This window comes from Thermobia domestica, chromosome 13 (assembly GCF_964235325.1).
Source record: "Thermobia domestica chromosome 13, izTheDome1.hap1.1, whole genome shotgun sequence".
Classification (NCBI taxonomy): Eukaryota; Metazoa; Arthropoda; class Insecta; order Zygentoma; family Lepismatidae; genus Thermobia; species Thermobia domestica.
This window is the reverse complement of record NC_137466.1, coordinates 146,953,370-147,075,265: the sequence shown is the minus strand read 5'-3', so window position 1 is coordinate 147,075,265 and position 121,896 is coordinate 146,953,370. Positions and strand designations below refer to the sequence as shown.

At 35.4% G+C, this 121,896-nt stretch overlaps 1 long non-coding RNA gene across 2 annotated transcripts; it reads right to left on the bottom strand.

The window, feature by feature from the left end:
- Positions 1–438: 438 nt before the first annotated feature.
- On the bottom strand, positions 439–67,902 carry LOC145668625 (uncharacterized). 2 transcript variants are annotated; one of them, XR_014128051.1, is made up of 6 exons: positions 67,814–67,887; positions 53,465–53,605; positions 45,811–45,992; positions 39,338–39,461; positions 36,308–36,351; positions 439–1,967 (listed from the first exon to the last, which is right to left on the bottom strand). It is a non-coding gene; the product is annotated as an uncharacterized LOC145668625 (long non-coding RNA). The 2 variants fall into 2 exon arrangements; XR_014128052.1 differs by lacking the exon at positions 53,465–53,605 and having other exon boundaries at positions 67,814–67,902.
- Positions 67,903–121,896: the final 53,994 nt, after the last annotated feature.

Below are 121,896 nucleotides of genomic sequence, written 5' to 3'. Positions count from 1 at the left end.
CTATCTTACCCTCTTGGCTAACTTAACACTGTTTAATACCAGTTATTGATTCAATAATTATGCGTCATGAGTTATTGACTCAATAATTATTGCGTCATTACTTATTGATTCAATAATTATTGAATCAATAACTAATTATGCAATAATTATTGAATCAATAACAAATGATTCAATTATTGTTGAATCAATAACTAATGATACAATAATTATTGAATTAATAAGTAATGATTCAATATTTATTGAATCAATAACTAATGATACAATAATTATTGAATTAATAACTAATGATTCAATAATTATTGAATTAATAACTAATGATTCCATAATTGTTGAATCAATAATTGGTATTGATATTGAAAAAATTAATTATTTTTAAGTTCGTTATGGCAATGCTCTTCGAACATTCTCAATTGGTTTATTATTGAATTAGTCTACATATCTTGTGTAATTACTTGCGTATCCTTATACGTTGATAAATGCTCCTCGTTGTATTCGTACAATCACTTTACTATTTTATCATGAATTAAATAACACACCCAAAAAAAACTATTTGAGATCTAAGACTTGGTAGAACTGGTATTGCCCACGAGACACAAGAAATGTCTCGTCTCGTCTCGAATATGAAAATGCATTTTTCGTCTCCTTTTCTGTCGACAGGGATCTACACTTAAGCACAATCACAGAAGATTTTATGTATGGTTAACATGCATCGGTGAGATTCAAGGCGGCCAACAGATATACTCCTAGTAAAACAATAGTGGCTCATGATTATTTGTTCAATTTTAGGGTCACTGAAATAATAAACAAAAATTAAGGATCCCTAAATTGAACTTTAAACAGTGTTCGAAGTGGGAAAAAAAAAGCAGAGGCGGTATGTTTTATTACGATTTTGACTTGACATACAGCCTATCTAAATGTTGAAATATAATAGGGTATGTTGTCTAAAAGATTGCATTTTTATTTATATAATGATTGAAAACTATTGAAGAGCTTCTATGTAGTTACAGAGGGGACATGGAGAGACTTTGATACTCCACCAACAACTTTCCAAAAAAAATAAATAAATAAAATAAAATAAAATATCCCCGTATGTTGTATTATAGAGAACTGTACGCTCTATAATACAACCTCAATAACCGAGTTTTTACCTTAACATTGCGAGAAAGTTAAAAGCTGAAAGTTGAATGCATTATGGCGGTTCTGATTCCACCTTAAACTGTAAGTTTGGTGGTGAAAAGGAACCTTAAACTTCAAGAAACGAACGAACAGACAACTAGTTATAGTAGAGAATCTCAAAGTAGAAAGTTGAAATAGGTAGATTATACAACTGAATGGGATAAACATTATATACATTTTGATAGGTTATGGACTATAGATCTATTATTATAAAATATTCTTGATAGCTATAAGTTATTTGAAAAATAAGTAATACGTATTTTCTTTTATTACTAGACTAATTATCCTTATTGTAAAATCAAGACGTCTCAGTCTGTCAGTCACGTTTCTGACCACAGTCACCAAGGAAGTCACTAGCATGCACGCAATTTGCCGACGAGCCTAAGACTTCAGGAGAACAACTAGTCAATATAAAATTGTGGTAACTTTTATTAATAATATTTTAAAAAATATAAGTATACAGCTATATACTCAAAATATTAAAATAAAACACGATAAATTTCCTTTGGCAGGATACAAGATACAGAACGTCCTGACTAACAACAGTGCTAGTACTGTCCATGAGACAAGAAATGTATTTTCAAATTCGAGACGACACGAGAAATTACACATGTCTCGAGGAGAACACCACAATCTTCTATGTTTTTAATAATCCCACAGGAATAATTGGTGGGGTAGGTCAGAAAAGCGGGCTGGCGATGAATTTTCTGTACATCGGGCGGAATACAGGCGTATGCACCAAATTCCTTACTCCAGAGGGATGCTACTAGTCGCCATTTCAGAAAATCAATCTGTAAGAAGAAGAAAAAAAAACTTTAAAACATTGCAATATGCCATTATTCTTCATACTACAAGTTAAATCTGTCAGAAAATGCACTTCCACTTGAAGTTATGATGATTAAAACTGTGGTTTACTATTTATGTATCGGTAATTTGGAAATTTAATACATGTATTAGACAAAGCGCAGGTCTAATACGTATTTCATTTCTATCTTCATTGATCTTCAACTGTTTCTACGCTACAGAAAGAGTTTATGATGTTCATTACAAATCTCAGTACTACTCCCTGTTCAGCGTAAGCTTCAAACTCCGATAAACAAAATATTAGTATCCTTCCGCTCGTCACAAATACAATTGGCTAGTGCTGTATCACTCCCCAGGGGGAGGAGCAAATTATACAGTGCATTCTGACAATACTTCCTCGTGTTGTACAGATGCTTAGGGCAGCAGCAGAAAAGAAAGAAAAAGACTTGAAAGATAAGTTTATATTTATCTGGTAAGCAATTGTTGCTTAGTGAGGATAGGTTTCCCGTGTTGGTGTTTCACCACAACACTCGCGGAACTGGGATTCATGTGAGACATCTTTCAAACTTAAAAGCAGAATACGCTTCCTCAGTTGAATTGGCGCCACAATTACTGCGCATGCTTAGTGTTTATTTCTATTGTTTCATTAACCACTCTTGATTGCAGTATTATTAGATAATCTGTATTATATTTTTGTCATTTATAATAATGTAGTAGCTTTATATGGAGCTTCATAGTAAAAGTAATAATCAAATCATATGAACTATTTTGCGGAGGAATACAAGCGTTTGTAGGCCAACAGCAAATCAGCGAGATTTAGATTCACGTGGCTTTGTTTATCGCAGTTTAGAGCTTAGGCCGAACAGGGTTTCTATTTCAAGTGTGGAGTTTTCCCGTATCTCCCTCGAAAGAGGAGGGTCAAGTTGCTTTGACCGAGGGACAGGGTTGCCAAATTGACAGGCTTCCCTGTGCACTGCCTTGTTAGCCATTCTAAGTAGCTTACGATCTTCACTCACCAAGACCAAACAACTGAATGACAAATTGGCAACACAGCCGAGTTCATTCATTTCTCCCTCCAAAGCAACAGGAAGGGGACGGCGGGGGTGGAGCTGAAATATGTTTGACATATTTTCCGAGAACACCTTGAAATAGAAAGACTCTAACTGTTTCCGTATCGAAACATGCAAGTAATATTTGCAAGATTTTAAAGAAAATCTAGACGATGATTGAAAGCGGCAAGATAGAAGTCAATCGAAGTAAAATTTAGAGCATTAATATTATTATTTTCAAAAAAATCTTGACAATACTTAGGAACGATAATCTGCATTACCTAAGGGAATTCTTATATCAAACGGAAAAAAATCTTGAAATGTATTGCCAACTATTGCATACTATTTTGCAGAGGAGTACAAGCGTTTGTAGGCCAACAGCAAATCAGCGAGATTTAGTTTCACGTGGCTTTGTTTATCGCAGTTTAGAGCTTAGGCCGAACAGGGTTTAGAGGCCTCTTTGTTTCAAGTATGGAGTTAACAGGGTTTAGAGCCTAGGAACCCTCTTTTGCCTTTATGTCCATGTAAGATACGATTCAGATTTGTCGAAAGGTAGCTATACCGCCACTACTCAAAAACTACATTGATTCTTATTTTCCGTATCTTGGAATAGTCGGAATTATCAATAATCATAGGCGCCGACTTTGGGGGGGCAGGACACTTTTGGCCCCCCCAATATTTAAAGGTGGGGTCCTCGCCCCCCCAATATAATCCAGTTGAGGAAGCATTACCAAAGAGGAGCAAGAATTTCTGTCGTAAATTACGTCGTGCTTTTAATTCAATATTAGGAACAGCATTCTTATCCGATAAAAAGCGCCGTTTTCAAATCGGCGTTTAACCTTTTTAGGATTTCCACTTTTTGAGGTAAATTTTAGACTTTCACTGAAACAGCTACTACTTTCTTACTATTTATTGTAGGATCGTGGTTTATACCTCGTTTTTCTCAGGATAGATCATACTTTCCAACGGTAGCACTCTCTTGTCCGTATCATATACCAGAAATAAGAATTTTTTTTTAAAAAAAACGAATTTTTCGAAAAAAAATTTGAAATTTTTGTGCCCTCAGGCTGGGGCCTGGGTTCACGTAGGGATCTGAATTTTTAAAAAGAATCTTTTTTTATATATAATACGTGCGCAAAATTTCGTTCTTGTATCTTGAAAACTGAGGTCGGGAGAAATTTTTGAAAGTCTGAAGATGACCCATCTTTTCATATATGTATAGAAATAGAGGAAGTTCGGATATTATGGAATAGTCGGATAATATGGATTATCTCATTATCTCATCTGTAATGTGTTGCTTCCAAGCTGAGAGGAAAGAAACTACTACCTCACGTCCCCATGATGCTCTACAGTCAGTCTCCATGTGATTGTGACATTCGTTGTGTTGGTAGACGTGAAAATCTGATTTCTTATTCAGGAATACTTTCACAGGTAAGTGGTTTACAACCAGTATTTTCCTATTGAAATGTAATAGAACAACAATTCTTTATTTACTATGACGTTGGATATACAGAGTGGTATTTTGATAAGCGCCATTATTCTATACGCTTTCGAATGCTTTTAACAGCTCTTTCGTTTCCAAGCTGGCGTGGAGGACAATATGGAATACCCGCAAGAAAAGCATGTTATTCCGTATTCCGTATGGTATTCCGATTACAAAAATATTTATCGGTATTGTGCAATTAAACATACATTTATGAAGACAACAGTACTAAGTGTATTTTTTATTACAGCAAATTGTCTGATGATACAAGGGGTGAACTTGGGTCCAGGGTTCATCATGTTTAATGTGAGCACACAATGACTGTGCCGATCCTGAAGCAGAGTATTATATTTATGAATTTTGCAAGTAATCACAATCAGTTATGGCTTGGCATTTTCATATATTGTCACTATATTCATTGTATGTTCAACAGAGAACTTTTTTCTTTTCTATGTAGCATTTGTATTCCATATTACCCGACTATTTCATATTACCCTCCAAAGTGGTTTCTTTACAAATTATAAATTTTACCCACCCCTGTAACGAAACTTCTTTATCAAGATATACATAAATAAAACCAAATATGTAAGGCGTATAAATGTTTTCCTTTTTGTTTCAATGTGCAATTATTAACTGAGTTACAAGCGAAACAAAAATAGTATTCCATAATACCCGAACTTCCTCTATATATACCTAAATATAAAATATTTTTAAAAAATGTACTGCGTCATTCCTATATAGCCTAGAGTCATGATTGAAACGCCATTTTCTTCAGTATAATAAGCCCTTTCCAATGGTATTACTCACATGTCCGTATCATACACCTAAACCAGAGAATTAGGGAAAAACTCGGAAGTATTTTTGCAAATCCAACCAAAATATTTTCCCCCTCTGTTCTAGGCCTGGGTTGACGTAGGGATCTGAATTTTTCCCTAAAAATACATTGTTATGTACATAATAGGTGTGCAAAATTCCAATCTTGTATCTTAAAAACAAAGGGCAGAAAAATTGTTGAAAGTCTGAATTTAGGCTCTTCTTATACACACACACACACATACGTATATACTTTTCATAAAAATTTACTGCGTCATTACTATTTAGGCTAGAGTCATGGCTTAAACATTATTTTCTTTAGTATAACAAGCCCTTTCTAACGGCACCACACACATGTACGTATCGTATTTTTGAACCGGAAAAATCGGGAAAACTATTTTTAAAAAAAACATCAGCCCCTCGGAACATTTGCGGCCCTCGTGCCCGGCCCGGACTCGGCTTCACGTAGAGATCTCAGGAAAATTTGTGAAATATCCAAAGGTACATACGATTCCAATCTGATATCGTGAAAACTACAGGCGTGAAAATTTTTTGAAATTTGCCTTAAGAAGAAGTAAAAAGTATTAAAAGCATTATTATTTTGCAAGAAATAAAGTTATTATTTGCAATCATTAGCCACATATATCTTGTACGGAAAAAGGTATCTTCTAGTAGATTGGTATTTTGACTTTTACTTCTGAAAGTTTCAACCGTTTAGATTAAAAATTTAGGAAGATATATGCTTTTTAAAAATAACCCTTATTTTCTCCAAGACACAGGACTTTATTAATTTAAATATCCCCTAAGATCGAAAGTGTTAAAACCAGAAGTGGTTAATTTGTGATATTTCTGTTCTTTTTTAAGTTTTACGTCCCACGCTTATGCTGGCTACGCTAAAGGAGGCGGTGATGATGAGCAATGAATGAAATGATGGAATGAAGAAAGTGGGAGGAAACGGGAGAACCCCGAGGAAACCTATGCACAGGTGTTTGTCCACAACAAAGTTCACTTGGCGGGAGCAGGGTTTGAAGCCGGGACTCCATGCACCAGAAATGAACTCTCTATCACTGGGCCTTTCCGCACCCACTTGGTGCAGCCAAGTTGACCATCTGGTTCCGAAACGCATCTGAGGTGTTCTTTGTTCATCCTTGACTTGACTAATAAAAAAACGACTTAAGTACCTGTTATAGAACCTAAATAAGAGGTCAAAGACCATAGTACAACATGGTAACAAAAGTTACCAAAAATCCTAAAAGAGTTAATAGAGCACTGAAGCTTCAACCAACACTATGGTAACACTGATGTGAGAAGTGAAGATCAATGTGGTGCAGTGAAGTTCCCAGAATTTGAACTTGAATTTGTTTTAATGCGTTCACACAAATTTGACTTGGGTCATGAATTTAGCAACGGAGCGGATGTAGCAGACCGAGATCTGGAGGGAAGGGTGCCTTTATCCAGCAGTTGGTAGAAAACGGCTGAATATGATTATATATATTTATTCATTGTTTTGGCCCCCCCAATATTTTCTTCAAGTCGGCGCCTATGTCAATAATCCCATATTAATAACATAATTAATAAAAATAGAACAAATAGCTTGTTTCTAAGCACACAGATAATCATTCACCATCATCTACATGCACATCCATATCTATAGTAATATATAAAACCAGCAGAAGTAGTCGTTTTTCGCACGGGAAGAATAATGTTTATGCAAAATCTTTGAAATTTAGAGAAATGCGTGAAATATAGCCTATCATATAACGACAAGCAATGCCTTTCGCGTTGCCCCTATTAATTTTTAGGGCACAAACCTGGACGACAATACAGTAGTTGGTTTGCCTAACTTATATGTACTATCGTAGTTTGGAAACCACTATACATATACGTACTATAAAGTTTTACCCCATAAATCTCCCCTTCGAGGGGAAAATCAATAAAAATGGTTTTGTTAGATTTTCAGACAGAAATAAGTCACCTAAACCCACCAAATTTTGTATACACACAGATTTTCACCAGATCTAATCGTGTACGAAGCCACTTTTTTCTATTTTCGACCGAAGGGGGATTTGGGGCGGTCAAAACTTATACACAGTAACAATCTTTCTTAACAAGCCATCCTGCAGAAGCATCTATATAACATGCAACCATATTGTTTTGCATATGTAAGTTACTTTCATATCGTAATGGAGTTCTGAATCCTGTCAATCTATACTAAATATAAAAGAGTGAGCGTGCATGTGTGTGTGTGTGTGTGTGTGTGTGTGTGTCGATAACATTTAAGCACAAATTTAGGCAAAAAAAGGGGCATGTCAGGTGGCCGGGGAGTTAATAGGTTCAACGATGAAGAAATTGCTCTTCATTGTTTATTTCATTTATTTCTTTGTTTTCAAAGAGGTAATGCTGAAGGCGTTTGCTCTTGGTTATTGATTTCACTCCGTGTTGCTGGAGAATTCACACAGGTTCCGTATTAAAACCTGGCAACTATGAGTATTTACAATTAATATTTTATATAAAATTAAGTAATCTCATTTATTTTTTAAAATATACGAGTATTCATTTGGAAATAAGTATATGATAATTCCATGATATAATTTTTTGGATATTCAAATGTTGAAGTCATGTACGCCCTATTCTTCCGGTCCATAGCTCTTTAAATTTTGCTCTTTTTCATTTCTCATGATGCTCTATCAAATGTGCTATGAGGCAATCAGATTTTAGCGACAACTTGTGAGACCTTCCCGTGTCAGCAGGGTGCAACCAGCAGGTTGGGAGCTCCTGGTGAGTAATTTCCCTCCTAACACTTTTGTAATATAGCTCCCCACTAATAAGTTATTGGAGGGGTTAAGAAAGGTATGACTCTATTTTCAGTGGTTTGCAAATTAATGATTAATTAATCAAATTAATCATTATATGTAATTAACACTGACGCAAATCCCGGGGGGATGAGGGAGACATATTCCCTCCAATCTTGGAACTGAGGGGACTGTTCCCCCCAATAATCCAATTTGAAATGTGTTTTTTTTTTTTTTTTGGCGAGAAATGTGATGATTTGTGTCTAATTGCAACACAGGAAAGTGAGATGAAATTGATGTTCCCCCAGAATAAGCCTCAAATCTGCCCATCTCCCAATGTTGAAGTCAACTCTGCTCCCTTGATTCTCCACAGCATTGTTTTTCAACTTCATAAATATTTTGAACATTGCTTAGAACATATAAAGCGGCACAAATCTGTCTTCAACATTTCATCATCCTGGCACGTACAGAGGAATTTATTTCGGGAGGGGTGAAGGAATGAAACGTAGCCCCCCCCCCAATGATGAAGACAGATTTTCGCCGCTGGTAATTAGCATGTGTTTCATGCGTAATTAACGAATACAGTAGTGAAATGGGCAAAACAGAAAACAACTAGAGTTAATTATGATCTAGCAACTTTAAATCCCTAATTCCACATAGTTTTATGATTATGAATGTTCGCATATGTGTGCTGTGATGTCCAAGTATTCCAGGGAGAGGACATTTTATTTATTTTTAATTTTGTCTTCCCTACTTCGGCTATGATGATATTGCAGCCTGTTCATCTGTTGTCCGGTACGGAGAAGAAATGGGGATATCATAAAGAGCAATTCTTGAGTTCGGAATGTGAATATAGAGGAAATGGAAAAGCATAATTTTCTCTTATGTATTAATTATGATAAAAAATTCAGATTTCAGTCAATTTTATATATATTGCATGAAACACAGAATGGATCATATGTTCATTTTATTTAAAATGACGCTTTATATGCGATTGAGTTCTCACCTTTAGTGTCATTTAGTGCGAAAGAATCCCTGGTTCAATCATCAAGTATGTTTACGGCCTCAAAAACACTGTGTCGTGATTCTTCTCCATTCACTCTAACAAACTTCACCCAGCAAAGTTCTTCACCGTCAATCAGTAGAACTTATCATGAGTCACATTTAACTTATATAGCATGCCCTGGTACGTTTATTAGTTTTATTTATTTACTTTACTTATGACTTCTTTCACATTTCCGTAGTACTGGCAGCATAAAACTTATACATGATCGACAACACTGATTTCGATGTGAAACACTTGAGAGAAGTTCAGAAAATCTCCCGCTAGGTGAATGCTGTGTATAGTGATGCCATCTGGTAACATTTGTGAAAACTACGTGCAGCAGCGAACAAAAATATAACGGTCCATCACCTTGACATTCTTCCTGCAGCACAAAATGCAGTTGAGGAGGACTTGTGTAACTCATCTATTTAATTATTAAAATTGTGTATAGTACCATGGGTTAAGGAACTATCCTTAGTGAACAGTTCCTTCATCTATCGTAGCACGTCACAAGCAAGAGAAAACAGGATATAATAGAGAAAAAAATGTCATACGTAAAGTTGTATCTAGAGGAGACATTCCTAATTAAACATATCCGTATAATTCAATAAATCAGGGGGAAAGGGGAAGAAATAGACGATAGGAGGATATGGTGCATAATACGTTGTTGTAGTATTTCAGGGTTCTTTCAAAAGATAATAGTTGAAACATTTGAAACAATTACAAAATAAACAAACAAAAAAATGAAGTGAAATCTTTCAAAAATGAAATCTTTAAGTTTTACGTCCCACACTTTATGCCGGCTAGGCTAAAGGAGACGATGATTATAAGAAATAAGGAAATGGCGGAATGAAGGAAGTGGAAGGAAACGGGTGAAACTCCAAAAAACCAACGCACACAGTGTTGTCCACTACAAAGTTCATTTGGATCGAACCTAGGAACCTATGTGAAATCTTTGTTTAATGTCCAACGATTATGGCCTTCAGTCGGGATGGCCAAACTTTTCCGGAATTTGGAATTCGGAAAATTTATTTTCTGGAATCGGAAATTTCACTTTTCCAGATTTTGAAAAAATTCCGGAATTAGGAAAAAATCCGGATTTTGGAAAAAATTCCAGAATTTAGAGAATTCTGGAATTGAGAAAGACTCCGGAATTCAGAAAAATTCCGGATTTTTTTCTGAAATTGGAATTTTCTAAATTCCAGATTTTTTCCGAACTCCGAAATGTTTCCGAATTCCGGAATTTTTCCGAATCCTGGAATTTTCCGATCTTACTTTACTGATTCCGAAAAGTAAAAATTCCGGAATTTGCCATTCCAAGCCTTTAGGCTAAGGGAGACGGATGATTAAGGCAATTAAATGATGATGAAAGAATAGAATGAGAATGTGGGAGGAAAAGGGACTACCCCGATAAAACTCAACGACACGATGTTGTCCCCCAAAAACTTGCCTAGCCGGGATCGAACCAGGGACTCCACACAACCAGAGGTGGGCGCTCTGCCGCTGTGCCACCATGACCCTCGCGCAGCAACTGCAAGTTTAAATTGAAAAGATTTTATAATTTACTAGCAGCGTTCACCCCGCTTCGCTGCAGTCACCCCGGAACGCAATAAACGTTGTTACTTAGATAATTTTTACTTTTTCGCTTTCAAATGATATGATAAAAACCATAGAAGATTGCAGTAAATGTTAACATTATATCGCCTGTCATTTATGTTAACCCGCCCCGCTTCGCTGCGGTCACCCCGGAACGCAATAAACTTTGTTACTTAGATAATTTTTACTTTTTCGCTTTCAAGTGATATGATAAAAACCATAGTAGATTGCAGTAAATGTTAACATTATATCGCCTGTCATTTATGTTAACCCGCCGAGTGACACGGTCATGCGGGTTGCATATAAATACGTTTATTTTTACCTATGATGAACTAACAAAGGATTTGTACGTTATGGACACTTGAATGGTCAATTATCTCAAGACACTGGTAATTAAAAATTAAAGTGATATGATAAAAACCATCTAGGGTCCAAATCCTAATAACCCCCCAAAAATGAAAGAAATTGGTTCAACCGTATTAGCGTGATGAGGGAACAAAGGATTTGTGCGTTCTCTTTTATATATATAGATAAAAATCAACTCGTCCTAATCAGAAACATTGGAGCTCCAAACTCAGAAATATTAAGCTAGTTGTAAAGAAGGTTTCATTTTTTCCCCTGCAAGGAGGAAATTGGATATTAAGAGAGCTTAGAGGGGCACATTATGGATAATGAAAAGAAGGCATGGGCACCTTTGTAGAAAATTGAAAATGATTGAAGTTAAGAAGGTTAAAGGATTGCAGTTAAATTGAATGAAATGTAGCTAGGATCCTACTTGTGTTTGATGGATGATAACAAAGATGTCCGCAGACAGTGCGTCCTGGGGGTCCGTAACTCCCGGAATCCCGATTTCTCTGTAAATTTACCCTAATTTTATGGCTAATTTAACAAATTTTAATATAATATTTCTTCATATTAAATTTGGACCACCCCCTAAAAGCCTTCACCCCTCCCGAAATAAATTCCTGCGTACGTGCCAGGATGATGAAATGTTGAATTGAATGATAGCGTCATCGAATAAAAGAATGAAAGGAAAATGAAAACCACGTACACGATGCTGTCCACAGCATAGCTCAGATGGCTTGAGATTAGTGTTGATTTCATGGGGGTGACCTGGGTGAAAATTTCCCTCCAGAGCATAATTCTGAATGAGGGTTATCAGTATTTTCGCAGTACAACTTTCCCCCTTACGTATTGAAAGTCCCTTCGGAGAAAATATTCTACGATCACTGCCTGGAATCGAAATCCATCGCACCAGAAGCGAAGAACAACTAGTAGAGGGTAGAGACCTGCACGGGCCGGGCTTGGGCGGGCCGATTCAGTTATTTCTTTTTAGGCCGGCCTGAGCTTGGGCGGGCCGACACTGGTTTCTCTTCAGGTCGGGCCGGGCTAGGGACGATTAATTGCAATTCTTTAATAATTATTGACTTTCGTTAAACGATAATTGGAATAAAGCCAAACGTTGAAGAAGTATTCATGTGAAAAATGTTACAAAGTGAAACTTTTAAAATTTATTGGGCCCGGGCCGGCTTGGGCCAAGAATTTTAAAAACTTATCGGGCCGGGCCGGGCTCGGGCCGAAAATCTCTAAAACTTTTCGGGCCCGGGCTGGGCCGGGCCTAGGTACATTCGGGCTGGATTGGGCTCGGGCCGAAACATTCGGCCCGTGCAGGTCTCTAGTAGAGGGTCATGTTATTCCCACCGTGTCAGTTTATTCTGTCAATTTCACCGCCAATTGCGAATGTCAACTTCATTGTTCAGAAAATTTTGACACGTATTTAGGTCTTATTTCTTCAATATTTATATGTTTCTTTTATTAAACATTATAAGCAACATTTTATTTGTTTAGTTGCCTAATATTAGTTCTTATTATAACATACTTGCGCCAGATAGTGAAGGAGTCAATTAGCTATGTCTTACGTGTGAAATCTGGATTCTAGACTCCTGCATCCATAAGGCTTAAAATAAGTAAGTGACAGGTCATATTTTAATACTATATTATACCGTAGAATACTTCTGAAATTTAATTTTCACTATTAAAGTTAATTGTTGAACATGACATTATTTTTTATTTTTATTATTATTATTATTTTATAGTATGTGATTATTCCATTTATCATTGCAGCCAAATACCTAGGCAGGTTTCGTTTAATGGAGTTGGTGTGATCGAAATGCCAAGATTTTCAATCTGATGGGAAATCATCCTACGTAACAAATAGATGTACCGAGATCATGCGTACGATGACACACACTCTGTACATGTCCAGAAAACAGGCCGGAGTGGCTAGTCAGTGAGGATGTAGTATGTTGTTGAACAGGATCATGTAAAAGTACACCATGGAGAACATATAATTCCGAATGACATTCCACAAGTAATTCGACTGGGATATTGTGTAAACCTAGCCCTAAAAAAGAAAAGCATCAAGAGTTAATTTGGGCCAAGACTGGTGAATGAACGCATCACACGCTGTTGGTTCGTGAATTTTAGTTCCTATTATACTACATTAAAAAGTGTGCCCAGCAGCCTCCGACTAACAACTTGTTCTGACGACTTCCTCAGGAATACCGTGAAACTGACTCTCGGAAAAGTATTCGTGTACTTGGAGACAGTGGTACTTAGAGTTGACGTGGGTCAATGAAAACTTGACCCACGATCCACTGACCCACCACCCACCGTCACCCACTCTGACCCACCATCCACTGTGAACCACTCTGACCCACCACCCACCATGAACCATTCTCATCCACTGTGACCTACTCTGACACACCAAAATCCATCGTCATCAACTCTTGACACATGATCCATGGCCTGACTAAAGAGTTTACACTTGTAATAAAACAAGGCTATGAAATTGTCACTAATCGGAGTTTGAATTTCTACGGTCAATCGCTCAAGTACCACTCTGTTACAATAACGGTGGATCTGACCTTTACGATAAATGTTAGTGTTTGTCAGTGTGGAAATTGAAGCACTTTGAGGTGGGGGGGATTAGTGTGCCTAAAACATATTTGTACTAGGAAGTATGGGTAAACGGCTCCTGAACGGGACATGTTATCATCTGCATGATCTTCAAATACACTCTAAATAATTAGTCAGGTTTCTAGCCTCAGCAAGCCATTATCGCACTTCACATCTCTCAACAACTGGTGTTTCATGGTTGAATGAACTTTCTCTTTTTCCTGAAATCAGCATTGCAACCTTCTGTCTTAAGATAAAAAAAATTAAATCTAAATATTTAACAGAATAAGGAGATATCACTAATAAATTTAATTTCGAGAGTACACTAAGTAATACGAAGTACATCACACATAATCTTATTATTAACTTCCTAGTAATGATAGGAGACAAGACTTGAAACTTAAGGCTTTTATAAGATTCAGGAGTAGTAGTTAACTCTTGCGAGTGACATCTTTCTGGACTATCTTCTGAAACGTAAATCAGTTTTATCAAAAACGACTCAGGAGATTCTGCTTATATTTCATAAATAAATATTTAAATCCAATAACCCAAGAATAATGTGTAAAACAAATTCTTATATAAAAATATGCAGGAAAGGTAATTTCCTGTTAGGACTGTTTTTTTTTTTTTCTAATACGGCATGCGATTTTATTGATACTTCCTTCAACTTGCAGAAATAACTCTGGGATTGCAATACATCAAGTTTACGTGAGTTAAAAGGAGTAAATTCTACCCGATGTTGCACATTTGAACATACTCATACAAAATAATTTTCCAGTGAAACCTACCGAATAAATTATTCAATTTATTTAAAATATGTGTACATTTATCTTTTTTATCGCATTCATACAATCCTCACTTGTTGCGATTGAAAATAGTAGGATAAACAGGAACAAACACCCCAGACTTTGGGATTTCCATATTTTAAATAATATAAATATAATAAGAAAATAATTGTCTGTGAAGACGTTCACCAAAATAGCTTGATTTTGACATAATAAAGGTATAGTTTGTTTATGGCTTAACAAACATCCCAATGCATGTAGTTAAAATAGATCAAGGCCCCCTTATTCTCCCGATATTCTGAAAGTTATTTCCGCGATAACTTTCGTGAAAAGTATTCGCTTTTGAACAACGTAGTATATATATATTGCTTGCGATTTAAATTAGTGAAGAATGGGATAATCCTAGGTAGGTCTTCCCGCTGGCACTTGAAAGTCTCTTCAATAGTAACTTTCGTTAAAAAAAAAATGCAATATGTGCATTGTAGTATATTATTTCTGATTCCTCAAATTTGCCACAATTTCCTTGAGTTTAAAATCAATCAAGAATGAAGAAGTTATTCTTTTGAACATGACTTTAAAATACATTTTATGATGATAAATTATATTTTTTAAAAAGTCAAAACATCGGAATCAGAAATAAGAATACAAAATCATATTCGATATTACGCCACTACGGGGGAGGTCGAGCTGGGTGAGCTTCCCTCTCTATGCCACTGCCTCGAAGCATAATCATGGAACATTAAACTAGAAAAAAAAGACCGTGTCAGAAGAAAATCGGCGACTTATAATAATAATAATAATAATAATAATAATAATAATAATAATAATAATAATAATAATAATAATAATAATATAAGTAGTAGTATGAACAATATTTCCTACTGTTTGCTAGATTAATATTCGAGTGTAATTTAGCATTTTAAAACAGTCTTTTTTGGGGGGGGTCGATTTCAAGGTGTTGGCGCCTTAAATTTGGATGTTTTTTTCAAGAGATTATTCAGTGTGTTAGCACATTTTAGGCAAAATACTGCTGGTTAGAATATCCACTATCCCAGCCCCCGCCAAGTGAACTTTGTGGTGGACAAACACCGTGCTCGTGGGTTTTCTCGGGGTTCTCCCGTTTCCTCCCACTTACTTCATTTCACCATTTCACTCATCCCTCATCATCACCGTCTCCTTTAGCCTAACCGGCATAGCCGTGGGACGTAAAACTCAAAGATTTTTCATTTTAGAATATCCACATGAATTTATAACATGCGATATTGTCATTTATAAAATGTCACGATAAATTATATGCTGTCTACTAGTAGGTTGTACTAAGTAGGCTACAACCTCGAGGCGCAATGTCAACTTCCCTTCACACTTTATCCAGGCTTAGGACTGGCAGTGTAATGGTAGTGTATAAATTATTGCCACTACATTGGCGTACTTAAAAGTTAAAAATTGCAGGGGAGATATACGTCCCTTTGTAATCATTCATTCAGTTTAACGTCCCACATTATGCCGGCTAGGCCAAAGGAGACGGAATGATTCCTTAAAACATTTTATGTTTTCGAAATCCACTTAAAGCTAGATCAAATGAGCACGTAAGAACGTTATAGTAAGATGGAGAATGGGAATTAATTAGGGATGGTACCGAGACCGAGACCAGTCTCGGTCTCGTCTCGGTCTCGTCTCGAATTATCGAGACGAGACCGAGACCGACTTTTTTACACCGAGACGAGACCGAGACCGAGATGGACTTTTAAAAACCGAGACGAGACCGAGACCGAGACAGACCTCTATAAATCGAGACGAGACCGAGACGAGACTTAGGTCAGTCTCGAAAGTCTCGGTCTCGTCTCGAATATTGATATTGATAGATACTAAAATTGCCTTCACTCAAAATTTGTTTCGTTGCTGTGTTAGATAATATGAGAGCGGTTGATTGATGTACATTGGCGTATTTAGGGGGTGGTTATCGGGCTCAAACCCTCTCCCGAAATAAATTTGTGATAATTTTTTGCATTGCACGTACAACGCAAATGTTTCTTACTGGTTCCTCAAGCCTTTCCATAAACTAAATCCACTGCTGATGCAAATAGAATTCTCTCTCTCTCTCTCTCTCTCTCTCTATATATATATATATATATATATATATATATATATATATATATATATATGGTCGCGGTGCCACCCAGGTGCGCCCTGCATAGGTTCCCGGGGCCCAACTTTAATTTTAAATGGAAGCCAGGGGTGAGTGGTACCTCATTCGATAGATCTTGAAAAACTAAAAAGCGTTGTGGCAAAAGATCTTTCATATCGGGCACTGTATTCAAAATGGCCGACAAGACATGTTGCCTCTATCAGATACAGTTAAAACGTGCAGTACCACTAATATGAAAACGGTTGAACATAAATGAACCGAACAAAAACTCATGAATGAAAATGTCATGTGGCACATCGATTGATTTTGTCGCGGAGGCTTCCAGGGCCACACTTCATGGGGGCGCAGGGCGCAACCTCAAAATTGTAAATGGAAACATGGGGTGAGTGATACCTCGTTCAACATATCTTTAAAAACTGAATAGAGCTGTTGCAAAAGATTGTTCATATGGGTCACCGTTTTCAAAATGACCACCAAGACATGGTACCTGCATCAGGTAAAACGTCCAGTATCACTAATATGAAAACACCAGAACAAATATTCGAATAGGAAATCACAGAGGGTATTTATCATTCTATAGCTCGGGAATGTTGCAACAGTCGAAAAGATGATTAGAGTGAAAGTGCCATAATGGAAAGGAAGAAATTTAACTCCTAGAAATTTATCCTAACCTCACTCCGTAAGTGAGTGAAGCGGGAAGGATCGGTGAAATTGCAAATGAGAGCCTTAGTTTTTGCAAATTGTATCTACGAAACAAAGTTATTTGAAATGTGTTTTAATAAGAGATAAATGTCTCTGTAATGGGATAAAGTATGTAAAATTCTTGTTAAATGGTACCTTCCATTTTGATTGCAGGCAATAGTTTAATGCAAAAATGAATCAACTGAAATGCGAAACCAATTTGTCGAACAATGCAATTTTAGAACAATGTTTACAAACGTTGGTTTTGTTCAACAGTCGTCTGCATGATATTGGTTCGCTTCTTTTCCTTCATGTCTTCTTGCATGTGATAGAATATGAGTTTCACTGAGATGTCCACAGTTACATACCGAATAACTTTCAACGGTAATTTCAGTTGTGATCCTTAGTAACGAAACGGTACATACTGATGCAGATATGTCCCAAAAATCTTGCACGCATTGCGTTAAATTATCAGGGGCGAAGGGGCGGGCAAAATGTTGTTAAACTTGAATTTCGCCTTATTTTTTTCACCTTATTTCACTTTATTTTTATTCATTATAGTACCAGTCATTTGTACACACAAGTGCTTCAGACAAACCATATCTATTGCAAATAAAAGTGAGGTTCTCATTTGAGATTTTACCATTCATTCCCGCTTCACCCACTTACGGACAGAGATCGGAAAGATAATTTTCTATCATTTCCTCTTTTGCATAATGTTAATTATACTTTAATAATCTTTTTCTCCGTTGCATTATACTCGAGCCGTGGAATAATAAATACCCTCTGTGCTTTCCTATACGAGTTTTATTCTGTTCATTTATCTCCAACTATTTTCATATTAGGGAGGTTGTGGTACTGGACGTTTTATCTGATACAGGCACCATGTCTTGGCGGCCATTTTGGAAACGGTGACCCATATGAAAAATCTTTTGATACAATACTGTTTAGTGTTTCAAAATTTATCCAACAACGTATCACTTGACCCATATTTCGGTTCAAAATTTCTAAGCTTGGCCCCCTTGAAAGGCAGCCGTGGAGCACTGCGAGAACATTAATCGACGCGCCCCATGCCTTTCCTCTTTCACTTTCTGATTGTTCGTTTACCTGCAACTGTTTTCATATTAGTGGTACTGGACGTTTTATCAGATACAGGCACCATATCATGGCGGCCATCTTGAATACGGTGACCAATATGAAAAATCTTTTGCCACAACGCTTTTTACTTTTTAAAGATCTATGGAACGAGGTATTACTCGCCCCATGTTTCCATTTACAATTTTAAAGTTTGGCCCTGGTACCCCATGAAGAGTGGCCCCGGGAGGCGCCGCGACAACACCATTCGGTGTGCCCCATGGCATTTCCTATTTGAGTTTTTCTTCGGTTCATTTATGTTCAACCGTTTTCGAGATATCTCCGTGGAAAGATTAAATATATACATATATCCGTGGACCCAGTATATGATCAAGGGAAGGGCTAAATCATGGTTTGCCGCTTTATCCAGTGTAAAGAAAGTAGGATTGAAACTCATTTTATACAGTGTATACCTGAGCGTTAAGGGGGGCTATAGTCCCTATAGCCCTCCCGTATGATCTGCGAAAGATATATATATTTAAAATGCTGAAATTTTGTACCAAGTTGGGAAATTCTTCTAGATACTCTGCAATATCACTAGATAAACAATGTTGCTAAAAGCAAAATTAAGTTGTATTTTCTCAAATTGCGCTACATAAAGTATTACATATTTCTAATTTAGTTATTTAACAAAACCACAATAGCCCATACATTATTTAGTGTAACAAAGGACAACACAGTATCATTAACATCAACATTTTGGAAATCTCTAATAACTCAAATGGCATGGACGGTGCAATGCGCATGAACTGTATCTTAGCTTCAAATACTGTGATCATGGTATAATATATTTCGAATGAATGAGGGAACAAAGTTACAAGAAACGAAAAATTTAGATGTTTCTAAAGACTTTACTTCGAAAACGCGCTGACATATCACGTCTCATCATGCAGATGCTTCCAAAAGACTTAAATGCTTATAACGCCATTTACAACAACTGTTATTTCACATCGTTTCAGAGATACCAAACACTTTGGTAGTGACTGTTATACTGCTTAAAATGACGTATTTGTATTAAATTTTTATAATGATTATTGCTTTCCTTTGCTTCTATAACATTACAACAATATTTTTTGGTGGTTTTAATTACAACAAGCCGCAGCGTTGCCCACTTAAATAAATTGCTAAATATTATTCTAAATATGTACAAATAACGTAGATGAACTGCAAGATATTTTAAAATTACTCGTAGTTTGTTTTATGGTGCAAGAATGCTTTCAAGAGGAGACGTTTTTCATAGTCTTTGGGCTACTTATAATGTTGATATTTAAGTCTTCGTTCCAGCAATACATGTAAATGCAAATTGTAACTGAAATTAAATGTAACTGATACATTTTCAGTAACACTAGTTGTTCCCCCTAAGCCTTAGGCCTGGTGTACACTTCAGATTAAGACCGTGTTTAATTAAAAGTTCTAATTACACACTAATTACATTTCACTTGCTTTAGTTTGACCACCGATCACATCAAACTCGACCCATACCACATAGCTATATGCAATTATTCAAGGACTTACAGTTAGTAATACACAGTGTTCACTTTTGTTTTGTTTTGTTTTAGTTTAACGTCCCACAGTTATGCTAGGGCGGCTAAAGGAGACGTGGAGCTAATGATTATAAGTGGAATCCGAACCACTTCGGTCGTTCAACTTTACCCCTACCGGAAATCGAACTCGAGACCACGCGAACCGAAATCAAGAGTGCTAGACACTAGACCAAATGGGGGTTCTCACATTATGTTGATTTAAATCATTCAGTCAGTGTTGCCAGATTCGAAGATTAAAAAGTAGCGTGTCTGTACTCCGAAAGTAGTGAATTCGAACTATTTGTAGCCCAAATATATAGAAATGAATATTGATTATGCTAATGAAATAATTTAATATGAGCTGGAAAATGTGCTGGACGTATTGCAAGAAGAAATTATGATCGACGGACGAAAACAATTCTAGACTGGACACCACAAGACAAAAACAGCCTAGGAAACCCCCACATACAAGAAGGTGTGACGAAATCAAGAGCCACTGAGGAGTAGCCTGGAAAAGAATTGCCCAAGTTAGATAGTTGTGAAGACTTGGAAAGACCTTCATCCAGCAATGGATTGATAATGGTTGATTATGATGGTGGTGATGATTTTATTATATCTAAACCTTGGAGGTAAACTAAACCAAGTCATAATTTCGTAATTTTACAGAAGCGAAAAACTGGTTCCTCAACTAAGACTACAGTTGTATACATAACTTTTACTAGGTAAGGTAGGGTAAAAATGGATCCAAAATTTAATGAAAGTCGTAGAACGAAAAAAGTATTTTTGACTATTCAATCCATCATGTTGCAGCAAAACTACGAAAATTAACACAAAAGAAAACTAAAAAGTTAAGAATCACTTGTTTCGGCGAGTGAGAAAAAAGTAGATACAGATAACTCGAATTACCTATATACTTATATAATATGTATGTCCATGTTTCGCAAGTAATTTTTATTCAATATAAAATTTCAACTTAAGGAAAGCAAGATTAGTTTTCTCGAATAAAGATTGCATGCACCGTTGAGAGCTCAGGAATAAGATTATTCTATGTTACGGCACTGGATATGTGCTTACGTAATGCATAACGACCTTATGAACTTGTATAATAAACAGAATGCACTTAAAATGAGACGCGAATTATGCGAAACATCGGACTTTGAATCTAACTTGTTTTGTGATCCAACTCGAAACCTCACATAGCAAAGATGGGTGTAGTAGCTCTCACCACAAGGTTCAGGACGTTCGTGTTATAAAGTGTCAATTAAACACGGAGATGTGAAATGATAATAAAGCATTTCATCAATTTCAAACAAAATACGTATATTGTAGTAATAATTTACCCTATTTGTTAAGATAATGAACGTTATATTCTGTTTTTAAAATGACAGTCAAAGCAGAATGTATTGAATAATAAATGAGAAATTGTAAAGTTTCAATTTCGGTACGATTAAATACATTCGTGCTGCTATGTGTTACGTTATCCGTTAGGAGGTATTGAACAATTCTGATTCAAAGGAAGGAAATAAACTACTGTATAGTACTGGAGTTAATTTAATAGAGTTTAATTGTATAGGCAGTTCTGAGGCTTTATGAGACAGTCTATTGCTGAAAGTGAAATATGGGTTCTATTAGGGTTTTAGGGTGATATACCCACTGATCATTGAACCTGGAATACGTGCATGGAAAGCATTAGCACTAGCAAATTAGCTATGAAGAGGTACACCATATCATAATTCTAAGTCAAAATGAAAGGAAAAAATAAGGAAAGGAACGACAGACTGTACGAGAATAATACTTTCACTATTTTAATTTCATACTATTTATTTCGAGACTTTCGAGACTTTCGAGACGAGACCGAGACTTGGTACTCGAGACCGAGACCGAGATCGAGACAAGCATCTGTTGACCGAGACGAGACCGAGACCGAGACGGTGATTTTTTACTCGAGACGAGACCGAGACCGAGACCATTATTTATCAACCGAGACGAGACCGAGACTGTACAAAATCTCGTCTCGTCTCGTCTCGATACCATCCCTAGAATTAATTACCTTTTGTGCATACCCATACGAAAAGTTCTGGCTACGTCTATAGATGGAAAGCCCTCCCAGCTGGTCTATGTCTAGCTCGCGCCCTTTAGGTGGACGAGGCCCCGGGTTCGATTCCCGGCAGGAGATTATTGAATGATAGTGGTTCGGATTCGACATTAAACTGTACGTCCAAGTCTCATATAGCCGCGCTGCGGAAAAAGGAAAAAAAGCTTGAAAGATGGCTTGAAAATTTTAAACTCAAGGAAAATGTGGCAAATTTGAGGAATCAGAAATAATATACTACAATGCACATATTGCATTTTTTTTTTTTTTTTTAACGAAAGTTACCATTGAAGAGACTTTCAAGTGCCAGCGGGAAGACCTACCTAGGATTATCCCATTCTTCACTAATTTAAATCGCAAGCAATATATATATACTACGTTTTTCAAAAGCGAATACTTTTCACGAAAGTTATCGCGGAAATAACTTTCAGAATATCGGGAGAATAAGGGGGCCTTGATCTATTTTAACTACATGCATTGGGATGTTTGTTAAGCCATAAACAAACTATACTCTTTATTATGTCAAAATCAAGCAATTTTGGCGAACGTCTTCACAGACAATTATTTTCTTATTATATTTATATTATTTAAAATATGGAAATCCCAAAGTCTGGGGTGTTTGTTCCTGTTTATCCTACTATTTTCAATCGCAACAAGTGAGAATTGTATGAATGCGATAAAAAAGATAAATGTACACATATTTTAAATAAATTGAATAATTTATTCGGTAGGTTTCACTGGAAAATTATTTTGTATGAGTATGTTCAAATGTGCAACATCGGGTAGAATTTACTCCTTTTAACTCACGTAAACTTGATGTATTGCAATCCCAGAGTTATTTCTGCAAGTTGAAGGAAGTATCAATAAAATCGCATGCCGTATTAGAAAATAAAAAAAAAAAACAGTCCTAACAGGAAATTACCTTTCCTGCATATTTTTATATAAGAATTTGTTTTACACATTATTCTTGGGTTATTGGATTTAAATATTTATTTATGAAATATAAGCAGAATCTCCTGAGTCGTTTTTGATAAAACTGATTTACGTTTCAGAAGATAGTCCAGAAAGATGTCACTCGCAAGAGTTAACTACTACTCCTGAATCTTACAAAAGCCTTAAGTTTCAAGTCTTGTCTCCTATCATTACTAGGAAGTTAATAATAAGATTATGTGTGATGTACTTCGTATTACTTAGTGTACTCTCGAAATTAAATTTATTAGTGATATCTCCTTATTCTGTTAAATATTTAGATTTAATTTTTTTATCTTAAGACAGAAGGTTGCAATGCTGATTTCAGGAAAAAGAGAAAGTTCATTCAACCATGAAACACCAGTTGTTGAGAGATGTGAAGTGCGATAATGGCTTGCTGAGGCTAGAAACCTGACTAATTATTTAGAGTGTATTTGAAGATCATGCAGATGATAACATGTCCCGTTCAGGAGCCGTTTACCCGGAAGTATTCTTGCAAGTGTTAATCTCTCAACGCATTCCAAAAGAAACTTCTATTCACAGGAAAATATCCCTGTATAATATGGAAAAGGTTATGATTTTTTAGTTCACAGTATTTTTCCCACAAACGACTTGAAAAATCAGTTTTTCATAGCGTATAAAGGTGCTCGGGTACCCTCTGCAAAAGCATCTCCATAAAGTATGCTCATAATTGTAATTTGTGTAATCACTAAAACACTACGTTAAATTTAAGTTATAAATATGCATAATTGCAATTACGAATATTTATTCAAAGTAGTTTAACTTCTATGAGGGCCATCCGAAAAGTGATACCCATTTGCGCCGCATGAAGCGCTGACGACTCGGGGAGCCGCTGGGCAAGGTCAGACCGCGTCAGTGGCTTGTCTGCCTGCTCTGTGCTAGGTTGCGTGACGCTAGCATTGCCTGTGTTGTGTTTGTGCTCGTTTATAATGATTAAACGAATTGAGAACCCCACCAGTTGTGAAGTGAGGGCCGTGATTAAATTTCTTAATGCACGAAACGTTCGACCTTGTGAAATTCATCGCCAATTAAAGGAGGTGTATGGAGACAATATGATGAACGAGTTGTCTGTTCGGCGCTGGTGTCGCAACCTCAACCTGGGGAGGGCGAGTACACACGACGAGGAGCGTTCAGGGAGACCATCTGTCATTACAGACAAACTGCTGAGGTCAGTAGACGAATGCGTGAGGAACGATCGGCGCGTCACAATTGATGAACTCTGTGAACATTTTCCTAATGTGTCTCGAACAATTGTTCATGAAATTGTCAAAGACCATCTGCATTATTCAAAAATCTGTGCAAGGTGGATCCCTCACATGCTCACAGATGAGCACAAAACCAAGCGTATGGCTGCAGCACTGACGTTTCTGGGACGTTATTCCGATGAAGGAGACTCTTTCCTGAATCGCATCATTACATGGGACGAAACATGGGTTTGTTATGCATTACCTGAGAGTAAACGACAGTCCATGGAGTGGCATCACGCTCATTCACCAACCAAACCAAAAAAATTCAAGACAGTTCCGTCCACCAGGAAACTCAGGCAACCATATTCTGGGATCGACTAGGTGTACTGCTCATTGATTTTATGGCCCGTGGAGACACAATTAATGCTAACGCGTATTGTGAAACATTAAAGAAATTACGGCGGGCAATACAAAATTGACGGCGAAGTCTGTTGTCCACAGGCGTCATTTTCCTTCATGGCAATGCCAGGCCCCATCCAGCTGCGAAAACACAATAACTTCTGCAGCAATTCAAGTGGGAAACCTTCGACCATCCACCGTATAGCCCGGACTTGTCTCCTTTGGGTTTTCATCTCTTTACGAAGCTTAAAGACTTTCTGGCGGGAAAAAGATTTGACAGCGATGAAGAACTTAAACGAGGCGTGACTACGTATCTCAAAACGCTGGCGGCGGAGGACTATGACGCTGGAATACAAAAACTCGTCACACAGTATGACAAATGCCTGAATTTGCTTGGTGATTATGTGGAGAAGTAGTGTAAAGTATGCTCTTTCCAATAAAAATGTGCATATTTGTTAATATGTATGTGTCTTTATTGCACAAACGGGTACCACTTTCCGGATGGCCCTCGTAGTTTATAAAGAGCTAAAAAGAGACTTATTAAAAAATTAGGTATAAACTTGAATAACACAAAATGGTCATTAGTAATACAAGTAAACATTTTCCGTAACTCTTAGTTTGCCACCTTAAAACAAATCAGAAACTGGATTTCTTTCCTGTTGGTCTCCAGAACTTTTTCGTGGTAAATCATCCACAGCGGAATGATATCCATTCTTCAGCCAAGAAGTAACTAGCTCGTCTACTTTGAGCTAGCGGTGGGCATTAATATTGATGAACAACTAGTTAGACAGTGTTTGAACACTTAGTCTATTTCTATATCAGTCATCTGTAAATTCATAAGGGGAAATCTCTGTTCGCACTCTGTCGTGGAAATTGGTAATACTTCTTCCCGACGTAGAAATTTCTGCAACTTCTCATCGACAATCTGCTTATTAGATTTAAGTCTGATAACGATGTTTCTCGGTCAGTTTTGAAATACTTAGCAAGAAGTATCAGCTCTCTATCACCATACAATATCTTTTACATATCGAGCATGTCAGTTGGCAATGTCGACTCATGGAGAACAGAAACTTCATCTACCACACTTTCGATAGGGAATGTTGCGTACAAATTATCAATTAAAGCCTGATAACCTGATAATTTCTTATTTGTTTATAAATTTAATTTTTGTAATTACACATAAAGGATTGATGTCATTACCAAGTTCCCTCCCCCCTATAAAGCAAAAGGGAACGAGGTTCCGGGGAAGTGTTCAAGGCCGAGAGGTACCTGGGAATTTCCCCCCTTCTTCCCCTTCAATTATCACACTGCTGTGGAGGTGATTGGAGTGGCTAGGCTTTATCACTTGTTTCTTGAATAAAAAATCGCTTTTGTATGACTCGATGGCTACTCCGCCACTTCTTCCTTCAAACAAATGGGAAAAGGATTCAGTTTTGCAACCGGTTTGTTAGTATGCACGCTTGTGACCGAGTCAGTTTCTTGTTTTCAATGATGGCTTCCTCTTTAGCATCAAAATTGAAATCGTGGATAGCTATGGATGACACTTATACCACAGACGGTAAAATTGTTTTTTGTCAAGTATGCGATAAGAAAGTAGACTGTTCAATGAAGTCGCAATTGGATCAGCACATGAAAACAGCTATTCACATGAAAAACGAGGTGTTACAGCGTGCCACAAAGCAAAAACTTTTAACCCAAACAAAACCAGCATCTGAAAACAGCAGTGAATTTTACAAAGACCTTGCAAATGCCAAGACAGCAGTAGACATACCGTGGTACAAATTGCAAGTCCCACAGTTCGCGTCCTTTTTGGAAAAACATTGCAAGAGAGACATTCCTGACGAATCTACTATCCGCAAGAATTGTTTGGAAGTGTGTTATGAAAATACTATCAAACACATTCGAGCTGAAATTGGTGATTCGCTTATATGGTTTGCGGTTTATGAAACTACAGACGTATTAGGACGTTTCGTTGCCAATCTGGTAGTAGGAAAGCTTGAACCTGATTCTCCATCACGACCATTTCTGATTTGTTCAAAAGCTTTGGACAAAACAAATCAATCCACAGTTGCACATTTCGTAAATGATGGACTGAGAGTGTTGTGATCAGAAAGTGTTCCTGCAGAAAAAGTGCTTCTGGTGTGTTCTGACGCTGCGGCGTACATGTTAAAAGATGCGCTTTAAGTGTTCTACCCAAACCTCATTCATATGTGCTGTTTGGTCCATGGATTATATCGTGTAGCAGAGGAAGTGCGGATCAACTTCCCTGAAATCAATGAGCTTGTGTCTTCTACTAAGAAAGTTTTTGTGAAAGCCCCTGGTCGTGTGCAGTGCTACAACAATATGCTACCAAATGTGTCGCTACCACCGCAGCCTGTACTGACACGGTGGGGCACCTGGATACAGGCTTACTTCTACAATGAAAATTTTGATGTTGTAAAATCAGTTGTCACCACATTTTCTGCAGAGTCCAGTGCAGCAGTGCGTGATTCTCAAAGTGCGTTCAAAAATCCTGTTGCTCAGTGTTCACTAGCGTACATTGCAAGTAATTTCGGGTGGATTGCAAACGTTATCGAGAAACTAGAAACTTCAGGACTTATTTTGAAAGAAGCGATGACAACAATGGATGATGTGGAGAAGAAACTCAACATTGTGCAGGGAGAAACAGTTGCGAAAATTGCTCGGAAGTTCCAGTCAGTTTTGAAGAGGAATCCAGGATACCTAACATTGAGAACTGCATTCAGGGTATTGGATGGAGAAGAAACGGAGGCCCCTGAGGAAATCAGCCCTGGAAAATGTCATTTGTTAAAGTTCGCGCCTGTCACTTCCTGCGAGAGGTGTTTCTCAGCCCATAAAAGGATTCTGACTGACCAACGACTCTCTTTAACTCCTGAACACCTGGAAAAGTATTTAGTGGTTTATTGTGCATCAGCAAAGTAAGCGCTTTTTTTTCTAAGATTTTTTTTCATCATATACAATAATGTGTTTTTCATTTTTCTGTGAGACAATTTCATTTGTTACTAGTGAAAGCTTGAAGTATCTGTGGCAAGTTACTGATTTTTTCGAATACCATCATATAAAATACTTAGTGGTTCATGGTGCGCTCCGAAAGTAAGCGCTCGTCATTTTAAATAATATATTTTTTTCTATTTCAATATTCAATAATGTGATTTTCATTTCCTTACTAGACAATTTCATTCTTTTTTTTTTATTTGAACGTATTAGTGACACGAAGTGTTTGAATACGCAGTTCATTATATAAAATATTTAGTGGTTTATTTTTCGTCTGGAAAGTAAGCGCTTTTTGTTTTGAAGATTTTTTTTCTATTTTAATATACAATAATGTGCTTTTAATAATGTGTTTACAAAGTCTATTTGTTCCTTGTTAAAGCATGAACGTATCTATCGAAAGTTAGTGAAGTTTTCAAACGCGCAGTTATAAATTTGAAAGTTCCAAAGTTAAGCGTTCTTCCTCTTAAATATTTTTTTCTCTTTTGATATTAAATAACGTGATTTTCATTTCTCCACAAGACAATTTTATTTGTTCTTAGTGAAAATTTGAACGTATCAGTGACAAGTTAGTGACAAAGTTTTTATATTTCGTAACATTATTTAGTGGCTCATTGTTCGTCCCAAAAGTAATTGCCTTTTGTTTAAATAAATATTTTTTATGTTTATATGTTCAATAATGTGATATTTTACTTTCTTGATACATATTTTTTATTTATTTCTCCTGAAAATTTGTATGTATCTGTAGGAAGTTATTCACACTACTTGTTAAGCTTTTATTACATAAATATGTTACAGTATATTTATTAGCTAAGAAAATAGCACAGACACAAAATAAACACGAAAAAATATTTTTACATATTTTCATATTTTTAACATAGTTCTTACATATTTCATTGATTTTTGTTACATATTTATGTACATATTTCGGTACTTTGTACTACATAAAAATCCGGGCCTTCCTGATCGCATATCATTAAGTAACAAATTGCTCTTTGCGGATGCCCTCAAAATATACGCCAGGATAGAGACCATCCATGACTGTCTCAACTTACAACATGTCTTAGAAACTATTGCAAACTGGCGTTCTCTTAATAAACTTAGTGTAAACATAAATAAATGTAGTATTTTATCTCTTACTAAAAACAAAAATCAAGTAGAGTTTAATTATTCATTTAATCAGATCGTATTAAACAGATTATATTCAGTGAAAGATCTCGGGGTTACATTTGATACGAAACTAACATTTAATGATCATATAGTGAACGTAGTTAATGAATCTTTTAAAATGTTAGGATTCATAATTAGAACGGGAAAGGAGTTTAACAATATCACCACACTAACAAAAATGTACTACTCTTATGTCCGATCAAAGCTGGAATATGCTACTATGATCTGGAACCCATCGCTAGGGATGCGTTCGAGTCGAGTCGAGTCGAGATTTAAGCCTGTCTCGACTCGTCTCGAGAAAAAGTTGTCTCGACTCGTGTCTCGACTCGAAAATATGTTTCTGTCTCGACTCGTGTCTCGACTCGACAGACTCTGTCTCGACTCGACTCGAATTCGAGTCGAGACGTCTCGAAATTCGAGTCGAGACAAAATATACGAGTTAAAATATACGCACACATCAGCCAGAATATTATGACTACCTACCTTATTGTCAGTGTGTCCAACTTTGGCACGGATAACAATGGCGACGCGTCTTGGCATGGACGCAATGACCCTTGAAAGGTCACTGGAGAGAGTTGATTGGTACACATAGGCAAGGGCGCCGATTTTTCTGTAAATGTGGGGGGGCATTCAGATGCAGAAGGCATATATATGAGGATTTTAAGACAAATTGTATTCAAATTATGCTAAATATTGTATATTCATAAATACAATGCGGGGGCTCACATGAGCTTTGGGAGTGTCCGGGCCCCCTCGGCCCCCCAGGATCGGCGCCCTTGCACACAGGTCATCTAATTCCCGTAAATTCCAGGGAAAGGGGCCATGCGCTCTGAAGTCATGTTCAATCACATCCCATTTGTGTTCGATTAGGTTCAGATCAGGCGAGTTGGGCGGCCAGCACATCACTTGGAACTTGCCCCTGTGTTCCTCGAACCACTCCATCACAATCCTGGCCTTGTGATATGGTGCATTATCTTTTCGAAAAATGCCACTACCGTTGGGAAACATGGTCTTCGCCTGCAAGCAGTGTGTGATACGCCTTGGCCGTCATGGTGCCTTGCTCGACCTTCACTAGACACATGGATGCTCACGTAAATGTTTTCCGGAGCATAATTAAGCCACCGTCAGCTTGTCTCCGTCCCGCAGTACAGGTGTCAAAGAACTGTTCTCTTGAAACACGACGGATTCGCACCCTCCCATCGTCATGATGAAGAATATATCGGGATTCATCAGACAATGCAACGCTCTGCCACTGTGCCAAGGTTTAATGACGATGGTCATGTGTTCATTTCAGTCGTAGTTGCCGATGTCGTGGTGTTAACATTCGCACATAGATGAGACATGGGCTTCGGAGGCCCATCGTTAGGGGTGTTCGGTGCACTGTGTGTTCAAACGCACTTGTACTTTGCCCAGTAATAAAGTATGATGTTAGTTCTGCCACAGTTCGCTGCCTGTCTTGTTTTACCAGTCTGCCCAGCCTATGACGTCCGACATCTGTAATGAGGTGGGGGCGCCCAACCCCTCGACGTTTGGACGTCGTTTTCCCTTGGTTTCGCGACTTGTTGAAGACACTCACCACAGCACTCCTCGAACATCCGACAAGTCCTGCAGTTTCCGAAATTCTCCTGCCGAGTCTGCGGGCCATTACAACCTGCCCTCGGTCAAACTCAGATCGCGCGCCTTCCCCATTCTACACACGGCCAGCACTCTCACTGACACTGCATGCACCGTACGCGTGACTGACTAGCAGGCATTCGTCGGCAGGTGACACAGATATCGCCTGGACGGAAATTATATCGATAGTAGGTTGGTAGTCATAATGTTCTGACTGATCAGTACATACTAAATAAATTTAAAATGTAGGAAATTTTCAACATTCTGATCAACTTGCAGGAAATTTCACAATGAAAAGAAGCAACTGACTTGGACAAGACAACGGTTAGTTGATGGGGCAATCTTTTTTTTCTGGTCTTTGAGGTGTGAGCTTTGACCATGCCTTGTGAAATTTTGATGTTTGGTGCTCATCAGTCGCGCTTCCATTTTTTTCTAATTGTTCCAGTTCATGATAATTAACAATACATTGCGCAGTTCGAATACATGTTCACGTTTTCATTCAACCCAACTCAAGCCGCTTCAGATACTATAGAGTAGTATTTGTTTACGAAGAATTAATTGCGTATTAGAAATACACCCAAACAAAACATTCTACGTGCCCATCTGCTTAGTATTCAAGGTTTTAATTACAACCTGAATTGTTAAAATGCGAACGTAAGTTGCATTAGATATCTAAGCAGTTCCTAGTCTATGGATAATTCAAGCAATGCTAATTAAAGTCTTTCTAGCAAGCACTTCTGCTGTTCATAAACCTTACGCATTGGAGTAGGAAAAAAAAAAAAAAAAGAAAAGAAAAGAAAAGAAAGAAAGAAGTAAAATTGGTAATTTTGCAACCGTGACTCACTCGGGCTCATGCTCTCTATCCTCAATGGAGCTCGCGTTCGCTAATCTCAATGAGGATCACACTAGTCAAGTTTCTCACTAATTCGAGCTTGAGCTTGATATTTACTGTGAAATTCTCTTTAGCTCGATTTCGTAATGCCACACGTCCTTTCTTGTTTTTACATTTGTCTCACCATTTTCGATTTATACGAGTGGCCGTGGACTTTTCAATTAAGTTTTTGTTTTCATTTTGAACCGCCGCCATTTTGCACAGGGTTGTCGTAGAGAGTCGACACTTGCTCCATTTTCCTTCATTTTACAACAAATTTCAAACGATGTGCTACTTAACCCCCCTTGCCATTTGAAACTTTTTAGTTGGATCCTGTCTGGGGCCCTGCGGGGAACCCTGGGGCAAACTTTTTACCCCAAAAAAGTGTGGCCTTGAAAATGACGGGATACATGTTCACCGAGTTTTCGATTTACCCAATCGTTTCCGAACAAATGACTCGGTTCAAACTATTCTAGCAGGTAATTTCCTAGCTATGGCTTTTTAAATATTTAGAAATTGGCTATGTTTTTGGCCAATATCACGGGAACGGTAAGCCATAGAAATATGATATTGGTGGTAATCAATCCCTAATAGAATGTTAAACATTTTTGTTCTGATATTAATTGGTGGCCACTGGCTAACTGGCCATTGGCCAAACCACTGGCCAGTTGGACAGTGACTACCGGTTACTATTTGGTACCAAAATGTTCACCATCCTTTTAGATATTGATCAACACCAATATGATCTCTCTATGACTTACGGTTCCCGAGATATGGCTGCTTACATTTCTGTAAATCGGTCATTTTTTGGCCACTATCTTGCGAACGGTTAGAGTGGCGCGAAAAATTTAATCATTTTGTCTGATAGTTTTTGATGCTCTATTTAATGCAGTGTACAAAATAGAGAATTCAGTAACGAACTTTTTAAGTTCGTTGAATATGTTGTAACTCACGATATCCCGCCCGGTGACACGTATAACTTCGGGATTCGTCTAGTTATAACATATCCAATGCGAACACAATTGTTTCGTTCGGATCTCAGTGGAGCCACTCCCTTGTCAGTAAGCAACTGTCTTCTTCAAATAACAAGTTGTTATATCTCGAATTATTTTCTTGGAAGATGTTTCTGGTAAATACGATAATTTATTGTAATACACTGTAATTCTAGTCTAAGATACACGATATCGAAAATATGGCATTATAGACTAACATAATAATATGCAAATATTACACTGGAAAATAAAATCTTTGGAAATTTGCAAAGAGGAACCTGACATTCATGTTCAGTCATTCCTCATTATTTGATTTTAATTATTACTTCATTATCAACGAACTTAGAAAGTTCGATACTGAATTCTCTATGTCTGTGTGTCTGTCTGTTTGTCTGTCCGTCTGTCTGTTATTTGCGATTTTTCAATTTTGAACCGTGTATTTGATAGAGCTTCAAAAACTATCAGAAAAAGTGATTAAATTTTTTGCGTCACTCTTACCGTTCCCAAGATATTGACCAAAAAATAGCCGACTTCCAGAGATTTAAGGAGCCATATCTCGGGAACCATAAGTCACAGAGAGATCACATTGATGTTGTTCATTACCTAAGAGGATGGTGAACATTTTGGTACCAAATAGTAACCGATTAACACTGGCCAATTGGCCACTAGTTTGACCAATGGCCAGTTGTATAGTGGTCACCAATTAATATCGGTACTAAAATGCATACCATGCTCTTAGGTATTGACTAACACCAATATCATCTCTCTATGACTTACCGTTCCCGTGATATTGGCCAAAAATGGCCAATTTCTACCTATTTAAGGAGCCATAGCTCAGGGACCATAAGTTGTAGAGAGATGACATTGATGTTGATCAATATCTAAGAAGATGGTGAACTTTTTGGTACCAAATAGTAACCGGTGGCCACTGGTTTGGCCAATGGCCAGTGGCCACGAATTAATATCGGTACCAAATTGTTTACCTTTCTCTTAGGTATTGATTAACACCAATATCATCTCTCTATGACTTACCGTTCCCGTGATGTTGGCCAAAAATGGCCAATTTCTAGATATTTAACGAGCCATAGCTTGGGAGCCGTAAGTTGTAGAGAGATCACATTGGTGTTGATCAATACCTAAGAGGGTGGTGAACATTTTAATACCAAATAATAACCAGTGTCCACTGATTAACTGTCTACTGGCCAACTGGCCACCGTTCCCCAAATACTGGCCAAAAAGTTCAAATTTCTAGATATTTAAGCAGCCATATCTCGAGAACTGTAAATCATAGAGAAATAATATTTTACTAATTTTTGCGAGGTAGGAACAATGACAGTTTTCCTTTCCGCTCCATATCTCCATTCTTTTTAAGTTCGTTCTGGCAATGCTCATGGAGCATTCTCAACTGGTTTAATTCTGTGAAACTGTTAGAATTAATTATAAGCTGTGTAGAAACGCTTTCAAAATGCATTAAAATTATAAATGACAAGTGAAAGGTGCCTTGCTGAGCGTACGTTGTAGAGGCCCCCTCAAGTATGCTCCCCCGCACTCCAGGGTATGCGCGCCCTTTATCGTTGTCACTGGCTAATATGAATATGAAACAGATGTCAGGCAAGGACAACTAGCGGTGTTTCCCATACGATCAGACGATGACTTATTTATGGCACGTGCCATAGTAGAAGGCGGCATAGTTGAAAAAACTACACCCTCTCAGTAACCTAAATTGCACGAAAATTTCCAAAACAGGTTCATTGACCTGACTACCGCATGTTGCCCACTTTGTCCAAGAGCGGGATGGTTTGTTTCTAACTTTTCTACCGAAAAGCATTTGTCTGGAATGGTGTTTCGGAGACAATAAAATAAAGAAAATATACTAGGCAGAGAGAGAGCAGGGAGGAGGGAGTGTACCAATTATTCTTTCCTCTAAACCAGCGTTTCCCAACCTTTTTCAACTTGCAGCACACTACGGGTGTTACATGAATTCTCGCGGCACACTTATAGATATTATTATTTGTAAATATAAAACACACTGGTATTTTTTTCTTTGATTACTTATCTCCTTCGCACAGAGAAGAAAGCTCGATCACTGGGTTTTCCTCGTGGTAAATCACTATGCTTATTTTTCATTCTAATTTAAAAGGAGAAAACAACTGCAATGAAATGTTGGACTCAGGTTATTAAAAATACGCTTACTCTTTCGAAAACTGTATCCAACCTTTTACTAAGAATGAAGATCATTAAATAACGAACGAACAAATAAATCTATTTTACTTTTAAAACACAAATGTAAATAATTTATCGAAAGGATTGAATAATATTTTAAATTTTCAAGTTACGAAATAGTCTGTAACGATAAAGAAGCAATAATGGTCATAACAATAACAAATACTTTTTTCAACATTAGAAATGTACAGAAAAGTAACACGGCATGAAAGTTGTATATTCATAGTAGAGGTTGATAGTAATGTGCAATACAAATATACATTTTCCCCTACGTTTTGCAATTTGATTGCTATAGAATTAATAATTTTGTTTTGATATCCTCGCGGTACACCAGTGGCCCATTCACGACACACCAGTGTCGCGGTATTTTTACTGCTAGCTTCTCATTTTAGATAGGTATATTTACAACAAAGGGGGGGTAGCGTGCACCTTTGCACCCCCATAAATCCGGCCCTGTCCAGAAGTTATGTAGCCCTATGGCGTTCATGGAAATAAAAACACAATAGTTATAACTATGCTAAATTACTATAGACTGCCAATTGCTCATTCAGAGAATTTATGATGTTCACTTTATTGCAATGTTCTTATACAGACTAGATATAGGCTACCGATAATAGTTTTATACAAACTAGATAATCAATTATTATTATTATTATTATTATTATTATTATTATTATTATTATTATTATTATTATTATTATATTTGAAGTACAATCAAATATCACGACATTAATTACTAGTTTTAATTAACTGAATTGAGCTGAAAATTAAATCTTGATCTCGGAAGATTAACTATTAAATTTATGCGTTCTGTACCTTTCTAAAGTAATAAATGCTGGAATTGGTTTCAAGGCTGTTCCTGAGTGAATAATTTCTTCATAATAATATTAAAAGTTTTAGAAAAATTTTCGAGACATTCGAGTCGAGTCGAGATTTTTATGAGCTGTCTCGACTCGACTCGTGTCTCGACTCGAAAATTCGAGTCGAGAAACACGTTTGTCTCGACTCGTCTCGAATTTTACAAAGTGTGTCTCGACTCGAATCTCGACTCGAATTCGAGTCGAGTCGAGTCGAGATTCGAGACATGTCTCGACTCGAGCGCATCCCTACCCATCGCAACAACAATACCGAAACCAACTCGAAAAAGTCCAATCCAAATTTATCAAATACTTAGTATACAAGAGCACTGGAATCTATCCATCTTACGAAAACTATCTTACATTAATAGACAACTTCTGTATCCCTACACTAGAACAAAAGCGAAATGTGGTAGATCTGATCTTGCTTCGTAAAATAGTACAAAATGAGTTTAATCGTACAGTTCTGATATGGACACTAAATTTTCATGTCTCGACTCTTAAAACTCTGGTCTGTTCTATTGCAAAAAGGCAAGAACCAACGTATTATTGAAGTCACCAATCTGGAAGATATGCTCTTCTTATAACAAATTATGTATCGAACACAACGAAATTGATATATGTAATATGAACTATAATATGTTCAAGAAAATTATTGTAAGTTTATTTTGTAAGCACCAACACTTTAATTGGGCTTTGCCTGGTGTGCTGTTGTTCACAAATAAATAAATAAATAAAAGAGTAAGAGTGAGTATTTTGTAAAAAAAAAAAAAAAAAAAAAAAAAAAGTTTTCAGGGAAAATATATTATTTTAATTCAAGTCTTAGTATCATTATAATTTAAAATTATGTATTATATGTAGACACCATAATTGGGCAGTAATGCTTGTGGTGTCGATAAATAAGTAAATATTGCTCACTTCGATTAAACTGCTTCCTGGCGGACGTCTATGTAGCTACGCCTCTGCAATGGAAAGAAAACTTTTTGAGATTACATATTCCAGAAAAATATCTATCTATCTTTATATATATATATATAGGGTTAAGTTCTAAAGTTGGGCGTCCGTTTCCAGCAAAATTTTTAAAATTTACAGGAAAGATATTTATAATTTGATCGTTTTTGTGCTTGATAATATATAAGAGTCTCAAAAAATCTGTTTATTTGTTATATATAAGCGGTTATAAACATGGGACTATACGGCGAGCGGAGGGAACTACTTGGCGGAAGGTAACCGAACAGTTGCATTGTGGGAAAGAAACTAGCATTTATGTTATCAACATGGCGAATGTACAAGGGCAATGAAGTAACAGTTTTAACATTTGTGAAGCAATACGTTGATAAGGAACAAAATCTTTTAAAAGTTTGTAAAGAGCACGGATTAATGAACCTTATAACAAATTGCTAGAAGTGTGGAAAGGAGATAACAGCGAAAAAAAAGTGGCGAAAGCGGACGCCCAACTTCGGAATATATGCCATATATATATATATATATACCCAGTGGTGCCCCCCCTCATGTCCATGACGCACCCCCCTCAATTGCTTACCCGTAGGTGTTCTTCCATGGAAAAAAAATCTTTTCGATTAATTTTTACACCCTCTCAAACATATTTATATAGATTTTTACCCCCCCCCAATATTTCAATGACGCAGTTTGAGTCATAGCCCCCCTTGTGGGCACCCCTGATATACCTGTATATATCATATAGTCTGGGTACTGGCTGCCCCCCAGTTTTTACCTTCTACATCCGCCAATGCCTGTAACAGCCCATAAGACTTTTTTTAATGATCAGAAAAAAGGAAAAGTTTATTCTTCACGATTATTTTTTCGGTCGAAGTTTTCTGAAAGTACCTATAATAATTTTATTCATATTTTGTGAAAAAAATATTTCATTAATGACTGAATCGTGACATGATTTACCTAGATATATTAACAAATGTGAAAGAGAATATTCAATATGGTGTCCTCGTACCTTTTATTTATACTACATGTATTCTGTATTTTATTTTGATAATGAAACTTGAAAGCAAAACAAGAACATGAGACAATAATTAAGAAGTCAAGATGGGATCACATATGTGCCTAAGTGGCATTTTAAATCTCAACCTTTAGCGTAGCTATCTGCGGATTAATAAAATCATTAGATCAATGGCCACGATCAAGGAATAGGCGAATGCAACACACCTTACATTGAAAAATGAAATGAAATCTTTGAGTTTTACGTCCCACGCTTATGCCGGTTAGGCTAAAGGAGACGGTGATGATGAGTAATGAATGAAATGGTGGAATGAAGAAAGTGGGAGGAAACGGGAGAGCCCCGAGAAAACCCACGCACACGGTGTTTGTCCACCACAAAGTTCACTTGGCGGGGGCTGGGATCGAACCCGGGACCCCAAGCACCAGAGGTGAACGCTCTACCACTGAGCCACCGCGGCCCCAGATTACCTTACATTGAGTGTGCAAATGATCTTGGGAAGAAACTAACAATTAGATGTTGAAATAAAATTTATAAAATTAAATTGGATTGGATTTGAGTTTAGTGTCCTGTTTAACAGCGAGACAATATGAGGCGAAGACCTATAGCTTAACGTGGAATGCAATCTTACATGAGCTCCCGTCGGGAATTGAATGCAAAATAAAAGAACAACAGCGATGAATTTATAATAATAATAATAATAATAATAATAATAATAATAATAATAATAATAATAATAATAATAATAATAATAATAATAATAATAATAATAATAATCTTTTCGACACCGTTAGCAGAACTGCTTTACTGTACAAACTAAGAACGTACGGGATGTCCACTCAAACACTTCAAAGTATCGAGAAAATATACAAACGGGTCGATTTCTGTGTAAAAGCGAACGAAATAAAATGTCCGAACCTATACCATCTTACATAGGCCTAAGACAGGGGTGACAGCTTTCTCCAATATTATTTAATTTATTCATCAATGGCGTAGTTGATGCACTAGATAAAACCGATAGCCAACCTCCGCATGTACTGCAAACATCAATTCCGGTATTGTTGTACGCTGACATAATTGATCCGCCAGTTGTTGTGTATATTCATTCACATTAGGAGTGTGTCATAAATGTGTAGAATTGTATACAAATAAATACAAATAAATAAAATAAAATAATATAAAAAATTCTTATTTCTACGAGTAGGTTATGTTTGTCAACGTTGCAAAAAAACAAATAGCTATACCAGAAACCACCTGCTACTTAACAGTTTATCTTTTCTTCTAATACAATTTGTAATTACAAATGATCTTACTGATTAAAAACATGAATAAATCTCGTTTAACAACGCTTAGACACATGAAAGTGGTATCAACGGAAGCGGAAACTCAAAAAGTTTTGCTTTACATATGGTTCACATCACATAACATCTCTTTGCCACGTGACACACACCTAACCCGTAGACCTTTCCCTGCCAAACACATTGTAACATTGAGCGATACACTAATGCAATGGACTCTGTAATGCTAACACTGAAGATCCTGGATGGTATTTGATAAAAGTAGCGAAATATATAGTCTGACAAAACCCCAGAGAAAAAGAAATATCACAGGGTGAAAGGTCGAGGGAACGTAGAGACCAATGCAAACGTTTACTGTCATCTCTACCGGAATTCTCAATCGATTATAGTCGCCTATTCAGTTCAGGTCTGACATTTGAGTGGGAATGGAGTGGTGGTCCGTCATGTTGATAATTGAAGCCGGGAATATCCTGTTCAGGTTGTGGAAGAAGCCATGTCGGCAACATTTGGAAGTACAAAGTCACCGTGCTTGTACTTTCGTCGAAGAAGAAAGGGACACACACCTTTTATAACTGACAGTACAAAAAACATTTACTTTGGAGGAGTTGAGTGCATGCTTCACATAACATTTAATATTTCCCAGACTCCCAATTCTGACATTATGTTTGTGTACTTTACCTGACAGGTGGTATGTGGCTTCATCATTGAACGCCAATAACTCCGTGGAGCAATCATTTTCCTTTTCAATTTGCATGTCCTCGTAGAAAGACTGTCTCTTGGATTTGTCGATTGGTTTCAGACCCTGCAACAATTGAAAACAGTACTAATGAAATCAGAAACTTGGTGTGAAATCTTTCAAACAGTTGGTTGCGAGGTGTCTACTTCCTTGCTGGCTGCGGTGGTAGATTTCTGTGGACTTCGTACGAAACTCGTGTCACACGCTCCAGAGTTGTCTCGGTTCCATGGACGGTCGGTCAACTTGGGCTCACTGCTCGCATATGTCATTTCCTTTAAATTCATAATTACACTTACGGGTGTATTGTGCCCACTGGATACATCTTCACCAAACGTCCCTCTAAATTATGTTGAACAGTGATAACAGACTGGCAGAAGTGAAAAATCGATCACACAAAACGCTTTTTTGTCTTCATTCCAAGCCATTTGATCTCCTATTGCCCTAGCGGCGAAAACGGTAACTACACAACAGCTTTACCAGCTACTGAAAAGTTTTGAGTGTTGTTTCTATTGAATATCACTTTTACGTGTCGTGAATATTGTTAAACAGAGGGTTGTTCAGGTTTCTCAACCTTTTCCATCGGCGTATCACCAAAACATACTACCATATGTCATACGCACCACCACCAACGATTCGCGCGTACCAAAGGTTGAAAAACCCTAATCTATCTAGTAATGTACGTATGTCTCATTTTTAAACAATAATATAATTAGAAAACAAAAATTGAAGCTTTAGAGCTAAACATAATTTTAGGCTATAGGCCTATCTCATTAACCCACCCTAGTGTTACAATGAAAAGATTGATAAAAGTTACTTCAATCTCAGTTTATCTTAATAGATGGCCATGGTTATCCTACAATATCAATTTTTTTAGGTTTACAAAAGAAATTTCGATTTTCTCGAAAATTATGCACGAGGATTTCCATCACCAAGATTGTATTAAGCACAGGACCACATGGGTACGAAATCTTCAGCTACACAGAAGTACAAAATTGTATGTAAGTAAACATTTATTGGTGAAATTCTATTCTACAAGCATGTTACGGTTGGTCAGTTAGGTTTTAACAGTATTCTGTAAACATCCTCTTTCATTACCGATATTTATCATTCATTCGTTTGTTTTCTTCATATTTCTAGTTCAGTTACCACACGTAGCTTCCTCTTTTTACTTTTTTCTTTGACATTTAGATAATTTTAATAACTTTCTTTTTCTTTTTTTATATGCTACTGTATAGGTGATTGCTGTTTTGTTTTCTTTATTTCTGTCTTTTTTCATTTTACCACATCCTCCACGATTTTGTCACGTGATACCACGTGATATTCACGTGGATTTCTCTTTCTCTCTCTCTCTCTCTCTCTCTTTCTGTTTCTTCATGTTCACACCTCCTCCACCCTTCCCTTTAGAAAACAAACAAATTATTGCCGGAAACTTTGGCAAGGTCTTGTAGTCATAAATAACAACGAATTGTAAATAAATAGGATTCTTTCTTTCTTTCTTTTTCTTGTATATAAGATGAAAAGAAAGAAGAAGCATGCATGATTCATCATTCTAGCAAAACTTGCTTCTAAAATGTTTTCTACTAAATACTTTATTGGGAAAATGCGCTAACTAACGTAATAAAGCTAAAACTGTTTTTGTTTATTCTGGGCGATTCGTCAAGTGAAGGTTTGAAGAACCCAAATTCATATCTAAAACTGATAATTTAAATAATAATAATAATAATAATAATAATAATAATAATAATAATAATAATAATAATAATAATAATAATAATAAGTGTATAGCTATTATATATATATATATATATATATATATATATATATATATATATATATATATATATATCTTGTTTACATAGGTGTGCAAAACTTAAAGATGAAGATAGATAAAGTGTCGTAACATAACAAACTGCGTAGTTGATGAAAACGAATGAAAGTCCGAAGCACATTGCTAGAAGCCTCCCGCATGCGCATTACGCACAGGATGAAAAACGATGCATGATGTGACGTCAGCATGACCGTAGCACCGAATGGATCTGCTCCTCAACTTGAAGCAATTGAATGAAAGGAATGACACAGTCAGAGAGCTGTTAAGCTGCCTTACGAACCACAAGCAGAGCTGTGAAAAGGAATTGTGGTGGTCGACCACGGTTAACTACAGCAGTGAATGACTGCTATACAGAAGTATTGTCATCCGAGGCAAGAAGGGACCGATGTCAAACAGCAGAAATAATTGCAAATACAGTTAACTGGATCGGAAGGAGCCTTTCATCTCACGCTCGACTATATAGGAGTAGTCTCTTCGCCCGAAGGCCATTACGTCGTGTTTCATTGACATCCGCAAATTGGCGGCACCGTTTGCGATGATGCCAAGAATATCAAGACTGGATCAAGGAGAAGTGGTAGCATTCTCTTCTCTGATAAAAGCAGATTCAGTCTGAACAGTGACTCTGGACGTACATTAGCTGGTGAGATGTGAAAACACACGATCACTGCGGAGCGGATGTAGCAGGCAGTGCACACAATGAACGTAGGAATATTGTCTAACATGATCGTTTTGGTTGTCTAGTTGTTCTTGTGTGGAGAGCATAATTTTTCATGGACATATCAACCTCGAAATGTTTGAGTTCTCTGGTGAACATTGCTATGGCACTCTACTCCTTTCCCAAGTACGTATTTCCAGAGATGTAGTAGGTGCCGATTTCATCTCTATGGATGATAATGCGCGACCGCATCGAACAGTGCAGGTGGCAGAGCTCTTAGAACGAAAGGATATTTAGAGAATGGACTGACCTGTACATCCTCCCGACTCGAATTCCGGTGAACACATGTGAGATGCTATGGGAAGACATTTTACTGCATGTCCCAAAGCACCAAGGATTATGCAGTAGTTGTAAACAGAAGGGGCGAATCCAGGGCCGACTTCTAGGGGGAGGCGGTAGGTTGTCATACTGCTACTTTTAAGGGCTCCAAACTTTGGGATGGATTTTATTTATATATATAAAATAAGAAAGCTTCCTTTTCTGGGGGGGCGATCACCCTGATCGCCCCCCTGGAACCCCCCCTGGTAATCAGCGGCGGTGGAGGAACGGAACTCCATGCCTCAAAAAGTATTTACCAACCTTGTAAGCAGCACGAGAGCATGTTGTAGAGTATGCATGCTGTCCATGATGATCACACACATTTTATGGATCATTTTACTCCTTCTGTAATGTCTGGGACCCATCAATGCCTTCAGTGTAAGTTATTGTATCTGTGTAAATGTGCCATTTTATTTCTTATTTCTTCTAATCGCATGCTTTTGTCTGTTGTTTCCTGTATCATACTTTAACACCACTTCCTTCTATGTATTGTTCAAGTTCACCAATCTATACCACTTGGGAGTAACACAGCATGCTGAAATTACTGTTGTCTTTAAGTTTTGCACACCAGTTTATGTGTTTCAAGTTAAATGAAATTTCCAATTTTATGTCCCGCAGTAGGCGAAAAGAGACGGATGATTAATAAAAGTAGTGATTATGAAATAATTGGTGGGAGGAAACGGAAAAATCTTAAGAAAACCCATTAACATGATGCTATCCATCACAGACTCCTATGACCTGGCATCGAATCTATTCCATTACAAACGAAAACTCTTCCACTGAGCCAGAGTGAACTCCATGTCTTTGCACAATCATCATTTTTATATAGTAAACAAGGTCCTCCATTTGTTTATTGTAAAATACTGAAAATTCCATGTTTGTTTAGACATACCCCTTCTCATTCTTCCGAATTCCATAAAATAGTCTCAAATGTTTATCACCATCCCTGCTGATTGGCACCAAAATGATCTCCGTTAGTTTGTAAAGCTTCCTTGGCGTACCTAGTTTAGAGGCCAGTTCACCCTCGCCCCCAACGTCGATTGACCCCAAAATGGTTTCAAGTTTTAGTGCATTGTCTGTGCACGTTTGTGTTCAAGAAATCTCGTATGTTTATAAAAGGGAATGTAAGATTTTGATGTATTTCTTTTGGGCACTAACTTCCGATTTGTGTATTTCAGTTAGGCTTTCGGCTCTTGGGCCTAGCCTAGAAGAACTGGGACGATTGGAATCAAACTCACAGAATCCATAGCTCTTTGGTCTACGATTAAAAACCACAAATAAATAAACTGGTCTGTGGTGATGAACATTGAAACCGAAAATGGTCTATTTCTACTACTTCCGGTTAACGGAGGAAATGAAACTTATTCTTGGGACATAGAATTGGATCCAAAGAAAAAGACATTTCTCGCTATCTCTAACTATCTTTGCTCTTGATACCTGTCAATTGACAGACGGATGAAAGGATAAACGAATATATTAAATAAGTTACACAATGGGAGAATTTTGACTCTGGAGTACGTAACTGTCAAACGTTCATTTCCTTTCTCTTGCTACTGAAGTCTGTGTGGTTATTCAGAAGTTAAAGACCCCAGAATGTGTTGTCATCTGAAGCCATCTTGCTAGCAATCTGGCATTGCTTATTCAGACAGAGCTTACAAAGGTTTTTAATTTTCTATTTCTGCATGCATTAACAAATTCAATGTTGCGTCTGAGAGGCATTTCATATTTAGCATTTAAATATTCTACGAGTATCATCAGAGACAGGTTACTCACCGCAAAATAATAATAATTTGAATTTAAATTTATTGATAATAGTGACCACAGCCTAAGCCATAAATCGTCACAAAGATACAAAGAATTTTCAATGGAGGATTACAAAGTAAATATATATATATATAAACGAGTTTAAAAATGATACATCCAAATATTTCGATCACCTACAAAATTAAATGTTATACACGAACTTGATACAAGCTTAGATTGGAAGTCTATTTGTACTTTATATTTTATTTATTGTAAGATATTTAAGCAAAGCAAAGAAAATTGTTACAAAGCTTAGATTTCAAAATTAAATTTCGAGATGACCTCCATTCAAATATCTATTAAATTAAGAACTGTGATGTAATGTATAACAAAGTAAAATATAATGAACACTAATAAACTTAAACTAAATTTCCAAAGAGTATATATAAAAAAGAACATGAGCAGATAAATAACGTACATCAAACAAAAGACAATTGGAATTTAATAGACAATATACCAAATGGAACAATGACGAATTTATATTTTTACCTGATAACACATTCTAAATATTGTTTTTTTTTAAGTAGAGCAAAATTTACATTGAATAGATCAATTTTCAAAGATATTTTTTTTTGTTTATATTCTTTACACTAATAAATAGCGGAGTACCAATTAATTTCTTATTAAATAAAATAGATCGATAGTCCGTGGGGATATGCGAAAGAATTCAAATATATAGCTATTCAATTAGGTTCACCCTAGCATGTATTACATCGCGAATAAGCCTTATTTACCTCAAATTTCTCCTAACATCAAGTGAGAGTAAATCAAGCCTAGCGAAAATCTCCCCAATAGTCATCTCATTCAATTTAAATTTGAATCTAAGCCAGACCAAGACAGAGATTTGAATTGACTCAAGAACTTGAGCAATACCAACAAGATTTCGGTTCCATATTAAAGTTGCATATTCCAGATGAGATTGAACATAAGCACAATATAAAATTTTACAGGTTATAATATCTTTAAAGTATTTAGCAACCCATTTAATAAGCCCAAGATTCCTCTGGCTTTAGATCCTAATAATAATAATAATAATAATAATAATAATAATAATAATAATAATAATAATAATAATAATAATAATAATAATAATAATAATAATAATAATAATAATAATGTTTTCATGAAGTTCGGTACTCTCCATTAATATCTTCGTTTTTCCTCACGTCCTATTTTCTACTCTGTAACATTCCTAACAAATAAATTTATTCTAAAGTAATGTGCAAACGTATTTTTTGTGGAACATTAAGTTAAAAACATTTAATTTTGTTTAATATTAATTGTCAGACTTTCTCAACTTCCACTAGCATTTTTACATTGGTTCTCTACTCCATATCCTCAAGGTAGGCCAAAAGACGGGATGAGAGCTTTTCCAATAGAAACATTTGGATTCTCCAAGAAAATATATCATTTTTACATCTTTCCGAGACGACACAGGCTCAAATTTTGTCTCGTGCACAGCCCATTCCACTTTTCTTTTGAGTCTCGTATGGTTTAGGCGAATAAAATTTGATTTAAAAATAATTGTAAAGCACCTTTTTCTTTTTTTTTTTTTTTTTTTTTTTTGATCGAGTTTCATGATGGTTTAGTGAAAAAGTCTGACTTGAAAAAAACGTAGAACGCTTTTTCTTCGAGTCTCATGATGTTTAGTGAATGTAGCCTGTTTTTTTCTTTAAGTATAACGCTTTTTCGAGTCTCATAATGCTTTAGTGAATACAGTCTGACTTTAGAAAAACTTGTAGAGCGCTTACCTCTTTGTGGGGGGTTCCAGGTTTGGTCCTAGGCCATGCAAATTTAAGGTGCACAACTTCCTGTCAGTGGGTCTTCTCGGGATTATCACGTTTTCTCCCATCTTGTTCCATCAATTAGTTTGTTCTAATTAACTTTCACTGAGCATCCTTCTTCTTTATCCTACAGGAAATAAGCGAGGAACCTAAAATAAAATAGAAGAATCAATTCTTCCCCATACCTACATTTCAAGATTATGAATATACTTAAGTCTTACTAATTAGTACAACTACCAGCAGAATGATAGTATCTTGGTCACAGAAAGCTCTAATCAAGATAACCAATTCTCCGTTAATTAGTTTCATTTTTATTATTATTAATGTTATTTATTTATTTCAGTGGTTCTAAATCTTTTTCTTTATGTCGATATTATGTATAGCAAACTCCTAGTCACGCTGACACTTCAAAATTAATTTTGAAAGAAATTATTAATCATTTCTGCCAACAACATAACCAAATATTAGAAAGAATTCTCTTCTCATGTCTAAAAAATAAGGTCACAACCCTTTTGATTCACGACACACTATCCTTGTAATTGTTGGGCACAGAAAGTGTTTTTGAAAATTGTACATACTAAAGATGGCTGACAGACTTTAGTTTGTCCAAATATAGATGTATCAAGATTTAGATTGAAGATCATATCTGAGATACGACGGTACGCTCTAAGGACATTATATGCAAATATTTAGGATTATATAATATGTAAGAATAGCTAGAGTATATCAAGAATAAGATAAAGTTACTTAAAGAAGATTTCGTTTTTATACGTGATGTAGAGTAGTACGTGGAGATATCAAAAAGTTCTTGCAATCACGTAGAAGAAATCCACTTCGGAAAACTCTGGCACCATGATAGTATTAGTCCTTTACGTAATCACCGTGTCTAGCGACACACTTTGCCTGAAATTCTTCATTTTCCATAAGCTCGTTCTGTAAATGCTGCAGTTTGGCTTTCAAATCATAATTCAACCTCAGAAATGACGTCATCCCTACTATCAAAATGTCGTCCTTTGAGTGGATGCTTCATTTCGGATAAATGTAAGAAGTTTCTTTGTGCTAGGTTGGGCGAGTATGAGGATGGGGCAATATTTCATATCTTAATTTTACTGCCTTCATCATGGATGCATGGGCGGAGTGAGCTGGAAATAATGGAAATAATAAGTACTAGAATGGAAGATGGAAGATGGAAATAATAAGTACTAGTAATAGTTTGTTCCTGTGGCAGGTACTCGGCCATGATGAAACATTCACAGTCCCAGAAAATGAAAAGTATAACATTGACGGCAGGCTTCTGTACTCGTGCCTTTTTAGAGTTGGAAAAGGAGGGGTGTTTCATTGTTTGCTTATTTTCTTTGTTTCTGGGTTATAAAGATAAACCTAACTTTCATTCAATGTCACTAATCTGCCGAAAAAGTCCTCTTCATCCACCTCACAGCGATGCAACATTTCTCTTGCAGCGTCCTCGCAATTTCTCTTCTGGAAGGTGTGAGCAGTCGTGGCACCTACCGTGCTGAGATTTTCTGAAAATGCAGCTAGTTGTGAATGGTATTCCAGGCAGACTCATAACTTATTGTAACAATTGCACACATAACACTCCTGTCTTCATTATGATCTTCTCAACTTTCTCCGTTAAAGCGGAATCATCAGTGCAAGATGATCTTCCAGATCTAGAGGCGTTCGTGGCAGGGGCGTCATTTAGGGGGGGGGGCAGGGAGGGGCATTTGCCCCCCCTGAGTTTAAGATGTATATAGATTTTATCAACAGAATAGTAATAAATCAGTGAAAAACGCGAAATTTTACTAATATCAAGGGGTCTTGCTCCCTCCCCAAGCAAAATCTGAAATAACGCTCCTGGTTCGTAGTGGCCATGTTTCCAGTTTGGAATTGCCGTTTCCACTTGGATACAATCTCATATAATGGGCTTTCATTTCCATAGACTTCTTTCGTCTCCTCATGGGTCTGCTTTGCTCATTTCCCTGAAGGTGGATTAAGCTAATGACGTTCGGTGCCTCAAGCTTCTAAATCATTGCACCTTCAGTGTTTATCTGCAGAAAAGAAAGAAAGAGTTATTGTAACGAGTCCAGAATTTGCATGATTAACATACAAGGACCTAACTATAAAATCCACATCCGAGAGGATTCGTAGTTCGTCACCTTCTAGATGAATTTAATACCCCGTCGTACTCACATTAATGAATTAAAAATACGATTGAGATCGTTTAAGGTATAGATAGATCACGACTCTTTTGCAGATAAACGACAGGTAATACAAAATAACTTAGAAAAGAAAATCATTAAGTCTGCAGCATACCAATGTATAAAAATTTAGAATTAAGTTAAATTATTTTAAATCTTTTTGCTATTATTAATATCACCAAGTGTCGGAATTTCACGACTTGTGAAGCGAGTCTCGAGCAAGCGCGCACTCAAGAACTTCTGTTGGAAGGGATCCAGGGTTTTGGGGGGTCTATTATTGAATAGGTATTATTTTGCATCTGGAAAGACGTTAAGTCACCGTGACGCTAAGTACTGTCACCTACACGCTCTAAAAAATTATGGAGCTGGATTGTATCTATAAGAAAAGAAAAAGTATAAATGAAATCCAAAATCAAATCTTTAGGCCACATGAATCATTTCTCTGCTAAACATGTATAATTCTATTAGGAATGAATGTCGATTACAAATTTATGTCGAGTCACGAAGTTAGGAAGGAGAGTCCAGATCCGGTGACCCCCCTATGTAGGTGTGCCCCTGACTTCGAGGCACACCCGTTGAGAACCATTGATTTAATTATTAGAAACTTAATAATCACTTTATCTTATGAGCATATAGGAACATCTGAAATGTCCTAAACTGATTTAGTGTTTGTTTCCATTAATTCCCTAATGACTTAGACCTTCACTTGCTCTTTCTTGTCTATAGCATTGCTGGGAGGTACTTTGACTCTCTATACTTTCTACCCCTGTAATTTTAACTCCTTTCTTGTTTTTAATTTTTCCTTTCTTGAAAGAAAAAGTATTAAGAAAAGGATGAAAGTGAAGGGGAGAACAGTCATTGCGGTTTTACCGAGATAGTATGGGCGGTTATCGTGGTATTCACGTGATTTTAAACTTAGCAAGTATTCAAAATCACCCTCTGATCACATGCTTGTTTCTCTTTCCTTTATTTCTTTTCGGTAAAGTAACAAGAAAAGGAAACTACTGTTTTTTTTTTTAACTGCAGAGTTCTCTAGATCGTGACTAGAAAAAAGATTTCAAAGAGTTACAAATGCAATAAACAGATAATTATTGCTAGTAGCGGTTAGTTGATACGATTTGTTGGTTAGATTGAACTTTCAGCAAAGAAGCTATATGAAATATGAATATTTACAGCTTATCGTGGGATCCAATCGAATTACATGAGCTCCCGCCGGAGATCGAACCTGGATTCCCAGCGTGAAAGGCGCGTAAGCTAACCATAAGGGAGCTTGTTAGTTGATGTGGAGTGTAACGTCCTTTTCCACCATCAAGCTTCAATTAGACATAAAGTTTCATCTTAACTTGAGATCCAAACCTCATCAGCGCTCGCCAAGAATCGATCACGGGTCTTTTGCACCGAAGGATATATAACTACAAGAGAATTCACTAACGATGGTTAGTAGTCATGTAAAAATAGGAGAGAAATTATTTCACAACACAGTTATTTTCTAACAACAGCATTCAAGTTTTTCCAGATCAGTAGGAGTGCCAATTCTTTCCAATCGTTTGGGCTTTTACACCAACCAAATTGACTATTTCCGCCATATTTACCATTCTCCTCTCCCAAGTTTACCATTTTTTCCTCGAATTTATCTTTCTTCCCTCATATGTACCATTCTCCCCCCAAAATTACCATCTTTTCCTCGAATTTATCTTTTTTCCCCATATTTACCGTTCTCCTCAACCCAAATTGTTAATCTTTTCCTCGAATTTATCTTTCGTCCCCCATATTTACCATTCTGCTTCCAAAAGTACCTTTTACCCTCCCAAATTTACCTTTCTCTAGTCATTTTCAATATTCCAATATTCTTATAGGAACAATCTGCGGCCAAAAGCCTGTTTGTGGGCAACCTTGTAGATGCAGCAATGAATAAGTATTTCATTTCCAATAATCATAATGAAATGGATAATTAATATACCGTTATATTCGCCCTAATAGCTTACCTACTATGTACAATTTAAAAAAAAAATAATATGCATGTTCTAAAAAGCTCTTTTTATAGTAGCAAGTAAAGTATATCTATTAACAAAGTTCCAGTTATTTCTTTGCTGTTTTTTTCTTGGGTAATGTACCTGTAATCTTGTAATATCAAGAAAATCCTTTAGCCATTCTTCACTTACAAGTCAGATAGATCTTATTAATAAGTGAAGTCAATACTCTCATTGCATTGTCTCCTAATTTCTAAGTCAATTTTACTTCGGAAACAATTAACAATGAAAGATATGAAGGGTCGTTTGGAAGACGGTTAATCAGGGTTTTAAGCACCCTGGTTCCAATTACGTGGTGAAACTGGGGGGAAAACTTGTAAAACTGCTAGAAAGTATTCTTTGGAGTTGATTTTAGTTTAGCGACCCTTTCAGCAGCGAGGCTATATGAGACGTGGACCTACTGATTAACGTAAAATCCGAATCACATGAGCTTCCGCCGGGAATCGAACCCGGGTCTTCCACGCCAAAGGCGCGTACACTAACCGCTTACCCACGAGAGAGCTCTCTTTACAGTTGATGTTAGGGGTAGCAGAGCCCTGAACAATCGGATCTGCAGGGATAACAACCAGAGGTCATTAATATTGTCTAAGGTTTCCTCGTTTCGTAATTTGTAGAAATCTTGTCTCGTCTAGGTTCTTGAAGAATTCTTTATCGTCTCGATTCTCAAAAAGTATTTCTAATCTCGTCCCGTTTTGTAAATTTATGTACATTTTTTTTAAAAAAATAAGAAGTTTAGGAGTGCCAGGAAGAAAAATTGCCCTATCTTACCACCCATAAGCATATCCCATATTGCTTTAAAATTTTCGGCTTAGAACCTCCCGCTTACGAAGCGAGAACAGTAATCACATGGCTATGTCCTTCTGGTATTGTAACATTTTTATGATAAGACAGCAATGGAGTGTAAACTCACTAGGACCACTAGCAGTTTCTTCCCTCGCATTCAGGCCCATAGCTAGGAAGTGGAAAAGCCCTCTTCAGATTTTTAGTTATTTGTTGGTATCAACATATGAATGTAAGACGAACAACAAGTTATCCTTCTCTCCCCCTTCTCCAAATAATAATAATAATAATAATAATAATAATAATAATAATAATAATAATAATAATAATAATAATAATAATAATAATAATAATAATAATAATAATAATAATTTCGGTGCACCTCTTGTACTAATCTGCCCGAAGTAGTATTTGTCTGGCTTCAATTCCCACTGGAAAAAGAATTGAACGTATTACAGGCTTCAGATCTGACTTCAATTATAGACTAGATCACGACTTAAAGAGACTCGCTATTAAGCAAGGACATTGTTACAAATGAGTCAACAAATAAATGTTTTTCTTAATATGTTCTTTTTATCTATAGGATAAATCATAGAGAAGCATTGCGTTAGTAGCTGGTGAGAGAATGGTGTTAGAAGAGAAGAGGGGGAAGGATAAAGTGAATTTTCGCTGAAAGTTGTACATCTCTAAGGTGACATTTGTTCATTTATTATTTTTCTTTTTTTAAATAAAAAAAATTAAACACTTTTCTTCTACAAAATACTAAAGTGATTCGTTTAAATAATAACTGTGATTGTCCACTGATGACTAAATTAGCACTATCTTTTCCTCGTTTGCCCAAATAAAGGTGGGTGGAGGAGGAAATTGAGTATATTCCTGTATTTGAGTTTGATGGTATCTTTAACTCTGAAGGAAATATGAATAGTGATTTTTTTCTTCCTTAAGACAGACTAAACATGAATTCTTGACTGACAATTTGTTTTCTGAGAAATTGAAAATCTATTCTCCTACTTCTATTGAAGTTATTATACTCATGTTAAGAAAGGGGTTTTCCCCGCAATGAAAAATTTGCAGGTGGTTTCCTCTATATACATCTCAGAAGGAATGCTTCCTGATTGTAAAACGGGTATATAATTTTTAAAAAAAAAATGATTTAATATATCATTGAGGGTGGTGTGACATTTTCCCCAGTTGTATCTGTTTATGGCAGCATAGGCAACAAAGTTACAGTGCAATAAATATTTGATAATTGTTATGTAGATTTTTCCTTTCTTTTTCTATTCTCTTTTCCCCATCTTTTTTTCTTTTTTGGATCAGAAGATCCATTATATTTTAGTCAAAAATTTTCTTGTAGGCCTTATATCTGGAAAATTACATATAGTGTAGCCAAACACACTATCACTTAACTCAGTATGATATGCTTATTCCACAAAAAAAGAAAAAAAGAAAAAGAAAAAAAAAAGAAAAGAAAACTCGATTTGGGGGCTGTTCAAAAATTTTGTGGCCCTTGATCCAAAAACTAGTTATTGACCAAGATCACAACTTTTGATGCATTTTTGATCGTTTCTAAAATTCTTGGCCAAGATCGCAATCTTTTGATCCATTTTTTTTTGCATCATTCCTAAAATTTTTGTTGATAAAACAATATGAGCAACCAGTTAGAAGCTTTTATAACATAAGTAATACTAACACAACCACTATCACCAACGTTGCAGATAATGTAGTGTTGCTAGTTCGTTAAAAGCTTTCTTTGAGTTCAAATAGCACTACCTCCAATTATTATACTTGTATAATCATGATTTCAAATAATAAAGCACTTGCGAGTACATAGTTCGAAACTTGGGAATCGTGAACCCTATTGAGTTTAAAGTGACATTGCAAAGTTTGTTCACTAGTTCCACTTATTTGTTGTCTGTTTGTTTGTTCAAATTTAGCGTCTCTTTTCAGCACCAAGGTTTTATGGACCTACTCTTTAACATGGAATCTGTAAAACGTTCAAATTTTAAAGTTCTTCCACGTGACCGACAGTGAATCAATCTCGGGACCCTGTGAACCATAGGCGCACGCGCTAGCTAATAGACCAGCAGAGAGGGTAGTTCAACTTACGCAATCCAACTTACTACTGTTTGAGCTATAGCGGTGAATGTGGAATTTCCTTCACATGTCATATCTTTTCTGTTGTGTACGTGCTATTGGAATACAACCTTTATAATCTGTAGGATCTAGAAAGCAATTTTATATAATTTTCAAATTTTAGGTAGTTTTTTTCGAACTATTTTCATAATTTAGGCTTAATCTTTCTTATTTAGTGACATATGTGCACTGCAATTGTCTTGTGTTAGTATTGTGTTGGGTGGTACTGAATAGTACACGTGACGTGTAGTTGGTTATGCCAAATAGAAGACGTCTCTCCGATTTTCAAAGAGAACAAATTATGCGCAAGCATTTACTTGGAGCAAGTACATCCAAGAGTGCTAGTATTGGTTATATCGAGAACATGGATATTCAAACTGATGATGCAACACGATGACTCCGATTACAGGAACATCCCCAAATTGAATTTTTCGATTTGGAGACTTTAAAGTGAGGTTTTTGAGCGTCAGATACACTTACCTGGCTGTCAAAATCCATTTCAATCTAAGCGTTGAACTAGTCACATCGGATCTTGCTCAAAATGCAAGTAAACGCAATTTTTAACCACACTTCATTTCCTCGTGTTTATAATGATTCTAATATTTCAAATGGAGCCAGCGACTGTAAATAAAATTTAATTGTTATTAAGTTATTGGAGCAGTCATAGTATCTTTATATATATATCCTTTCCACTTTAAATCGCAAAGATTAAAATGCAGAAGTCAGAAGTTCCAGGAGCTCCCACTCTCAAACAGTTTTCCTAACTTTTTTAATTGTTTTTCATTTATATAGAACAAGAGGTAGCTGCCCCCAACTGCCTGATTTTATTTTATCCAAGTTTTTTCTGCAGTGATACTAAAATTTTTATTAATGTCAGTATCTAGAATATTAACAAATGTTTGTGTCGTCTCCATGGTAAAACCTTTTACTATTTTTATAGAGGATTCTTGTGGTATTCTCAGAAAAGCAATGTCGAATTACGTCTCAGAAAAAACTCTATCCACTAAGGATCATGTATTGTTATTTTGATTAAATGAGTTTGAAATATTTATTTCAACGAACTGAAATGTGAGTCGTTTTAATGTCCAGGGTTTAAAACTAAAAATACCGTCCATCCATTTTTAGGCAATGATCACGTAATTGTTTTTATAGTTCTTTGGAGAAAACGGGCTTTATATTACTACTGCAGAACGACGAAGTCCTGTTTCTTTAATCCCTGATTATTCTAATACCTTCAAGGTGAAGTATCGTCCCTATAATAGCAAAAATAGAGCATCTCTGCATGTCACAGCATAAGAACCACTGTGCAAAGAGATAAATAAATATTCATAATGGACAGTTTGTTCCAGCTTGGTCTGTTGTCAGTGTCCGAATTAGTTAATTCATGGAGCAATGTAGCAAATACTACTTTCTTCTTATCTTTCAAAAGTGTAAAAATATTTATATGTTTATTATAGACCTCAAGGCTCTTTCTTTAGTTCATACGTGCCTGAGCCTATCTTCGAACAGTTTATATTTGGATCATGTCAGAAAAATAGACACTTTGGATATTAATCTTCCTACGCATACACAGACACATGCTAAATTTCTGCAAACTTAATATTCATGACCTTAAAAACTGAAAGCTCATAAACTCAATTACAACTTCTTTTCAGTAAAAATGCAACGAAAACCTAGAAGTCGTCAAAAACTTGTTAACTTTAAAAAAAAATCTATTGTGGGACGAAACTAAGGGTTTTGTATGCTACTGATCAGAAGATCTTTAAGTTCACAATAATTTCACATGGTAGCATCAAATAACAAAGAAAATAAAGAGGTATTCACATTAGAAACGTATCCCATATTTGGTGCACCTACCCTAATATAATATATAAAAAGATAATATTTCGGAATGTCTGGGTAATTTTTACCCAATCTTGTCATTCTGAGGATAAATCAAAGAATATGGTGATTAAAATAAAGCAAATGAAACATTAGACCTCTCAACTATGCTATGCACAAGTATTGAGAGTTTTATAGAACAGGGTGGGCCGCGGTACCTCAGTTGTAGAGAGTTCACCTCTGAGGTGTGGGGTCCTGGCTCGATTCCATCTCGTGCCAAGTAAACAAACATCATGTGTGTGGGTTTTCTCGGGGTTCTCTCGTTCCTTTCCACTTATTTCATTTCACCGTTCCATTCATTCTCATCATCATCGTCTCTTTTAGCCTACAAGGAATAGCCGTAATATGTAATACTGAAAGAATTACGTCAGTTTGTCTGTCGTTAAGTGTAAGAGAAAAAGAGGTTATACATGAGATTATTTGATGCGGTTTCAGACTCCAAGAATAAGGTCTATGTCCTCTCTTGTCTATTCACATCGGAAATTATACATATCTAACATTTTCAGTTTCAACATTGATGACCAAAAAGCAAAAACGGTCATAGATAGGGACAAGTGAAATTGGACGATGATGCAGCGTAGTATTTGGTCCTACGAATAAGTTCAAGTTCTTTCCTTCCCCTCTATCAGTACTCTATTACTTTTTGATAACTAGTGTGTTTTACTTAGGACTTTTTCTATTTATGCATCGTATATTCATTATAGACTACAGATGAAGGAAGCAGGTTAACTAGTCATGTGAATGCTGAAATACGCTATGCTACTTATTGTGTAAACTGTAAACATATTTGGGGCCGCGGTGGCTCAGTGGTAGAGCGTTCACCTCTGGTGCTTGGGGTCCCGGGTTCGATCCCAGCACCCACCAAGTGAACTTTGTGGTGGACAAACACCGTGTGCGTGGGTTTTCTCGGGGTTCTCCCGTTTCCTTCCACTTTATTCATTCCACCATTTCATTCATTACTCATCATCACCGTCTCCTTTAGCCTAACCGGCATAACTGTGGGACGTAAAACTCAAATATTTCATTTCATTTTTTGTAAACATATTTGACGCCATTCGTTTTACATTATCGATCACATCAAGAAGGTAATCAACCGTGTTATGAATTACCTTATACTGAATGGATAAACAACATAGATTACTTCAGATCTATGCAAAGTTTTCTATATATGTACTCACTACTTAACCTCAGAGATTGGTAAGACCGAAATAATAAGTTAATTGCAGATTTGTGTTGCATCTGTAGTTTTAGACTTTACAAGTTCGTCTACCCACTTCTTTTTAGATATTTATTCCTCTATTCCGATTGAACCTAGGTTGATTCTTTTCTTGTAAAATAAAGAGTACATACTCTCGTGTTGCCGTTCAATTGGCATGCAAGCTTTTTGTACCATGCTCTACCCCATCAGGATCCTGCCGGCTACAGTCGGACAATTTGTCCATGCCGATCAGATGCCGCGGTCGGATTGCCGGCGCCGGACACCGGCGTCTAACGCGTGATTCTCGACCGCGACGAATAGTTGCCTGGCCGACCAGTTGGCAAACAGTCGGAAATGAGCAGTCGAAAAGAGGCCGGCACAAGGATTCGGTAGAGGATCGGAAAGAGGGCTTTCCGACTGTTTTGCCGACTCTGACGGTTGGCAATGAGTCGGCAAAGGGCATTTTATTTTACGATTTTCGACCGCTTGCAAATCGGTCGGCAAAAGGTCGACAACTTTGAACAATTACATCGTCGTGCCGCCGCGGACGGATGCCAGCTGCCTCCGGCGGCCCGCCACCGCCGACGGCGGCAATCCCTTTTTCCGACCGCGACTTCCTGATGAGGTAAGTTCAATTCTGGATGGAGATACATAATTTTCGATCAGCATCATGAGGCAATTGGAGAATCGTTTGAACTAATAGGTAGCAAATCATGATTCAGAAAGGCAGAAAATAATGAGAGTGGGACGTTTGCACTTTTAACCTTTAATGGAACTTAATCATTCGACCTTGAACTCCGGAACTTTATTGAAAGTCACGGTTTATACTAATCTACTTTGAATGAACACAAGTTTATTGACCCGTGACTCGGAACATCCAGAGGCGATCAGACCCATAACATACCAGACCCTGAATGTCCTGGTCAGACTCATGACTCAGAGCGATCCGTCTGACCCGTTTAGAACCATTATCCCGGAGAGGTTCATTACCCAGAGTGACTCACCCGATAATTTTAACAAAGACGCTGGACACTAAATATATAATTTTCCTTCTCGTTCGTTGTTTGAGTCTATGTGTGTCTAAACATTGCACTGAAAGATAACTACAAGGTTTTGTCAGAGTATAAACGAGTGAGAATTGCAAAAAAGCAACATGTTTATCTTATGAGGGATTGTCAAAGTTAAATCAAACGAACCTGTGATATTTATCGTTTAGAATATAAAAGATGTCGGTAAGCCCAAAGAATGTTTTGATAAATATTTTTATGTAGTCTACATCCAAAAATCACATTATTTCCTTTCAGTATAGACAAATAAGCACGAAATTATACTGAAGACACACTATTTTGATTAAAACTGCCACAGACACTGGAAATCAACCAAATGAATGTTCAAGCTCGAGTAGTGAACATCATTCCATGATCATGATAGATGTTCTGTCATTATTAGCAGGTCACTGATAAACAGTCTTCAGCTAACCTTTTCGTCTTCACGTACGATTTTCTTTCTTAGCCAATGTCCCATCCAATTTCTCTTAATCTTTTCAATAATATATATAGTTGTTGTTTTCTCCCCTATTAATTTCTAACATACTTTCATTTGTTTTCCGTTCGACCCAGCTAATTCTCTCCATTCTTCTCCATACCCACATTTCGAAAGCTTCCAGTAGTTTTTCATTATTAATCATCATTAATCAACTATAAAATTCTGCAGTATTGCTGCAGAATTGATATTTCAGCTACTTCCGGCTCTTAGGGTATGTTTGGGTCACCGGATCAATCCAGGACTGAAAAAAAAAGACCCAGATCTGGACCCGGACCCGGATGACCCGGACAAAAGTAGTGCCTCAAGTGACTCGGTGACACATGACACGCTCCATCACTGTTACATTCGCTTGTAGAATTGCATTAAAAAAACGATAGTTGAGTCTGTCTCATCTGGAAAAGGTATCGCGAAATTTAAGTCACTTCTCGGAAAGTACTTTTGCCTTTATTGCAAGACATCTGTCTCGGCTCGTATCTCGTTTCGAAAAGTATGTCTTGTTTCGTCTCGTAAGCAACCCTACTCGCCTACCATAACAGAACTTTGGCTAAGCCAAACTCACGCTCAAAACGTGCATTTGAGGTTTGTTGCTCATAAGTTGGACAACTGCTAGATTAAGCGACTTTTTGATTCACTCTACATATCATACGTTACTCATAGAAGTAGTCATTATACAGTACTTTGTTCAGTGAAATATGTATTAGTTTCAGCTATTTATTTTGTATCTCAACCACGTGTAAGCTAATGAGTATCATCTCCGTGTCTCCAATACAAACAGCAATATCGACGTTCTCATATAACATGGTATCGATGATGAGCATTGAAATTAAATTAATCAATAAATAATATAAATATTCAATCCTTTTATTCGTTTGGAAATATGATACAAATGAGAGACGGATTAGATAATGCTATTATGCGATTAAGGGTGTCATATAGATACATTAATCACATTACTTTTCGCTAATGATTCACACTAGGGTGTTGCTACTTGGCTGACGTAGGTGTGTGGGAAGAGACTGACAAATCAAATTTTTGGCTTCCCTTTTGTAGAACCGGAACTTAAGAGAGTTTGAATTCTATTTATTTCTAAATTGCGGTCTTGTTTTTCCAGGCATTATACATACCTTCCAACAAGATCATCCTATTTTATAGTAAGAGGATATCCTATCCTACGAATATTAAAAAGGATTTCCTGTTATTTTTTAAAACAATATTATGTTGGCAACGGGAAATGACATTACTAATTTTTTGGAATACATCACTAAGTCATTATATCCTCATTCTTTTTATTAGCTATACTATTAATTTAACTATGAGATGCATGTAGCTCTATCCGTCACCCTGTCTCATACAGCCAAGTTGCTAAGAAGAATCTTACAATCCCATCAGAAAAGTTTCTTCAAAAAGATACTATTTTTCATTTATTTAAATAACGAATTCCCAGATATGGTTGGGGGGCGGTGGCTCAGTGGTAGAGCGTTCACCTCGTGAGCTTGGGGTCCATGGTTCGATCCCAGCTCCCGCCGTGTGATCTCTGTGGTGGACAAACACCGTGCTCGTGAGTTTTCTCGGGGTTCTCCCGTTTCCTCCTCCATTCCACCATTTCACTCATCTCTCATCATCACCGTCTCCTTTAGCCTAATCGGCATAACCGTGGGACGTGAAACAAAGATTTAATTTTCCAGATATGGTCTGTGACACTAATTTCCATTGGAATCATCAAGAATCAAAAACAGTGAAAGGAAGTAGATCATAAGTTGTATTTCAAGATACTATCCCTGTATTCGCCTGGTAGAAATGAAAAAAAAAGCCGGAAAACCCCGTTAAGGTGGTCGGCCACAGGATTCGAATAAGATATCTTTCAATTGCGAATCAACAATGCTAAGCATTAGCCTACAACAATGAATTAATATTAGTTAAATAAAAAATAAAGAAATTAAATTAAATCTTTCCGTTTTACTTCCCACTCCTATGACATATAGGCTAAAGAAGATGAAGTTAATGATATTAAATGAAATGGGGAATAAAGAAAGTCGGAAGTGGAGACCCTGAGAAAATCTACGGACACGGGGTTTTTCCACAACCAACCCCAATTGGCACGAAATGGGATCGAACCAGGAATCTCCATGGACTAGAACTCTATTATTGAACAACCGTGACTCTTAGTTAAATAAAGAAGCTTAACTAAACTAAAATCCCTTGCACCAGAAGAGACAATGAACTGTGGCCGCCCATTATCTGAAAGATACATCAGATTTCCTACACCTAATTACTTTACATCAATCCAGATAGCTTTCAATGCAGGGTCAATAGGAAAAAAAATGCTCTCATCGGCAATCGATCTCGGAAACTCGTGCTAATGATATGGCACGTGGAAGCTCTTAAGTCAAGCAATGCCATTTACCTTTGAGTATAGGCGGTGTCATTAAAAGTAAACAAAAACAACAGTAGTAATACCTCTTGTTTTGCTCAATTACAGTCTATCACTACGTTGATTTATTCGGACTATATTTTACATATGTTGATACTTTTGAGAATCTACTACTTTTATCAGTATATTTATAGATACAGAAGATAAGAGTAAAAACAAGTACTAACATAGAGCAGAAGAAAAATCGTAAGGCTATTATTCTTGAGAATCATACTTGTCGTAGACTATATTATAATAAATCAAGCATTATTGCGTATTACTCGTTTCTTGACTATCCATGTTGCCACGATGGCTGTGGTAGAGCGTTCACCTGTGCTGCATGGGGTCCTTGGTTCGATCCCAGCTCGTGCCAAGTGAATTTTTCTTGTGGTCAAACACCGTGAGGGGGGTTTCTCGGGGTTCTCCCACTTTCTTTATTCCATCATTTCATTCATTTCTCATCATCACCGTCTCCTTTAGCCTAACCGGCGTAGCCTGGGACGTAAAACTTAAAAACTTCATTTCATTTCATTTGACTATCCGTATCAACCCTGAAAGTAAACATGAGGTATAATACAATGTATAGCTATCAGAACATTTTTGTTCTGACCAATAGAGATTTCGTTTCTCACTACGTTACATGTGTGCATATTCACAAGTGTCAAATTATCCAATTCATGTATAGTTATAATGTCAGCACCAAGGCTATATAAGATGTGAACGTACAGTTGAAGATGGAATCCAAATCATTGTAATGTGTTCAATTTTAAAGCTCTCTCACTGGGATTCGAACCTGGATTAACGTAAGTACTAGGCCTATTTGTTTATGTGATGTTAAAGATATTTCGATTTAACGGGAAAGAAGTGACAAGGACTATTACCGACAAATCGTTCTATGTATTATTTATACTGTATCATCAGGATTTTTTTTTTTATAAAATCATACTTGTTAATTGTATGTGATAAGGTTAAAACAAATGGTCTATTGGAGTGGTTCTCAAACTTGTTGTTACAGCGACCCACATTAAATAATAAAACGTATTTTGTGGCCGACTTACTTCTATTCAAATACACATCGACATTCTACGTAATGATGGTGTATTTGTTAATTTAACATGAAATTTATTTGGTGATGTTGTGAACACCTTAAGCGACCACGAATGTTACAAAGTAGAGCTCGATGCTTAAATTTTAATAAATCAAAATTTAGTTGGTTTCTTTAATGTCTATCGTAAATACCTCACTTTCAAACTAAATTGTAATGTAAATTTATGAATATAGTGGCCCTGTCGGTACGAGAATATCAGTCGCTGACGATCAAGCAAGTGCAAGTGTAATGTAAATTTCTTTCTCAATAACTGTATCATATGAAATTGTACACATGTGCAAAAATGGTTAAAGTGTTTCCACAGAAAGGTAACACAGAGCTACCATTACTCCCGACACAATGCCCTACCCCGTGACAGATTTTGACTCATCCACTCTTTTTCCATCCCAACCCAGTATCTCTACTGACTGTACAACAAGGCAGGGTTCTGAGTAACCACTTACTCTTCACCTCATTAACAAACACTTGCAATTTTCATTTTCTGAATAGTACTTCATAACATGCGTTCCTGCATGAAAAACAAATCATAATTGGAAGGAAAATCTCGCGTCCCATACACACACACACACACACACACAAAAAAAAAAGGTCCAAGATCCACCAGTGGATCGCGACCCACACTTTGTGAAACACTGGTCTATTGCATTAATGGAGCAGAAAAGTGCAGATATTTAAAATTATCTTAAATAAATATTAATGTATTTGAAATGTATTACGGAATAATCCGCTATTCTGTTATCCTTGTTTAGCTAGGCAGTCATTAGTGCTAAAAAAAGTGCTAAATAGGAGAAATCAGGATTAAATTGGAGACACTCAAATAGCGTAGTCCTCACAGAATAAACTAAATTAACCTCGAAGAAATTGCGTTCAAATAAAATAGTGCATGATGAGTATAAACATATATAAAGGTGCTCATGTACACTCACACACCATTTTTGGCAGCGTTTCATTTCAGTTTTAAGAGACTGCATTGTGCATCTATAATTAACAACCGTGTGTCTCATCTTCAACTCATACAGAGATGACTGCTAACAAGTATTGGCACTAGAAGCATTGTAATTTCCACAGAACAATTCTAGTCATTCATGCATCCTGAAAGCTATGTAGAAATTTTCCATTGTGTATTAACTTCTACCAGGTACATATATAGCATCTTCTAGTCCTTGCATGAGCTTCTCGGCTGAGCGGTTTGCGTATGCTTCTTTTACGTGGGAGACCCGAGATCCATTCCCGTCGAGAGCTCATGTGAACCGAATTCCACGGTAATTACTAGTAGTTCCATGTCTCATATAGCCTCGCTGCTGAAATTGGTGCTAAATTGAAATCAATACAACTCGAGTCTTTACGTCTCTCAATGTTGGAATAAAATATTAAATTTGTCCTAAATGTACTTTTTGTTCGTAAGATTTTGAGATTTCATTTTCGATCGTGAAAAAATTCATTTTTTAACACTGCGGTAAACTACACTTATTTTTGAGGTAGGATAAATCGAAGAAAAAATTGGATAGTCTTATGTATAAAATTTGGTCTGAGTACTTAAATGGTGTGGCCTCTAGAAACGTCGTCATATATAGGGACAAACGGACTAACAGACGGACAGATATCAAAACTTTTTTTTTTGCATATAAGAGCCAGGAAATGAAATCTGTTGAAATTTTGAGTTAGACTTTTCTTTCGGGATCATCATAATACTTTTTCTTCTTCCATGTCGTCGCTCGAAAACAATAAACATTTCTACTAAAACTGTTTTGCATTAACATAATATTAATCAGAGTTTTATTAGTATCTAGAAGGAACTTTCATATTCTCTCTCTTCTAGTAAAAAACATATTCCATACCTCTTAACTACTTAATACTTGTTCATGCCATTGTTAAATAATAATGATACTTGCTTCTGTCCCTCTTCTCTCCATTCCAACGATCCGACGCTGACATTAATTTTTTCAAACTATTTTTTTTTTTAATTCTCGAGGGCTTTTGGTAAAATTGTTTGCGAGTTAGATCTACTTGGAATGCATTAATGTTATACCAATTCGATACGGAACGAAAAAAAAAAAAAAGGTTTCAACCTTTAAAATAGGAGCCCACTCTCATCTTCCTGTGAATAACACAAGTGTTTAAATATGTTTTGAACGAGTGGGTTGGATTGGTACCATCATCCGGCCCTACTAGATTCATCATGTGAATATGTGTTCGTCCACCACGTGAACGAATCGTGATGGCAAATTTTGAATTCTTCTTCTTCTCTCTCTCTTTCTCTTTATCTTCTTCCCTCTGGAACAAAGGATGTAGTAATACGAGGTGGAATGAAATAAAAAGAAAGAGAATCACATTAAAGTGAAGAAAAAGTAAAAAAGGATGTAGACGAAAAAGTTGCAGGACTAGATGCAGAGTTGAAACAAAATAAAATTTGTGGAAACAAAAAAAAAAAAAAATTAAAGTTTCTGTAGTTCAAAATTGCACATCATGTAAGTACAAAAATACAAAACAAAGGAACATGTTTTGCATAGTAAAAATTTAGAAGTTTGAATATCATAAACAGTCGCATGAGGGAACATATCTTACCATCTCAGATATGCAATTTGGCGTGATGAGATAAATCCATGAGAAAACATGTCCAGTTAATGATACTTTATCAAATTTAACTGGGTCAAGTAAATTAAATGTAAATGAAGGGTTAACTGGAAGTTATATCTTAGTATCTTAAACTATCTGAGATAATATTTTACAAGTGTAATATAAGCCTAAATCATGAGCACTCTTATCTTCGATTTATTGTCAAACTCTTTCTTCTACATAACATTAACTTACAGCTCTTTATAATTCTATTTAATCTTAATTCTTGATATATTATATTTGCACGATACCTATTCTGCATATTATGGATGCAATCTTGTTTTTGTTTTCTTTTTTTTCCAACAGTCCCATAGAACATTACCAGCCAACGATAGCCTGCTTCTGTATGTGCACAATTGCTCAACATTTCCTGTTAACAGTTAAATTGGAATTATTCCTACTGCAATAGGAATACACATTGAATTATAGAATAAACTAAACGTATTTAAATGCTTTTTTTTATCTCGGCAGTGGCGTATTTAAGGGGGAACCTTCCGGGCTGTAGCCCCCCCCCCGAAATTTTATATACTGTTTTAAAGTAAATGAAATATCTTGTAGAGTTTTCACATTTCCAGGAATAAAGTTAGCAAACACCCCCCGAAACATAATCGTAAATACATACTGTTGCTCGGTTTTGCTAATGGCAACATTTTTTTTAATTTGAAAGGGAGAAAACAGAATTAGAAGTTTCTCATCCAGAATTTTCCCTCTAATCCCAGTGTTTAAACCACCAGACGATTCTTGATCATTGTATGCACATAAGTGCTTGATCTCCCCCCTTCCAGAGGGGAAATAGATGAAAATAAAAAATAATTTTATCCAGATATCTCAACAAATTTTACAAGATACTCATAAAAGAACAGGGATGTTGCGTGAAAGATTCTATACTAATTGGTAATTAGCTTACACAGATGTAAAAGCTCCATTCTTCTAAAAACATCTTTCAAGCTTGGATAGCGTTACTGACAATTTCTTTGATGATCTGTGCATAACCAGTGAGCAGGTATTATTTCCAAATTCAAGCGTAATTAAGAACATAAGTCTTAAAAATATTAAGAAAATATAGTAATTAATTAATTATTTTTTCTAGTTGCCCCGGCTTCGAATCTGCTGCAAGGAAGTCTCGATGTTGGTCAGTATATTAGCTAATATATAACTGAAGCAAGACATAGTTCCCAATATTATCATCAAGATTAGTTTCGGGTGGATTTCTTTTCACTGACTTAAAACTTTACAATACAAGTAAAACTTTACTAGAAATACTGTTAGTTGTAATCTAGTAAACTTTATTAGAAAATAGCTGTGTTTAGATAGCTTGAAATAATGACCCTGGCAGTTCGTGATATTTTACCGATTGACTGGTATTTTTAATCGACTTCAAGAAAAAGGAAGTTTTTAGTTTCACCTATATGCATTTATATATGTTTGTAGGTGCTGTTCGCAAATATACCGAGAGTTGTTGGTCATATTTCGATGCAGTTTTCACTGATCGTATAAGCTAGTTTCAAGAAAAGTTTATAAGAATAAAATGTTTGGTAAAAAATAATTAATTATTTTTAGAAATCAAATAATTCCTTCTACGGTTGAGAAAAATATCCTAAAATATGCTGCAACCAAATATTCAATTCAGTAAGGTGGGTTGCATAACACCAAATGGTTAAGAATATGTTTGTAGCCAGCTATCTCCAAATGGTTCAAAACTGTTTGCTGATGAATGTTTGGTTATTGGCGATGTTATAGCTGTTTACATGTCAGTCTTATTCAACTTTTGCTATAATATTACCCACTTTTTCTATGATTGGTGACTCACTGGAAGGAAAATCTTGAACATCAATATTTCCAGAACGAAAGTGAATGAACCATCTTTGGGCTATTACTTTTGATAGTCTATCTTGCCCTTAAACGATACACATTTTTTTTATGAGCCTGTGCAGCATTTGTGAATTTATCAAAATAAACTTTTAAAATGCAGATCTATTTGGCAGAAAATTCACTCATCTTCATTGCGCAATATTTTACGTCTAAGAATTCCAACATTTTTTGCACATCTACTAGCCTTAACTGTCAGCTCCCAAATAATATTATGCCGAACCCACTGTGACTCCACCTGCAATTATGGTCTAAAGCCATCTCGTGGGCAAAATGCTAACTATTTTTGAGACTAAGTGATATCTTGATGAGTTTTTCAGTAACGTAATGACCTACTCACAGAAAAGGTTGTTACCTATAGTAATCATAAATGTCAATAATGTTGATAATTAATTATTAGAGATTTCTTCATGCATATTTCATAGGAAGATCCTTTATATAGAGAGTTAGTGTCGTTCATTTAATTTAGTACCTAACTAAACTACTAGAGTAACGAAAAAACGGAGAAAAAAATTTAAAAATTTTAAAATAAAAATAACTAGCTTCAAAAATGCATTAGAAATAAATAAATATTTTTAAAAATATATATGACCCAACTCAAAAAATATTAAAAGGTCAAAAGTAATAAAAGACTTAAAAACTAGACAAAAAATAATAAAGCGCTTAAAAACAGAAAATAATGTATTGTTGTTATCTATAAATTTTTTGAAGCATGTCAAACCAGTCATATTAATACCTCATAAAATTACCATCAAAAAATTATATTAGGCATTAATTTATTCGGCTTGACACGATTGTATTTTTTAAAAATAGATAATACTATTTAAATAATTATTCTTTTTCTGACCAGAGTATGCATTTATTAAAAATAAATTATTTTGTAACAGTTTCCATAAAGTAACGATATCTTCTTTTCCATAACGTTTGTCTATGACGTAGAGATAACGTTACTTTATGGAAACTGTTACAAAATAATTTATTTTTAATAAAAAAAATGCATACTCTGGTCAGAAAAATAATAATTACCAGTACTGAAATAATAATTCCAGAGTGAACATGGAGGAAGATAATATCAATAAATTATTTCACTTTCTGCTTTTAAGTATTTTATTATTATTATTATTATTATTATTATTATTATTATTATTATTATTATTATTATTATTATTATTATTATTATTATTATTATCTGCTTTTTAGAGCTTTTATTAATTTCTGACATATAGTATATTTTTAAAGTCGGTCCATATTCTTTTTTTTTAAAAAAAAAGTTTTTATTGCCAGGCTTAACTATGTATTTCAACGTTTCAAATACAATTTTTTTCGTATGTTTTCAGGATTATGGCAATAATAACAGTAGGTGCCAATAATTAAATTTTTCGGAGTCGGCAACCCTAGTTAGTGAGGTGATCACTCATGGACCATGTGTAATAATAACATATTATTATTATTATTATTATTAGTAGTAGTAATAATAATAATAATAATAATAATAATAATAATAATAATAATAGTAATATATGTTGCCGAACTCTTGACAGAGTGACTAGTGTGGTTCCGAGTTTGATTCCAGGTGTTAGGCGCAGAATTTTCGAAGTGACAATGAAAAAGTTACTTGTACGGTATAAGGGATAGTGAAATCTGTTTTAAGAAAAAAAGCAGTAATAACAGTGACACAGAGTAAAGTATAACAGAAGATCACCAAACGTAATGCTATCTGGCTTGTCATAGCCCTTGTAGTCTCCAACTGCAGGAGATTCAGTTATTATTATTATTATTATTATTATTATTATTATTATTATTATTATTATTATTATTATTATTATTATTATTATTATTATTATTATTATTATTGAACATTTTGCTTTTTACAGGACTCGAACTCAATGTTATATCTATTTAACGTATGAAAAGTAACTTAATGCCGTATTATACATAATAAGATGAATGCAGTATTAATTTTAATTATAGTATTCAAATCACTAGTCACTATTCAAATCTGTAGTTTATATTGAAACCTGACAACATTGTTAATGATAATGGAATTCGCTGATGCACTGTAATTGATTCTCTGGCAGACAATACTTAGGTACGTCTGCAAATCTCACTTCTTGTTTTGTATTCTTAACTCTCTTCTTAACATTAAAGAAGTATAATATGCGCGATTAACAATATTATTTAGCTTACGTAAGATTAACATACCTGTGAACGATGCATAATGAATAGCAGTTCCATTCTGTCATAGTTCCAACAACAAAGAACTTCAAATTGACCAGCGCGTAAGTGGTTTACAGAATTGCAATTGATTGTTAATCTGTATTTGGTTGTGGTTGAGTTAATTGGCCAGATACCTGTAAAACTACTCAGCAAACAGTTAACGAATCATTGACAACGCATGTTAAATTACAATCAAATTAAGCTGAGAAAATCACAGTGAGACTTCAGTTAACCGGATTCATGAGTTGTAAACATAATATGTTGTGAGTAGAGATGCAAGGGCACGGAAAAAAACAGTTTTTTTTAAAAAAAAAACTCGGTTTTTTCAGCTTTGCTTTTTTGCTTGGGAAATTTTGGGCTTTTTTGAAAATTTTGCTTTAAATTGATAAAGCAGACTTTGTTTCGCTTCTCTACAACAAAAATACTCATTTAATTAGTGATTGATGCAGATAATGATCTGAAATCTCGAAAGATTTTTTAAAATTCTTAACATATTTACATTATGAATTCCAAAGGATTAACCAATATATGTAATAATATTTTAACCTCTTATATATAATAAGTACTTGAAAAAAATGATACACAAAAAGCTAGCACAATTGTATGTAGTATTTTTACTTCAAAATATCACACACTCTCTTTTTGAAGCAAAATAAAGAAAAACATGAGAGAAATCTGCACATCAAGAGCTTCGTTTCGGGTGGTTCTGTACATTCTTGAAATTTTTCAGTTAAGTTTTAACTTTCATATACATTGTATGAATATTTCGAACAAATTTTTCACTGATTGATCATATACGTAATAATCTGTTACCACCTATCAGGTGCTTCGGATCTGCAAAATCGGTAAAGCTCCAAATTCTGTAATGCACTGACTGTTCCTTAACTTGTTCAGAATCGGGAAAGTATCGAATTTTCTGTTCATGGATCATATATGTAATAGACGGTTCATCTGAGCGTATTGTTTCCTAGGCTGTAGAATATATAACCACCATCACGGTTTACCCAGTCCTGTAGGTTTCTGAACTTTTAACAAGAAAATTCAACATATTATGTAACTTTTTTTTTTTTTTTTTTTTTTTTACGAAAAAGAAAAACTATGGAATACATTTAAAAAGAGTGGAAGAATCAATCACTGTTCCAATTCACAAGAAAGACGACAAAATTGATTGTAATAATTATCGAGGCATTTCTCTTAACATTATATTAATAAGATTGACCCCATACGCAGATGAAATGATTGGAGATTATCAGTGTGAATTTAGTCGAAATCGAACATATATTTACCATTCAATAAGTACTCGAAAAGAAATGGGAATATATTACCCAGTACATCAACTGTTTATTGATTTTAGAAAGGCTTACAACTCGGTTAGGAGGGAAACTTTGTACAACATTCTTACAGAATTTGGAATACCGACAAAGCTAGATTTATTAAGTGTTTAAATGAATCCCAGAGTAAAGTCCGAGTAGAAAAATGCGAGCTTCTACGTCGAGATTGGCCTGAAACAAGGATACGCGTTATCGCCGTTATTATTCAGGTTTGTTCCTGAGTACGCTATAAGAAAAATCAAAGATAGGAACCAGGGCCTAGAGTTGAATGGTATTCACCAGGTTATGGTGTATGCTGATGATGTAAATCTGATAGGAGAACAATCGAAAGAAATGCAGAGACCTTATTAAAAACGCTTGCAGGGACATGAGTAAATGCAAAGAAATCTAAATACAAGGAAGTTCACAAGGATCGTAATACGGCAAATTATGAATGCTTTAAAATATCAATTAATACTTTCGACACAATGGATACTTTCAAATATCTTGAATCAGTATTACCAGCCCAAAATCATGCCCACAAAGAAATTAAATGTCAACTGAAATCAGGAAATTCGTGTTATTATACAGTTCAAAATATTTTGTTGTCGCGAATTCTGTCAAGGAATTTAAAGCTTAAAATATATAAAATGATAATCATGCCTGTTATGCTTTATGGTTGTGAAACATGGTCGCTTACGCTGTGGGAAGAACGCAGACTGAAATTATTTGAGAATAAAATTCTGAGATGAATATTTGGACCCAAGAGGAACGGGAATGGGGAGTGGCGGAAACTTCATAAGGAGAAACTACATAATTTATACAGTTTACCAAACATCGTTAGAGTGATCAAGTCTAGGAGGCTCAGGTGGGCAGGTCATGTAGCCAGAATGGAAGAAAGTAGGAACGCTTTCAAAGTATTAACTGGAAATCCAATCGGGAAACGTCCATTAGGAAAACCTAGGCCCAGATGAGAGGACACTATTAAGACGGATCTAGCAGAAATAGGAATAGAGTACAAACTGGATTGAATTGGATAAGGACAGAAGTCAATGGAGAGCTTTTGTGGCCATAGAGAAAGAGAGAGAGAGAATACATTTAAGTTAAGCACAACTGCACAACAAACATGAGTGATTGGTTAGCTTTTGTGCTTCTATCGTGAAGTCCGGGATTCCTTCTAGTAACCTTGGATTCAACCCTGCATTCGACCATTTTGACAAGAGTTTTTCTTAATTTCATCTGTGAAAGTAGAGATAGTGCGTGTACTGTGAGTCCTTTTTGACTTCCTTTATAATCGTTTTTAAATCTTTGTTATTACTAATTACCAGCAGTGATGGATTTGCGAAGAGGGTTAGGGTGTGGATGTCTTTCGGATTGAAGCCTCTAGCCCGAAATTACGGAATTTCTAAAACAAACTAAATAGTAGTCTTGCCTTTACACATAAATTTCAAGCTATCCTCAAAACATTAGCAATTTTTAGAAAACTAAGCATTAATAAGAAAAGCCCTTCTCAAAATACTTTTCTAAATCCGCCACTGATTATCAGTATAAAATGGTCTTCAAGGGTGTATCTGGAAGCTTATAGCTGAATATACAAACGAAACGAGATATTTGTTATGCCATGTACTCATAAACTTAAGCATCTATTAAATAAAAGTTAGGAATTTTTAGAAAAACCAAACATTATTCAGAAAAAACCCTCCCAAATATCTTTCTAAACCCGATGCTGGGGATATTCAAGGTTGTGTCCGGAAGATTATTGTTAAATCATTGCACAGCTACAGTATAACGGAAATGTGGAAGTACGCTCTGACAGATATATATTGAAAACCGTACGCTCTGATGGATATATTAAAAAACATAAGTTTAATTATGTGCTAGAAGCTAGAGTACTAAGCTCTAAGAAGTGAAACACGGATGACTAAAAAGAAATGATCTAGAGAAGAAAAAATATCGATAATTCAGAAGTTAAAATAAAGTTAAATAGCTTCTATAATTGCCCTTTTATACTACGTACTTTATGTTTACTTTAACTCATAAAACATGTGCTCCATCCATTATGATGGAGAATTCCAGAGCGAAATATGGCATTTAGGTCATGGAATCTTATTTAACTTTAGAGTATACTATAAGAAAGCTATTTAAACAGAAAAATCATGAAAATGAAAAAAGCCAAAATTTCCAAAATTCTCGTTTTTTTAAAAAAAAAGCCGGCTTTTTATGTGCAAAAAACCATCGATTCAAAAAAGCCGGCTTTTTTGCATCTCTAGTTGTGAGATAACAACATTCTCTAAAATCGCTTTTGTTTAATAAATTATAGACTTAATATCATATATGTTGAATATCAGTTTTATTACAAATATTTTTTATACAGAAAATTTCAATTAAGTTACATTTTAATACATTATATTACATTAAATACATTTTAATGTTGGTTTAAATAGGAATTTTAAGAAAATTATGTTTTTACGATCCAATAAATACTTAAGTAACCCTTTAAAAGTATTGTTTAATTTCCTAATATCGATCTTCACATTTGGCAATCTGGATTGAAGTTACATTAATTGGAGTTATACTTCATAAGTCTAAATAACGATGAACTCTAAAATAATAATCAACAATAAAAACAATCAATCATTTTTACTTTACTATAGACATACATAAATATTATCTGACAATTTTTACACTTAATATCAAATACAACAAAGGATATTAAACTGATTAATAAATTAGTAAAGAATTGTTTAGAAAATAATTCGAATAAAATAGGAATGAACATATTAAAGTACAAGAATAATAAGAATACATCAAAATTTACATTTTGGAATAAATTCAAAAAGAAGCTTAGTCTAAAACCTGAGACTGTTTTGATTTAACCAGACTTCACAAACAATTAAACGCATTTTATAAGGTGTACATGATTCTGTATAACAGTTTTTTCAAATAAATGATCTAACATGCCAATAGAAATGCAGAACTTAAATTTTTAACGGTACATGTTGAACATCTTGTACACGTGTACTATTTTGAGCTTCTCATGTATAATTCTTGACAATTCTCAACCAAACTTACAATACGGTATTTTTTTTTTTTAAATATTTTAGGATTTATTTTAAATAAAAAATTTCATCCATTTTGTGTGTAAATGGGAATGAATTTAAAACACTTATTACGTTGCCTCTTTGAATGGCAAGGCTTACCCGTTGGAACAAGAAATGTTTGCTTCTAGGGTCACCTGATTTATTAATTAAAGCTGACCCCAAATTTGTCAAAAATTTACTTGTTTCTTTACTAAAAACACCCATGGTTTCAGTAGCAAAAGTAATGAAAAAATGATCTTTTAATTTGGAATATTTCAAATGCTTTCGTTTACTAGCTGCCTCGGCTGCACTTCCTGCTTCCTCGCTGGTTAATGTTATGTATGAGGGTGCAAAAGTGTCTACACATGTAACATCCCACACTAGACTTTGGCCTCTTTTCCAGGGAATTAAAGTAATTCCGTCTGGTCTTTTGCCATCATCCCGTAACATTCCTGTTGGTTCCAAAATGCTAGGAACGTCTATGCTGGCGAGAGTTCGCTTTAATATTTGGTTTAGTTTAGTTTAGTTTAGTTTAGTTTAGTTTGGTTTAGTGTGTGTGTTTTTACTTTAATTCTACAAATATTATCATCATTTAATTGGGGAAAAATTGTCCAAAGTTGTGACATAGCCTACATACATCATACAATATATATTAATTACTGAGATACGTAAAAGAATACGGGCGAGTGTCAATCATCATGCGTAGTTTTCGAGGAAGTAGAATAAAACTATTGCTTTAGTAAACCTAAAAGTTGATTCTGTATGATAACCTTCAAAATTTGAAGCTTTAGATTTTCAAGATGATTCATTAATAAAATAGTTGAATATTTAAATTATTAGACGACCTGGCGACAAACAGATATATTTCTAACACGCTCATATCTAGTAGTTAAGGTATATAATAGAAAAAATTACACATAGATCAAGACAAGGGATCGTTGGCAATCTGCGGAATCGAAGGTATGAAAGAGATATCCAGCGACCACGCTGAAGGTCATATGATACAAAACACAACAAATAGCGACTGTATAGCTACCGAGTGTGGGTCTGTACTATCAATTACATATCGATCCTGCTTAGCATCGCCAGAAATATTCGTTATTGAGTTTGATCACCCAAATGTCTGTACAGGGTGTTAATGAACTATATCGACAAACTGTAAGAGGTGATTCATCATCAAAATAACACAAAAAGTTCACATGGACCTATGGCGAAAAGTGCATAGTTTCAGAACTAGGGCTCTCCAAAATCGAGAAAAAGTTAAATTTCAATAGGCCTCATTTCGAATTCCAGAAACTGTGGATAGTGTCTCTTATCAGCGTAAAGGAAGCCACGCATACGCAATCCAAAAGTCCATATTTCATCAATTGTCAATAGGTGTAGAGGATATTCCCTACAGGGTGTAATTCTCAGATATGCTCTCAATAGAGTTTTCAGATATACCCTGATTTCATGGAGAGTCCAAAGTAGGCAGGAGGTAATCCTTGACAACAATGGACATCCAATGCTTCGGAGGAAAGTCGGAAGCGTTACGAACCGGCAGCTCCATGTTTTCTTCTTCTTCTTCTTCTTCTTCTTCTTCTTCTTCTTCTTTTCTCTCTCTCTCTCTCTCTCTGTGTGTGTGTGTTCGGAATAACGTGTGATGATATGTATATTTCACGTTTTCTTCACTTATAAGCGTGAAAGAAAGCATCGCACCACCCGTTTTCCCAAGTACAAGAGACCATGCTGCTGACGATCCTTAACACTTCCGACATCATGCCAAAAGATTCCGTGTTCACTGCTATCAAGGCTTATCGTTTGCCTACTTTGGACCAATCATGAAGTCAGAGCATAACTCAAAATTCGGTTGATGATATGTCTGGGAATTTCACCCTGCATGGAATACTCTGTACACCCATTGAACATTAATGAAATATGCATTTTTTGATTGCATATGCGTGACTTCCTTTACACTGATAAGGACCACCATCCAAAAAATTCAAAATAGGGCCTCTCGAAATTTGGCTTTTTCGCGATTTTGGACACCCTAGCTCTGAAACTATGCACTTTTTGCCATAAGTCCATATGAACTTTTTCTCTTATTTTTATATGAGGAATCACCTCTTACAGTTTGTCGGTATAGTTCATTAACACCCTGTATAGATTACACACCCTGTTCCCATATTGCAGATAAGGCCATCCAGCTGCTTGCAGGGTAATTCATCCCACTCTTGTACAAATACCCCTTAGAGGTCATCTAGAGCTCAGTGTGGTGGATTTCGAGTTGTAATCGGAAGTCAATAAGCCTCCCAGATATGGTAAATCGGATGAAGAACCGCGACGCATAGTGGACACTCTATGAGTATGATATCCTTATGCTCCTGGTATTCATATGGCCGGTTTAGCTATTCGTAGTGCTAAATAGCTCACTTTGTCACACAGAAATTCTTCCCGAAGTTTGAAGTTACAATATTTTGTTGTAGGCTGTTCAATTCCAATTAAACGATTATACAAATATTCTTTAATAAAATAAATAAATAACAGGTATGGGAATTCGATTCTGAGCTTTGATCTTTGATTTTGAATTGACTATCTAACTACAGACATGCACTAAATAATCTAAATTTATGTCTTTCCATTCTTATACCCAATAACCTTGGGTAATAACTTTGTTTTCTAAACGTATATTACACTGTTGCAAGGTTGAACTGTTCGTAACACAAAAGTATCTGGGAAGATGAAAAGAAAACAAATAGGCTTTAAAACAAGAGTCGAACAACATTAAAGCTAATTTAATTGTAAGAACCTATCTAATTAGAGTTTATTTTTATTCCCTTTTAAAGATGGACGTCACTAATGAATTAAAGAGATGTAATACTTGCTTGCTAAAACGTTTAGTTTGCAGCAGATGTGTGTGAAGAAAAGGCACACAGACAGGTAGAGAAAATAAGTATCTTTCCTACAAGAAAATACATGTTCTAGGTTACACTTTGATATTTTTCATAAGCGAAATCTCTATATAGAAGAACAAGTGCTGACTGAGCGATCACAGGCCAAATTGCTTAACCCTGGAACTATAGGCAAAATTTTATACCTTTCAGTACCAGTCGGGTCCAATGTGTCCACGATGATTTTTTTTTTTTTTTTGCCTTTATCTAGCCAATAATATGCACTTTTTGAAGAAAGGACAATTAAATAGTGAATTAGTACTTTTTAAAATTAACTAGAACAACATTGAGATACACTCACGTTTAATGTGTTTATTTTATTTATGAAGTAACAAATATTGAAATTTAGATGTCAGAAATATATTCCTACGTAACAAAAATAAAATTATGTGAAATTTCCCAGTTTTCACAAACTCGCAGTGATTCTTTCATCTTACGAAACAAATGAAAGTCACATGGACTCATGTCCGGTGAATAGGGTGGGTATTCTTGAACCTCTCACCCCATCATACAAACAGGTTCTTCACAGCAACTGCGTGGTGACAACGATCGTTGTCATGCAAAACAATGCGTGAACCCCTTATAAAGTTGGGTTGTTTCCTGCGCAGTGCAGAACGAAGATGTTCCAGATATCTGCGGTAGTACACTGCATTTACGGTCTGCTTCGAAGGGACTGCATCCCGTAATAAGACAATACGTACATCGTATGCCACTATCAGCATCACCTTCATATTGCCCGTAGGTTACACTTACTGTCATGCTGACACAGCTTTTTGGGTCGGGGAGATGATGGGTCGCGGCATTCATTAGATTGGCGCTTAAGTTCTGGCTCATAAGAGCGCACCCATGTTTCGTCAAATGCGATAATCCTGTCCTGGAACACGCGACCTTCCCGTCTGTGATGTGGTAAATGATCTCCGGCGAGAGAGAGTATCTGTGCCATTTTTGAACGCATGCGGTAAGGTGGTGCGGTACCCACCGGAATGCAATTTTCGGTAACCAAGAACATTGTGCAGCACATTCAATACTGTAGTATGGGAAGTTCAGACCTCTTTAGCTAATTCCCTACCAAACCACCTCCTATCCACACGAAGCAAATATTGAGTCATTTCAAAGACTTTGTTTCCGACCGCATGTTGACCTCCACCTGGTTTCTCTTGCACACTACCATGCCCTGCACGAAACGTTACAATGCGAAGTTCCGCAGTCCGATACTACAATGCGTCATTACCGAATGCTTCACGTAGTTCAGAGTGACTTCCCCTGGCGTTCTTTTCCTCAGGCCCCTTCGATCTCTCCTCATGCACGTTGTTCTAACTTGGTAAACATTCCCTTTCGAACGCTGTGATTTAACAATCTACATTCAACACACTCCACTACTATGACTGCAGCACCTACACTAGCATCGCCACCTGCTGTGTATAGCTCCACCCACCATCTACATGCATTGTCAACTGCAGCTCGAACAAAACTCCCTGTATGGGTATAAAACAGCGTTGCCACTTAGTTCTTTCCAGCCCACATATTTATTTCTAGCTTCACCATGATAGCTAGAAATGATTAAAATGCTGCTGCTGCTATGTATAATTCACAATTTCAACCAAAGCTGAAGTTTGATAAATATGTTTGCACTCAAAAAAGATCAGGGTCCTATGGACCCGCTTGGGACTTAACGCTATAAATTTGTAAACCTACCACATGACTTACAAAAATAAAATAACACCGAAGTAATTTAAAACAAGAACGCAAACAGGAAAAAGTCAGAGAATATCAATACCTGGAAATGCTGAGTATGTTTACAAATACTGACAAAAGAATCCATATGGATCCAATGGATCCACTTGGTAGGGGTCGGAGTAGGGTTAAGCTAGAAAACTGAAATTTTGACGAACTAATTTTTGAAAATTCGTCGAGAAAGGGGGATGGTGTGGCAATTATTATCAAAAGATGTCCATATCTCGGAGTCTCTTAAGGTTAGAGATATGAAAGTTTACAAGTGTTTTAGTATTTAAAAAAAACATAGAGCCCAAAGGAGAAGGGGAAGAAGAGAGATGGAAATTAGAAAGGGAAGGGGGTTGCAATTATTATACATAGCTGTTGCTCTACATTATACATTATATTAGCTGTTGCTCTCTGCCTCACTTGCGTGTATTTCGGGATTTGATACAGAAACTCCTTCCTTAATACTTCGTTTATAACTTTAATTCTTACTTCTTATTAATATCACAGGTAATATGTGTGTAAAGGCATATGTCACCAGCAGGAAAAAGCAAAATAACATATAAACCTGGAGTTCAAAGGAGTATGTCGAACAGAGATTTATTTATTAAATAGGCCTATATGCAGAAGAAGGAAATTTCTTCAGCAGAAAATCACAATAATAAGATGGCTGAAACTGGGAGAATGTACTGTGTCTTATGTAGAAGGATATGAGTAGGGCTCGGAAGCTGAAGAAAAATCCTCTTTTTTTACGAATGCCCAAAGATGAGGCTTAACATAATATATGTTCATTTTGTTCATTGTAGGCCAGAAAATAGTGGATTTTATTTGTCTTTTTTTGCCTTTTTCGGCATTTTTTTTTGTTTATTGGCCTTTTCTAAAGCTTTCCGAAGGTCTTAACGTCTTATCTTGCACTTCATCCTTCGACAATAAATTTACTTGCCATTAACTCGAATCACCACCACTTCTTAAACATCTTTTCTTTAGTAAAGAAAATCCAAAAGATAAGACATTCTTCAACGACTGGTCTGATAAGACCAGATCTGCAACAATCACAAGTCAGATAAGGAGACGTAACAATGTCCTCCAGCAAGGGGAAGGGGGTGAGAGTGGGAAAGTTTTCTTATTTTAGTTTGTACTTTAGTTTATGGAAGAATAGACCGCTAACCTACCAGAAGCTTGTGTTTCTTGAGCGTTATATTCATTAAATATGTAACTTTAATTAAATTGGGTCTTATTTTTACGTTCTTTTTTCCAGTTTTTAGGTTCTTTCTTTAGATATTTTAGGTCTTTTATAGGTCCTTTTTAGGCCATTTTTAGGTCTTCAACTTCCGAGCCCTAGATATGAGCTTATTTTAAATGTAGAAGAATATCTTCAACAGAAGAAAATTGTAACAAATCCTCAAAATGATAGTCCCTCAAAATCCGTCAAATAGAAGAAAGTATAAACAAATCGCATAATATAGTGATAAAAAAGAGATGAGTCCTTATTTTTCGAATACGAAAATAATTACACGAACGTCGTACGAGGACATCTTGTTATCAGACATAACTTCTGCCTCTGCTGGAACAGAATATCTCATGTTTTATCTTCCACAGTACGAGGTAACCCCCATTTTCACGAAGAAGTCAGAAATGAACTCAATAGAAAATTACCATTTCCTTCGATCTATCCCTACGTACACCAAAGTTATGCTCAGTCCAGCAATTTATATTATGGTAAACACATCACTTTTTCACAAAGAGGAGTACAGCAAGGTGATCCTTTAGGTCCAGCATTATTCTCAATAACTTTACAGTCTATAGTCAATAACATACATACAGATTTGAATGTTTTGTACTTAGATGATGGAACCATAGCTGGAGATCCGGGTACCGTATTAAATACACTAAAAATGATCTATACACAGGGAATTACAGTTGGTCTACACCTTAATTTTAGCTACAAGTGTGAAGTTAGCTTTCTTGGAACAACGAAAGAGCATACGCACATGCTCCTGACATCATACAATGAGGTAGCTCATTCAATTAATGTCTCCTTCAAACTCTTATCTTCTAGGAACTCAACAGAATCAAGAAGAAACCTTATTAACTGAGAAGATAACCAAACTGGAGATGTATTTCGCACGTCTGTCATTAATTTCAGCACATTCTGCCTTTTATTTATTAAGAACATCATTTACTACTCCAAGGTTACTATATTTTCTGAGAAGTTCACCTTAACGGAAGGAAGATTTATTAGAACGCTTCGATAACACCGTAAAATCTGGTTTAGAAACTATCTTATATTGCTTCCTTGAGGATAACACATGGCTTCAGGGTTCTCTGCCAGTTGGTTTTGGTGGATTAGGCATCCGACGAGCCATAGATTTGGCTATTTCCGCCTTCTTGGCATCATTCTATGGTTTCTGATGTCAAATAGAATCACTTCTTCAACAGGATGTAAGCTTACACATGGATTCTGAAGTTAAAGATTGTTCTTCCCCTTGGTCACTTCTAGTTGGATCTAAATTACCCGAATTTAGCACCAGAACAAAGCAATCCACGTGGGAAGAACCTATTTTTAAATCACATTTCTCCTTTTTACTACGGTCTTCAGACAGCCTAGAAGACAAGGCTAGAATAATTGCTGCATCATCCATAGAAGAAGGAACTTGGCATAGGCTTTACCTTCGTCCCCTCTAGGCCTTCATTTCAGTAACGAGAGTTTTCGAATAGCTGTTGCGTTACGGTTGGGAGCAAATATATGTGAACCTCATAAATGTCAGTCATGTAAGAATCCAATAGATAAAAAAGGACTGCATGGACTGTATTGCATAAAAAGTATCCCCGACACTCAAATGTCAATAACATTATAATGAGAGCACTCATTTCAGCAGGCATACCGGCAATAAGGGAGCCAAATGGATGTAGTAGAACGGATGGTAAAAGACCAGATGGGATGACCTTAATACCTTGGAAGAGAGGCAAATCATTGATTTGGGATTTTACATGCACAGATACTTTCGCCCCTTCCAACCTTCCTTCCTCCTCACTCCAAGCGGGAAATGTAGACAGTCGAAAGGAAACAGAAAAAAGAAGTAAATACAGTAACCTAACAGAGAAATACCAATTTGTGCTCATTGCCATTGAATCCAGTGGATCCTGGGGCAAAGAAGGCCTCAGCTTTATAAAGGAAGTAGGTAAAAGCATCACTCAATTATCTGCTGATGATAGAGCAAGCACCTTCCTAATTCAGAGAATAAGCATGGCAGTGCAAAGAGATAATGTAACATCTACATTAGGAACCATAACAACAGGTAAAGAGCTAGAGGAGATTTTTCTTCTTTAAAACACCTTTCTTTATGTTATCTGATTTTTTTATGCTAGAAAAAGAAAAAAATTGATTTGTATATAAAGTTATCTCTTCTATGTGATTTGCTTTAGGATTGTTCTGTTTATGTACATCTTATTAAAATTACCATATATATATATATATATATATATATATATATATATATATATATAGATAGATAGATAGATAGATATGGTAGATTAATTAAGATATGTTTAAATGAATCCCAAAGTAAAGTACGGGTAGGGAAATTTTTGTCTACGAGCTTCCACGTCGAGAATGACCTGAAACAAGGAAATGCGTTGTCGCCATTATTATTTAACTTTGTCCTGGAATACGCTATAAGTAAAATCAAAGATAGCAACCAGGGCCTAGAGTTGCACGGTGTTCACCAAGTTATGGCGTATGTTGATGAGGTAAATTTAGTAGGGGATGATAGGAGAACAATAGAAAGAAATGCAGGGATATGGATTTAGAAGTAAATGCAGAGAAAACTAAATACTTGGAAGTGCGCCGGGACCGTAATATGGCGAATTATAGATGCGTTAAAATATTAAATAATACTTTTGATAAAGTGAATACTTCAAATATCTAGTATCAATATTAACAGACGAAAATCATATTCACGAAGAAATTAAATGTCGACTAAAAGCAGGGAATTCCTGTTATTATAAAGTTCAAAATCTCTTGCCGTTGCGAATTCTGTCGAGGGATTTGAAACTGAAAATATATAAAGTGATAATCATGCCTGTTGTTCTGTATGGTAGCGAAACATGGTCGCTTACTCTGAGGGAAGAACATAAACTAAAAGTGTTTGAAAACAAGATTCTGAGACGAATATTCCAACCCACGAGGAACGGGAATGAAGAATGGCGGAAACTTCATAACGAGGAACTACATAAATTATACGGCTTACCAAACATTGTTAGGGTCATCAAGTCTAGGAGGCTTAGGTGGGCAGGACATATAGCCAGGATGGAAGAAAGTAGGAACGCTTTCAAAGTGTTAGCGGTAAGATCAATCGGAAAACAACCATTAGGAAGACCTAGACACAGATGGGAGGACAATATTAAGATGGATCTCGCAGAAATAGGAATACAAAATAGAAATTGGATCCGTTTCTCTGAGGATAGAAGTCAGTGGAGAAATTTTCTGAAGGCGGCATTGAACCTCCGGGTTCCATAGGCCATAGAGTGATATATACTCGTATATATATATATATATATATATATATATATATATATATATATATATATAGACAAGGGCGGATCCACCATTTTTTGCCGTTTTATCCAGTGTAAAGCAGAATTGAAGCCCATTTTATCCCGTGTATATCTGAGCGTCAAGTGGAGGCTATAGCCCCTATAGCCCCCCTTGGATCCGCCACTGTATATATATAGGGGCTATATATATATATAGGGGGGCTATAGGGGCTATATATATATACAACAACATGCTAAGACTTCCTTTTTAATTTTCGTAACTCTTTCCCTTCTGTCCTTTTTTTCCCGACGTATTTGAAACTGCCATTTTTTCAAATTCCCCCCGTTCTACTGTGTCCCACATCGGCCAGTTGAAAATGATAACTCTATTGCTTCAAGTTCTGTGTATGCTTTAGTAGTTTTCTTCTTAGACTCTGTTATGAACGCAGCGTTAGGTTTTTTTTTTTTTTTTGTGAATGAAATCTTAGAAACAATTCACACAATAAGTTATGTCGTAATTCAGTAAATTTATTTTTTGTTTTAATTTTCTTTCTAGCAATTTCTTGAGTCAAAATTATACAAGTTTATTCTACATTAAGTGTTTTATAAAGGAGTCAGAAATTCTGCTGAGCATTTTAAAAAAATACTATATACAGTTTGTTATCTTTCTAGTTTTACGTAAAAGAAAGATAAAACGTATTGTAATGCGTGGACAAGGACAAAATAGTTAAAATTAGGAGACGACCTTTAAATTAAAAAAAGGAAAAATGCTATGTATAAGAGTACGAGCACGTGAAAATCTCGTGGTATGCACTATTGAGTTTTTTTTTTTTAAAAAGGATTACTTGATTTTATTTTTTCTTTCTTTTTAGAGAGTGTGTGTGTGTTTGTGTACTTACGCATTGCCTTCTGATGAATTGCCAAGAAATACATCCTTAACCAATGTCATGGATCATTAACATTCCAAACTTATTCACAGAAAGCTTTATTCAAACAATTTACTCTACCACGTTTGCATGTAAATAAGATCTTATAGGCCTACTAGATTCTTCCATCTTTTCCTGCTTACTAACAGGACTCACTATTATAATTGATAGTTTTGGAAACACAAGAATAAAAAAAGTAAACTTAAATTATGGTTAGTAGTGTTAGTTCTTCTGTGCGCGTAATCGTGGGTTCGATTTTCAGTAGAGCACACATTTTTTTAGGTCAGAACCGGATCATGAACTGGTAACAACGAAAGTGCGAGGTTCCTAAAGTTGCCGTTTCGGTTTCAATCAGTGGGCAAACAAAGCATAGACTAGGATATAGTGCAGACAATTTTCTTTTTATTATTATTATTATTTTACTTATTTCTCTTACCTTTTGCTCCATCTATTTTTTTTATTAACCCTTTGCGATTCTTTTGTAAGAGTTTATTTGAACAGTTCTAAATTAATTTGCCAAATTACAGCGTTTTATATGCAACTTCAGTTCAAACCTACTACATTAACGTCATTTAAAAAGGAGTGAAAATCGTGGTTTTAAAGGTTGCTCACTAGATGAACTAACAAATAAATCAAGCAACTAACACTCGACGTTTAATGAAATCAACAGGAAAAAAGCGTGATTCGATATCAGACTGGAATTAACAAAATTAAATGTCGAGTCTTACTCAACAAATGACTGCAAAGAGTTGTTTTTTCTTTCGGAAATTTAGTATGATTCTAAGATGATTTCTTTTTAGAAAAAACGGATTTGTCACAGAAAATTCACGGCTTGGTCTTCAAGGTACTCAAACCTTACGTCATGTGAATCCTGGATGTTGGAGGGTTGGAGCACGCTAAGTAAGTGTTTGCACAGAAAAGAAGCTGCCCTAGACAACCTCAAGCACAAAATTAATGATATGATTTGCAGCATTCCGAATGAGCAGCATCAGTGTGCAATTCTCGGATTCAGAAGAAAATTTCAATCAGTCATATCAAATGTAAACGTTCAGGCAGGATACCCAGAGGCAGGTTTAAGGGCACAGGTATCTCCCATAAGATTATTTGGAGAAATTTAATTTTTTTGTTTAAAATCTTACAATTATACTGGAAAATGGTAAATTGGGGAAGAAGAAAAACATTTAGGCAGCAGAATGGTAAATTTGTGGGGCTAGAGGGAAAGGGTACCTTGGATGCAAAATGGTAAATTTGGATAGAATAGGAAATTTCGAGAAGGGCTGTGCCCAAGTCTTAGGAAGCCCTTAGGAGTTCAGAGTACCTTCGTGTAACAATTCTTTTTTTCTTTTATTTTTTAAATATGCCTCTTATATTGGAAGTTATAGAGTTCTAGACTTTTGCACAGTCATTAAGACGTGCTTTCTCTATTTCTCTGGTTGTTCGAAAACATCCAGCGCATATCCTCTTCTCTACGAGTGACGACCAAGTTTTATATCTATACATTAAAAAGAGCATAAATATGCTTGTACTTACGTTGCTTTATTCTAAAAGAAAGCTACTAAAATAATCTCATCTCCTAATTTCTTGACAATAAAATAAATAAAACTTATCTTTGCCGCGTAAGTAGAATTATATGACAGCAGAAGCATAAAACATTATAAGGACCCAGACACGAGTGACAGAAGTAGGTAAGGCTATGTTGATAAAAGCGGGTCTCGTGCAAACGATCTTTCGACGTTACATACACACACACACATGTACAGTTTGTCACACTAATCAATTATTAGCTGCTGATGCCAAAAAAAGCAATCGAAATGAGGGCAGTGCAGTGTCATAGTTCAACTAAAATGGCGACTGATATAGAGAAGGCCAACGAAAAACCTAGCATATAGACACAAAGGGAATTCAAAGTCTGCTATCAAACTAGATGCGACCAGGAGAATCTATACAAACTTGGTTATGTAACAATTGTGTCTTTTCTCTCACTGGAAAAAGTAAAAAAAGAAAAGAAAGGTTACAAAGTTCAAATTGTGACATGTATGACAAGAGGAAATCAAATAGCAAATGCTACCTATCGTATTTATTGAGTATGACGATTTCTTTTTTCTGAAAGATAGATTTCTTTGAATTTCCAGATAAGAAATATTTCAACTAATTTCCTTCATAACTACAATATTAACCCATTGAACTTTTTTTCCTCGCGCAAACTACTACTGTCAAGATCTCATTCAATTTTCAATAGGCCAATGTATTGAAGCATAATCTAAGTAATTATCCACAAGAAAGCTCCGTAGCAATGCGGGAGATCTGGGATCGATTCCCGATAGGTTCATATGTGGTCAAACTGTAGGTGCATGTCTCATATAGCCTCGAAGGTGAAAAAAGCATTTAAACTTAATACCGGTACCAACGTAGCTATTCATAGGCTTGATTTAGGATTTAGATTTCTGAGCTTTCGTACGATCCGACTTTCATAAGATTGCCAGATTGAACTGAATGTAAATCCGGAATCTAGCGAAATATACAGGGTGGCCCAAAAGTAGGTATACACCCCCTGTAATGATCAAGTTTAATATTCTAGCATATAGGTTCATTTGCTTCGGCAGTTCCGAGCTTAAGATATAAGTAAAATGACATTAAGAACAAATAATAGAGAAATCAAGTCTTTCTGATGGATATAATAAAAAAAATTGTATAAAAAGCAATGAGTTGAATGGTACAGGACTGTATACCTGCTTTTGGGCCACCCTGTATATATATATATATATATATATATATATATATATATATATATATATATATATATATATATATATATATATTAGGGAACCCAAATTCGAAAGTATTTTTTTTTTCTTTATCAGTTTTAGCACTTGTAACCAGTGATGAAGACTTCAAATTGTAGCCCAAGAGAAATTCTCTGCGAGTGTAGGATCTATATCTCCAATTTTGCTCACCTTGGACTACCACTATTTTCGCATTACTGCTTTCACTACTCCTGAATGAAAGCTCCCCCAACCGTGCACCAAATCTGAAATTATCACTGTTTATAACTACTGCAACTACTAACCTTAGCAACTAACCTAACGTATACTGTACCAAACTAAACTAAAATAAGCAGAAACATTAGTGTGACGCCAACATCTACCCTATCTCTCTATATTAAAGAAGTCCTGACTGAATGACTGATCAACACTTAGACCAAACCACTTAAGACAGGAACTTGAATTTTAATTTCGGGCATTGTCAAGTCCCAGGTTTCAAAAAAGTAAAAAATTGAAAATATAATAATAATAATAATAATAATAATAATAATAATAATAATAATAATAATAATAATAATAATAATAATAATAATAATATATGTATTTATGTATTTGTGCAATATGTGTAAATATATTTATTGCCTTATTGAAGCTTTCATAAACTTGAAAAAGACTTGGTTTGCTTTCAATATATAAAATGCCTGCTCCCCTAGAAAAACTTGCTGGCTACATCCCTAAGTACTATGTATTGGTTTCCGCATACGTATTGTGTTGCATATTACATTAATAGTTTAACGATATTTATTTATTTTATTATTTCTTCTTTTGCTTATACATATTAACTCTATCATAACACACTGTGAAATCTAGTAATTGTATTGCATAATAATCATTCTTTGGATTTTAAATTTAGCGCGTTCTTAATGTGCAGTGGGTATTTAATGTTTATTCGTGAAATATCTAATGAGCTTTTGTCCTATTAAAGTAAACTTTGTTGAGCTTTTGCACTATTTTGGAAACTTAAAATGGACTTTCGTCCTACTCTTAATAAAAGAAACTCTACAAAGTATATATTGCAGTTCTGAATGGTTGCTTGGTTTCAGAAAAGTCTCGTAAAATAGTTTTTAAACAATTTTATTTAATTCTATTTCAGTTTGTCATTGCAATCTCGTGTGTCCATTTGCATGAAACGAATTTCTTGATCAAGTATTCAATTAATTCTCACAATGAAATTAGTTATATTATGTAATTCATGTATAAATGCAGAACAGATGATGATGATGATAAAATTAGTATTACAAATATAGCTGTTACCGTTGGAATTAGCTACGTACGTTGGAATTATTGCCAACTAGTTAGTGCATCGTAATTTTTTTTTTTTTTTTTTTTTTTTTTGTGGTGGTGTCGAATTTCAGAACTAAAGCAAGTGAATGAAAAATGCACAAGACGTAAACGCCACAACACCTAAAAATTATTTAGCGCCATAAGACCTAAACAGCATAAGATCTAAACCTCACAAGACATAAAATTTAGGTCTAGTGATTTTAGTTTTAGGTCTTATGAACGTTAGCCAATTAGGTAGCTCTAGGTCACTCGCTTCTATGTGAAAATCTTATGAAAGACAGATCCACAGACATACACATTATTTTATTATTATTATTATTATTGATTGAAGTATATTGCGTAATAACTTTACATCTTTAAACGTTGATAAATTATCTTCATTGTGTTGACATAATCACTTTATTAATTTATAGTTTTTATATATGAACCATGTAACACTAAAATAGTGTTTGAGATCTACGAGTAGTACTTGGGTAAACTCGTGAAATTACTGGTCTTGTCTCAAATATATATATATATATATATATATATATATATATATATATATATATATATATATATATATATATATATATATATATATATATATATCGGGTGTTGCAAAATAAGTGTTACAACTCTTGGCAGGTGACTCCTGCCACTGAGACAAGAAAAAAAAGTTATCTTGAACTTTCGACTATCGGACATAGTTTCGGATCTACAAGGTGCCGAAAGCGTGGGAAAATGACTTTCGGACGCCAGTAGTTCGGAAACTATCCAACGTAAACAGGGCGGGTAAAAAATTCACTGAGGAAGTCATGCATGCTGTATTGAATTTTGCATGTTTCACAATCCTACCATGCACGCACAAGGGATTCCCCAAAGGAACGTAGGGAGTTCCAGATAATCTGCCAAATAAAAATTGGTCTAAATGGATATGAATTGATAGGGTTTCTACCAGGTAACAATAATTCGTTTGTATTAAGTCGATATCTGGAACAAATGCAAAATGGCGGACACCTTCATGCTCGTTATGTGTTGTTGCATAATCGCCAGGTACGGATGCTGGCCAACAGTGACGTTCTGAATATTCAGTGTAGCGAATTCGTACTCAAATGCTCTAGAAAGTCATCTAGAATGTCGGTAGAGCACAAAAGATGAAGCACAGTGATTCACATGTGTGGCAACACAACGAAAAATGCCCAGAAATGCCTTTCTACTCAGTAAACGTGAGTTCAAAGCGTCAGAAATGTAAGGATTAGCGTCAAGAACATGAAAGCTATTGCCAATTCACCAATAATATTCCCTCAATACGATGCAATATGATGTGTATGGTTGCATACCAATGAGAATGCAATAACTGAGGCCAAGTTGAAATTGTGCAAGGGGACTCACAAACAAACTGGGTAAACTAAATGAATGTCACTAGTGGGATCGTATGAGCGATATTAAAATGTGGCCAATGTGTGTGTTGATATCAACATGTAGCTAATGGACAAATGTCAACATGTCCCACTACTGCTGGGACACTGTCCCACGTGCGAAAAATAGGAAAATAACTACTCGTATCTTGAATTTGAGGCCGTGAGCTCCCAGTAGGATTGGCAACTATGACCACGCGAGCGAAAGCCAGCGCTCTAGCCCTGAGGCTTCGAGGGAACCTCACTTCCTCTGTATTCATTTCTTTAAGAATTACCCACTTTGTATGGTAAGAGCTCTTGTACAGCCTACCTACATGTTTGTGTGTTTCATTTTGTTACTCCTACTACATAGTTGTAAACAATCAGAGCTTTAAGACGTTTCTTCCTATTTCTCATGTTGTTTTATTTTCCATATGTACTGTGTTCCAGCAGTAGTGTTACAAGTGCCAAATTGGTTCATTTTCATCTTTGTCTTTGCATGTGCACTGTGTGTAAGATACGAATTTCTGGAGATATTTTCCTATATTTCGAGCACGTCATATGTCCTAGAAGACGTGGGACATGACACAAGTTTGTTATTTTCAGGCTCTATCAGAAACTGAACCATGGATTAAAAGATTTCTTTTCATATATGTTGTCTGTGGGACAATGTCTCAAACAAAGTGGGACATTGATACAATCGTGTTCTAGTTGCGTTCTACCAAAAAGTGCACCAGATGTAATAGCAGAATGTACAACGTTATTTTCCTAGTCTTCGCACTTGGGACGGTGTCCCAGCTGTAGTGGGACATGTTGACATTTGTCCATTAGCTACATGTTTATATCAACACACACATTGGCCACATTTCAATATCGCTCATGCAATCCCACTAGTGACATTCATTTAGTTTACTCAGTTTCTTTGTGAGTTCTCTTGCACAATTTCAACTTGGCCTCAGTTGTTGCATCCTTATTGGTATGCAACCGTGCACATCACATTGCATCAAATTGAGGGAATATTATTGGTGAATTGGCAATGGCTTTCATGTTCTTGATGCTATTCCTTACATTTCCGACGCTTTGAACTAACGTTTACTTAGTATGAGTGCATTTCTGGGCATTTTTCGTTAAGTGTTTTCACGCATATGAATCACCGTGCTTCATCTTTTGTGCTCTACCGACACTCCAGATGACTTTCTAGAGCATTTGAGAACAAATTCGCTACACTGCATACTCAGAACGTCACTGTTGGCCAGCATCCGTACCTGGCGATTATGCAACCATACACAACGGGCTTGAAGGTGTCCGCCATTTTGTATTTGTTCCAGATATCGACTTAATACAAAGAATTATTGTTACTTGATAGAAACCCTATCAATTCATATCCATTTAGACCAATTTTCATTTGGCAGATTATCCGGAACTCCCTACGTTCCTTTGGGGAATCCCTTGCGCGTGCATGGTAGGATTGTGAAACATGCAAAATTCAATACAGCATATATGACTTCTTCAGTGATTTTTTAACCCGCCTTCTTTACGTTAAATAGTTTCCGAGCTATTGGCTATATACATATGTGTGTGTGTGTGTGTGTGTATTGAAAGTTCTAAAAACGAAATCTTTGGGTTTGAGTTTTACGTCCTACGAATATGCCGGTAAGGTTAAAGGAGATGGTGATGATGAAAAATGAATGAAATGCAGGAATGAAGAAAGTGAGAGCAAACGGGAGAACCCTAAGAAAACCCAAGAGCACGGTGTTTGTCCACCACAAGGTCCACACGGCGCGTGCTAGAATCGAACTAGGGACCCCAAACACCGGAGGTGAACGCTATACCATTGAGCCACCGTGCCCCCATCGAATATAAAAGTCCGTCTCGTTTCGACTCTCTCGTTTTCAAGATCTGCCGAAAAATATTTTATTATTATTATTATTATTATTATTATTATTATTATTATTATTATTATTATTATTATTATTATTATTATTATTATTATTATTATTATTCGTACATCATGTCACTTTACTGAAACACAAGAATAAATTCTCTCAAAATGTGCTCTAAAGTGCTCGCACTTTCGGGGTTGAAATCCTTGATCATACTTTCCAGTCAAGTCGTAGTTAAAAAGACTTTTGTTGTCTTTCGATATGGGCCTACATTTAAAAATACTTGTTTCATGAAAGTCACACCAAACATATGGAAATTAGACACAAAAACAAAACAACAAAAAGTGTCCCGTTATTCCCCATTACTCGAAAAACATGTGACAACTTTAATACTGTAATCCACGTTGATAAATCCATTAAACATAATGTCGTCAAAACTTTAATATTTCAAAAAAAAAAAAAAGAAAGAAAGAAAGAAAAGAAAAGAAAGAAAGAAAGAAAGAAAAGAAAAAGAAAAAAAAGAAAAATGAAAAGTTTCCTAGGGTTTCTATGTGACAAAGGGGGTTAATGCAGTTGCCTTCTGTGTTGGTGGCCTCGGGGTTGATTCCCGGTAGGTGTATACTTGCCTTGCATACATACCCGAGTAGTGGTGTGTTGTATTCTATATGAGCACTAGATTTCGTTTCATATAGCCTTGTTGCTGTAAAGGGTGTTAAATTTGAATCAATGAAACAAAAGTTACATAATTAATGAGCAACAATTTATTATATACACAATGGTCGGCATTACTTCAATGAATTGATTGTTTCTTTGGTTTCACGCAGATCTATTGTGCCAGTGGAAACAAAAGTAAACAAACTTGCTTTGTTCATATATCAAAGGATTCCGGTGTCTTACACACCACCAAGTTAAAGTTTCGGTTGACAAAACCATCTGTTCATAGCATCTAGCAGACTGATAACGGATAATCTGGGATTTTCCCCACCTGGTCAGAAAACGATTTCAGTGATGACGTCACTCACTGAGACACACATGAAGATTAGGACAATGAAAAGAAGCTGAGTCCAATCTAGTCTGGTTAATATCTGTTTCTTTTTTTCTTTCTTTTTCTTCATTCTTTTCGTACCCAAATGAAGGTCATTGGCTTTATTATTGACTCTCAGCTACAGATAAAGTCTAAACTCATTACTATTATTATTAATATTATTGTTATTGCTGCTATTATTATCTGTGTAGGAAACAAGGAAAGAGAATCTCTCCGTAAGCAATTCTGGTTCAGTCCTGTTGTTACAAAAATCATCCTGAGCAAAGCAATTTTAGGATTCATACTCTGAATTTCGTGATCGGTTAGCTGAGTCACGTGGATTTTAGTCTATCTACATATGTTGACAATGCACCTTGAGAAACTAGATCCAAACCCGAGGGACAAACCTTGTTATCTTACTTTATTCGAGTTCCTACCAAAAATTCTTGACCTTGGCTCTTTTGTTCTCTCTTTGTATAGCTAACACTGTAGCAAAATTACAACTATACGGAGACCTCCACGTTACATTGCGATAACGTGTGTGATTTGTGTAAGTTCGTATCGTAAGTACGTTTTATTCTACGGCCATTTTGTTTTTCTTTCTTTTATTTTTCAGACCGTTATTATAGATATGTATGTTTTCTTCCTCCAGTAAGAATAGAGGTAGGATTTGGGAAGTAACAGATTACTTGGGAGCACGGGCGTCTATGGCGGGGGGGGGGGGAAGGACGAGGGAGACAAAATATTCAATATTTTATTCTAATTTAATTTATTTATTAACGAGAGAATAACATATAAATAATAATAATAATATTTATTTGAAATATAATATCCAGGCCCTGAAACGATTATAATAGAGTTCTTGATATATAATACCTCAGGGGGTCCGTGGAGGTAAGCAGGAAGGTAACAAATGGAATCGAAGATAATAAACAGGTTCGGCTAGGTAATACCATTTAAATCACTTTCTTTGATGTCCTCCCTTCCCCTTACAAATATTTCATGCCAGAGACGCCAGTGTTTGGGAGGACGTACTTGAGAATACTTGGGAGGATACAAGATTTTATTCTTATACTTCTTGTAATAATTTGTGCTGAATTAGCCAAAATGTCGGATTACTAGGAACGCTTAAAATGTTGGTATTTACGTTATCGTTTTCGTTTTTATTTATGTAATACTGCAATGAGGCTTTCTTCCAGAAAATTTTCTGTGGAAAGTAAAATCAAAATGTTAAGGTACAGCACTGAGGTACTATCTGCTGAAGAACGTGCGCAGCGAAAGAGTGGCACTTAATCGCAATTGAATCTATCTTAGTTCCGGAAGAAGTTTAACAGTTCTGGTGTGCAAAAAACTCCCGGAAGTGTGTCTGAAAGAAGCACTGATTGCAAGTACAATTTAATACGCATGGCGATAGCACAGATAGTATTCCAGAAATTGAGTACGAGGACCTCTATAATACAATATGGGTGTACAGTACACAAAATTATGAATTCTTCTACCTGTTTACCATAAGTGTAAATGAGGGGACTAGGAGTAGCCAGACCCGCCCTAGAACACCGTTCGCCCATCTTAGAATATAGTTGTATCACAAGTTGAAACTGTGGTCGTTGAAAGATTATTTCAATTCTGCACCCCTCCCATAGCAAAATATCCTAGTTACACCAATGTTCTTTATCCAGATCATGGGCGCCGATCCTGGAGGTTGAGGAAGCCCGGGCTGGCCAATGTTTACTTGGACCTCCGGAATCTGGATATTTTTGCTTCGGTATACGACATCAAAACACAATACCTTATCAGACAACTCAAACTTTTTTTTTTTTTTTTTTTTTTAACGATGCTGTATCCAGTATGGTATTTTGAAACATATCATTAACTTTTCTTTGCTTTAGTGAAGATTGTCGTCAAGGCACACTTTGTCACGCAATCTCTTCACGGCTTTTAAGTGAATACGACAATGTAAGAGGTAAAAACTGCTTTGACAACCGGATTACGGAAAAGTTTGCCTAGTAAGAGTGAGCTGTACCGCAAACTGTAACATAACAATTTTTAAACTGTCCCTAAATAGTTCCCTAAAGGATTAGTTATTCCCTAAATAGCTTATTGTTCTTTATGTGTTGCATACTCAAAATGATCATCGGATACAACATATTTGGAGTTGATTCACTTAACCAGGGGTGCCCCTTACAAGGGGGGGTTATGACGCAAACTGCGTCATTGAAATATTTGGGGGGTTAAAAATCTATATAAATATGTTTGAGGGGGTGTAAAAATTAATCGAAAAGAAGATTTTTTCATGGAAGAACACCTACGGAAAGACAATTGGGGGGTGCGTCATGGAAAAAAAGGGTGAGCACCACTGACTTAACCAAGTCAAAATCTATATGGTAATAACTGGGAATGTTTCAGTGAACTGAAACTGTATATTTTTCTATTGTGAGATTCAGAACATCCTCATATTGTATCCAATATTACCTATGTTAAGTTATACTAGGTATGAGTTTCAGAATTAAATAATGCAAACTTAACAGATAACCGTAATGATTACTTTAGAAATACTTAGTCAACGTTTCTGTTAATAAGCATAGTTTTAGTTGAATAAATTCAATAATTTATACGAGGATATACAAAGCTTTTACAATAGAAACGGTAATAGAGGTTTAGAAAGAAATTTCATTAATAAAAACTAAAATATTCTTCTTTTTCTATAAATATAGTAAGAATGCAGACAATCAAGGAGTGCACTTACTGAATTGCAGGAGCTACATTCTTTAAAGTGAGATATAGGGTTATAGGAAAGTTAATATAAAATTTTGAATCGTAATATTCAAACAACAGATCTTGCCTGAAACTGAATGAAACCAATCGAAATTAAAAAATAATAATAATAATAATAATAATAATCACTGTCAAACCAATTCTACCAACTACAAATAAGGTTATTTTTCCCAGAAACATAGCAGATCCATAGAACAAAGTTTTCTTTCTTTCTTTTATTTTCTTTTTCTTTTTTTTATTAGTGTGTGGGTCTTCACAACAGCAGAACTTTAATTTAGATACATTATATTATCGTAATAAAGTAATGTTTGCAATAATAATAATAATAATAATAATAATAATAATAATAATAATAATAACAAATAATTTGCCAATTTCTTGTATCAAACCACTTTTTTTAAAAGTAGAACAATGTCTTCTATTTCAAGAAATAGTTTGAAGGAAGCAATTCAAATATTCTTATTTCTAAGGGTAGTTTTGAAGTCATAGTGTTTAGCTATTTATTTTACAAAAGCAAAATCATCATTTTCATGTAAAACTTATCAGTTACAACATCATTTTGCGAAAATTTCTGACTGATGTGTGTGTCTTGTATTTACAGTAGCAAAGGCTAACATTATTTTTTAAAAAAAATCTAAAGCAGTACCATCCGTTAAATTCTATGTTGACAAATGAATCAACATGTACTTTTATGAGGTTCTGATTTTAAAATCCAAGATAAATTACTAAATTTTTTCTCATATTTCTTCTTTTCTCAGTCACAGCAATTAAGTCTAGGATTATTTTCTGACCTTCTTGTTCCCTAGATGTATAAACCAGGAACAATAGAAGATGTGCTTTAAGTAATTAGTAAAGTAATCACAGTGAGAAACAGCACAAGGTTACATGCAAAATTGGTTGAAGAATGAGTTAATGAGGATGAAGTTAATATTTTCGAAAAAGCCGTAAATGATCATCGTGAGTAAACGTGACAAAATGTTTAGTGTAAGTTGTTGTGAAAAGTTTTTATTGTGCCTATAACGCGCGTCTTTTGAAAGTCAAGACATCTTTTGTGTCTGTAAATTCTTCTCGTAGACGAATATGGTGATTCCTACAAATATTTCCGTTTTAATGTTACAATCCCACAGGTTGGTGACTCAAATTACTATCTGCTGTCTATTTGGACGATTTAGGCTCTAAGTTGGATGATCATTCAAAATATGGGCCTTTTTTTATTTTTCACCAGGAATTGGCCAGTTACAAAATTGATAAACTCGGTAATCTTTCTTTGTCTTTTTGCTTTCTTTCGGAAAACTTCGCACAACGTTGTTGTGGCGTTTATTCACATGTATGAGCATTTGCATTCTCCTGCGACAGACCTGAGTCAGAGAAACAAAGACGCCGAAGTAACATAACATCTCCGTACTTTATTTCCTCTGACTTCTTTTCCCCCCTCTCTCTTCAACTATCGTTTGCTGCTGAAAGGCAATGTTATTACGTCTGAAAGACACACACACACACACACACACACACACACACACATACATACATACATACACACACAAAAAAAGAAAAAAAAACTGTATCTTCTGGACGGATTTATAATTATCAGTCATTATTCGGGCGTATTGTGATTTTTTTTCTGTGTTTATTCCACACACAAGGAAAAAAAAATGTATTGCAAATTGATAACTGGAGTGCTTCCATAAATCATGAACTTTCATATTAGATTATTTGATTATCTTTCCAAGCTGTAGAATAGATTTACGCCACGTCCTACCAAAGAGTAAATGTGTAAAACTGAGTTAGATTCTCTTTTATTTACTAATTTCTTCACTGAAAAAAAATGTATGTGGCGTACGTAAAAACGTATGTTACATTTGTAATTCCTGTAGTTTTTGGACTTAACATACAACAAACGTATAACTGAAAACGCATGTTTTATAATACTTTCTGTATAAGTGTTCCATCTGTACGTACTTCCCATATGAAACAATATAGGCGCTCAGGATCTCACATACAAATGGACTTATATAACATTTAGCTGACGAATGTAAAATACGTATATGTATGTAATATGAGGAAGACTGTTAGATGTCAGACATCTTGCAAAGGTACGGTGTAACAACTAAGGGCAGTGCGTATGTGAAGCATATGAATAACGTATGCTCCATACTGATGTCTGTAGTAAGCAAGAGAATTCCGTATATTTGTATTATAGCCTATACCACTGTCTGGATAACGGATTTTTCTCGGTGTTCAAACAACAAAAGAACAGAAATCTAAAAGATTGACAAGTTATATTACAATCCGAAACTCGTAAAACAAGATTTGTAACTGAAAATAATTCCAATACAGTATTCAATGTTTCAGTTTTCAAGATATGTATCCAGCTTTCAGATATTACCGAAAAAGAAAGTTGGCTAGTAAAAATCTGCCGATAAAGAATTAAAAATTAGAAATCTTATATTTTCAAATTTTGGGACTACTGTAAAACTTGACAAAGTTTTAAATTTGTATTTTCTTTTTTGCCGAACAAATTGTTTAATAAACAAAAACTTGGCTCCTAAAACTCTCACATTTATGTTTCTAGAATACCATTATTTAAATTACTCAAATCATTATTTCGATTGAGTATAACATAAGCCTCCCATTCTTCCATGTTTCCCAGAAGTTGTTACGAGTGAGTGTGGAAAAAGGCATTTTCTGTATCAGCCTTCTATTCGCTTTAAGGAGGTCAAAGCTTGATTTTTTCCAAGTTCTTAACCTAATATAGCTTAAAATATACCTGACATTCATTTTACTATTTTAATAAGAGGAGGAGTTCTCCAAGTATCAAATAGCTCTGAGTTGATTCGAGTAAAAGGACCAATACTCGTGCGCCAGGTTTATATTTCTGCTCTAGGACGATTCTGCAAAAGATGGGTTTGGGCCACCTAATAGGAATCTAGTTTCAGTTATTAGCGCGAACATTTTACTGATTAGTATTACCAAGATCTTTTATTTACTCCAGTCTGCAATAAGCATGATGATATCTTTTGAGAACGTAGGTTGTCTTGTTGTTTGGACAGTGTTATACGTGCCTCAATCCTAATACTTTATCCCTCTTGCAGTTGAAAAGTGATTATAGGCTACAGGCTTTACCTCTAGGCTAAAGGTTGAAGATGTAATTTAGTTTTGTTCTTACAAATAATAATAATAATAATAATAATAATAATAATAATAATAATAATAATAATAATAATAATAATAATAATAATAATAATAATAATAACAATAACAATAATAATAATAATAATATCTTTAAAAGCATTGGATAAATTTGTGTTAGGATAGACCATCATTCCATAAAGACGATCAATCGAAACCATCTCGCCTCGCCTTCAACGTACAGAGTTTGATAGCGGCATCTGTTTTTGGTATGCCGCTATTTACAGAACCCGCAAAAAATGCTAAATCTATCTACAGTTGCAAATCGAAAGCAGATAGATGAGTTGTGATAACGGTATCACATGCAAAATCTTATTGTCTAGTTCACTACGTTTCTGCTTTTCGAATATTTTTATTTGTTTTGAAGATATTACAGAAAAAACTCTAAAATTAGCGGTAGTTTAATTTCAGTGTAGTGAAGACCCTTAAAATCGATTAAAACTATCTCGTTTTGGAGTCATCTTCATCGTGAACAGTATAAGTGTGCGAAGTTCGGTCATTCTATCTCAAATAGTCTTCGGGAAATAAATGCTAATGTGTTGTACAGTCTTTAGACTATCAGTATTCAAAGTCGTTGTCGATCATAACCATCTCACTTTAAAATTTACCTACACTATTATCGCCATCTGTGTGAATAGCTTGGTCATTCTACGTTAAATAACCTTTGAGTATTCAGTTTAAGATGAAACATAAAGTGGACGCATGAGATCTCTACACAAATACTACGGATACCGTAAATGAGTATTACATGCCAAAAATATATCCTTCAAGGCCTGATCAATTTTCATGTATCTAATGATAAAGATAACACAAGGATAAGGATAAGAATATGAAGTACTCTACGTGCAGAAGCGAATGTAAACAAACAAAAAGAATATAGGAAAATAAATCGGGTGTTGTTGAAAATCATTTTGAAAAAAAAAAAAAGTAATAAAAGCAGTGATTGCAAGATTTTAAGAAGTTCAAGGTTCGACTATTTTGAGCGAACTGTGGTCATTGATGTTGCTTTTTTTTGTCGTTTTTTCAATATTCTCATTCTGTCCTTCTCCCGTCTGTGTAACCCTCCTCTCTCCCCCCTCCCCGTTCGTCCGAAAGGAAACCACGACATGTTCACATGGTTATCACGTCGCGTCAGTTATGCAAAACGCAGTGATATTAGTATTATAATAGTAATATTAGTAGTTGCCATTACATAGTTCAAACTATGAGATAGCACAAGAGTTATGTATTGCGTACTTAACTTTCATTTTGTAAATACTGATTCGGTTTTTTTTTTTTTTTTTTTTTTAATCTTCCAAGTAGAATTATGAAGTAAGTCTATACCAGACGATAAATTTTAATACTGACGTTGAATTAATTATAATTTAAACAATCCAACATTTTATTCTATTCGTTTTTAGTATGTTTACTATGACAAGGATGACAAGCTAACTGAGTACATAGACATTTGTTACTAGACAAACTCCGAAAACGACTCGGTCAAAGACTCACCAAAACATTTAATACTATTGTGATGAAACATCAAGATTTAGACATCTTTAGTTCAAAGTTTCAAAAATATGTAAAATTACGCATTACGAGTAATACTGTTTTTGGAATGCGCACAATAAGCAAAATATGTGTACATACTGCACACAAAATGTAATTTGATATGTTTCAACTAAGTACATACTATCCCAATATTTTTCTTGATTTTTCCTCATTCTTTGCATTTAATGTAAAATATAACGTAATTCTTCTTTTTCTTAACTATAATTAATCATGTACTGTTATTTATTGGAAATAAAATCCTTGCTGAAGACATAAATAAATGAATAAAAAGGAATATACATACAAATTTTATGTCTAAATCTTGCTTGGTTCTCCTAACACTTCAAGTGTGTGCAAACGTACACAGAGAAAAATCCGTTCTCCGGACAGCGGTATATTGTACAAATATACGGTATCCTCTTGCTTACTATAGAAATCAGTACGGAGCATACGTTATCCGTAAGCTACATAGGCACTGCCCTTAGATGTTACATCATGCCGTTGCAGGATGTCTGACATCTAACAGTTGTCCGTATATCACATGCATATACTTATGTTACCTTCGTCAGCTATATGTTATATACATCCATTTATATGTGAGATCCTGACCGCCTACATTGTTTCATACGGAATATACGTATAGATGGAACACTTATACAGAAAGTATTATAAAACATGCGTTTTCAGTTATACGTCTGCTGTACGTTAAGCCCAAAAACTACAGGAATTACGCACGTAACCTACCTCTTTAAGTACGCCACCTACATTTTTTTCTCAGTGTAGCCTAGGTATGTGTGCAGTGTTCGTGCGTTATACTCCTGTTATTAGCTGTTACACAGTGTACGACAAAACTACACGATCTATTTTTTGCTAATCAGCTTTCGTTGACCGGATTAAGAAGTATTTTTCTGCAGTCAACTAAATGTCTCAAGAATAAATAAATTTCATCTCTACTCTAATCTTTCTTCTAAAACCTGAAGTGGTAGAAATTTCTTCGGTTTCAGTATTAATTGATAAAATACATACCATTCAAACCAGACTCCTTCACGTAATGGTCTCATGACGCAGCTGCTTATTAAGTCATATACCAGAATACTTATATATTTAAAAAAAGAACAATATTAATTAATATTCTCTTAATCCTATATTTATATCCTATAATAATCCTATCCTTAATCCTATAACAGAAGAAAATACCCATTAAAAAAATAATTCGAGGCTATCAAAAATATTTTTACTACTGTAATACATCCATATAAGTTATTATGACTTACATGAAAGCAATTCAGTTGATTTTTTTATGAACTAATATTCAATCTAATAGAACCACATGGACAGAACGTGGGCTATGGACCATAGTTTGAGAAACTGGCCTATACGATGTCAATATTTCAGTTGTGCTCTCTTTGCTGATTTTTCAAGCTGACCAGCTTGGAAATCATTTCTAAACAAACTCATGCAATATTATAAATTTTATTTTAATATATTACTTGCTTTAATCACCATATATCAAGATTATTATTATTAATATTATTATTATTATTATTATGAAAATTATTATTGCAAGTTATTTTCTAGTCATCTGTTCACTTCAAATGAGAACTATTGCGCATTCATCAATGAGATAAACATATAGTTGTATTACGTAATAGTGAAGATGAACAAAATCTCTGTGAAAATGAATGATGCTCAAGGTTTAAATATAATGTAAATATGCGCAGAAGATATGTTTATAAGTAACTCAAATATAACTAGGCACGTGTACCTAATATCCACATGTGGACGTAACTAGTGCTAAACGTGGCACGTGCAGTACTAATAAATCGTTTTACTTAACTTGATTTCTGCATTAGCTTATTTACTAGAAAAGACGAATATTTATATTATGTAATTGTTAGCAAAATTTTGTTTAGTTTGGGTACTTAGGAAAATTGGTTTAAAGTCGGATGACATAATATGAATTTGTAAAACAATCTCAGTGTTTCTTGTCAATTTTAAATTTAATTTTCCGATTAGTTATAATAATAATAATAATAATAATAATAATAATAATAATAATAATAATAATAATAATAATAATAATAATAATAATAATAATAATAATAAATGCAAAAGCTACTAAATGACACTACTATGTCATTTAGTTTTTATTTAGGATTTGGTTTACCTTCCTACAGAAAATCATGTAACTTACTATCACCATCACAACATGGCTTTTAAAATAAGAAAAACATTGAAACAGCTTTGTTTGATGACATGTTAAATGTGGCTTTTGAGTTAAAAAAAAAAAAAACAGTAAGTATGTTATTAGCCTTTTCATCGATCTATTCATCACCGAAGCTCTGATACCATTGATCATGCTATTCTTTTAAGCAAGTTGTATGTTTTTGGTATTAGAGGAGTAGCTCACAACTGGTTTCTCTCTTATTTATCCAGTAGGCAACAAGCGGTACAAATATCAAAATTAGCTGCAGATGGGGTTCAAACGACTTGTTCATCCTTATTAACTGTAATCAGAGGTGTTCCCCAAGGTTCCATTTTGGGTCCTATTCTCTTTTGATATATCGATGGCGGAAGTGCAAAACCTCGTAATTCATCAAAACCAAACTTTTCAGAAATAAAACGGTTCTGCTTTTACCACATCTTATATGGGATACGAGGTTTTAAAAAGTTAGTTTTTCACGTTTATATTGGGTTTTCGATTATGAGTTTTTGCACACACGTAGATTCAGATATGGGAAATTGAATGCAATCAAAATCTAAAATTCCATAGAAAGTGAAGATACGAGATTTTTCACTTTCGCCGTCGATATATAAATGACATGTTAGAATATATGTATCAGCAAAATGTATTCTATATGCAGATGATATCAGTATAATTATATCAGGAAAATCTATAGAAGTTGAGGAGGAAATATGCCATTTTTATGGCTAAATTAGTAAAGTGGTTAACAGCGAACAGATTAATAATAAATCAAGATAAATCGATTCTGTTACACTTTCATTTTCCAGGGAAACCGCGTATATTACCTATAATAAAAATATCTTCTCACTTACTCCAATATTCTTGTACGACAAGGCTTTTAAGTGTAACTATAAGTGACGATCTTGCATGGTGCGCTCACATCTCCACTTTGAACAAGAAGCTAAGTAGCTTGTTTTGACTTATACAAACTTAAGGTACTGTGTTGAGAAAAACACTTCTTAGCTTTTACTACGTCAAGTTTAATTCATTAATTAGCTTCGGCATAATACAGTGGGGAACTGCTGAAAATACTTTCCGATTGCAAAAGAAAGCGATTAAAATAATTTTTGGATTATCCACAAAATCGACATATAAAAGGGTTTTCATAGAAACAAAAGTTTTAACATTTCCCATCTTATACTTTTATAAATCTATTCTTTTTATTGTAAAAAACAGGCATCCTTTCATCTTAATGTTCATAGCCATAATATAAGACAAGGTAGTAACATTTATAATGTATCAAAAATATGCTAATATAAGTAAAACCGTGTATATGAATTGTGCCCGGTTGTATAATAAACTTCCTATATATGTAAACTTCCTCGTACTTGAATGTGACAAATGTTTCCGTTGTTCATAAGAAGCTATTTAACCTACTTGCTGCAAAGTGCTAAGGAATATCTAGATGATCCATTAAATGAAGAGTTGGTAACAGATACTTACTCGTGAGTCACATGCCTGGTGTGGTACAAACGGTTACCTAATTACGATGCAAATATTCATATTTATATACTTGATATATCCTATTTCATGGTTTTGTATTTTAGAAAGATGTATAGGTACTATATGATGCTACTTGACACTATTGTATGTATTTTACCTGACTTGAAAAAAATATTCTTTTGTTTCGCACAGTACATATGAAGGTTTTGTTTCCAAGGTTTAGACATATATTTTGTTTCAATGGCTAACTCTTAGCTTTGTCTCTTAATACTAAACACACCTCTAAGATTTGAACCCTGAGATATTAAGATAAGATATATATTAAGATTAATTGAAAACAAAGGTTATTTAGTATCTATGATCTTTCTTTCTTTGCCGTAAGACTATTTCCTTAAAGGCCATAATCTTATTGTAAAACTTATCTAAAAGGGAAAGTAGAAGAATGTTGTAAAAACTACAGTTCCTTACATAGCAACTGAAATACTTCCTGACATGTATAAGCTGAGAATATACAAGGTAGTAGAGCCAAAGATTCAATTCAGTTTTCTTTTCCGGTACCTTGACGAATTGAACTTTTTGTTCTTTATCTTTTATTTTCAGGTGGCAGGATATAGCAAATAATACTGTAATATTCTCACAAATCGTTTGCTATGACTTTTTAAAATGCATAATTAATTTTCAACATTCTTTTGAGTTTATTTAGGCTATAATCTGATTTTAGAATAAAAAAAATAAAGTGACAAAAGATCAGTGCACAGCATTTTTTTAACTTCCAATATAGAGCGCAAAAAGACTTAAAACAGCACATGATCTTCTTGTTCTTGGGTTTTCCACCTTCAAATAGGGAAGGCTTTCCGCCCTTTCCTATTTTGAGTCAGAATTTTGATTTCTATGATTTCCTTCACTTCCCTACGTCTTGTATTATTTGGCCATTATATTTCAATCACAACCTTCCTCTCGACATTTTCCCATCTGTCGTTTCCTCCGTAGATAATAACTAGCGTGATTAGGCCTATTCTGTTTTATTATTGTGCCCAATCATTATTGTGTTCCCTTCTTCTAGAAACAATGTTCAGTATGTTCCTTATTTTTTTATTTTTAAAACTATTTTCATCACCTTTTCGCATGATACCATATAAATATAACAATTCTCTTTCAAGATTTACATTTCTTTGGAAGACCGTGTATCCGCATCCATTCTCATATTTGGATCGAGCAAAATATATCGTTTGTCCTTTTTAACATCCTTACTAAAAGCTTAAGGAAGTAGCATATGAATTCGTAAGACAAGTAAATAATATGATAATAAAATAATAATAATATGATAATGATGATGTTGACGTAATCTTGTACACGGAGACAAACACGATATTGTAATTTAAGTTGCCTTGCTTTCTCCCTGCTCTCTTCATCTCTCTCTCTTTTATTCTCCCCTCTTGCACTCAAAATCAATCATTTAGATACTGTAATGTCTGAAAAGAAAACTGACTACTCAGTAGGTAAAAGAATGCTAATGACCAGGTTTATTGAACATTATTGTACATAACACTTATAAACAAAACATTTATTATTATCATTATTATTAATGAAAAACCGGGAGACACATTTAAGAACACCCTGTAAGAATCCGTAAATCTGTCCTAAAATTGGTACACAAAAGAATGGTGATGATGGTAAATAGGAGTCTCAGCATGGAATATTCCTAATATGTTATACAGGATGTTAGAAAACATCATTATTCAATTTAATAGCATCGTAAACAACCCAAGTGAACACACAAATATATCGTTCAGCCAGAAACCCAGTCGTACATATGATAAAGTTTGTTTAAGGTATGGTATCCCACACACGTTGTAGACTTTGGTGTAGCAGAGCGATGGTTGTTGCAGTAATAGTTGGCATTCATGTGTCCTCCAATTATCTTACTCACGTGCTCGATAGAATTTAGATGCGGAGACTTAGCAGGCCAGGGTAGAAGGTGTACATTGAATAGAGTATTGAGGTTTTCTAGCGGGCGGTGTGGGGATTCATGTTATCTTGCTGGTTCCCGCAGTGTCCAGATAAAATAAGACTGAAAGGACAGGATTGACGACGTCACAAATGTCTGATGCCTAGTCATACATTCCTGAATGAAGACGAGAAAGGAATTGTATACATAACTCATTATCTCCACACCTGAGTGTTATGTATGGCGAATTCGAACATACACTGCATTTTTCCGCTTGCCAGCATGTCTACGGACTTGAAAACGGCTGCAGCTGTTCAACTCGTTGTCAAGTAGCATCGGCCTTCCCATTGTTCCTCTCTTGACATACTAAAGACGTCCTCAGCTATCAAGAGATGTGTGGGGTAATCATGTGAGAAGAATGTTGGAAAGTAGACATAGTAATTGATAGATCACATTCAGTTTAATAACATGGTATACGAGTATATTCTGATGCTTAGATTACGAGAAAATCGACAAAAATGAACTTTTATGGTGCTAAAAAAATAGGGTTTTTCTTGACATTAATAATTCATAGTTCTTCTAGAATAGACTATTTACATATTTATGTACTATATATGTACAAAAAGGAAGAAGAAGCTATTAGCAATGAAACCGTGTCTCCTAACAGTGAAACATACTTCTAGCACTGACGCACGTATTTCTAACAATTACAAACCTCTACTTAATAAAGGTGTCCGAATTCATAGGTGTAGAAATTACGCTCACTCGACTCACCCTCACGAAGTAATAGTGATGTTGAAGGGATGTTGTGAGCGTGATATTGGTTTGACAATGTGAGTGTAAGGTCGAGTGAGCGTGATGTAGAAAGGATGTTATTAGTGTGAGATCGAGTGAACGTGAGATGGAGATGATGATATAACCGTAAAGTTGAAATGACGCTGAACGTGAGATAGAGTAAGCACGATATCGAGATGGCATTATGAGCGTGATGTTAGGTTGATGGTGTGAGATTGAAGTGAAGTAACTGTGATGTCGAGATGATTATGTGATCATGAGGTTGAGTGAGCGGGATGTTGAAAGGATGTCGTGAGCATGAGTTTGAGTGAGTTTAGTCCAGAGTGGATACCTTTGCTACTTAGAACCCCAATTTAAATTGTTGTTTCAAGTTTAACGTCTGTTTTAGCACGGAAGGTGTATATATACCGAGCGAAGTAGCTCAAGTGGCAGAGCGTTGGCTTCGCATTCGGGAGGTCTTGGGTTCGATTCCCGCTGCCGAACATCTTGACTGGGATTTTCCAGGGTTTTCCTCAGTCCTACCAGACAAATGCCACGATGGTACCTATTAAACAGTCCCTGGCCCATACCTTCCCAAATCCTTTCCATTGTTGTTGTTGTTGAATACCCAGTATAAAATGGCCTCTGAGCTGTAACTGGTGATTGTTAAATAAATAAATAAATACAAGATATGGACATTTATTTGGGATCTGGACAACAGATCGCCTGGAGAAAGACGGATCCGAGACATACACAAAAGGTGGGGACGCTAAGCATCAGCATACCAAGAAACCCACCTGTTTATATTGCAGTCACATAACATTAAAAAATCTGTGCACTCTCGGACAGAAATAAATAGAATATTGTATTATAATAGTCTGTATACAACTTTTGCTGTTTTAGCGATGACTGTATAAAGTACTTTGCTGATATTGTAAGAAAATATTCTTGGTGGAAACTAAAGGAAACATATATTACATCATTTTTTTTTTTTAATTTTGCATGAATATGTTTAAAATAAGGTATTCGAGCCCGGCAGTGAAATAGTCGGTAAGGCGTTTATTGGTAAAGCAGCCCGGGATTGATTTAGTTCACGTCCTAAACTCGTCGAAAGCGGCTCAGGAATTCATGCATCTCTAAAAATATGAACCGACTACAAAAAAATGCACTAAAAAAGCAACAAATAATAATAATATAGCGGGTAAAAGCAGAATAATATTACCATTATCTATAAAAAAATGAAGTTTTGCCAATCTGAACAATTTAATGCCTAATATAAAATTATTTTGATAATAATTTTATGAGGTATTGACATGCTTGACTTGACACGACTTCAAAAAATTTGTATAGGTAATAGTAATAAAGTTTTGTCTGCTTTTAGCCGTTTTATTGTTATTATTATTACGTATTTTCTACATTTTAGCGCTTTATTTTCTGATTTTAACCCTTTATTTGACAGTGTTGCTCTCAAGAACATTACATTCTATTGCGTTATCCTCACGAATTATAACGTCAGTGATCATTTAATTGGCATTATTGCTTTCAAATACAATATTCATATACATGGTTTACGGGTCACTTGTTTAGATATTTCTAATCTTCGTCAACAGGGGACAGTCAAATTTAGTATTGTAGAAGCTTTACCTCCTACGTTCCGCGAAAGTTCTGTTTTTACATGTGGTTGCTTGCTCTGTAGGAAAATATTTAAACGAAACTGTTACTAATTACTGAGAGTATTCTTATGATATTTGACCATAATAGGGCAATGCTGTTCAGTAGCCACACATAAGACCTATTTTATGGCAATGTTGCTTTGAAATAAACATCCTGTATTTTGAAACCAAAGTACAAAAATACTTTGAAAATTACGAGATTACGATCAGGAAGACATGGTTCAACCATAAAAGCAAACTAAATATTTTAATGGTAATACTATCAATGCTTGCCAATTAAAGGGTTAAATGTTTTTTTTTTTTAGAAGTCAGTTCATACACAGTATGTTTAGAAAAAAACTATTTTCTGGTCTTCAGTGTGATTTTGAAGTTTGTTATTATCCTGTACAATAATTTTCCCATTTCTGATGCATCTTGCAGGGCGACCAATCACAAAACAGTGCATGATATTCTGGCAAAAGTGGAGCAAGTCCGGCATGTAAGCAGTTGCGACATCGCCAATGATCTCAACGTTAATCACCAACCAATGTTAAACCTTCTGGAGAAATCTGTCTACAAAAATATCCTTAACCTTTAGGCTATATGCAACCCACTTTACTTTCTTGATTATCTGGTTGCCGCATATATCAGGATATGTTTGTAAAATCAGGTGTTGCAGGAATTATTTGATTTTTTAAAAATTAATTAATTAAATATACACACTTTTCAAATGCGTGTAAGAACCTTCCTTGGGAATAGTTTATTAAATTAGTGAAAACCACGTCAAACCGTTCTCGATATAAACGCGAACATACCTACATATATACGTACAGAAAGGTCAAACTGAGAACCTCCTTTTTTGAAGTCGATTAAAAGTATGTACTTGGACCGAAAGGAAAAGGAATGAAGACGTACTAAAGGAAGCTAATGAAGAACGACATATCATGAAGATAATAGGAGAAAGAAGAAACAGCATGCTTGGCCATCTTATTCGACACTCCGATTGGATCACTGTGCTGATAGAAGGAAAACCAGGAAGGGGAAGACCAAGGATGTTATATCTAAACGCAGTTACGAAGAAGAACTCTTATCAAAGTATAAAACAGCTCTCCCAAGCGAGAGAAAAGTTTTAAAATTTCCATGTTGCCCACCAACCTATGATTGAGGTGAATAAGAAGAAGACCTGGAAAACCTAGATGGTAAAGGTAGCCGAGCGTAGTGTTGACTAGTGTTGTCCATGAGACGAAACGAGATTAGAAATATGGTTTTCTCGTCCCGTCTCGATTCTCATAAAAAATCTTTTCACGTGTGGTTTTGTAAACTTAAGTAAAATTTGTGACATGATTTTTTTTCTTAATTTCATCCGGAAGTTCGGAGAATCCTTCTCCGTCACGAGAGGTCCACAAAAGGTGTGATAAAACAACATTCGAACGTATACATTTATTATTATTTATTATTCGAGTATAGTGTGTAATGGCTTGCGTATCTTTAAACGTTGATAAATGCTCTTCATTATGTTCGTACAATAATTTGCCAATTATTATTTTTTTTTTTTATACTATAACTCATGTAACACTATAACAGTGTCTGAAATTTAAGACTTCGGTGAACTAGTGGTGCCCAAGAAACTTGTAAAGTTTCGTCTCTGTTTTTTCGAAACATTTCAGTTTAAGGTCCAATGGTTATGCCCCTTTGACTAAGGAAGATGATGATGATTAAAACAAGTGAATGATTATAGAAGAATTGGTGAAGTGATAATTTAAGAGGAATCGGAAAAATCAGGCGAATACGATGTTGTCCACCACAAACTTACTTTACCACCAGGGGTAAAAGTGAGGGGGAACGCTGGGGGATGCCGTCGTCCGACCTCGTAAAAACATATACGGCATCCCCTCAGTTCCTAAAAAATACAATGGACAAAGATAGGCAGGGAGACGGCGTGACGTCATGCCGCTACCTACCGGAGCTACGCGCTCTACCAGAGTTACGCGCTCTACTACTGTGCCACCGTGCCCCCTGTCTCGTTTTCCAAATAAGACGGTGCAGTTTAATTCAAACCACTCATAGGCTACATAGGCTGCCCTGTAATGAAGATCTGCCTTTACTTTTAACTGTAGATTTGAGAAAGCTTGATTAAGAATTGAGGAGCGTAGCTTTGCAAGGGGAGCAAAGGCGCCAACTGGGGCACATCTGAATTTTCAGTGGAACAACAAGATTTAGATTTTCTTCTATCGTGTCTCAGAGTCTGTCCCATCGAAAATCCTCTAAATAGCGTGCACAGTCTGTTCTAGGTAGGTGTTGCATGTGTTTAAGTTTATAAAATTGTGTAGCCTTTATAATTTACCTACTGGGAATTGTACCGTTGATCCGCATTACACCACAATTACTGATTTATATATTATATAAAGCAATACAACACATCGATATGGAAAACTGACAAATATCATTCCCTAAATAGGTTATGTTCATTTCGCTTAGTTATTGGTTTTGGGTGAATTCTTTTCTTTCTGTCTTATTTCTTTACTTTTTTTTCTATTTTTATGAATATTCTTATGTAACTCTTCCCATATACTAACATTGGTGATGGTTGCGCCATCTATTGAACTAGAAACAAACAATTAGAACGTCCAAAATAACCTTAATGAAACACTGTTCTTAAGAAAGCAGCTACTTATTAATCATATGCTGAACTTCGTACTAGTATTGTTGAAAGAAATAGATCGATGTGTTTTTATGTAACCTTGTCATACTTCAACAAGACAATAAAATTACAAAATTAACCATATCTTTTAAGATAACGTTTTTTGGTTTTCACTTTCTGTTTGTATGACATATTTCCGCTATTACCTTGTCTTTCAGCACGTGAAATACACATGTTAAGATTATCACAGGAAGTTGTTTATAAAAATCTTATCTTCATTTCTATCTCATCGGAATTCATCTTGTTATCAAAGATGTTACTTCTGTGTGAAAGAACCTACATTTTTTCAAAAAGATAATAATAATAATAATAATAATAATAATAATAATAATAATAATAATAATAATAATAATAATAATAATAATAATAATAATAATAATAATAATAATGTGATAGATGAAACTATTAGATTTATTATTTTGATATTGTACAAAACCCGATACATTGAATAAAAATTACGCACAATTTATATTTTTCGTGTTTATATAATTATCATTTACATTGATAACAATGAAATACGACTGAATTCAAACCGAGCTCCTTCATGGCTAAACGGTTAGCGTACGTGCTTATGACGTGGGAGACCCGGGTTCGATTCCCGGCGGGAGCTCATGTCGTTCGGATTCCACGTTAATCAGTTGGTCCACGTCTAATATAGCCTTGCTGCTGAACGGGACATTAAACTCAGACTCAACTCAACAACTGAATTTAGTTATTTAATACTTATTTCTGAGATATTTTCCTATAATAACATTAAGGTGTATCTTTATAACGAAATAATCATGGAGTACTCGAAGATAATAAAAACGAGTTTCGTAAATACCTTCTGAAATTATGAATTTTATCAGATAAAAGAGGAAGCCCTAAATTAATCTAGTTTTCTACAACATTTTTCGTTATATGTTAGTTATTATTCTTATTTCTTAGGAAAACGCGATGAAACTTATAAGATATATTCCTGAATGAAAGTTAATTTTTGAATACTATTCTTTGCAATAGATCGCTAGAATAATTATCTCGTCAGAGTTCGTCAATGGAGTTAATCCGTTAGCATCTTCATGGGTAATACTAACGTTAACGGTTGCTATTCATATCTGTGTAAAATCCTTCTAAGTTCTATGCAACGTGAATAGTATCAAAGAAATGTTGATTGCCTATAATAAAAGGATATGGAATCGTATGATCCTCTTTATATCTTTTAGCAGAGTTTATTTTGTCTTTTATCAATGCAAAATGGGGAATAAACTTAGTTGAAGTGTAACATCGAGTTGAGCGAATGAATCCTTCTTATCTCTATCCTCAAGTAAAGTTTGCTCAACATAGCTCAAACCATTTCTCATAGTTCAAGTTTGATGAGGAGGAAATGAGAATATATTTACTCTACTAATCCCAAGTGTATGGAACAGTTTTTCGGCCACCATGCCTCAAAAACATAGTCGGTCATGATCAGTCTTTTCCAACTAGCCGAAGTATGACATATGAGCAGGCTTTTACGATCAGAGACAGCACAGAGAAAATAGGTTGAGCAAAAAGGCGGGGGAATCAGGTAGGTTGAGATGAAATAAAAAGAAAAGTATTAGATTCACGCTGCAAAACTATTAACTGAGCCTTGCTTGCCTCTTACAACTGTTGTCTCTCAAACGCTAGGATTTCTGCCTTCTCCTTGCTCTCTCTGTGTGCTTTACTGAGAATACAAGACTGTGACATCACAGAGCATTTCATAGGAAATGACTTGTTGTAACTATTTATATTTATGACTTGTTCTAGCTTTAAAGCGTTTACGCCAAGACAACTATGAACGTGCATATTTTCGTCATTCTTTCTGAAATTAGTGAAATACAATACAGAGAAATTAATAAGTCAACCTCTGCGCCAAAACAAAACACATACGTGAATCTCACCATTATCATGGTGCACAATTTGGTCGATGTAGAGGGAAGAGGCTTGAAAAGAACACATAAATAGACGCAAAAAGTGCATCTCTTGATTGTTATCTTTTCGCGTCTGATCACAACCAATTCTAATGAATAATCTAGTCCCATCATTTCCAACTGCCTGATGTATGACGCAGGAGAATAAGAGAAATTGCAGGGAGAAACATATTAAGCAAAGTAGAGCAGAAGATAAAGTAGGAGAGAATGAGATGCGTAAACAGGTGCTCTCAGTGCGCGCATAATCCAGGACTGACGAGTAGTATATCTCTAAAACCATCGACAACATTATCGATATTCTTGTTTGCTTGACCACACTGTCTTTGGTCAATGATATTCATGCTCTTTTCCTCTCCTTGTGATACTAAGAAGGAAAGCAGCAGAAGTGTATCTAGAAGGTAAAAACTGGGGAGGCAACCAGAACCCAGAGAGGTATATCATGAGTTTATTGTAAACTTTCAAAAATGTATAAAACTTTCAAAAATATTTTTGTCATTCAAAAAACTGTGCGGGGAGGGGATAGGACCCAACGCCCCGGATTAGGTCCGCCACTGGAAAGCAGCATCCACCGAAACATTACAGAACATACAGTTCGAAGTGTCTTACAGAGCACTCAGTTCGAAGTGTCTGATTTATATCGATATTTTGGACATGGTTTGGACCAAAAAAGAAAAAAAAATGGATTGGAACGCGGGACAGAATAGCATTTGACTATGGCAGCCACGTACTTGTACGAACTGCTGTAACAATCGACAGCAAGGGAATGCAGAAAAGAACTGATCAACCTACCATGTAACTTTAGTGGTCTAGTAGATTCGTCTCATTGTTACTCACAAGGTGGGACAATTACCTTCCCTTGAATTTTCTTAAGGGATTCGGTTCTGCGAAATACAAGTAAAAATATAATCAGATTTCCTTACCATGCATCATAATATTGAATGTAAGTTATGTTGATATTAGATATTATAGTATTGTAGCTAGTAAAGTTACACAATTTGCGTGTTTTACATTAAGTATTTGTGAAGGCTTGCATCAGGTTCTCTGTCTGTGCTCGCAACTGTGCTTGAGGTCGGTCTTTAGTATTCTCTTTGAATAATTCCTGCTGGAGTGCCTGGCTCGCCTAATTCTAGGCAAACACACCTCTTACGTTCAAATAAAACACTCATCTATAATCACATGTAAAAACCTACCACTTGAGTGAAAAAAAAAAGTGTTTTATGATTATGTTCATGACGTCACCAACTATACATACAATCTCTTCATGTTCTCATACTTTTTGATATTGCTATGCTGTAAAGGTGACAAAAGTAACATACTACAGTTCTTGTTTGCTGCTTTGTGTAATTATTCTTGTCAGTAAATACACTTTGTTTCACTTTTTGTTGCTTTCCGAGTTTTTTCTTTTTCTTTTTTTAGTTTGATACACAATCTATATTGACGTCAATATTGTAGCTAGATCTAGTTCCTTGTTACTTCATCAATACTGACCAGAAAACCCAAATAGCTGCAAGAAATAGATAAGACCGGATAACTTAAAGCTTGGATCATGCAGGAACAGACATTATATTGTGTGCCACTTTTTGGTTTAGGATTACAATTAAAATATTTGTTTTAAGAGTGTGTCAACTCACAATAGAAGAAGTGTTCGTTCTTCACTCTCATCCAAAAACGATAAATTAATGCAATTTCATGAACATTATTACCTCTCACCAGCGTACTTTCTTAAATACATCCCCAAATGACTTTTCCCAAAGTTCAGACTATCGAAATTGCTTTATCTTGTCCGAAAACAATAGGTTTATCCGACTTTCATGGAAATCATTAGGGAAAAATCATTACTTCTTCAGTATCTCCTCTCCAAATTGGTTTTCCAAGGGTTGATCATAAATGACCTTTTCGAATATCGTGGTCGAGCCAAATCGCTTTTACATACACTCTAAAACGATAGTTTCTTCAAATCTATTTTATAAAATAACCGTTATACAAATCCATTATGCTTCCTCGCCGGAACGATTCTTTTTAAAAAATCTCCGAAATAACTGATCGGCGATGATTTCCAACTAGCCAAAGTATGACATAGGAGTAGGTTTTTACAATCAAAGCCAGCACAGGGTAAATAGGATGAGCAAAAGAGGTGAGGGAATGAAACAAGTGTTGGATCCATTCTGCAAAACTTTCAACTAAATCCTGTTTGCCTGTCAGAATCATTGTCTATCAACGCTAGTTTTTCTACCTTCTCCTTGTTCTCTCTGTGTAGTTTAGCGAGAATACAAGCAACAATCTGTGATGTTACAGAGCATCCCGTAGGAAATAAATTGTTATAGCAATTCAGTTTCAAAACATCTACGCCAAAACCATTATAAAGATCAAAGTCTAGTCTTTTCTTTCTGAAATTCGTGAATTACCGTACAGTACAGAGAAATCAGTAAGACAACCTCCCCGTTGAGTTTTATTAAATACATCCTCAAATGACATTTCTCAAATTTCAGACTATCGACATTACTTTATCTTGTCTCAGAGAATGGATTTTTTCCAACTTTCATGGAAATCACTACTTCTGCAGTAATTTTCCTCTGAAATAAATTTTCCAATGGATTGTCCTAAACGACCTTTTTGAAAATCATGTTCGAGCCAAATCGCTTTCACACACACTCTAAACAATAATTTCTTTAAATCTATTTTATAAAATAATCATTGGACAAGTTCATTACCCTTTTCCCGGAATGATTTTTTAAAAATGGATTTTCTCAGTGCCAAGACTAGTTAAATAGCATTCTCACCCTCGAAAACGGTAGATTCTCTTCCTTACATGGAGAGCGTTGCGCAAAGGCGTTATCCCCACCACTAGCGAAGTGAACTCTCCTAAATACATCCCTAATGACTTTCCAAAGTCGAAATCTACTTTGCTGACTTGCTTTGCTAATTGAAGGGTCCAGGGGAACAATATGATAAGTCACATTTTGCAAATTTTACAGTACAACAAATTTAAAGTTTGAAGTTATATATTTTTCAAAATGTCATTACAATGCAATGCTTATTGTTGTTAACATTCATTTTAGTTATATCTTATTGTGATTGGATATTATAAAGTATGAAAAATAATATAGTAGTAATACTTTTTTAACAATAAAAAAGTACTGTGCTCTGTTTACCGGACTTATCAGAGTTTTCCCCAAACAATCACTACTGTCTTGAAACTGATGATAATTTTATATATAAAATTGCTGTAAGAAATCTAATAAAAACACATCTTTGTAACACTTGTACATATTATGAAGTATTTTCAATGGTGGTTTCTTGATTTACTGTGCCTTTGGAAGGTTTGTGTAGTATTCCACTGCTTTTAAAGAGAAATAGTTTTACAGTGACTGCAAATCTGCATATTTTTCTTGAGATATCTCCAGGAACCCTAAAAAATGATATGCCTAGATGAGTTATGCTTTTAAAATTAGTTGAGGTGAAAACAAGATAGGTTAGAGACAGCATATAGAAGTAGTGCTGTCAATTGGGTCGATTCTGACCCGAATCGGGTCAGCTTTCAAAAATGAAATCTTTGAGTTTTACGTCCCACCCTTATGCCGATTAGGCTAAAGGAGACGGTGATGATGAGTGATAAATGAAATGGTGGAATGAAGAAAGTGGGAGGAAACGGGAGAACCCCGAGAAAACCCACGCACACGGTGTTTGTCCACCACATAGTTCACTTGGCGCGGGCCGGAATCGAACCCAGGCCCCAAGCACAAGAGGTGAACGCCATTGAGCCACCGCGGTCCCCAGCTCTTTTCAAGTCACTGGTTGGTCAGCTCGGGTCATGGGTAGTCAGCTAGGGTCGTGTTACGGGTCAGTCGAGTCAGCTCGGATCGGGTCACGTGTCAGGTTGGTTCGAACATTTTTGTTTCGGGTAAGGTTCCGGTCGGATTTTGGATCAACTTGAACCGAACCAAAACAAAAATGTTTGACCTAACCTGACCCGACCTGACTCGACCAACCCGTAACACAACCCTAGCTGAATCTGCTCATGACTCGAGCTGCCCCAACCAGTGGCCCGGCTCGAGTCGGAATCGACCCGATTGAGAGCACTGTTTATAAGCTAAGTTAAACATTTGAAGGCTAGTTTACGTTAGGGTAGGTAAAGTTAGTTATTTTGTAACGTGTAATACGTTAAAACTTACCATCATAGGCCAAGGATTACCAGTATTTTTCAAATGTTTCGTAAGATCATCAACTTTTCCGCGATCAATACCATGTGGTGAAGCGAATGCAGCTTTACAAACAGTGACCTCCTCCGTCTATCCTTCTTGTCCACCCGCAGTCGGTATGAATATGATGCATCACAATAATACGCTTCACTCTCGTTTTTCCTAGGCCTACGTCTCTGCACAGGTACTATTACATTTAGGCCTGATAGGTATATGTTAATTTCATAATTTGAAACCATTTCGTTCATTCGTCTAATGATTTCTTGTTTTCCTACATCATTAACCTTCTCAAAATGTCGTTTGCAGGTGCACTCTGGGCCGGTCTCATAGCTCTGTCGTTTTGCATTACATCTCGAATTCTTCCATATGAAAGTTTTTTCATAGATGTTGAAGGTGGAGCAGATTCTTCTTCACTGAGGGAATCATCCATGCTTTGTTGATCATTACCCCTGGCCACAACAACTAAAGAAACCCACGTTTTATTGTAAACTTCACGTAACTAGAGCACGTTTCTGAACGGATACTGTGAACAAGTAATTCCTTAAATGGCCGATATCAATGCTGATAGTTGTATATACAACACAACAATAACCTGGACTTAACAGCGTTTTCCCCAGAAGGTCGTGGACTTAACATATTCTTCCCCAGGATGGGTTTTCTTTACTCGTAAATATTTTCGGACTTATCATAGTGTTCCTCTCGTCATTAAATCAACAGAAACGTCCGTTTTCATAGAACAACACTGTATCAAAAACAAAAAATACCAATTTTTGGACTTATCAGTTTCTTCCCTTGGACCCTTCAATTATTATTATTATTATTATTATTATTATTATTATTATTATTATTATTATTATTATTATTATTATTATTATTATTATTATTATTATTACATAGCTTTGCTCCTTTCTTTCCACTATGGATCAATTTCCCTGGAATCTAAGTGTGATTATTTGTAGACAGTGAAAGACTGTTTGCAACCGTACCAGTTTTTAAGTAAAATAAAACTACTGTACTTTCGCTTGTAAAAGCTTAACTTTATCAAAAAATATCATTAAAAAATTAAGGGATCTGCTTAAACACGTATATGGTAAGAAACACATAATATGTGGACATCTAATAACTAATTCTTCTATCCAACAGAGGGTGATACCACATATTTTCCTCTTCTTCTTCTTTTTTATAATAATACTAATAATTATCATTTAATGAACCTAAGATCCCATTAATTATCAAATTATATTTTAAATTATATTCAGTAAACACGTTACCCTAATAAACATGGGTGCTCGCTCATCTTTTATCATCTGCAGTATTTATATGGAGTAACAAAATTGGGTGATTTTTTCAATTCAAAGTAACAGACAATGTATTTGACAGTGTGTAATAGACAAAGAGCTCGTGGATGTCTCGAACCTTTTCTCGTCCGCACTTAATAGGCGTCTGCCTAGAAATTTATAATTCAGTTTTGAATTCAGAATGTTTTGCTCGTATATGTTGGCTACAATTGAAGATCACTGTGTATATACAAGCGTCTATATTATTACGGAATGTATATACAAGCAAAATACTGCGTATTAAGATCTTCGAGAACGATTAGTGGATTTTCAGAAGTAATTAGTGATTTCGAAATAAAAGAGTTTCAACTATTTGACCTTCTGGAACACATATAACGAGTCATTCAAACGGAACTTTTTCGTGTACTTTGGTCCTTTGTCTCTGTCCACTAAGTGACCAATAAAAAAGGGAAAGGAATAGCACATTTATTCCTCCAATGTTTATTTTTTTTAACAATCATCCTTCAGATTCTTTCGTATTTATTTATTTAGCTGTTTATTTTTATTTGTTTATTTACTCATTCGTGGAAAATCTTGCAAGATGGAAAAATATTGGAAGATTCCACTGCGGGAGGGTAAAGAGAGGAGAAAACACATTACAGATGCTACTATTGCATTATACGAATGAAGGGGGATACCAATATGATAAAATTAGCCTTATAGTTAAGAAGGTTATATTTGTTTATAAATGGAGAAAAATGAAATGAAATATTTCAGTTTAACATTCCACGTTACGTCTTTTAGGCTAAGGGAGACGATCATTAAGGCAAGTGAATGATGATGAAAGAATTGATGGAATAAGAATATGGGAGGAAACGGAAGTACCCTGAGGAAACCCACGGACACGATACTATCAACCACAAACTTACTTCGCCGGGGATCGAACAAGGGACCCCACGTAAATTAGATAAACGCTCTACCACTGAGCCACTGTGCATCCGATTATAAATTATAGTAGCAAAGAAAACTGCAGTATTTTACTGTCTGTAAACTAGAATAAAAAGATACTGAAATCAGTGGCGGATCCAGGGGGCGATCACTTCCGCAAAAGAGGAAACTTTCTTATTTTATATATATAAATAAAGCCCACCCCAGAGTTTGGAACTCTTAAAAGTAGCTCTAAATAGCGTATTACAACCCACCGCCCCCCCAGAAGTCCGTCCTGGATCTGCCCCTGACTGAAATTAATGTAATATCTTTCACAAATTATGTTTAGAATTTGCTCAGATACGTAAGTAATCACATCCAAGGATTTGTCAATCAATATGTTCACAAATCTTCACTATGAAAACAGGAGATACGGATATTATTTCCATAATCTCAGATTTTGCAGCAAGTAATATACACAGATTTTACTATTTTCAACGAAAAATTCCAAGTTGAGTTTTCTTTATTTATTTCTCTTTCAAAAACCACTGTTTCAGAAATCTGAAATATAGATCCTCAGCACTAGCTTTTTTCGATCAATTATGATTGGTTACCGGACTCGGCAGTAGTTCAATCAAAATTTTTTTCTAGCAGTCTCGATAAACAAAATGTTCTAATTATATGTGGATTGGTAAAAAATCCCATATTAAAATTTTAATCACGAATCATGCTGTACTGCAATCTTACTAATGAAATACGTGAAATAAAATGAAATTTCATATTTTACATCCTACGATTATGCACTAAAACTAAGTGAGACGATGATGACGATAATAACGAATGAAATGATGAAATGAGGGAAGTGGGAGGAAACGGGAGAACATCGAGAAACCTCGCGCACACGGTGATGCGAAACCTCACGCACACCTCCCACAAAGTCCATTTGACACATGTTGGAATAGAACCAGGATCCATGCACTTGAAGTGAGCATTTCACCACTGAGAGACCACACGTCCCAATTAAATACGTGTAGGCATATACAGGGTGTTTTAAAACAACACCGTCAACGTTGTTCGAGAGGTGATTCCTGACACCAAGATAAGACAAAAAATATAGACCAACTGGGTGCACAAATGTTTCCTTTTGGAGTTACAGGCTGCCGAAAACATGAAAAAAATAAACTTTAGAGGTCCATAGCTGCAATACTCATAAGCATAGTACGTGCCCTAACCAAATATCCATGTTTCAGAATCCTGCGGTATTTCCGTAAAAACTTTTATAGTGGTAGTTGGTGAGTGCTTCAAATTATATACTCGTAGCCGAACTCCCTGAAAAAAAAAAAAAATTATTGCGTGAATAGCGCAGAATTCTGAAACATGTATTTTTGGATAACGCACATTCTATTAGTTCCTAAGTGAAGTCTTGACCCGACTACGGTAGATCTCATAGTTTTGGAGCTATAGACCTATAAAGTTCATTTTTTCGTATTTTCGGCAGCCTATAACTCCGAAAGGAAGCATCTGTGCATCCAGGTTGGTCTATACTTTTTGTCTTATCTTGGTGTCAGGAATAACCTCTCAAACGTTGTCAGTGTTGTTTTGAAATATCCTGTATATCACATGTAAATAAACTCGTTATAAAACAAGGCGTGAAAACTGAAATGAAATATTTAGTTTCACGTCCGATGTGTGCGCCCTTTAAACTAAAGCAGAAAGATGATTGTGTGGTCTAATATGGTAAAAGAATATAATTGAATCGTTGAGTTCGAAAACCAGTCATCTCCATCGAAGCACTTTGAGAAGAGTGACAAACAAAACTAAATTAGTCACTATGCATCAGACATATAGGGCTGTTTTCATTTTCGAACCGTAGAAATGACATTTTTCTACTTTCCAAAAATGAAAATAATCCTATATGTCAGGTACATATTGATTAATTTAGTTTTGTTTGTCCTCCCAAATTAGCTTGGATGGAGATGACCGGTTTTCGAACTCAACGATTCAATTATAACAAAGGCTAGAATTTCTATGATATGTCATATTTTTATCCTTCGCGTAAATATTCTTCTGCATAAATATTAAATATAAACACGTCTCTGACTCTTGTGAACACGAAAATATGTTTTTTGTTGGTCATTATATTCCATATTTCAACTACTAGGTCTTATCTGTATTTGAAGTGATATAAAAGTGTATTTTTGGTCATATTTTAGATGAATTGCAGCTCAGAAAAAGAGAAAAGATGCGCAGAAAAATCTTTGTCAGCGTTGATAACTAGAAGAAACCATTCAGTTTTTCTCTTATAGGGGTCACCAATGTGCTGTACTTTATGCTTCAGACTTTAAAGGTATTTTATTCAGGGTATTTTATAATAAGTTTGTAAACTTGTTAACGAATTGCTATTCTTAGGAATTGAAAAAATTGTTTATTAAAAATTTAAATTTAAATAATTTCTATTAAGAATTTATTTATTTTTATCTGACATATTTTAGGTCATATTTTGCCGTTTTAGGGCATACAGTACATGTGCGCATATTTTCTAGCTTTTTAGGTCATAGAAATCCGAGCACTAATTATAAGAATGAGAATTGGAATTATAGGGTCAATTACTCCTTCTAATTTATTAGCAATAGGCAGTGGCGTATTTAGGATTTTGTTTCGGAGGGGGGTGGCTATGCATAACACACGCATAAGTATTTGTATTTTTCCTTTTAGGTGCCGACAAATTTTAATGAAGTTGTGCATATAACAACTGCTTGAGCCTGATAACCCTCCCCCTAAATACGCCACTGGGAATCGGCCATAGAATGTCATAAACGAAGAGGAAGTATCATTTTGAAATAAGCGTTAATTATTATGGTGGTGGAAATATTATGGTGAAACAATGGCGGAATGATAAATAGGCCTATATATTCTCGTATTTTTTGTATCATGATCGTTTGCCTTCCTTTAAAAAATCCTAAGGGTTCTCGTGTATACATGGCCTTCACTCCTTGGAAAAAGCCTACGGATACTCTGAGAGTACAGAAACAGAAAAGAGAAACTTTTTTTAAAAAAAAATCATCTATTAACATAATTTTTGCTGTGAAATTCACTTTAATTCGTATTTTTCAATTAATATTAATTATTAGAGGCGGCTTGAATCTAAGCCTGTCATAGGTCCCGTAAAGTACGGGACAGTCCCGATTTTGAACCCGAGTGTCCCGCGTCCCCGTCAATTTAGTCGGGACAGGCGAATGTCCAGTATTTTACTCCTGTCCCATTTCTGCACTCAATATCAGCTTATCAATATCAGCAAGATGTAACGTTTAGTGTTTAAGAAGCGAAAATTATATTTCGTACAAGTATATGAATAAAATTTCATGTACTAATATTCTGTGTGAAAATTCCATTATTATTATTATTATTATTATTATTATTATTATTATTATTATTATTATTATTATTATTATTATTGTAAGAACATTTAATTTTCTTGAGTCATTCTAGAACGTGCACTATTGTGTCTATGCAGGGCAGTGTAGGTTCATGATTTTTTTTTTTTCGTTTGCTAGGTTCTTAAATAGCATACTATTTTGGTAGCATTTTCAAATAAAATCTCATGTAAATAAACACTCACGAGTGAGTTCTCCAGAAGCATAAAATTTCCTGAGAACAGATTGCACTACAGATTGTTCATAACTTCTTTGTATCAATTTCAAATAATGGACAGAAAATAATTCCAAAAAGTGTATTGTGTTGCAAAGTTTTTTTTTTTTTGGGGGGGGGGGGAGGCTAGCTAATCGAAGTTGTCCCGTATTCTCATGAGGAAAATATGGCAGGCTTACTTGAATCTCAATAAACAAATAGTGGAGAATAACAAAACGACGAACGTCGTATTGATTTCTCAATTGAGTTAAAAGTAATTTCAACAGATGTTTGCATGCCAGTATTAATTGGAAAAAAGCTGAAGCGAGTCGTGTTTGTTGTTGTATGCTTATTGCAAAGTAATAATTGCTGGCAGCTGAACATGAATAAGCAAAACGCGAAATGGTGCCTAAAGGGTCAATACACATACACAACATGCTCACTAGCTAGCTTTGCTACGTACGAGAATGTTTTTTCTTCAACTGGATTTTTCCGTTACAGGACGACCAATCGGAGGCTATGTACATTATACCAAAATCTTATCCAATGAGAGCAAAGGAAAACGGAGGCAAACTGAGGTGTGGTGCTTGACAATTATTTTCTTCCAAATCTCCCCCACTTACTTCCTCAACAACACGATAGCTTCTTCTTCTTCTTCTTTTCCTTGAGCTTATATAGCCAGATGTAGCCACGTGAAAAATATCTTGCAAAATTCTCCTTAGAAACTGTTTTAATGAAGATGAAATACCTTCGGTTACGTCATCGTCCACTAAATGATAAAATATGTTAAACGAGCCATAGAGCTGTATGATCACAGTTGCCAACCTCTCGAGTGTATTATTACCGCCGTCACAAGGTCAAAGCGGTATTGAGAAACCAAACCATATACTATATTGCATTGAATCAATCAATATATGTGAAGCCTGGCGTAGAAACAATGTTTAAGTAAATTTATTC